General features: G+C 42.2%; 1 protein-coding gene across 1 annotated transcript; it reads right to left on the reverse strand.

Annotated features, from left to right (window-relative positions):
• Positions 1–411: 411 nt before the first annotated feature.
• On the reverse strand, positions 412–114850 carry LOC132393480 (calmodulin regulator protein PCP4-like). Its single transcript, XM_059968762.1, has 4 exons — positions 114495–114850; positions 10248–10299; positions 3557–3631; positions 412–747 (listed from the first exon to the last, which is right to left on the reverse strand). The coding sequence occupies exons 1-4, from the start codon at positions 114501–114503 to the stop codon at positions 614–616; spliced, it is 270 nt and encodes an 89-aa protein (XP_059824745.1). The 5' UTR covers positions 114504–114850; the 3' UTR covers positions 412–613.
• Between the last annotated feature and the right edge of the window lie 29329 nt (positions 114851–144179).

The raw sequence follows: 144179 nt of genomic DNA on the forward strand, positions 1-144179 counted from the left end.
TGTACTTGTATAAATGACAATAAACTCAACTTTGACCTTGTGCACGGGAGGAGCTCAGCAGATCAGGCAGCATCTATGGAGGAAAGTGAATAGTCAACTATGATCCAGATCAGGGATTCCCAAACTTTTTTTATGCCATGGACCCTTAACATTAACCGAGAGGTCCATGGGCCCCAGGCTGGGAGCCCCTGGTCCAGATAAAGGGTCCCAAACCAAAACATCAACTTCTCTCCAGAGATGCTGCCTGACCTGTTGAGTTTCTCCTGCGCCTTGCATATTGCTCCATATTCCACGTCTGGAATGTCCTGTGACTTCAGTTAGACTGAGTAGCTATGAGAGTCGAACTGGAGTAGCACGAGGAGCAGTGGACAGTACATCTCCTGCAGGCTCGAGTAAGAAGTTCACTGAAAGTACTATGGGTACAATACTAGTTTTATTAATGTGTGAATAGGTTACAAGGCAATGACCAAGGGGAGTATTACAGAGACATTTTAGGGTATATATTCAATACACACAGATACTGCAGAGTTTTTATTTACTGCATGCACCCACAGAAGAAAGCTTTGAGGGAGTTGTCTGTTCATGTGCTGCCTCGCAGCATCCACGAGAAATCCTAAGAAGGATCCTGTTTCTTCTTCTGAAATTTCCTGAACTGACTCTGTATAGCGACAGCAGCCTTCTCTGTCTCAGGGGCATCCAGGTCAATGTCAAACTCCTCAGTGTCCTCCTTTGTAGCTCTGGCCGCATCTAGGAGAAGGAAAGACTGGAAGGTCAGCTTTGGCCAATTGTTGACCCATTAATCCCCCTCAATGACCTCCTGAGGTCCCTCAGCCCCCTTGAGGTACTGAGTCATAATACAGTTCTTTCTCAGGATGTCCCAAATTACTTAATAGGAAATTTATGGGGATTATTAACCTCTCTTTGGGACACTGAAGGAAAGTGGAGCACCCAAAGGAGAACCTATAGGGAGAACATGAAAAGTCCAGTGCACCAGAAATTAGAATTAAACCCAATTCTCTGCAACTATGAGGCAGCAGTTCTATTACCTTCACCACTGTCCCACCCATTCTAGGTGAAAGAAACGATATAGCAGATCCCCCATAAGTGGACTTTATGGAAAGTTTTGGTGCATTCAAGGCACATGAATCATTCACAAGAGGCTGGTGAAGGTGGAGGCTATTTTCATCATGTATGGTTCTCTTTAGGTGGAAAATAGTTTGAGAGTGAAAAGACATTGAGTGCTACAGGCAATGCTTTCTTGAAGAAACCAATTTTAGCACCATCCATGTTTAGGGAAGACCAACTTTGACAATGACTTTAGAATCCCTTTATTTATTTATTGATTGATTGGTTGATTGATTGATTGAAATACAGCACATAATAGGCCCTACTAGCTTTCCAAGCCACACAGCCCAACAATCCCCCTAGTCTAATCACAGGACAATTTATAATATCCAGTTAACCTACCGACAGTGGCAGGAAACCTCAGTCTCCAGTGTAAATTCACGTTGTCACAGGGAATTCGTACAAACTTCTTACAGACAGCAGCAGGAATTGAACCTAGGTCGCAGGCACTGAGAAAGCCTTGTGCTAACCACTCCGCTAGCATGCCACCTTCAGTCAGCCCACTCCGCGTCTCAGCACTGGATTTTCTTTTTTTCTGTGGGGAGAGGGGTACAATGTTTTTCCAGTGTGGGGGCCAGAGTATCTCTGGTCACCCTGACATCACCTCCACTGTTGAAACCCTTCACTCGCATCTCTGGAAGGAGGAGAGTGAATAGCTGCATAAAAGGTTACTTTATAAGCAGAATAGAGCCGCTTAATCAATCTGCTGCTCCTGCTGACTTGCGGTGGCAGGCATGGCCTGCATCCTCATCGATCGCCCCCTCAGAAGCGCTGCTTCAGCAAATAAATCTCTGTGAACTGAATAACGAAACTGATTTACTGCTCTGGCTCTGGGGTGAAGGAGCTTTAACGCGTTGTGACATTTATTTTTAGAAGGCTCATGGGAATCTGCCTACTCACTGACAATGGCTTTCCAACAGTGAGTTTAATTTATTTTGAACTTTCACTCTCATCTTTCAGTTGCTGAAGGGACTACACAGCAACAGCCATACCCACCGCACCCTTCCTGCTTCCTCATTATGTTATCACTAAGATTTATTACGTTGTCCTCAGAACAAATCAATTAGTCCTAGGATGGAAAATGGCCCATTTCTCAATATGCTATATTGCCTACAGTGTGTAACAAGTCTGTTCCTTTTAAAATTAATTAATTCCAACATTTTCAGATTTTTTGTGAAATTTAATATTAATTTGTACTTCACTAGGATCGTTCAGAATCTTGACCATTAAGTATTCTAATTTAATATTATTAAATACACTATTAAATACCATGCAGGAGTCATGATAGCATATGGGTTAATTCATTGCCTTACAGCACCAGTGACTGAGTTTGAAATCCCATCGCTGTCTGTAAAGAGTTTGTACATTCTCCCTAAGACCGCGTGAATTTCCTACGAGTGCTCCAGTATCCTCCCGAATTGCAAAGACGTGTGTGTTGTAGGTTAATTGGTCACATGGGTGTAATGGGACAACACAGGCTCATTGGGCCAGAAGGGCATGTTACTGTGCTGTACCTCTACAAGATTATTTTTATTTAAATATTTACTTATCGGGTAATTGACTGCACCAGATTAGGTAACAAACAACGAAAGTCCTGTTGGAGGGTCTTGGTCCAAAACATAATTTCTTTATTCCTCTCCATAGATGCTGCCTGACCTGCTGAGTCTCTTCAGCATTTTGGATGTGTTACTTGGGACTTCCAGCATCTTCAAAATCTCTTGTGTTTATAAACAACAAAAGTTCTTTTTTTTAATCTCTTTTTGGCGTTTCTTTAATGCCATTTCCAAAAAAAGAGGTATTTAGTCAGAGTAGTACTGCAAGGGGACTTCTGAACATAGGTCTTAAAATCTCATGAGAGGCTGAGAAAATGATCAAAAAGTTTTAAAGGAAGATGACCTTTGCACAAAGGGGTGGACAACATACTTCAGGAATATATATTCCTTTGAAGAGCATACAGTATAGATTTACTAAAATATTACCTAGGCTTCAAAGGTTAAATTATAACAAACAAAGGTTATATTCCTGATATGTAGAAGCCCGAAGTTGGCATGATTCATGATTTCAAATTGTTGAGGAGAACTAATGAAGAAACAGTGAACAATCTGCTGGAGGAACACAAGCTGTTTGAGCAGCATCTTTGGGGGAAGAGAAGGAACTGTTGACATTTCAGGCCAAGACACTGCATCCGGACTGAGTGGAGATAGGGAAAATAGCCAGTATAATGAGGAGAGGGACAGGAATGAGAACAGTGCCAAAGAGAGAGGTGAAGGGTGATGCCCAGATGGAATTAATGGGGGAAAATGGAAGAAAAACATTTTTACTGATAGCAGAATCTAGGATAATGTGGCGCAGAACCAGGCCTTACGAGAACTGTCTACAAACATCTCAGAATTGGCTTGCAGAAGGGTGGTTGCGGATGAGCATATCCTACCTAGTGGTGGGTGACTAGTCCTGTTCCACAGGGATCCATTTTGGGACATCTGTACTTCCTGATTTATCCAAATGTCTTGGATAAGCAAATAGTCAAGTTCAAAATTCAAAGTAAGTAAATTGTGAAAGTACAAATATGTCACCATATACAGCCCTGAGATTAATAACCATAATAGAATCAATGAAAGATCGCACCATCTTGGGTGTTTAAACAAAAGACAACAAACTGAAAATACAAAAAGAAAGAAATTAAAACAAATACATAAATGAACAAGCGACACTGACAAAATGCCGGAGGAACTCAGCAGGCCAGGCAGCATAAGACCATTAGACATATGAGCAGAATTAGGCCATTCAAACCATTGTCTGCTCTGTCATTCTATCATTTTTGATCCCGAATCCCATTCAACCCCATACCTTCTCACCACATCGTTTGATGCCCTGACCAATCAGGAAACCAATCAGGCGGATTCAGAATTGGCTTGCCTGCAGAAGGCAGAGGGTCATAGTGGAGGGAGTACATTCGGATTGGAGGGTTGTGACTAGTGGTGTCCCACAAGGATCGGTTCTGGGACCTCTACTTTTCATGATTTTTATTAACGACCTGGATGTGGGGGTCGAGGGGTGGGTTGGCAAGTTTGAAGACAACACAAAGGTTGGTGGTGTTGTGGTTAGTGTAGAGGATTGTCAAAGATTGCAGAGAGACATTGATAGGATGCAGAAGTGGGCTGAGAAGTAGCAGATGGAGTTCAACCTGGAGAAGTGTGAGGTGGTAAACTTTGGAAGGACAAACTCCAAGACAGAGTACAAAGTAAATGGCAGGATACTTGGAAGTGTGGAGGAGCAGAGGGATCTGGAGGTACATGTCCACAGATCCCTGAAAGTTGCCTCACAGGTAGATAGGGTAATTAAGAAAGCTTATGGGGTGTTAGCTTTCATAAGTCGAGGGATAGAGTTTAAGAGACGTGATGTAATGATGCAGCTCTATAAAACTCTAGTTAGGCCACACTTGGAGTACTGTGTCCAGTTCTGGTCACCTCAGTATAGGAAGGATGTGGAAGCATTGGAAAGGGTACTGTGGAGATTTACCAGGATGCTGCCTGGTTTAGAGAGTATGCATTATGATCAGAGATTAAGGGAGCTGGGACTTTACTCTCTAGAGAGAAGGAGGATGAGAGGAGACATGATAGAGGTGTACAAGATATTAAGAGGAATAGACAGAGTGGACAGCCAGTGCCTTTTCCCCAGGGCAACGCTGCCCAGTACAAGAGGACATGGCTTTACATTAAGGGGAGGGAAGTTCAAGGGGGATATTAGAGGAAGGTTTTTCACTCAGAGAGTGGTTGGTGCGTGGAATGCACTGCCTGAGTCAGTGGTGGAGGCAGATACACTAGTGAAATTTAAGAGACTACTAGACAGGTATATGGAGGAATTTAAGATGCGAGATTATATGGGAGGTAGGGTTTAAGGGTCGACATAACATTGTGGGCCGAAGGTCCCATACTGTGTTCTATGTTCTATGAAACAATCAAATTCTGCCTTTAATATACTCACAGACTGGGCCCCCAGCAGAGATTTCCACAGATTTACTACTCTCTGGCTCAAAAAATGCCTTCTTGCCACTGTTTTAAAAGGTTACCCCTCAATTTTGAGGCTGTGTTCTCTGGTTCTGGATATCCCCACAATAGGAAACATCCTCTCCACGTCCACCCTGTCCTGTCCTTTCAACAGTTAGTAAGTTTCAATGAGATCCCCCCATTCTTCTAAATTCCAGTGAGTACAAGCCCAAAGCTGCCAATCGCTCCACATATTTTAACCTCTCCATTCCCGTAATCATCTATAGAAAAGAGTAAATAGTTGATGTTTCTTGGCAAGACCCCATATCAAGATTTTCCATAGATACTGTCTGGCCTGCTGAGTTCCTCCAGCAATTTATGTTGGCTGCTTGGATTTCCAGCATTTTCAGATTGTCTCTTGTTTGTGATTGAAATAAATAAGCAATAAATATTGAGAACATGAAATGAAAAGTCCTCGAAAATGAGTCCATAGGTTGTAGAAACATTTCAATGCTGGGGCAAGTGAAGTGGAGTGATGTTATCCATTTTGTTTCAAGAGCCTGATGGTTGAGGGGTAATAACTGTTCCTGAACCTGGTGGAGTGAGGCCTGAGGCTCTTGTACCTTCCTCCTGATGGCAGCAGCTAGAAGAGAGCATGCCTGGGTGGCAGGGGTCTCTGATGATGGATGCTGCTTTTCTGTGACCATGCTTCATCTAGATGTGCTCAGTGGTGGGGAGAGCTTTACACATGACGAACTAGGCCGTATGCATTACTTTTTGTAGGCTTTTCTATTCAAGGTCAGTGGTGTTTCCATAGCAGCCTGTGATGCAGCCAGATGACAGTGTTACGTCCGTAGCCCCCTCCTTTGTGAGAATCGCAAGATCACTGTTGGGTTGGGTCAAGGGGCCCAGGAAATGGGAAAAGAGACGTGCAGGCTGGCTCGTTTCCCCGGCGATGTAAAGCTACGGGACATGGCCATTGTCTCTTGGAGACCAATTTGTGGATTGAGCTACTATACTACGTGAATGTCCTCAGGCAAAGTGGGCTGGTTGAGGGAGAAAGTGCACACCCCCAACCTGATTGACATCTACGACCCTGCGAGTCAGGATAAAAGAGGGTCTGTAGGAACAGTCCCTCAGATGCACCAGAAGAAATGTTAAGCGACCACGTAACAGCAGGAAGTCATCTGAAGGAAGCCACGTGCATTCAATTCCGTGGCTGGAACCACGGAAAACAGTTTTTAGCTAACAACGGGAGAATCTGCTCCCCTGACCCAACGGATTGGCATCATAAAAGACCTGGGCAAGTTTAAACCGTATCATTTTTAAACCCAACAACTTTGCAGCTTGAACAAACTGATAGTGTCTGTTATCTTTCCATCAGACAATACATTATCCCCTAGACAACGATAGAGCTATTCCTTATTGGTTATTATTATACCCACGCTTTAGATTTAGTATTGACGACATATATTATCTGTATGTTTGCATTAATCTTATTTTTGTGCCCTTTATCAATAAATACTTTTAAAAATAGTACCATCAGACTTCAACGGACCTCTTTATCTTTGCTGGTAAGTGATCCAGTTACGGGATTGCGTAACAACAGGAAAGTTAGTGTTTTTTTGTGGATAGTGCAGAAGATGGTCGAGGATTATAGTGAAATTTGTAGGATAGAGAGATGGGCTGAGAAGTGTCAGATGAAGTTCAATCTGGAAAAGTATGTAGTGATCCAATTTGGAAGGTTAAATTTGAAGGAGAATACAGGGTTAATGGGAGGATTCTTAGCAGTGAGGAGGAACAGATGGATCTTGGGGTCCATGTCCACAGATTCCTCAAAGTTGCTGTGCAGGTTGAAAAGGTGTTTAAGAGGGATATGATGTGTTAGCTTTCCTTAATCAGAGTTCAACAGCAGCAAGGTAATATTGCAGCTCTATAGAACTCTGGTTCGACCATACTTGGAATATTGTGCTCAGTTTTGGTCACCTCTTTATACAAATGATATGGAATATTTACAGAAAGTGCAGAGGAGACTTACCAGGATGGTGCCTGGATTGGAGAGCATGCCTTATGAGGATAATTTAGGTGAACTAGGACTAGGGCTCATTTTCAAGGAATCTTGATCTCAAATTCTTGAGAGATATCGCTTATTTATTTATTTTGATTTTTTTATTTGCACAGTTTGTTACCTTTTGCACATTAGTTGTTTGTCTAGCCTGTAGGGTGTGGTCTTTCATTGATTCTATAGTGTTTCTTGGATTTACTGATGACACCTCGGGGTTGTATATGGTGACATACATGTACTTTGACAATAAATTTACTTTGAACTTTGAACTTCCTCTTTGGAACGAAGGAGGCTGAGAGGTTACTTGATAGAGGTGTACAAGATAATATGAGGGTAGATCGAGTGAATAGCCAGAGACTTTTTCTTGGACAAAAATGATTAATATGAGGGGGAGAGGCACTACTTTAAGATAATTGGAGTAAAGTATGGGGGGATGTCAGAGGTATGTTTTTTAACACAGAAAATGGTGGATGTATGGAATATGCTGCCCATGGTGTTGGTAGAGGCAGGTACAGTACGGAATTTTCAGAAATTCTTATATATAGGCACATGGATGATAGAAAACTGGAGGGCTATGTGGGAGGGAAGGGTTAGATTGATACTAGAGTACATTAAAAGTCAGCACAGCATCGTAGGCTGAAGAGCCTGTGAAATGCTGTAGTATTCTATGTTTCATGAATAAAATTAAAAACCCCAGATTTTTAGAAAGCTGAACTTTTCATCAGGAAATGCTAATTAATTGTGGGTCAGATACTAATTTATGAGTCTGGGAGAGTTAAACTAGCAAGGGCTTTAAGGAGAAAGGCAAGAGTATGAAGTTGGATCACAAATCAGCCATAATTTGATTGTTTGCTGGAACGTGTTCCATCTCTTCCCTTGCTTCAAACGTGCACCTTGAAGCAAAACCTGACAGGAAACCAAGTGATTGATAGTTGAGAGTGCAAAGTGTTTGGGCAGAGATTAGCTCCTCTGTCATAGATCCTTGTTTCTGTCTAATTCTGGTCACCATGCTATGGCAAGGAAGCAAAGATTATAGAGAAGGTGCCAAAGAGATGGCTACAGTGATAAGGGATTTCTGTTATATGGAAAGTTTGATTTTTCTTGATGGAGCAGAGAAAGCGGAACAGAATGAACAGAGAGAACTCATTCCTGTCCAGAGGGTAGGGATTGAAAATAGGTTGCAGAGGAGTCAGGGATGATCTGAAGAAGATTTTCATGTAGTTAGGTAGGAAATTCGAAACCTGAAAGACTGGTGGGAGTCTATTTAGTCTTCACTTTCTGAAAGAAATTGTACAGATTCTTGAGAAATAAACTAAACTATTGAAATCGGATAGATTTTTGAGAAATAAACTACACTCTCGCCTAGGCCAGAGTTAATCAGACCCTGTCTTGTTCTCGTTCAGTAATGGTTCATGGGTCACATCTCTTGCTCTTTCGCAATCTGCGACGGTCCTGACGACTCATTTCTTTGAAGCCCCCATAATGCCAAGGAGAGAGTAGGTTCTGCACAGCGAGCAGCTAACAAAACCTCTCTACCCCACCTGTATAGGCTCACATTGTACCCTCCACCCCTGTCTCTGACACTGCTCTACCAGGTCCTGGTATTTGGCCTTCTTACATTCAAGTCAATAACTTTGAGAGAGGAGCAACTGAGGGGAAAAAAATAACCTCTACTGAGCACCCCTTGCTCTTAAATAAAGGTAGTGACTAATTGACAGGGTGGGTTCTGTCTAAATAAAGCACTGGAATGAGGGAAATTAATATCTAAAAGCAAGCAAGAGAGACTGAAGATTCAAGGAATTGCTATCTGCAACATTATTTTGAGCAGCATTCATGGCATACAAGCAGTGCTAAGGTATTCCACCCATAGGCTCATTGCTCATGTCACAGCTGGAAAAGTTGGGCTGATTGTTAAACCAGCCACAAGCAGAAAAAAAGAATTTTGCCCTTCAGTCGGTGGGGTGTGAAATATTCTTCAGCCAGGAAACTCCGATTAGTTTCAGCCGACTGTCATTAAAACAAGATTTAACAGCCAAGTTTATTTATCATGTTTACATGAAAACATACTGTAAAGGACATTGTTCACTTTAAAAACCAACACACCTGAGGCTGTGCTAGGCGGCAGCCCGGAAGTGCCATCACATATTCCGGCGCCAAACTATGTCTAGACTTCTAAATATGTCCAGATTTTTTGTGTAGCAACTTCAATAACTGATAAAGGAACTTCCATACTAGCCATAGCAATAAGTTCCTTTATCTCTAAATGATCCAGAAGGTGGAAGACAAATTGGAGGCTGCCAGGCCTTGAGAGTAATACAGACAAGAAATTGTTCAGATGCTGGAAATCCAAAGCAACACACACAAAATGCTGCAGGAACTCAGCAACAACTATGGAAGTGAATAAACAGTCGACGTTTCATGCCGAGACCTTTGTTCAGGACTGGAAAGGAAGCGGAAAGACAACAGAAAGGTAGTGGGAGGGGAAGGAAACTTTGATGAAGATGATGGGTGACGTTAGGTAGGTGGGAGAGTAAAGGGCTGGAGAAGAAGGAATCTGATAGGAGAGGAAAGTGGATTGTAGGAGAAAGAGAAGGAAGAGGGGATCCAGAGGGAGGTGATAGGCAGGAGAGAGTGTAGGGCAATGTAACTGGTGGAATTTATAACCACCAACATTGAGTTGGGGTTCACTCTAAAGGGCTGGTCTGATGTGATGATGTAACTATGTAAATTACTTTTACCATGCTCTGTGTTCAGTGTTTGGAGTACAATAAATGAGTTGTTATGTTTTTTCTTAAACATAAAACATCTCATGTTGTTTTATTTGCAAGAAGAGGTAAAAGGCCAGAGAGGAAGAAGGGAGGGGGAGGGAAAAATTACTGTAAGGAGAAACCAAAATTCATGCCATCGGATTGGAAGCTCGTAGAGAGTAATATTTCTTATGTTCTAGAAGACCTGGGTGAAGATTTCACTGTGAAGAAACCATTTCAACATGAAGAAATTCCTGTGCTAAAGACCTCTTTGTTTCCCTACTATTCCCTGCCATGCAAGTGCAGAATATTAAAGCTGGTTACCTTTGCCATCTGATGCCTTCTCTTTTCCATACTTTGCTCCAGTGTTTTTCCTCTGGAAAAGAAAGCAAAATGCCATTGTTTTTTTTAATGCATTTTCCACATGCATGGATCCATCCCAATGATTGGAATGCCCTCGTTGCTGCTGTTGCCTTTTGCTATCCAATGCACCACCTACAGTAGGGACAATATGGCACTTGACACCTCCCCAGCTTTAGTCAGCTCTTGTTCCTAGTTATCTCGTCCCCAAATGCAAAGTTAAAGTTTGTGTTCTGCACCACCAAACAACAAGGAGATTGCTTCCTTCCAGTCAGGACTGGGAGAGGCTTAGTGAATATTTATATCAGTGTACACATGATGATTCAGACATGCATTCTTATTTTGAAGTCCACGATTAATAGTGGAAACTGTCTTTGTAAATATTCCATGCAGCAATCACGCCCTCCTGTCAATGATATCAGCCGAGTGTGTAATTAGAAGGTGACAATTTTGCATAGAGTTGTTTCCTTTTTGCTCGAGATCACTATGCACTGAAGCTTGTGGAGTTTGTGTACATCTGGAAGTCAGCTGTCAGGCGTGTTTTCTCTTTCGCTTGCTTCCCCCCACGCAGTACATTGTTAAAAGGTATGAGTTCTCACTGAGATGTTAACCTCTTAGAAAGTTCACTGCTGAGTGCCTTTGTACTACGCACATAGTAACACATCCCTGGCAAAATGTCATAACTGCTGACACACATTTACATTGGGAAAGTATTTGGTCAACTGTGAAGCTCAGAAAGAAAATTTGAATGTCATGTCTAAGTAATCATTTGAATTTCGGTATCAATGACGAGCTTCCTTTATTTCCATGTCCTCTGAGCTGTTCCTTCTGACAATAGCTGAACTGGTTCTTTTTCCATGGAAGTCCGCTGATATTAAGGTGCCAACTACCATCAAATGTTTCAGGTGTCAAATAAGCTACGTCCTTCCCAGTTGGTCTCCATGGAAACATATCTCATTGACAAGGTGAGGCAATAAAAATTAAGAGCAGGAGACAACAATCATACCGTTGTCTTGTTAGACAATATGCTCCCAAACAAGGGGGTTAATTGCAAGGGGAGTAAAATTTAAAGAGAAGCAAGATTTTAGGTCTTATGGTCTTATAGCCATCTCTGATTTTGCTCCTATGTCTTATGGTCTTATTGCCATCTCAGCCCAACTATAAGTGACTGATCCAAGAGTATTTAAAAATATATATTTTTTTTCTGGGATGTGCCTTTGAGAGCAACTTAGTCCATGAGGCCTATGTGCGGCATTAGGCCATTCAGCCACATGACCACAAGACCATAAGATATAGAAGCAGAATTAGGCCATTTGGCCCATCGTCTGCTCTGCCATTTTGTCATGGCTGATCAATTTCCCTCTCCTGGCTTCTCCCCATATTCCTTCATGCCTTGACTAATCAAGAACCTATCAACCTCTTCCTTAAGAATACCCAATGACTTGGCCTCCACAGCCACCTGTGGCAATGAATTCCACAGATTTGCCCCTCTCTGCATAAAGAAATCCTCCTCATCTCCATTCTAAATGGATGTTTCTCTATTCTGAGGCTGTGTCCTCTGGTCTTAGATGCCCCCGCCATTGCATATTGATCTGCCTTTTGATCATGACCAATTTGTTATCCCTCTCAATCCCATTTTCCTGCATTCTCCCAGTAACCTTTGATGCCCTTAATAACTAAGAACCCCTCAACTTCTACTTTAGTATAAGCAGTGACTTTCTTGACCTGGAGAAGGTGCTCCCATGGTGCTATTGGGTCAGGAGTTCCAGCATTCGGATCCAGTTGCTGTGAAGGAATGTTGACATTCAACATTCAGGTTCAGGATTGTTTGATATAATTTCCAGTACTCGGGCATGGACGTGTTCCGAAATTGGGATGGTGTATGGCCTGGAAGTGAACCTTGTGCTTTTCATGGGCATCTGTTGGATTTGATCTTTTTCTGTGGTAGAATTCAGGGATTTTGAAGATGCTGTCAGAAAAGCCTTGGTAAATAACTGCAACTCATTTTGGACATGATACCCAGTGGTTAATGGAGTGTTTTTGCATGTTGAATGGGCTGTCAATTAATCAGGGCTGTTTAGCTGGGATGCTGTTATATTTCATAACGGTCATTGGACAGTACTTATCCAAGCACTTGGACAGCATTAGTGCATTCCATCACACAGTTGTGGCTTGTTGATGTTGCAAAGGCTTTAACACATCAGGAACTTGGAATCAATTTGCTTATCTGCTGTTCTTACCTGAGAGAATAGTGTGTTTTACACGAGGCTTTAATTTAAAAATACACATGACAGACCCATGAAAATTGATTTTGGTGCTGTGCTCAGCAAGATGGTGAAGAAGCACGTTATCCTGGGTGGGAAAGGAGGAAGTATCTGTAATGGAGGTAGCCATGCATGGAATGTGAAATGACTAACTGAAATGACCTGAGAAGATCTTGCTCTCCTTTCAAGATAACTTATCCTAAAATGGAATCAAGTACACAGAAGAATTAAATAAATTGTGCAATGATCCAGGGGTGATAAAAGAGCTTAAGTTTAAGGAACCTTTAGGGAGCAGTGATCACGATATGATCGAGCTCACGTTGAAACTTGAAAATAAAATCCAATGTATCGGTATTTCAGTGGAATAAAGGAAATTACAATGGCATGAGAGGGGAACTGACTGAAGTCGACGGGAAAGGGACATTTGCAGGAAGGACAGCAGAGCAGCAATGGCTGGAGTTTCTGCAAAAAATGAGGGAAGTGCAAGACATATTCCAAATAAGAAGAAATTACAATGGCATTGTACTGGATGACTGGAAAATTGCAAATGTTACACCGTTATTTAAGAAGGGTGGGAGGCAGCAGAAAGGAAACTATAGACCTGTTAGCCTGACATCAGTGGTTGGGAAGTTGTTGGAATTGATTGTTAGGGATGAGATTATGAAGTACCTGGAGGCACATGACAAGATAGGCCAAAGCCAGCATGGTTTCCTTAAAGGAAAATCCTGTCTGACAAATTTACTGCAATTCTTTGAGGAAATTACAAGCAGGGTCGACAAAGGAGTTGCAGTAGATGTAGTGTACTTGGATTTTCAGAAGGACTTTGACAAGGTGCCGCATAGGAGACTGCTTAGCAAGTTAAGAGCCCATGGAATTACAGAGGAGTTACTAGCATGGGTGGAGCATTGTCTGATCGACAGAAAACAGAGTGGGAATAAAGAGATCCTATTCCGGCTGGCTGCCCGTTACCAGTGGAGTTCCACAGGGGTCAGTGTTGGGATTGCTGCTTTTTACAACGTATGTTAATAATTTGGACTATGGTATTAATGGATTTGTGGCTAAATTTGCTGATGATACAAAGATAGGTGGTGGAGCAGGTAGTGTTGAGAAAACAGAGAGCCTGCAGAGAGAATTAAATAGTTTAGGGGAATGGGCAAAGAAGTGGCAAAAGTGTGTAGTTTTGGGCTTCTTATTCTAGAAAGGATATACTGACACTGGAGAGGGTTCAAACAAACAAACAATTACTTTATTGTCACCAAACAATTGAAACTAGAGCGCACAATCATCACAACGATATTTGTCTCTGTGCTCCCTAACGTACAAATCGAAGTAAAAATAATAAAAAATTAAATTAGAAATCATAATTAGAAAATAGAAAAGGGAAAGTAAGGTAGTGCAAGTCAGGTCCGGTATTTGGAAGGTACGGCCCAGATCCAGGTCAGGATCTGTTCAGCAGTCTTATCACAGTTGGAAAGAAGCTGTTCCCAAATCTGGCCGTTCGAATCTTCATGCTCCTGAACCTTCTCCCAGAGGGAAGTGGGACAAAAAGTGTATTGGCTGGGTGGAACTTATCCTTGATTATCCTGGCAGCACTGCTCCAACAGCATGTGGTGTAAAGTGAGTCCAAGGATGGAAGATTCACGAGGAAGATTCCAGGAAGGAAAGGGTTACTGTTTGAGGAACGTCTGGCAGCTCTTGGGCTGTATTCCCTGGAGTTCAGGAGAATGAGGGGGGTCTCATAGAAACATTCTGAATGTTAAAAGGCCTGAAAAGACTAGACATGGTGAAGTTATTTCCCATGGTAGGGGATTCTAGGCCAAAAGGGCATGACTTCAGAAATGAAGGACGTCCATTTGAAACTGAGATGTGGAGAAATTACTCTAGTCAGAGGGTCATAAATCTGTGGAATTTGTTGCCACGAGTGGCTGTGGAGGTCAAGTCATTGGGTGTATTTAAGACAGAGATAGATAAGTTCTTAATTAGCTAGGGCATCAAAGGGTATGGAGTGAAGGCAGGGGAGTGGGGATGACTGGAAGAATTGGATTGGTCCATGATTGGATTGCGGAGCAGACTCGATGGGCTGAATGGCCTACTTCTGCTCCTATATCTTATGGTCTTAAATTCCAAGCAACACAGCAGTGGATCACTTTACAACAAAATTATGTTCCGCTATAGTGAACTGTGGTTGGGCAATTAAGTCCCAGATTTACCAGTATTGGGAACTTCCCACTAGGAAGTAGAATTAATTAATTGAAGTGAAATTTTCAGCACAACCCAGCAGATCTGACCTACTGAATACAGGTTTCTCATTCATCTAAGCCAAGCTGCGGAGGTTAGCCATACGATGATGATTGAGAAGCAAAATTTGTCCTGGCTATTATTTATCCCTTGAGTGAAATACCCAAAACAGACTGCCAGGTCATTCATTCTGTTTGTGGGACCTTATAATTTGTAAGCTCCTTGATGCACTTATCCATAGCAGTAAATCACAGGAACTTAATTGGCTGTAAAGGGTTTAAAAATGTCGCATAGCCATAAAAGGCCTTATATAAATTCAAGGAGTTTTGCTTTCCTTTACAACTATATTGCAATAATAATTCAAACAAACAGAGTTTCACCTTCCAGCAGGAATGAACACAAAATGTGAGTGATGGTACAAGATCAAGCAATTTCCCCTCCCCACTTTGCATTCCATAGTTAATTTTTTTGGGAATTCACAATATATATTAGATAGGCCGCCTCTGTAATTCACAATTGATAAGAATTTAATGAGTTATGGTTGTAATAATGGAAGACTGCTGCAAACAGGCACTTAAAATCTCTTTCCATTAACTTGTGTGGAACTGGATTGCTTCATCCCCTGCTGTTAAAAATGTATCTATGTATAGAAATGATCAGTGGTTCAAACCTCTTATTAGTGATAGAGAGTGTTAATATACTGCCATGTGTTTCTATAGAGATAGGAGTTTTTGTTCAAAGCACTGAGATTTTTGGTGCTGACTAGAAATCTTTAACTCCTGTATTACTCGTTGGCCACTCTGTCACGCTGACAAGAAGCTTCTAAACAGAGACTATGAAAGGATCTCCACATTTCAATTCTTCTCTGTAATTGGATGGGACAAAGAAAATGATAGGGCTTTTGGAAGCTCGTCGCTATCTAACCACCCTTCTGCACTGGCCCAAAGTGAATGGATTCTCCTTTCTCATCCTCATTATAGGCCTCTTTATAGGAAGGATGTGAAAATTTTAGAGAATGAGCAGAGAGATTTACCTGGACGAGAAGGCATGTCTTATGAAGATAGGCTGAGCAAGCTAGGGTCTTTTTTTTGCAGTGAGAGAGGATAGGAGGTGACTTGACAGCGGTGTACAAGATGAGAAGAGGCGTAGATTGAGTGGATAACCAGATATGTTTCCCAGGGACAAAATGCTTAGTACCATAGGGGCATAATTTTAGGATGACTGGAGGAAAGTATAGGGAGATATAAAGGTAAGTTCTTTATACAGAGAATGGTGAGTGCATAGAACATCCAGTCAGGGATGGTTTAGATGCAGATGCTTTTGGAGCTACTCTTAGAAAGGCACGTGGATAATAGGACAATGGGGGCTACGTCGCAAGGAAAAGTTAGATTGTTCTTAGACTACATTACAAGGTTGGCTCACCTCCCTACACCAACGAGATCGAAAGAGTACAGAGAAAACCTATAAGGACTTCAGTATCTGAGTTGTAGGGAAAGGTTGAATAGGTTTGGACTTTATTCCAAGGAGCACAGGAGAATGAGGGGAGCTATTTGGCATTCAAGACCAGTGATCCAGAAACATACAAGAAGTCTACACATGATCTACAAAAGGCTATTTTAAGAGCGAATGAACAATTCCAATTGAAGTTAGAGAAGCAATCAGATGTTTGTCAGCTCTGGCAGAGTTTGCAGGCCTGTAAGGTGAAACCTAACATCATGCCTCACTCCCAGATGAGCTCAATGTCTTTTATGCACACCTTGAAGGAGAGAATAAAGCTGCTCCTGTGTGAGTCCCTGCAGCTCTGGTGGCCCGGTGATCGCCGTCTCAAAGGACAATGTCTTTCAAGAGGGTGAACCCTCACAAGGCATCAGGCCCCAAAGGTGTACCTGGTAGGGTTTTGAAAACCTGTGCCAACCAAATGGTCTACAGTGGATGCAATCTCACTGGCTCTCCACTCAGCCTTGGATCACCTTGACAACAGCAATGCCTACAATACGTGAAGCTGCGTTTCTCGTATTGTGCGCATGCGCTGGCCGTGCATGCAGCCTGTTACAACTGCTCCGACTAGTTTTCTTACTTTACTAACATGTTATTTGTTGTATTTTTTTTCTTTCACGGTAACACGTCGAAGCTGCACCCTCTCTAACATCCTGGTGGAGAGAGTTTATTCTGGTTTTTAGCACTGAAAATATTCAGACATGTCTCATTATAGCGGAGCAGTGACATGGTGCATCTCAAACCCTGCTATGTGCCTCTGGTGAAGAGTAAACCTGCAACCTCGAGGTCAGTGAGGAAATGGTCCGGGGAGGCTAATGAGGCACTACAGGGTTGTTTTGAGGTGACAGACTGGCAGGCCCTCTGTGAGCCAAATGGAGAGGACATTGATGGGCTCACAGAGTGCATCACCGGTTACATCAACTTCTGTGTGGACTGCAATGTTCTGGCAAGAACTGTCCTTTGTTATTCAAATAACAAGCCATGGGTAACAAAGGACATTATTGACATCCTGAACGCTAAAAAGAGGGCGTTTAGAGATGGAAATAGGGAGCAGCTGAGGACAATACAGAGGGATCTGAAAGCCAAGATCAGGGAGGCTAAAGACAGGTATAGGAGGAAGCTTGAGTGGAAACTCCAGCAGAACAACATGAGAGAGGTCTGGAGTGGGATGAAAACCATCACTGGGTTCCGTGAAACTCGCAACAGAGGAGCTGAAGGCAGTGTGGACAGGACCAACAAACTTAACCTGTTCTTCAACAGATTTGGCACTGTGGCCCCTGTCCATCCCCCACTTGATTCATCTGTTGTCGGCCCCCAACCAACACATACTCCACTCTTCCCTCCTACCCCTCCTCACAGCCCCCCACCCTGCTCTCATGACTACACCCCTCCCCTACCTGAAACCACCACGTTGGCTTCACAGCTGAACAGGTGAGAAGACAGCTGAATCGTCTCCACCCAAGTAAGGCTGCAGGCCCAGATGGTGTCAGCCCCAGGGTGCTCAAAGCCTGTGTCCCCCAGCTATGTGGAGTACTTCACCATGTCTTCAACCTGAGCCTGAGTCTCCAGAGGGTTCCTGTGCTGTGGAAGACGTCCTGCCTCGTCCCTGTACCGAAGACACCGCGCCCCAGTGGCTCCAATGACTACAGACCAGTGGCATTGACCTCCCACATCATGAAGATCTTGGACAGACATGTTCTAGAGCAGCTCCAGCCTATGGTTAGGCCACACTTAGACCCCCCTCCAGTTTGCCTACCAGCCCCGACTAGGAGTTGAGGATGCCATCGTCTACCTGCTGAACCGTGTCTACACCCACCTGGACAATCCGGCGAGCACTGTGAGGGTCATGTTTTTTGAGTTCTCCAGTGTGTTCAACACCATCCGCCCTGCTTTGCTGGGTGAGAAGCTGACAGTGATGCAGGTGGATGCTTCCCTGGTGTCATGGATTATTGATTACCTGACTGGCAGACCACAGTACGTGTGCTTGCAACACTGTGTGTCAGACAGAGTGGTCAACAGCACTGGGGCTCCACAGGGAACTGTCCTGTCTCCCTTTCTCTTCACCATCTACACCTCAGACTTCAGCTACAACACAGAGTCCTGCCATCTTCAGAAGTTTTCTGATGACTCTGCCATAGTTGGATGCATCAGCAAGGGAGATGAGGCTGGGTACAGGGCGACAGTGGGAAACTTTGTCACATGGTGCGAGCAGAATCATCTGCAGCTTAATGTGAAAAAGACTAAGGAGCTGGTGGTGGACCTGAGGAGGGCTAAGGCACCGGTGACCCCTGTTTCCATCCAAGGGGTCAGTGTGGACATAGTGGAGGATTACAAATACCTGGGGATACGAAGTGACAATAAACTGGACTGGTCAAAGAACACTGAAGCTGTCTACAAGAAGGGTCAGAGCCGTCTCTATTTCCTGAGGAGACTGAGGTCCTTTAACATCTGCCGGATGATGCTGAGGATGTTCTACGAGGCTGTGGTGGCCACTGCTATCATGTTTGCTGTTGGGTGCTGGGGCAGCAGGCTGAGGGTCAACAAACAGAGTCAACAGAGTCAACAAACTTATTCGTAAGGCCAGTGATGTTGTGTGGGTGGAACTGGACTCTCTGACGGTGGTACCTGAAAAGAGGATGCTGTCCAAGTTGCATGCCATCTTGGACAATGACTCCCATCCACTCCATAATGTACTGGTTAGGCACAGGAGTACATTCAGCCAGAGACTCATTCCACCGAGTTGTAACACTGAGCATCATAGGAAGTCATTCCTACCTGTGGCCATCAAACTTTACAACTCCTCCCTCGGAGTGTCAGACACCCTGACCCAATAGGCTGGCCCTGGACTTATTTCCACTTGGTATGATTAACTTATTATTATTTAATTACTTATGGTTTTATATTGCTATATTTCTACACTATTCTTGGTTGGCGCGGCTGTAATGAAACCCAATTTCCCTCAGGATCAATAAGGTATGTCTGTCTGTCTGTTTACTGATTACAGCTCAGGGTTCAACAACATCATACATTCAGTACCAAGCAACAAACTCCGAAAACTGGGCCTCCAGTTCTCCAGTGCTTCACTCTGCAAATGGAACCTTGACTTCCTCATCAGGAGAATACAGTGTGGATCGGAAATAACATCTCCTCCTCACTGACAATCAACACTGGTGCATTTCAAGGATACAGGTTCAGCCAACTGCTATACTTTCTCTACAGCCATTCTGTATAGCTAGGCACAGTTCAAACACCATTATAGATTTGCTGATGACACAACCTTTGTTGGCAGAATTTCAAATAGTGATAAGGAAGCATACAGATCAGCTGGTTGATTGGTGTTGCAGCAAAGACCTTGCACTCAGTGTCAGGTAGACCAAAGAATTGGTTGTGGATTTCAGAAGGAGAAGTTGAGGGAAGTCATCAAGAGATCAGCAGTGGAAGTGGTAAAAGTTTGAGGAGACTTGGTTTGTCACCAGACTCTCGTAAACATCGCAGTCTGGTATGGAGGGGCCACTGCACAGGATCGTTGGAAAATGCAGGAAGTTATAAACTCAACCGGCTCCATCATGGGCACTAGCCACACCAGTATCTAGGACACCTTCCAAAGGCAATGTCTCAAAAAGATAGCATCCATCATTAAGGACTCCCATCACCCAGAACATGCCCTCTTCTCACTGCTGCCATCACAGAGAAGGTACAGGAGCCTGAAGGCACACACCCAATGTTTTAGAAACTGCTTCTCCCCCTCTGCCATCAGATTTCTGAATGTACAATTAATCCATGTACACCACCTCACTATTTTTTTCTTTTTTGCTCACTTTGTGCACTGCTCACTTAATTTACTTGTATATATATTTCTTACTGTAACTTATAATCTTTTTATTATGTATTGCATGAACTGTTGCCGCAGTAACAAATTGCATGACATGTCAGTGATATTAAACCCGGTTCAGATTCAGATTCTACTATACAAGAGTATGAGGCGTGTAGTTAGGGTGAATGAATGGAGGCTTTCTCCTCTCAGGCTTGGTGAGACTAAACCTAGAGATCCAGAGATCATAGGTTTAGGATGAAAGGTGAATTATTATTTATCATTTAGACAGTGCAGAGCAGGCCCTACTAACCCTTCAAGTCATGCTGTGGCAGCAACCCCACGAAACGATTAACCCTAACCTAATCACGGGACAAGGTGCGATGACCAATTAACTTACCTAGTATATTAATTACTTCTAATTAGTAATTAACTAATTAAGTACTCTGGATTGTTGGAGGAAATCCATGCAGTCCATGGTGACATGTTCCTGACTGAATAGTGACAGACATCCAAGTTTCAGTGCTCCTGTTCCCTGGATTGTGGTCATCTGCCACTCTCCCTTTAAGACTCTGACTGCCAAATATGGCCTGCCACATTCCTTCAGGGAAAGTCTGCACTGAAAGGCCTCGGGCTGGTGCACTCAGTACTAATCATAAGTGTTCCATTTCTACCACAATGTTCTGGTCTTTGGATTTTGTTTTTGTTTGTGTCGCGTTGTTTATTTTGCGTCTGAGTTAATTCTTGACCTGACTCTGCATTTGGGTTCACTGCCATCCATAGCTCACTTGTTACAGCATGATCAGCCTATCATGGACTCAGGGCAGTAGGAATGCCTGTGAACTGCGTGGGCCTACTAGGGACAATGGTAGGCAGATGTGATAATGTGGCTCAGGTGATCTGCACCATTCTCCAGAAACACTCTGACCCTGGTTGGCAGGATCAGACTTTGGCTGCAGTGGCTGCCAGTTTTGGGCTTGTTCAATCTGGAGACTCTGTCAATAATATTCTTTGACTTGTCTTGCAGTATCTGTGGGTGAAATGGACAAGAAGTGGCTTGAGTTGAGTGTAATTGTACAGCATTTTATGTTCCTACTTATCTCCCACCATCTGCTATCTCCTATTTTCACACTCCCTTCCCCACCCCCGCCCCAGCCTTTTTCCACCTTTTGTTTTCTAAACTTTTTCTATTCTAACTATATACAGCTGCCACTGTTTTCGAAATCCACCAATCCGCATTTCCCCTACCTGATACTTCTTGCCTGTCTTCTCACACCCCTCCTTAGTCCACCAATTGCTTTGGAATTCTTCCCTCCTCTTCTCTGTGCTGGCTATCTTGCCTCTCCACTCTCAGTCCTCCTGGGATTGTCTATTGTGTCCAGTGCTATTGATATGGCCCCCTCTACATTGGTGAGACCTGTTGTAAATGGAGGGCCCCACTTCGTCAAGCACCTCTGTTCCATTTGTTAAAAGCACAGCTTCCCGGTGGCTAAACATTTTAACTCCGATTTCCCTTTCCCGTTCCAACATGTCAGTCCATGGCCGCGTCTGGTACAAAGATGAGGCCACCCTCGGGGTGGAAAAGCAATGCTTTATATTCCATTTGGGTAGCCTCCAACCTGATGGCATGAATATCAATTTCTCCTTCTGGTTTAAAAACAAAATTCCCTCCCTCTCCTTTCTCCTTCTATTCCTCATTCTGGCCTCTTGCCTCTTTTGCCTGCCTATCACCTCCCCCTGGGTTCTCCCCTCCTTTCCTTTCTCCCATGGTCCACTCTCCTTACCTATCAGATTCCTTTCTCTCCAGTTTCTTACCTTTCCCACCCACCTATCTTCACCTGTCACTTTCTAGCTATCCTCCTCCTCCTTCCCTACCCCTGCCCCACCCTCCTCCTTTCCAGTCCTGCTGCAGGGTCCTGGCCTGAAATGTCATTGTCATAGATGCTGCCTGGCCCGCTGAGTTCCTCCAGTATTTTGCGTGTTGCTCAGTCCTGGTGTAGGGTTTTGCCCTGAACCATCCCGAATACATTTCCTCCCACAGATGCTACACACCCACTGAGTTCCTCAAAGTTTGTTGCTCCAGATTCCAGCATCTGTAGTCCCTTGTGTCTCAGAGAAAAGCTTCTATCAGTAATGGAGAGTACTAGAAATGCAGGGATGTTGTTTAAAAAAAACCCTTCAAGTACTGTTCGGTGACAGAAGTCAGTTATCCGGCTCAATTTGGACAAATAGACTGGATATAGAGAAGATATTTCCTATTGCGGGTGAGTCTAGGATCGGAGGCTACAGCCTCAAAATAGGATATCCCTTTAGAACAGAGATGAGGAACTTCTGTACTAGAGGGTGGTGAACCTATGTAATTCATTGCCACAGATGGCTGTGGAGGCCAAGTCATCAAAGTGGAGGCGAAAGGTTCTTGATTAGGAAGGGCATCTGGGGAGAAGGCAAGAAAATGGGGTTGAGAGGGATAGTAAATCAGCCATAATGGAATAGTGGAGCAGACTCCAAGGGACCCAAATGGACTAATTCTGCTCCTCTGTTTTATGGTCTAAATTGTTCTAGCTGTGGCTCCCAGCCCTGCAACCAAGTGATTGACAGTTGGCTGGCTCCTGAAACAGCCCTTGCATAACGCCGAATTCAGGACGGGCAATAACATCTATGAAACTGGAGTCGTATGAGTAAAATGAATGTGAGAAAAGCCCGAACTCTATCTGTCTAATGCAAATAATTATACGATGAATATTTGTAGGTTTTTCTGGCGTCTTGGTGCTTTTTTTAATGAATCAGATTATTTCTGAAATGCTGTGACTTGCTTCACTGAAGCAAACCTTAATGCAGCACCATTTATTGGCACAGATATTCTACTGTACAAAGAGTCTTATTCTCAAGAGGCACATTGCAATGAGGAAACACTGCTAAAGTTCTCCCAGACTATTAACGCAGATGGCAGAAATAATGAACTTTGGATGATGGGAATTCTCATAACTATTGGATGTTCGGAAGGTCTCACAGCGACAGGAGTAATTCTCGAGCACAGTCACTATGGAAAGGTAAGAAGTGTGGTGGCCGCAATACACAGCAGGCTCCCATAAAGATTAGTGAGCAATTACTGAGTTGAATGTTTTACAGAAAGTGGTGGTAAGTTCCCTGTTCTTCTTCAAAGATGATTTGCTTCTACCTGAAAGAGATCCCAGAGGTTTGGTTTCACTGCTCAATTGAAAGCTGGATCTCCAAACCTTGCAGTGCTCTTTCGGTATGGCACTGGTATCACAAGGACAGATTGCACATGCTCGTATTCTTAGAGAGAAGGTGTTATCGTTGAGCTGAGCAGAAAATTAAAGCATTTAATAATCATCTGGGTGGCGGGCTGGAGGTATGTCTCTACCAAAGGAGATGGGAAGCACTCCTTCCCTTCACTAGCCTGCAGGTGGCCACTGGGCAAGGTATAGCACCTGCTTAACCACTTGATCAGGGTCACGTAAAGCCACAGGTGCAGGTGGTGGTTGGTTGTATGAGCAGCTGGTGCGCATCACAAGTCCTGGTTATGCGACTGCTGACTCTGAAGAGCATTGTTAATGGCTGGGGTCACCTGTCTTGTAAAGTCACTGCCCGGAAGAAGGCAATGCCAAACCACTTCTGTAAAAAATGTATGCCAAGAACAACTGTGGTCACCCATGTCATCGGACAGGGCGCGTAATGATGATGAACGATACAAGCCACTCTACCCATCCAGGCCCACTTTCCTGCATTCAGCCTATCTCGCTCTAAGCCCTACAACTCCGTGTGCCTGCCCAAATGTTTCTTAATTGATGCTATTCTACCTATTTCAATCGCTTCCTCTGGCAGCTCGCTCCACGTACTCAACACATCATATCCACATTATTCATTCTTTGCACTGCTGATTTATTTTGTAATTAACAGTAATTTTTATGGCTTGTACTGTACTGCTGCCACAAAACATCAAATTTCATGACATGTATCAGTAATAATGAACCTGACTGGCACCACGCCTGGTGGCTCTTCTAGAAACACTGTATGCTACGCAGTCCTCCAGGCTTCCGGCCACATCTGGCAAGACCGAATCGTTCTGCAATGGGAAAGGAGTCCGCCAAGGCTGCATCCTTTCTCCACACCTTTTTAACATCTACACTGAGATGATCCTGAGACTGGTTTAAACCTTCTTTAACAGATCAAGCTTTTAGCATATGGAAAAGGAAAGGTATAATATGTTTTCATGATCTTTTTTCTGGGTAGTTTGATGTCTTTTGACCAACTTTCCAACAAATTTAAGTTACCTAAATCTAATTTTTTTAGATATTTACAAATTAGAAATTTTTTATATAAAGTTTTACCATCCTTTCCCAATTCAACTTTGATAGATTTTTCAGATATGATTTTTACTTTGAATCCCTGTCAGAAGGGATTAGTGGCTCTTATTTATAATATAATTATGAAGATACAACCAGAGGTATCGGGTAGAATTAAACAAGAGTGGGAAAAAGAACTTCAATACAATATATCAACAGAAAAATGGGAAAAAATTTTACAAATGGTTAATTCTTCTTCTATATGTACTAAACATGCTTTAATACAATTTAAGATCGTACATAGAGCTCATATGTCTAAAGATAAGCTTGCTCGATTTTATTTTCATATTAACCCTCAATGTGACAGATGTCATTCAGATGTGGCCTCATTGACCCATATGTTTTGGTCATGTCCTACCTTACATAACTATTGGAAGGACATATTTGCTACCATTTCCTCAATTTGGAATATTGATTTACAACCTCATTTTATCACTGCAATTTTTGGTATACCAAATGAGGATGATAGTCGACTTTCCCCTTCAATTATACGAATGATCGCCTTTGCAACATTAATGGCCAGAAGGTCTATATTACAAAATTGGAAAGAAGTAAATCCTCCTACCACGTTTCAGTGGTTCTCTCAAACTATCTCTTGTCTGAGCTAAGAAAAAATTAGAAGTACTATTTTCGATTCATCAATTAAATTTGAAGAAACTTGGGGACCGTTCATTCGACACTTTCATATGAATTAATTTGGCCTCTTCCAGACCTATTCTCTTTTTATTCTTGTTCTGGTATGGAGTTCCGGAGTTTTTGACACTATCATATACATATAAACTATTATTATTGCCCATGTTAGTTTAGGTTTATTTTTTTTATATACATTTTTTCTTGCATTTTTATATATTTTTTTCTTTTGATGACTATTCTTATTCTTTTTCATGTATAATCAATATAGGTTAGATTGATTATTGTACGATATTTTTTTGCTGATATTTTAATAAGATATTGTTATCTTATTACTAATTTAACTTTAAGTCTAATGTATTCATAATGTATTTAATACAATGTTATGTTATATTTTTATATATGAAAATTAATAAAAAGATTGAAAAAGAAAAAAGAAAAGAGACTTGCAATTCCAGACAACACTGGCATTAAAACAGGAGGAAGAACCATCAGTAACTTGAGATATGCAGATGACACAGCCCTGATAGCCACAACAGAAGACCTACAAGCACTACTCAATAATGTTGCAAAAGTCTCTGCTGAATTTGCATTGCTGATAAATGGCAAAAAGACCAAAGTTATGGTGATAAGCAAAACTGCAATTCAAGCTGACATCTACATCGGAAACGACAAGATCAAACAAGTGTCCTCCTTGGTGCAGAACTAAATGACACAAACGAATGCAGCAAGGAAATAAGGCGAAGGTTAGCAATGGCACGCACAAGCACTATCAAACTCTGGGACATCTGGAAAGACAGATCTCTGAGCACTGACACCAAGATACGCCTCCTCAAGAGTCTCATCTGGCCAGTAGCCCTATCTGGCTGTGAAACATGGACCCTAAAAACAGTTGATGAAAAGAAGTTGATAGCATTTGAGTTGCGGACATACAGATGGATCCTCAGGGTATCACACATTGAAAGGAGATCCAACAATTTCATCCTAGAAAGGATTGGCATGAAACCAATACTTCTGGAAACCGTTACCCAAAGGAAACTTGGTTATTTTGGACACACCTTAAGAACTGATAACACACTAGAACGCACTGTGCTTGAAGGCACAGTAGAAAGAAGCCACTTCTGAGGCAGACAGAGGACAACCTGGATCGACAACATCAAGAAGTGGACCAGCCTCACTGCCAGAGATGCAAGAGGTTTGACCGCCGGCAGATCGCAGTGGAAGAAAGTGGTCACCGAGGCTCCGGCAGAGTATGGCACATGATGATGATGATGATGATGATGACTCTGTTAACAATTCTGATTCCCTCTGTATGAAAACATTACCCCTCAGGTCCCCTTTAAATCTTTCCCCTCTCACCCAAAACCTACCATTTACCCATTAGTTTTAGACTTACCCTGCCCTTAGAAAAAGAATAATACCATCCACTCTATCTATGCCTCACAAAATTTTGAACAGTTCTATGAGGTGACTCCTATGTTTGAAGGAATAAAGATTTAATCTGGCTAGTCTCTTCCTTACATAGTAGCTGTTCAATTTAGCAACCCAGGGATATAATCAGCATGTCTCTACAATTTTCTATGCATTTAATCTCAATGCATAGAAAATCATAGAGACATTCTGGTTTGTTAGAGAATCTCATCCAAGGATTGGAAGTAAAGGAAATTACAGAGGCATGAGACAGAAGTTGGCTGGAATTGATTGGAAAAGAACACTGGCAGGGATGATGGCAATGAAGCAATGGATGGAATTTCTGGAAGCAATTCAGAAGGCATAGGATGTATACATCCTAAAGAGGAGGACAAGGTAATAGCAGACAAACTGAATAAGTATTTTGCATCAGTCTTCAGTGCAGAAGACACTAGCAGAATGGTGGAAGTTCCAGGTGTCAGTGGTCATGAAGTGTCTGAAGTTACCATTACTAAAGAGAAAGTTCTTGGGGAATTGAAGGGAGAGAGGTAGAAGAAAGAAAATTATAGGCCTGTTAGTCTGACCGTAGTGGAAGATGTTGTTAAGGACATGGTTTCAGGGTACTTAGAGGCACATGATAAAATAAGCTGTAGTCAACAATGTTTCCTCAAGAAAAAATCTTGCCTAACAAATCTGTTGGAATTCTTTGAAGAAATAACAAGCAGGATAGACAAAGGAGAATCAGTTGATGTTGTGCACTTGGATTTTCAGAAGGCCTTTGATAAGGTGCTGTACATGAGGTCGCTTAACAAGGTATGAGCCCATGGTATTACAGGAAAAATTCTAGCACGGATAAAGCAATAGCTGATTGGCAGGAGACCAAAAGTGGGAATAGAGGGAGCCTTTTCTGGTTGGCTGCCAATGACTAGTGGTGTTCCACAGGGATTTGTGTTGGGACTGATTCTTTTTATGTTATATGTCAATAATTTGGATGATGGAATTGATAGTTTTGTTGCAAAGTTTGCAGATGATAAGAAGATAGGTGGAGGAGGAGGTAGTTTTGAGGGAATAGGGAGGCTACAGAAAGGAAGTGTATGGTCATGCACTTTGGTAGAAGAAATGAAAGGGTAGACTCTTTTGTAAATTTAGAGAAAATACAAAAAACTGAGGGGAAAAGGGATATGGAAGTCCTTGTGCAGAATTCTCTAAAAGTTAATTTGCAGGTTGAGTCTGTGGTAAGGAAGTCAAATGAGATTTTTGCATTCTTTTCAAGAGGGCCCCTTATCTTAGAAAGAATGTGCTGAAACTGGAGAGGGTTCAAAGGAGATTTACAAAAATGATTCCAGATTTGAACAGCTTGTCATATGAAGAGCGTTTGATGGTTCTGGCCTGTATTCAATGGAATTTAGAAGAATGAGGGGTGACCTAATTGAAACCTATCAAATAGGCCTTGATAAAGTGGATCTGAAGAAAATGTTTCCTATGGTGGGATTGTCTAAGACCGGAAGACACAGCCTCAAAATAGAGTGGCATTCTTTTAAGAATGGAGATGAGGAGGATTTTTTTTAGCTAGAGAGTGGTGAATCTGTGGAATTCATTACCACAGGCAGCCATAGAGGTCAAGTCTTTATGTATATTTAAGGCAGAGGTTGATAGATTCTTGATTGGACTGGGCATGAAGGAATACGGGGGGAAGGCAGGAAATTGGGGCTGAGAGGAAACTTGATCAGACATGAAGAATTGGCAGTGCAGACTCAATGGTTCAAATGGCCTAATTCTGCTCCTAGATCTTTTGGTCTTATGATTGGACGGAAATTGTTCATCGGTTTTATGACCCTAACGCTAGACCTGGTTCTTGTTCCAAAATATAACCACCAATTGCAAGTGACTGAGACCGGGGAGAGGGCTAAATTAACCCACAATGTCCTGTATTCTAATATACTTGATCGATGCATAGGGATTGTGCATGCCATTATTTAGGAAAGATGTAATAAAAACTTACCTTCTGACATTGAACTAACCAAACCAAGACAACCACTTGTTCTAGCTATCTTACATATTGCATTAGCTGAGATATCCAGAAGCAGAAGAAGTGGAAACACTACTGGTACTGTGGCCCATTTGATCCCTGAAGTTCCTAATTAGGTTCCAGTTCAAGTCTCAGAGTGAAAATACTAAGTGAGAATTGATTATTTCCTCTGAAATATTACTGAGTTTAGCTGAAGGGGGAAAAGAAATCTTGATAAGTCCTTTAGGTTCCCAAAGGGCCTTGTTTAGAAATGAGATGGCATGAATCCATTGGGCGATGCAGTTTTGAGTTATAACACCACTGAACATGTTGCTACTGCCTGCTTTTGACTGGCAGTAATGAATCTGGCACAAAAAACACTTCAATAACAAAGCTGTGGAGCTGGAAACTTTTAATGTCAGAACGAAGCACTACAGATTCATTGCAGATTTCTGAGATGTTACTGAAGTAGTTGCCTGAGTTCTGGATCATTGATCCTGAACCGTGAGTTCAAATCCGTCCGTGGCAGGTGGGGGATTTAAATGAGTATTAAATCCGGAATTTAAATAGCCTGTCTCAGCAGTGGTTGGACTGCTGCAAAAAGCCACCTTTGGTCTGGTGGTTCCTTTCTACTCCCACCTGGCAGTGAAAAGCTGGCCATGTGTACTCTTCATACAGGTCAGATCATTACACACGGTACTGAGATAAAATAAGGTAAAATAGTATCAATGCAGAGTGAAGCCCAACCATCACAGAGAAAATAAAGTATAGGTAAAAGAAGGTTCATTAGTGTGTTTCAAAGGAAGGAAGGATTCAAGGTTCGAGTTTATTTGTCACATGTACATTTAATTATAAGAATGAAAGGTGTTGCCTGCATTAACGCCCAACAAACCCGAGCCCACAAGTGTCGCACACATTCTGGCACTGATGTAGCATGCCCACAACGCCCAGCAGAACAACACAGAACACAATGAAACAGAAACAACAGCAGAAGAACAAGCTCTCTTTCTCCCTCAGTGCATGCCCACAATGGAAACCTGCCATCCTTAACTGGTCAATCCAATCTGTGACCTGGGACCCACCTATGTGGTTGACCCTTTTAAGCTTTCTTCTTTTAAGGGGTATTAGAGTTAGACAGTAAATGCTGCCATTGCTAGTAAAATCCATGTCCGTTGAATGAATCCAGAGGCCCTCCGCTGGTCAAGGTCAGCTATAGATGTTGTGTCCTGGCGACCTACATTGCTGGTGCAGTGTCTGATGCGTAGGTATCATCTATAAGTGATCCAGTTCTGCTGGAGATGCAGCATTTCTTTTCCTTGCCTGACTTTAAGGTGTCGCTTTAGGGTGCTCCTCCATCCGGTGTGGTCAGCTGCATGCTCCTCCCAGGACTTGATGCTGATCTCCCACTTGCAGGCATCCTTGTAGCGCAGCTGCGGGTGGCCACTGGTTCTCCTGCCTGAAGCCATCTCACCATAGAGGATTAAACGAATAAGTTTGAAAACATATTAAAAAGCATTTGGGATGCTGTGTGAGATGGATTTATACCAATGAGGAAACTTGCTCCTAACATTCAATGACCTGGCCAAAATCATAGTGGATAGGCAGCAGGGATGGAACCTCAGATTCTGCTTGATCTAAACGGACCTGGACCAATCCAAAGTCTGGAAGTTGAGGTCCATTGCAGGAGCTCCGAGACTGTGGATCTCTGTGAGTTTGCTGGAGAAGTCGAAACTCAACGTCTGCAAATCTGAGTCCGCTGGAGGATGAGGAAGGCCTGGACAGAACTGGGATTGATGCATGGATAGATGGGAGGGCTTGTTTCGTTGCTGTTGTTTGTGTTCTATAGAAACATGAGGTACGGCAGATGCTGGAAGTCTAGATCAATACATACAGTGGGGCTGGAGGAGCTCAGCAGGTTAGGCAGCATCGATGGATGGGAATGAACAGTCGATGAAGGGGCTCAGCCCAAAACATCAACTGTTTATTCCCATCCATAGATGCTGCCTGACCTGCTGAGCTCCTCCAGAACATTGTGTGCTTTGCTTGTGTTCTGTTTTATTGTTGTTCTACCAAGTGTTGTGGGCATGCTATGTTAACGACCCTTGCAGGCTGCTCCAGCATATCTTCGAGTATGTTCATTGGTAACACAAACAACATATTTCACTGTATGTTTCGATGTGCACTTGATAAATAAATCTGAATTTTGAATCTTGAGTCCCAGTAACAAAATAGATCGTCCCAATGCATTGCCTCCATAGACATCGACAATTAAACCTGGAATATTTCTCAACACCTAACACTGTCTTATACAAAGATATATAAAATTGGGATTACGTGGACCAAACTGAAAAGATGAAATAGTTTGAAACATCAGGCACATTGTGCAGTTACTAATTTGAAGAGTAGAATTAATTACAGAATGTAATCAATGCACAACATAAATCAGGCTCTTGAGTCATGAGATTCGGGACACAAAATGTATCTACCTGTGGAGAATGAACTGGTGACCTTTAAAAGCACACCACCAACATTTGGATTCACGGGTAGAATATTGAATTATGATTATGTGAATGGGAAACAGCTGGCGGCCTCGTCACAGGACACGTAGCCTAACAGAAGGAACTGAGCCAACCTGGGAACCCCATAAAGAACAGATCTACCTAAGTTCTCTGGGTAACCTACACCCACAACCACTTGATTTCTCTCTCCCTATCTATCTTTCCCATCCACACTGCCTTAATGCCAAAACTCTTTATCCTCTCCCACCTAGTTTCATCTTCCCTTCATTTCCTCATTATCTGGTTCCTCCTATCACCCACCAGCTATTGGTTGTATTGTTTTGCTGAACATGCTGGGCATTGCATGTTGGTGCTGGAACGTGTGGCAACACATGGAAACATTCCTTGAGTAATCCTCAGTGGGGCTAATTTATCAACAGTTGGGATGGATGGAAGCCAATCACAGCCCAAAAGAACAGAGAAAGGCATTTTACCCTTGGACCTGTTTCAGTTTGATTATGATGGACTGTATAATGCCTACTGGCCGCTTCTAATCAACGAGGTTATAAGAATATAAGACCGTAGGAGTTGGGAGCAGAATTAGGTCATCAATTAGGAATCTATCAAACCTCGCCTTGAATATGCTCAATGGCCTGGCCTCCACAGTCACCTGTGGCAATAAACTCCACAGGTTCACCACCCCCTCGATAAAGAAATTCCTCTTAATCTCTGCTCCAAATGGATGTCCCTCTGTTCTGAGGTTGTGCCCTCTGGTGCTAGACTCTGCCACTATACGAAACATCCTTTCCACATCCACTCTATCCTAGGCCTCTCAACATTCAATAGGTTTTACATAGACTCCCCCCCTCATTCTTCTAGTGACTACAGGCTGGAGCTATTAAACGCTTCTCACATGATAAGCCTTCCGTTCCTAGAATCATCTTTGTGAACCTCCTTTGAACCCTCTCCAATGTCAGCACATAGGAAAGGGGCCCAAAACTGCCTCACTAGCACCTTACAAAGCCTTAGCATTACATCTTTGTTTTTATATTCTAGTCCTCTCAAAATGAAAGCTGACATCACATTTGCCTTCCTCACCACAGACTCAAATGGCAAGTTAACCTTTAGGGAATGTTGCACAAGGACTCCCAAGTGCCTTTGCACCTCAGATTCTTGACCTTCCTCTCTATTAAATAGTCCACACTTTTAATCCTTCCACCAAAGTGCATGACCATGCACTTCCTGACACTGTATTCCACCCAGCACCTCTGCGTCCATTCTCCCATTCTGTCTAAGTCCATCTGCAGCCTCCCTGCTTCTTCAACACTACCTGCCCCTCCAAATATCTTCATATCATCCACAAACTTAGCCACAAAGTCATCAATTCCTTCATCCACATCACTGACATTTAACATAAAAAGAAGCAGTCCAAACACCCATCTCTGCAGAACACCACTAGTCACCAGCAGCCAATCAGAAAAAGCTCCCTTTATTCTCACTCATTGCCTCCCACCAATCAGCCAAAGCTCTATACATGCTAGTATCTTTCCTGTAATTCCATGGGTTCTTATCTTGCTAAGCATCCTCATGTGTGGCATCTTGTCAAAGGCCTTCTGCAAATCCAAGTACACAACATCCACCAATTCTCCTTTGTCGATCCTGCTTATTATTTCCTCAAATAATTCCAACAGATTTATCAGGCAAAACTTTCCCTTAAGGAAACCATGATGACTTTGGTTTACTTTACCAATTGCCTCCAAATACCCCAAAACCTCATCCTTAACAATCAACTCCAACATCTTCTCACCCACTGAGATCAGGTTAACTGGTGTTACTTCCTGAGAGCCGGGGCTAAAACATAACGTTACAACCTCGGCTCTCAGGAAGTAATGCAAAGGAGTCAGGCCACAACAAGAACTACAAACAAAAGATATTAAACTAGAATTAAGGTAAAGGGGGAGAAAAAGATGACATGTGGTGCGGTAGTGCTGGTTGCAGAATGCGAGCGGGAGAGGGAGAGTGGCAGTGGGAGTGGCCTTGTTTTTAAGCAGCCCCCAGCAGGTGTTGGGAATGAAAGGGTAATTGCAGGTGTCCCAGGAAACTGCAACACAGGGTAAAGAGGAAACACGGGCCAGGGAATGTACAGGACATGACACTGGCCTATAATTTCCTTTCTTCTGCTTCCCTCCCTCCTTGAAGAGCAACATCTGCAATCTTCCAGTCCTCCAGAGCCATGCGAGAATTTAGAAGATTATTACGAATGCCTCCACAATCTCTTCAGCTACCTCCTTCAGAACACTGAGGTGCAGTCCATCTGTTTGACCTTCTTTGTGGCCATGCACCATGGTCTGTAGTTGAACTATCTCCCAGGCATGTTACCGCTCCTTTCCCTTTCTCAATGTGTATGGCCACTCATCTCTTCCCTGAGAAATGATGAGAAGATAGTTAGACTCAGGAATAATGATCCCATCACTCATTTGTCTGGAAACTCCTATGGATATGGATTGAGATGATGCAGAGGGTTGCCATGGACGCCTGAGGGGTAGTGGCAAGGGAGAGAAAACATGGACTTATTTGGCATTTATCCACCTCACAATGACCCAGAACATTTTGCTATTCAGTGTGAAATCACAATTCCAACTGTTCACAGAGATTTATCACATTCATTTGTTCTGTAATGTTCCTTCAGAAATCTAAATATTAATAAAGGTTATGTGGCTCCAAACAATATTAATTTTCAACATCAGATATTTTGTGGAGGTGGGGTGCTCAGTGTGTCATTTCAGTCCTTATCCCTTTACCAATACCTTTCCAGGATCTCTGTCACTACCTTCCCTCTTTTCTTCATCACTACCTTCCTTCCCTGTGCCACAAACCTCCCTTCCTTCCTCTGCTGCATGACTTACTTCACCAGCATCCCTCCCTGCCTCTCCATCAGCCTTACCCTCTCCCTTAACATCTCTGCACAAGCAACACACACAAAACACTGGAGGAACTCAACTGGTCAGGCAGCATCTACAGGAGGAAATCAACAGTTAATGGTTTGGGCTAAGAGCCTTTATTAGGACTCAGCCTGAAACATTGATTGTTTATTCCCCTCCATAGATGCTGCCTGACCTGCCGAGTTCCTCCAGCATTTTGTGCGTATTATTCAAAGTTTCTGGTGCCTGCAAAATTTTGTGTCTCCTCTCAAATTTCAAAATAAATTTATTATCAAAATACATATGTGTCATCATATACAACCCTGAAATTCACTTTCTTGCAGACATTCACAGCAATTACAAAAGAACACCACACCTAACGAGATGGACAAACAACCAGTGTGCAAAAGGCAACAAACTGTGCAAATGCAAAATGAAAAATAAAACAATCAAAATAATGATAATAAATCTAAACAATAAATAAGGAGACGAAGAGTCCTTGAAAGTGAACCCAGAGGTTATGGGAACAGTTCAGTGTTGGGATGAATGAAGTTATCTCCTCTGATTCAAGAGCCTGATGGTTGAGGGATAATGGCTGTTTCTGAAACTGGAAGCATGGGTACTGAGGGTCCTTAATCTCCTTTCTGATGGCAGTAGTGAGAAGAATGCAAGGTCTGCATGATGAAAGCTATTGATGATGGATGCAACATTGCTCCTTGTAGATGTGTTCAATGGTGAGGAAGGCTTTACTCATGATGGACTGGGCTGTATCTATTTCTTTCTGTGGGCTTTTCCATTGAAAGAAACTGGTGTTTCATACCAGGCTATAATGTATCCAATCAATATACCCTCCACTGAACACCTATAGAAGTTTGTCAAAGTTTTAAATGATATGGAATCTTCACAAACTTCTAAGAAAGTAGGGGCACTGCTGTGCTTTCTTCATGATTGCACTTACATGCTGATCTCCTGAACTAATAATACAGAGGAATTTAAAGTTGCTGACACTCTCCACCTCCGATCCTCCAATGAGGACTGGCTCATGGAGCTCTGGTTCCCTACTCCTGGTCAATAATCAGCTCTTTGGTCTTACTCACATTGAGTGAGAGGTTAATGTTGTGGCACCACTCAGCCTGATTTTCACTTTCCCTCCTATATTCTGATTTGTCACCACCTTTGACTCAGCCAACAACAAGTGTCGTCAGCAAACTTAAATAGGTCTTTGGAGCTGGGCTTAGCCTCACAGTTATAAGAATGAAGCAAGTAGAGCAGGGGGCTTAGCAAACATACTTGTGATGTACCTGCATTGAAGGTGATTGTGAAGGAAATGCCTTTGCCAATCCAAACTGATTGGGGTCTGTAAGTGAGGAAATCGAAAATCCATTTCCACAAGGAAGTATTGAGGCCAAGGTCTTAGAGTTTATTGATTAGTTTTGAGGGGGATGATGGTATTGAACACCAAACTGTAGTCAATGAAGAGTATCCAGATGTATCCATTGTTGAGTGAACAGCCAATGAAATGGCATCTACTGTTGACATGTTATGATGGTAGTCAAATTGCAGCTGATCCAAGTCACTTCTCAGGCAGCAATTGCTATGTTTCATCACCAAACACTCACAACATTTCATCCTTGTAGTGCAAGTGCTACAGGATGATAGTTATTGAAACAGATTAACATATTCTTCTTCGGCAGGTAGAATAATTGAAACTGTGAAGGAGTTAGTACTTCAGACTGCCAAAGTGAGAGTTTAAAGTAATTGGTGAGCACTCCAGGCAGTTGACCAGCACAGATCTTCAGCACTCAACCAGCTAGCCCATCTGGGCCAGATATTTTCCATGGCTTCACCCTCGTGAAGGATGCTGTCACATCACACCTCATGGCGGTGGGAGTTGGTGAAGTTTTCTTTGTGTTTTGTCAGTCAAAGTGAGCATGAAAGGCATTGAGCAATTGATCTGGCAGTGAAACCTTGTTGCATGGTTTTACTTTGTTGGAGGTGATAGGACTGATGCCCTGCCACAGCTGTTGAGCATGCTCCTGATATTCCAGTTGCCAATTCAGATGTGAGATAGTTTTCCAGAGTTCATACCTGGAACTCTTGTCTTTTACTTGGTCGTCAGACCTGAGCACACCGACCTGGCCCGCAGCAGATTGCAGATCCTTTGTTTCATCCAGGGCTGAGGAAGACTAAATGATTTTGTGGGGACACACTTGTCCACCTCTGACCAGCTTGGCATATTTGGTTGAATGCTCTGATGGCTCCTTGAACGTGGTCCAGTCCAGTGAGTCAAAGCAGTCCCATAGCCGCTCCTCTGCCTCCTGTGACCACCTCTTCATTGTCCTTACTTCCGGAGCCTCACTCTTTAGTCTCTGCCTGTATGCGGGTAGGATTAGGACAGCCAGATGATCAAAACCCAAAATTCATTCTAGCCATGGAACAGTATAGCAATGGCCAAGTGCGTGGGACCCCTGGTGCTGCAGGTAATATGTTGATGATAATTGGGCAGAGATTTCTTCGAGCAAGCCTGGTTGAAGTAGGCTGTCTCTTGCTTGCTAATCGCAGTACTGACTATCTCAAGTGTGTGCTTAACATGGGTCTTTGGATGTATATAAACTGCATTCCGGATTACAGAGGAGAAATCTCCTAGTAAGTAGAGCAGATGGTACTTAATCATAAGGTGATCCAGATCAATGGAACAAGAGTAAGGCAAAACCACTGCGTCTGAGTACAACGAAGAGTTTATCGTGAAGCACAAATCCCCCCATACCTGCATTCCTAAGGGTTAAGTGTATTGAGTCCTTCAGAGTATATCGTGGAAGTTTCTAGTTTGTTTAGATGGCTTAAAGGTAAGTTACTTAAAGGAAAAATACAGGCTGCAGATTGCAGAGATAGTACTTCAGAAGAGGGATGCCTAGATGTTTTGTGAGTGGCCCACAGAACATTGCTATGTGTTGCCGGCACCATCTTGACTCACCCTCTTCACCATTTCCTTCCCTCCACCAGCCTCCACCCTTCCTCAGTTTCACCATCCTGTAACGCTCCTCACCTTCCCTCCTTTTCCTTAACCTTCACTTCCTCAGTTTCTTTCTGCTATTTGACAAATAAACCCTGCCATTACCTTCATGTAACGTCTCATTAATGGTGCTACAGCGAACAGATTTGCCTTTATATAGATCACCCTTCACAGGATGTCTAACACACTTTACAGCTAATGAATACTTACTGCAATTAATGAAAGGCAGTCACAGGTCCACCCACAGTAATGTTTCATGGCCAGGTAATGAACCAGAAATCCTCCCGGACATCCACAGATGCATTGAACTGGCAATGTGCACAGCTTGCACCGGTTTCCTGCGCAGTGCCCGAGGAGCAACATCCAATACATATAAAGCTAAGGGTTCGCAGCCAGCAACATGCACATTTCCCCACAATGGCAGACTGTGAGGATTGAGAAAGATGACAGTGGAGCCAGAAAATATCAACATTGGGGTGCAGGGCACAAGGGGAATTAGCACTCTAAGGATTGGACTGGGATCAATGCTTTGGCAGATTTGGCTGGGATTCAAACTTCAAAGTAAATATATTATCAAAGTTTATTACGTATATGTCACTGTGTACTACAGATTCAATTTTGACAGCAATCACAGTAGAACAAAGAAGTACCACAGAGTCAATGAAAAACAACACAAAGACTTACAGTAGCCAATATGCAAATTAAATTAATCTGTACAAATACAAAAAGCAAAAATAAATAGATAGATAATGTAGATTCACGAGTTGTAGAGTCCTTGAAAGTGAGCCAATAGGTTGTAGGCCCTCAAACCCTATCCTCCTTCACTATTTCCCATTCCCTTTTCCCTCCCTCACCATATCTTCTTGCCCACTGATGCACCATCAATAACTCTCTGAGACGTGAGGCAAAATATCGGCTATAGTTAACTGGAAGAAAGATCAAGCAGTAGTTGACCACCAAACTACATCCTGGAGACTGAGGGCAGGGCTCAGGCCTCAATCGCCTTTATACCGGGGTCTGTGGGAGGAGCCACGGTCAGTGGTCAGCGGGGGGGGGGGGGGGGCGTGTCCAGACAGGTATATGTAGTTCACCACACCCACCCATTACCTCCCTCCCTCCACCCTTCTTCTTTCTTCCATGGCCTTCTGTCTCTTCCATCAATCAACTTCCCAGCTCTTTACTCCATTCTCTCCCCCTCCTGGTGTTTCTCTCTCCCCTCCGCCAACCTTTTAAATCTACTCCTCAGCTTTCATTTCTTCCGTCCTACTGAAGGGTTTCAGCCCGAAATGAAGACTGTACTTTTTCCCACAGATGCTGCCTGGCCTGCTGAATTCCTCCAGCATTTTGTGTGTGCAGTTCAGTACTGAGGTGAGTGAAATCCAGTAAGGTCAAAGCTTCAAGGGTCAGGAGCCTACTTGCCAGGTCGGGAATCATACCAATGCTCAGTTTGGGGCAGCTGTGAGGGAAATGGTCAATGGTCAATTACCCAATTTCCCTCGGGATCAATAAAGTATGTCTGTCTGTCTGGTGCAAACATTTTAAGCAGAAGGAAGCCTCAATTGTCTAATTAAGACCATATTCTGTGTGAGTGGCTTACATCATCTGCAGATATATATTATATGAAACTTTAGACAATGCCAACAACAAGTATATCATCTCTCAGATCTCACATATCTTCCAGCCTATTTGCAATCACATATCATACTTAGAATGTACTTGGAACAAACTTAGCGAACTTTTTAATCCATGAATGACTTTTAACTATCGGGTTTTGGGTTCAATACCTTTGCAAAGAGGAACATTTTGCACAGCATGCAAAGGAAATTCTTGGCCAAGCTGTTTTAAGAACAACCACTGGCCGAAAGCTGCTGTAAAATTCTTTGAATAGTGACCCTGGTTCCCTTTACTTGAAAGCACAGCTTCCAGACTGGCTGCTGTCTGCAGGGCTCATCCTTCAAATTTACAGCGAAAGTGGATCATATTTATACAACAGCTCAGTGAAAGCAATTAATCCACACTGTAATTAACTAATTTTACCCCCATTTTGGCAAATTGACATATTTGAACACAAAAGATTCTGCAGATACTGGAAGCCCAGTGCAACACACACAAGATGCTGGAAGAACTCAGCTGGTCAGGCAGTATCTGTGGAAAGGAATAGACATACAACACTGTGGGCCCAGGCTTCCATCAGGAAATCAGGTCCTGATGAAGGGTCTCAGCCCAAAACATCGACAGTTTGTTCCTTCCCATTGACATAATTCACCTGTTGTTTGATACTGCAGAAGGTTGAATAATTTTTTTCACTGCCATTATCCTGTGCTTTGATGTACCACAGACTCAGGCTATAAGGCTATTATATCATCACACAGGGCATGTCATAAAAACATAAACTCTGAAAAAATAGAAGTTAGCTACAAAATTGTGCAAGGATACCATTTAAACAAAAGCATGAATTAAGATATTGGACATAATGAAAACCCATTACACGCACCATCAGCATCCAGTTCATTTCATGCAACATTGATTGGTTGAATGGTTATTGCAGGCATACTTATTGGTGGATCTTGTTTGGGATTTGTCACACACAATATGTAATTGCTCCTAGCACAATCACTGTCATGCCTCGATACTTAGATGTATCTATGCGTTCCGCCCACAGACTTTGTGCAGGACATTAATTGCCAGGAAATAGCCCATGAGGTTTTCTCTGGATAATTGATGGATGGATAGATTCTTATGCCAACAAGACGAAAGGTTTCCATTTACTGCACATCATTTATATCATGGTTGTCTTGAAGCCAGGCTGTTACAAGCTGTCTTTTAGTCAAATTTATTTAACTGATCTTAATTTTGCAATGCAGGAAATATGGCAGGCAATTTGCAGATAGTTAGATACAGACAGCAACAGCAGAATGAACAAATAATATTGTGGGATAAGAACATTTTGAAACGACTAGAATACAAAAGCAAGGATGTAATGCTGAGGATTTATAAGGCACTGGCCAGAAAGTACTTGGAGGACTGTGAGCAGTTTTGGTCCCCTTATCTCAGAAAGGACATGTGGGCATTGGAGAGAGGCCAGAGAAGGTTCATGAGAATTAATCCAGAAATGAAAGGGTTAACATATGAAGATCTGTTGATCGCTCTGGCCCTGTACTCACCGAAGTTTAGAAGAATGAATGGGGATCTCATTGAATTCTATTGAATATTGAATGTCCTGGATAGAGTGGATGTGGAAAGAATATTTCCTATAGTAGAGTCTAGGACCAGAGGGTGCAGTCACAGAATAGAGAACGTCCATTTAGAATAGAAGAAAGAAAGAATTTCTTTAGCCAGAGGGTAGTGAATCTGTGAAATTTATTGCTACAGACTGCTGTGGAGGCCAAATCATGGAAGTATATTTAAAGCAGAGGTTGATAGGTTCTTGATTAGTAAGGCCATCGAAGGTTAAGGGAAAAAGACAGGAGAACGGGGTTGAGACGGATAATAAAAGATGGAATGGCAGTGCAGACTCAATGGGCTGGGATTAATGACCAAATTCTGCTCGTTTACTTCTGACTAAAAATAGAAGGAACTGAAACTGTGGTTGATAAGTCTGCCTCTCTGACATTGCCTCAATATGGCAACAGGAGTATCAGAAACTAGGTTCCTCACTGTCTCCTTGGTTCTCATCACCAATATGATGCCTGCAGATGGGTAGTTCATTGTTTAACTTCCTGACAATTTATGAGCTGGAGAAACTTCATGGGTTATATTGAAGATCAAGTTAGAAGATTTATGGTGTTATAATTGCAGAAAGATATTCAACTCACTCCTTGAGGAAAAATATTAACAGCGTATTTTTCCTCTTCATGAGGAAAGGACAGGCTGTGATCCAAACAGCATCAACTCGAGATTTGTGATTACATTGTGTTTTCAGGTCATTGATACCTATGCAGCACATTGTAAATTAAATGGATATGGATATGATCCAAGCAGAAGTTTGATGGATGTAACAGAATTAGAAAACATTCAGCCGTAAATTACGACTTCTTATGAGGACTGGATGTGTAATCTGAATTTACATTGAATACAAGAGATTAAAGCCTTCTTCATAGTCCACTCTACCACCAATTTTGGTGTCATCTACTGTTCTAATGCAGGATTTTGACTCGAAACATCAACAATATCTTTCCATGCACAGCTGCTGAGTGTTCACCAGAAAACTGCTACAAAGAATGGCAAGCTTTTCTTGGATGCTTCGAGTGAAACGAATCGAGGGGACTTCCTGAATGATTCAAGACTCCAGGAGGGAAGCTGGGAGGAAGGAGCGGGGTTCTTTTCTGCAGACTCTTGAGTTATTATCATGAAGAATTTAGGAACTGTCTGACAAGGCAGTGAAAGCTGTTTTAGTAGTCTTGAAAGAATAGAAGCTTGTGCAGGGGAACATTTTGCATCCAATGATCATAATGCCATTAGTTTCAAAGTAATTATGGGAAAGGATAAGTCTGATCATTGAGTTGAGATTCTAAATTAGAGAAAGGCCAATTTTGCTGATATCAGAAAGGATCTGGCAAGTGCAGATTGGGATAGATTGCTTTTTGACAAAGATGTACTTGCTAGGTGGGAGGCCTTTAATAATGACACTTTGAGAAAACTGAGTTTGTATGTTCCTGTCAGAATGAAAGGAAAGGATAACAGGCTTGTGGAACCTTGGTTTTCGAGAGATATTGAGGCCCTAGCAAGTATAGGCCAGCATGAGCAATGAGGTACCTGAGGATTACAAGAAATGCCCTTAAGAAGGAAACCAGATGGGTTAAAATAAGACCTAAGGTTGCTGGAGCAGACAAGGTGAAGGAAAATCCTAAGGGCTTCTACAGATATATTAAGGGCAAAAGGATTGCAAGGGACAAAACTAGCCTTCTGCATGATCAGCATTGTAAACTATGTGTGGAGCTGAAAGAAATGGGGAAAATCTTAAGTAGATTCTTGCATCTGTATTTACTCGGGAGTCTAAAGTAATGAGGCTGTGCCGCAGCGAGATCATGAACTCGACACAGATTACATAGGAGAAGGCGTTTGCTGTCTTGAGGCAAATTACTGTGGATAAATCCACAGGGTCATCCCCAGCCTGACAAGATGTACCTTCAGAACCTGTGGTGGGCTCTATCAGAGATATTTCAAACATTCTTAGCCACAGGAGAGGTGCTGGAGGATTGGAGGTAATGCTATTCTTTTCTTTAAGAAAGGCTCTAACAATAAACCAGGAAATTATAGCCCAGATTGGGAATGATTAGGGGAAGTCAATATGGCTTTGTGTGAGAAGCCATATAACCATATAACAATTAGAGCATGGAAACAGGCCAAATCAGCCCTTCTAGTCCGTGCCGAATGCTTACTCTCACCTAGTCCCACTGGCCCACACTAAGCACATAACCTTTCATTCCCTTCCTGTCCATATACCTATCCAATTTTACTTTAAATGACAATACTGAACCTGCCTCTACCACTTCTACTGGAAGATCATTCCACATAGCTACCACTCTCTGAGTAAAGAAGTTCCCCCTCGTGTTACCCTTAAACTTTTGCCCCCTAACTCTCAACTCATGTCCCCTTGTTTGAATCTCCCCTACTCTCAATGGAAAAAGCCTATCCACATCAACTCTATCTATCCCCCTCATAATTTTAAATACCTCTATCAAGTCCCCCCTCAACCTTCTATCCTCCAAAGAATAAAGACCTAACTTGTTCAACCTTTCCCTGTAACTTAGGTGCTGAAACCCAGGTAACATTCTAGTAAATCTTCTCTGTACTCTCTCTATTTTGTTGACATCTATCCTATAATTCGGTGACCAGAACTGAACACAATACTCCAAATTCGGCCTTACTAATGCCTTGTACAATTTTAACATTACATCCCAACTCCTATACTCAATGCTCTGATTATTAAAGGCCAACATACCAAAAAATTTCTTCACCACCCTATCCACATGAGATTCCACCTTCAGGGAACTATGACCATGCACCATTATTCCTAGATCACTCTGTTCTACTGCATTCTTCAATGCCCTACCATTTACCATCTATATCCTATTTGGATTATTCCTACCAAAGTAAAGCACCTCACACTTATCAGCATTAAACTCCATCTGCCATCGTTCAGCCCACAAGCCAGAGAATGGTAGTAGATGGTTGCCTTTCTGACTGGAGAGCTTTGACTAGTAGAGTACCACAGGGATCAGTGCTGGGTCTGTTGTTCTTTATCATCTATATCAAGGATCTAGATAATAACGTGGTTAACTGGATTAACAGCCTTGCAGATGACATCAAGACTGGAGATGTAATGGACAGAGCGGAAGACTATCAGAGCTTCCAGCAGGATCTAGACCAGCAGCAGAAATGGCTGAAAAATGGGAAATGGAATTTAATGCAGACAAGTGTGAGGTATTGCACTTTGGGGGGAAGCAATTAGGGTAGGTCTAACACAGTGAATGGTAGGGCACTGAGAAGTGTGGTGGAATAGAGGGATCTGGGAATACAGATCCATAATTCGTTGAAAGCGGCATCACAAGTTGATAGTGTTGTAAAGAAATATTCCTTTACACATTGGCCTTCATAAATCAATGTATTGAGTAAAGGAATTCGGATGTTTTGTTGAAATTCTATAAGATATTGGTGAGACTTAATTTGGAGTATTGTCTGTAGTTTTGTTCACCTACCTACAGGAAAGATGTAAATAAAATCGAAAGAGTACAGAGAAAATTTATAAAGATGATGCCTGGACTTGAGGACCTGTGTTATAGAGAAAGTTTGGATAGGACAGGATTTTATTCCCTCAAACATAGAAGATTGTGGGTGGATTTGATAGAAGTATCCAAAATAATGAGGGCTATAAACAAAGTAAATGCAAGCAAGGTGAGACTTCAACTAGCAGTCATTGATTAAGAATGAAAGGTGAAATGTTTGGCTGGAACATGAGGAGAAACTTCTTCCCCCAGAAGGTGGTGAGAGTGTGAACAAGCCGTCGGTGCAAGTGGTGAATGCAATCTCAATTTCAATGTTTTAGAGAAGTTTGGATATGTGTATGGATGAGATGAATATGGGGGGCTATGGTCCAGGTGCAGTTTGATGGAACTAGGCAAGGTAATGGTTCAGCACAGATTAGATGGGCGGAACGGCCTGTTTCCTTACTATACTGTTCTATGATTCTGACTCTGGTTCAAAGGAGAATTGATATGTACTTTAAGAGGAGAAAAACACATAATAGAGCAATGGATAAAGAACAGGGAAATATAGAACATAGAACAGTACAGCACAAGAACAGGCCCTTCAGACCACTATCTCTGTACCCATAATGATGCCAGATTAAGTTAACCCCTTCAGCCCCCATATGATCCACAACACTTTCCTGCATATTCATTGTCAATCTAAAAGGCTTTTAAACACCTCTACCATTCCTGCTGGCATATTCCAGGCAGCTGCCATTGTCTGGTAACTGTATGTGACCAGCACATCTCCTTTAAATCTACAGAGTATTAAGAGTATTGTGTACAGAACTCTTCACCTTAGAAGAGATGTGCTGGCATTGGAGAGGGTCCAGAGGAGGCTCACAAGGATGATTCCAGGAATGAAAGGATTATCATACGAGGAGTGTTTGATGGCTCTGGGCCTGTACTCACTGGAAATTAGAAGGATGTGGGGGGCGGGGTATCTCAGTGAAACCTTTCGAATGTTGAAAGGCCTAGACAGACTAGATGTGGAAAGGATGTTTCCCATAGTGGGAGAGTCTAGGACAAGAGGGTACAGCCTCAGGATAGAGGGGCACCCATTCAAAACAGAGAGGCAGAGAAATTTCTTTAGCCAGAGGGTGGTGAATTTGTGGAATTTGGTGCCCAGTACAGCTGTGGAGGCCAGGTTGTTGGGTGTATTTAAGGCAGAGATTGATAGGTTCTTGATTGGACATGGCAAGGGTAATGGGGAGAAGGCCGGGAAATGGGGTTGAGGAGGAGGAAAAAAAAGATCAGCCATGATTGAATGGAGGAGCAGACTCAATGGGCCAAATGGCCTAATTCTGCTCCTATGTCTTATCATCTTAAACTTTCCCCTTCTCACCTTAAAACTATGCACTCTACAGGAAAGTCCTACCACAGGTAAAACATTCTGACAGACTGCCCTATCTATGAGTGAGATGGCTGACATATGATGGGCTGAATAGCCTCCTTCTGAGGCTATTCATTGGTCACTATCAAGCTGGCACTCCCTGGTTTTCCTGCAAAATTAAACTCCCTTCAGAGCATTCCTCAATCCCAAACACAGAGAGGACTAACGTATAGAAAGTGGTGCTTTCAACGATCACATAACATTCGTTAATTGGCTGTAATTGGAAAACAACAAGTATTACATAGTAGAAGAAGATTAGTTTTATTTGTCACGTTCACATTGAAACATACTGTGAAATGTGTTGTCTGTGTCAAATCAAATCAGCGAGGATTGTGCTGGAGGGATGCTCAATCCTCCATGAAATCCACCAGGATCACTAGAGAATGCTTCCCTCAAGAGGTACATGCTAAAATCTGAAAAATACATTTAATTTAGTGGATCTGATACAATTGTGTTAGAATGAGGTGACAACTCATTCTAGCATTCGCTCTATTGCATGCTCTGGTCAAATGTAGCTTCTTCAACACTACAGTAAATTAAATTACCTAAAGAGAAGATGGGGCATGCAAATGAGATACTACTAACAAGAAATATGAATCACCCCCCGCCCCAGTTTCAATTAAATCTGTACCAAGAAACAGCTCCAATCTTATCTTTTCTTGTAAGCCAAGGTCATTTTGTATGAATATAACAAGCACTGGGCTTAAATGTTACCCGTTCAGGGGATGAATACTGCATTCTACACAAGTTATTTCCTGCTTTCTCATGGTTTGATCAGAATGAAGAAGCTGCCACCCTAAATTATTAATGAGATGAACTATTTAAATAGAACACACACACACACCAGAGGATTGGTGCTATTTCAGAAGTGGTCTTCACTAATTGAATGAGGCAAAGTTCTTATATTAAAAAAAGGATTAATGTAAAAATTGAACAGGTGAAGAGTGTTACAACCGGCATATTTAGTGTCTTCCCTCTGAGGAAAGAGCTCTATTGGGCCTCAAATTAGTATTTAGCTATTCTGGTACACTGGGGAGTCCCCTAATTCTACCTGAAGAAAGCTCATAGCAATCCACCATGATTCCTGCTAGGAATGGTGCTTATTATTATGTAGGAATTAAGATCTTCCTGGAAACACCGCAAACTGGTAAGAGATCAAAGTGAATTTTTACTCAGAAACAACAGATAGAATGCTGATTTCGGAGTTCAAAGTTCAAAGGAAGTTTTGATCAAAGTACGTATATGTCACCATATTCAGCCCTGAGAATAATTTTCTTGTGGACATACTCAATAAATCCAATAACCATAATAGAATCTATGAAAGGCCACACCAGCAGGGCAAACAACCAGTGTAAAAACAATAACAAGCTGAGCAAATACAAAAGAAATAAAATGAAATAATTAAATAAACAAATAAGTAATAAATATTGAGAACATGAAATGAAGAGCTCTTGAAAGTGAGTCTGCAGGTTGGATGAACATTTCAGTGATGAGGTGAGTGAAGTTATCCCCTTTGGTTTAAGAGTCTGATGGTTGAGGGGTAATAATTGTTCCTGAATCTCGTGGTGCGAGTCCTGGCGCTGCTGTACCTTCTTTCTGACAGCAGCAGTGAGAAGAGAGGATGCACGAGTGAATCTGCAGATGCTAGAAATAAATAAAAACACAAAATGCTGGCAGAACTCAGCAGGCCAGACAGCATCTATGGGAGGAGGTAGTGACGACGTTTCAGGCCGAAACCCTTCATCAGGAGTGAAGTAACATGGGATGGTTGAGGGGGGATAAGAAGTGGGGGGAGGGATGAAATAGAGAACTAGGAAGTGATAGGCTGGAGGGAAATGGGCTGGGGGAAGGTGGAGAATTATGGGAAATAAAAGAGAAAGAAAGGTAGGGCTGGGGGAGATATATGGGGGGGGGGGGGAAAGAAGAGAGAGAAAGAGAACCAGACTAAAATTATAGATAGGAATGGGGGTGGGGGGGCAGGGGTATCAACAGAGGTCTGTGAGTTGGATGTTCATGCCGGCAGGAAGGAGGCTACCTAGGCGGGAGATAAGGTATTGCTCCATCGACCTGCGTGTGGCCTCATCTTGACGGTAGAGGAGGCCATGGACAGACATATCGGAGTGGGAGTGTTCTGTGGAATTGAAGTGTGTGGCCACAGAGACACCCCGCCACTGCTGGAGGACTGAGCGCCGGTGTTCGGCGAAACGGTCTCCCAGTCTGCGGCGGGTCTCCCCAATGTATAAATGGCCACACCAGGAGCACTTCAGTTGACTCGCAGGTGAAAGTCCTGGGTGGTGGGGGTCCCTGATGATGGATCATGCTTTTCTGCAGCAACACTCTATGTAGGTATGCTCAGTAGTAGGGAGGGCTTTACCCATGATAGTCCAGGCTATATCCACTACTTTTTGTAGGATTTTCTGTCCAACTCTCCTCCAACAGAAGTTTGTCAATGTTTTAGATGTCACGCTGAATCTTCGCAAAGTTCTCAGGAAGTAAAGGTGCTGCCACACTTCCTTCATAATTGCACTTACATGCTGGGTCCTGTGAAATGATAACACCAAGGAATTTAAACTTGCTGACCCTCTCCACCTCTGATCCTCCAGTGAGGACTGGCTCGTGGACCTCGGGTTTCCTCCTCCAGACTTGAATCATGATTCCAATTGTGTGTGTGTGTGTGTGTGTGTGTGTGTGTGTGTGTGTGTGTGTGTGTGTGTGTGTGTGTGTGTGTGTGTGTGTGTGTGTGTGTGTGTGTGTGTGTATTTTTCTTTTTCTTTACCGGATGTGTACTTAGGAATTGAGTGTCTGCAAGCTTAAATTGTGTTGAAGATATTGATTAACATGATGGTTGCCCTTCACACACAAAATGCTGAATTGTTACTCTGCAGTTCCAACATCTACAGAATCTTTTGTCTTCATGGTCTTCTTTCAATTGGCTTTTGCGTCACTTTCCTGATTTTCTTCCCCGAATATTATCACCAAAGAATAAACTGATACAGTATATAATGTTAATGTAGGATTTCATATTTTTGCTACCTCCAATTTGTGATGCCTTTCTCTTCTAAGACTCAATATGTGTGCATAGACAGATAACAAACACACCAACACTCACCACAGTAGTTTACACCTAAAGGTGCAAGAATTTGTATTTATTCAGCTCCTTTCCTGACCCTTTCAGAATCTCCCAAAATACATTAGAGGCTACATACAGAGTGCTATCACTGTTGTGAAACATGCAGAAATGTTGCCACAGCGGGCCCCCGCAAACAACAAAGTGATAAAAGTCGTGTAACTGTCGGGAAATTATTTATTTTTGATGCATTAAAAATAACTGCTGCATCAAATCCTTAGCCAGATCAAGACCACGTCCTCCCATAATAAAGCATTTGTTTGGTCAAAGACAAGTGTGCAGCTTGTATTGAATTCACTAGTTGGTTACATCTCAACCATCTGGAAGGAGGCACAGGAGCCTCAATACTCACCAGTTATTACCCCTCAACCAGCAGGCTCTGGAACCAGAGGGCATGATTTCACTCAACATCACTTGCCCCATCACTGAATTGTTCCCAATCCCATTGACTCACTTTCAAGACATCTTCACCTCATGTTCTCAATAGTTATTGTTTATTTATTATTATCATTATTATCTTTTTGCCCTTATTTTTGTATTTGCACAGTTTGCTGTCTTTTGCACATTTGTTGCCCACCCTGTTGGTGCAGGCTTTCAATGATTCTATTATGGCTTTATTGAGTATGCCCGCAAGGAAATGAATCTCAGGGTGGCATATGGTGGCATACAGTATATGTACTTTGATAATAAATTTGCTTTGAACTTTGAACTCTCCAAGCCATTTTAAATAGACCACATTGAGGAACATAAAACAACATGGTGCAGAACAGGCCCTTCAGCCCATGATGGTATGCTGTCCTTTTAATATACAGCACAATGACCTGTAACACAGCCCATAACTCTCATTTTTTTTTTTCATCCATGTGCCCATCTGGGAGTCTCAAAAAGAACTAATGACTTAAAGGATTTTGTTCTTGGTTGACATAATGAGAGATGGGCTTTAATCACTCCTCATTAGAAAGATGCTTACTACTTACTTCACTAAATTAAGAACATTTCCATTTCTCTTATAGGTTGTTCAGAATGAAGGAAGGAGCTGCCACCCTAAGTTAATAAGATGAACTATTTAAATAGAGCGCGCGCGCACACATACACACACACACACACACACACACACACACACACACACACACACACACACATACACACACACACACACACACACACACACACACACACACACATATACACACACACACACACACACACACACACACACAGATCTGTGCTATTTTGAAGGAGGGGTCTTCACTAATTCAATAAGGTAATGTTCTAATATTGGAAATTCTATACCTAAAGAAAGTGATTAAAGAGAATTTACAGAACTAACAGTCAGACCAAGTTTAATTCAACACAACTGCAAGTACTCAAGAAAAATAAATCATTATTTTTATTAAAATCATTATTTTCATTATTAAAGGCATGTTCTCCACGTCAGGGCGCAGAGGAACAAAATATTATCACCCCTAGGTTTTTTTCCAACTCACCCATGTCAATCAATCAAGTTATCTACTTGTGCTTGTCTCATTTCCCTCTGTTTGGCCCATATCCCTCTCATCTAAACCCTTCCTATCCATGTATCTATCCAAATGGCATAATTGTACCGACCTCTTCCACTTCCTCTGGCAGCTCAGTCCATCTACCCACTACTCTCTGTGTGAAAACGTTGCTCTCCCCCACCCTCAGTCCCTTTTACATCTTTCCTCTCTCACCTTAAATACTCAGAATTAACATCATGCTCTTCTTAAAATATTCCTTTACTGTTATTTACATTAATCTGAGGGAACAGACTCATCTCAAAGGCAGCACCTATTACTACCATCAGGGAGGAGGTGCAGGAGCCTGAAGACATATAGTCAATCTTTAGGAACAGTTTCTTCCCATCCATCATCAGATTACTGAATGGGACATGAAGCCATGTACACTACCTCACTCTTTTGTTTTCTTTTTGCACTACTTATTCATTTTTTTATATTTCTTATTTTTACCTGTAGTAGTTTTTAATGTCATGCACTATACTGCTGTTGAAAAACAACAAATTTCATGACAAACAATCAGTGGCAGCTTTATTAGGTACACCTGCTTGTTAATACCTAATAGCCAATCATGTAGCAGCAACCAAATACATAAAAGCACACAGACGTGGTCAAGAGGTTCAGTTATTTATTAGGCCAAACATCAGAATGGGGAAGTGTGATCTAACTGACTTTGACTGTGGAATGATTGCTGGTGATTCAAGTCTCTGAGAAGCTGCTAATCTCCTGGGATTTTTACGCACAGCAGTCTCTAGAGTTTGCAGAGAACCGTGCGAAAAAAATACCAGCGAGCAGCAGTTCTGTGAACTAAAACGCCTTGTTAATGACTGAGGTTAGTGGAGAATGGGCAAGATGGTTCAAGCTGACAGAATGGTAGCAGTAACCACGCATTACAACAGTGCTGTGCAGAAGAATAACTCTGAATCCACACGTCAAACCTTGAAGTGGATGAGCTACAGCAACAGAAGACCACACCGAGTTCCACTCCGGTACCTCATAAATTGTACATCATTAAATTTGTCTTTTGCGGGAGCTATAAATGCAATACATTAGAAAGTACGATAAGTTACAATAATAATAATAATAAAGCTGATTCCAATTTTGATTCTAATTCTATACCTATACTTCAATTACTCAGCACTCACTCGAACGCCTGTTGGGAATGCGACACATTTTGAAAATTAGAGGAGAACCAGCAAATTATTTCAGCTGAAGCAAAGCCACTTGCTGTTAATCCTCCAGATGGATATTAATTAATTTTCAGTTTAAATAGATACTCAACATCATCACAGCCGAGGCTGAATGAGGTCTCTTTCAATGTCCATATGCATATATTTAAGTCATGAACAATGCTCCAGATACGACACTAACTGCTCAACAAAGACATGGGAAATGATACACCTTCCTTTTATACTAGGAAGAACATTTACCTCAAGTACCTGGAATAGGCAAAGGCAAAGAGTGTAGGTCACTTGGCTGAGTGCAAGCTACACTTGCTCTGATTCCACACTGGCAGTACTTGGCTGTTCTAAATGGCCAATTAGCACTTCAAATCACAACCGTAAATGCCCACGTGAATGTCCCACACAAGGCCAAGTGTTGGATCACAGATTAGGGGCGATTGCTCTACATCTTTCCATAATGTTTGCTCTTGCTTTTTGAAGTTGTGGATTCATCCCTTTCCAGAAGATTGAGCACAAAGTCAAAAACAGCACATTGAAACGATACCTCATTCAGATGAGATGCTAAACATCTTCCTACTTAAGCGGATGGAGAAAGTTACATTTTATAAAAGGACAGACGTTTCTTCCAAGTTTCCTGGCCAAGGAAACTCGGTAACAGTACCTAGTCATTCAGCACACTTCATTCATCTGGTATATTACTTTGGGCAGATTAGATAATGTATTTGATGTTTTAACACTGCAGGTGAATTTCTAAATGATTTGGAAATACACCTGCTTTCTTGACGAAGGGTCTCAGCCTGAAGAGTCAACTGTTTATTTCTCTCCATAATGTTGCACGATCTGCTGAGTTCTTCCAGCATTCTGTGTGTGTAGCTGGATTTCCAGCGTCTGTAGAATCTCTTTGTGTTTCGAAAGGATATACAGGTTGTACAGTGCTATTGGAAAGCCTCAGATTATGGAAGGTGCAACAAATGCGACCGATTCTTCAGATACTGGCATCACCCTGTAGCTACAGTGAATCATTCTGTCTATCGTTATGGCCAGTGTTTCAATTCCTGCCATCATTGTATTACAAAGCAGTGAATTATCTTCCCCTGACACAGTTATCCAAGAGATACCTAATTCAATTGCACAGCACCAATCATTAAAATTCGTTTATAAATGGGCACATCTTTTGTGACAGAAATCATAACTTTGAGCTGTTACAATGAAAAGCAACCACACACCACCATCATCTTGAAGAAAAATCACAGGCGTCTTGTTAATGATGTTCCTTCTTAATCCATGAAGAAAATGCTTCATCTATTTATAGATGATAGAATTTACTTTGTATCAAATTATTTTAACTCCCAGCCACAGCAGTGCAAATATTCTTTTTCAAGTCATTATTAGTTCTCACACAGTTCCAAAAATAACTCTATCCAAAACCTCAGCTTCAGGTCCATTCCACTAACCATAGAGGAAGCTTAAATCGCAGAGGCTGTTAGGCTAATAATGTTTTTTTTTAATTCTTTCACAGGCTGTGAGCATCACGAGAAAGTCAAAATCTTATTGCCCATTTCCTAATTAGTTTTCCAAGAACTGTCTTCGGAGGGGGCAATTGAGAGTCAGCCACATGGCAGTAGTTTGGAGCAGCATCGCATATTATCAAGCATTTGTTTCAACACAAGAAGCTAATCAGGTCATCCTTTGTGAGTCTGCTCCCAGTTGATCAACCTAGCCAGCGTTTTTCCCTCTAGTCTTCCCCACAGCCTAGCAAAAAGAATGGTAGGTTTTCTTCCCCAGAGAACATTTGGGAACCAGATCGGTTTTTATAACAAGTTATTAGTCACTATTATTGCTGCCAGCTCTGTAGTCCTGACTTAAGCAAAATTTAATTTCCCTAGTGCTCATTGTAGAATTTGGACTCATGTTTCCATTAGTAGGAGAGTCCAGAATCAAGGACGCAGTCTCAGATTAAAGAAGCATTCCTTAAAAATTGAGATGATGAGCGGTGAATCAATGGAATTTGTTTCAACAGAGGGCTGTAGAGGCCAAGTCATTGGGTGTACTTAAGGCAGTGAGTGACAGGTTCTTGACTGGTAAAGGGCTTAAGGGTTATGGGGAGGTGGGAAAATGGGGTTGAGAGAAAAAAAAATCAGCCGCGATTGAATGGTGGAACAGATTTAATCGGCTGAATGGCCTAATTCAGCTTATCTGAAAACTATGTATCAAAGAGGAAAATCTGGGTGTTCCCAAACCAGAGTTCTACTCTCAATAATCTGTGTAATGATCTGACCTGAATGAACAGTATGCAAGACAAACGTTTTCGGTATCTTAGTACATATAATAATAATAATAAATAAATTCTAGCTCTGCTCCTACATATTATGGTCTAGTTCCATTTTTTCTTTGCTTCTCAGATTGCCACCACAATCATAGTATGTTTTATTTTCTCTCCCAAATGTGTAAGATACTTCCTCAACTAAAATTTATTCTAAAGGCATGCAGCAATACTCTGAAATCTGGATCCATTATCAAGAGGGCAAATGGAATGCTGGCCATTGCTAGAGGGATTGAAGAGCAGAGAGGTTATGCTGCAACTGTACAGAGTACTGGCGAGGCTGCACCTGCCCATATGCAGCTCTAGTCTCCTTCCTTCAGGAAAGACGTACTGGCTTTAGGAGAAGCGCAGAGGAGCTCTACCTGGTTGAATCCAGCAACAAGGGGGTTCATCTACGAGGAGAGATGGCGTCACCTGAGGTTATACTCATTAGAATTCAGAAGAAAGAGAGGGGATCATATAGAAACATAAAATTAAGAAAGGGACAGATAAGAAAGTTGTTTACATTGGTAAATGTGCTTAAACTAGGCGATTATAGCCTCACATTTCAAGGGAATCAATTTAGGAAAAAGATGAGTAGAAACGGGTTTTCTTTGTGAGTGATGACCCTCTGCCCATCAAAGCAGTAGATACTACCTCATTAAATATATTTAAGGCACGGTGAGATAGATTTTTGAATAACAGGAATTAATGGTTATGGAGAAAAGGTAGGTAGGTGGAACTGAGTTCACGGGGAGATCAGCCATGATCTTATGAAATGGTGGGGCAAGCTTGACGGGCCGGATGGCCGACTCTTGTTCCTGTTTCTTATGTTCGATCAGATACAACACCGTAGCTATTAAATATGTACTAGGAATAGTCCTTTGCTAAGTCAGGTGTGAATGTGTGAAAGCACTGAGCTGAATCTATGTAGGCAGTTCTAATGGATCAGTAACTCCAGTCGTCACACTTAGTTATGACTCCCAGAGGCTACAGAAAGCATTCGCCGGCTGGCAGCAGCACAGTGAAGATCATAATGATCAATCCCATTATCAGATGTCAGAGTGCTGGAGAAAAGCTAAAAAAAATTAAAGCCATTCAACCCTGAAAGAAAGACTGAGAGAGTTGCTTAATAGTTTTATAACCAGTAAAAATCACCAAAGAAAATACAAAATAATCTTAAGAAAGCATGGCAACCTTCTTTGTTCATCAAAAAGGCCTTCAAGAATACTAGAGTATGTGATATTGGAACTCAGTTTTCTGTTAATCACAACTATTGGGCAAAGGTATATAGGTAGGAATTATCATCTTCAGGTAAAGGATAATAACACTTGGAATAGCTTTCTGGGCAAAAAGAAGGAAAATGAATTTGATAGATGCTGGACCTGGCCAGATTTTCTTTCCTCCTTTGAAATGCTGAAGCAACCTGGCCAATTAATATTCCTTCACCACTGATCAGTTCTGGGTGCGTACATTCTGGAACTCATTCCATTCAATGTGGGTCCATTAACCCATGTGTCCGTGGATTGTTCAGAAGGAAGAAGAAAAAAAACATTGCTCTCTGTTCAATGGGACAGCCAAATGTGCTCCGGTGCATAACTAATATGCAGGGGAGATGGGAGAATGCAATTACTAATGGTGACAGTGACTCATAGCACATGAAATTGGGCATATTGTTTAATTGGACCACCACAATTATAGTCTCAAAAGAAATTCACAGGAGTCAAAACTAAGCACTTAAGCAGCCATTGGATCAGGCAAAGTTCCGTGGTCCAGCCATATGCATTCAATAATAGTGGCAAGTAATTAAAACAGCCAGAGGGTGAGAAGACTCCTTGAACAAATTCTTCCAGAGGAGTTTAAACTTGGACATTTCTAGAAGGGCTGTACTGTTGCTGTACCCTCATCTGCAGGAGTGCAACAGATGTCAGCAGTTATGAGGGGTAATGATCCAACCCAACATCTCAGCAGGAGGAACAAGGTCCACCAATCCCCTTGCGTTTGCACATCAGTGAGATCAGAGGCCTCATGTCTGGGGTTCCGTCGGTGGTGAGTACGGAATTTGAGGACTAGTGTTCAGTGATTAGCGGGTCCAGGGGTTGATGCTGAGAATTGAGGCCCAAGGGTCAAATCAGAAGTTTGGACGTTGAGGCCCATTGGCCAGAGCTCTGAGGCTGGGAATCTCTTTGAGTGTGTTGGAGAAGTTGAGGCCCAAAGTCTGAGGTTAAGTTGGTTGGAGGTTGAGGATGATGGCCTGTGCTAGGGTTAGAGGACTGTGTACATGCATGGGCAGCAGAGAGGAATGGGACTTGTTTTGCTGTTATTGTTTTGTTGCTTGTTATTTTCAGTTTTGTTATATTCTGTGTTGTCCTGCTGAGCATTATGGGTATGCCATGTCAACACTGGATATGTGGTGACATTTGCGGGCTGCCGCCATCACACCCTCACTTGTGTTGGTTGTCGATGTGAGCAACACATTTCACTGTGTGTTTCGGTGTGCACCTGATAAATAACTTCAATCTTGAACTTTGAACCTCGGTCTGAATCCCCATCATTACAGAAGCTAGCTATTATCTAATTCAGTTCACTGCCGATGATATGAACAGTAGAATGTTGTACAGTCAGTAGCCACATTATTTGGTACACCTGTTCTTCTTACAAAAATCTATTTAGCCAATCATGTGGTAACAACTCGATACAAAAAATAACATGCAGATATGGTCAAGAGATTAAAATGTTGTTCAGGCCAAATAGCATAATGTGGAAGAAATGTGATGTGAGACACTTGGCCATGGTTGTTGGTGCCAGATGGGGTGGTTTGAGTATCATGGAAGCTGGGGATTTGGAATTTTCACATACAATCATCTAAGAGTATACAGAGAACAGTGTGAGAAACAGAAAATATCCATTGCTGTGGGAGAAAATCCCTTATTAATGAGAGAAGTCAGAAGAGAAGGGCCAGAGTAATGATTACCAGCCATTAATGGATGCATTGAGCTATGATCAACTAAACAAGCACTCAAAAAAGTTCTAATAAAGCTACTCTGTGTTTTTCAGGATATATTTTCTGAACATTACAATAGCTGTCTGGTTTACAGGGTAGTAATCTACCTGGACGTTGAAACTCAGTTTATTATCCCTCATTATGAACTTTTCAATAAGGCCTTTAGGCTTGTCCCCAATGAGGCATCAACTATTTTTATCATGCAATATATCTGAACCCAATAGTTTCTGTTGCACTCGATATTTAGAATTAATTGCCTCAGTCTCAAAATTGGATAGGAGTGCTCATTTTTCATGCTCAATTCGCCCATAAAAGCAATTTATTCTGTTTGATTGTGCTAGTAATCATTTCCAGGTGAAGCTGTGCCTGATGGGAAATTAGCCCAGAGCACCTCAGTGTATAATGAACCTCACTGCTTCCAATGTTTGCCTTGTGTCAGTCATATCCTTCCTCAATTACAGACTATAAATTAGAGTTTGATGTTCAACGTATGACCTTCATTGAGCCTTCCCAGAGCAGCAGGACAATTCAAGATTCAAGTTTATTTATCAAAGTACACACCACCGAACACACCCGGTGATGTGCTGGGGTCACCACACTTCTGGTGCCATGTTAGCATGCCCACGTTTCTTGGCAGAGCAACACAAAGCACAACAAACAATGAAACAATAGCAGCAAAACAAGCCCCTTTCCTACTAGCGCAAATAGGCAGTTCTTTCATCCCAGCGAGGTTCTCTTATTTGGCCTCCAGCCTCCAGCCTCCAGCACTGAGCTCGGACTCACAAACGTTGTGCTTCTTCTTCCTCAGTGGATTGGCAGAGACGTGCAGAACCGGCTCTGGCCAATGGGCCGCAACTTCTGGGCTCCCGATTCAGCCAACAGGCATCGACCCCAGGACGTGCAATCACGGAACACTAGGCCTTGAACTCCGGACTCGCCGATTTGCATACCCAGGGGGCCAGTGGAATCCATTCCTCCTTCCTGCAGGGAACTCCAACTCCAGAACCCACTGTCAGCTCCCTAACCCAAGGAGGCACTCATCCACCTCCTGACATCTGACCACAGATGTCCCACATCCACGTCCCTGGCCTTCAAACACGGAGCGAGACTTAGATTTCAAACTGACCTCTAACTCCATCACACCCCTCTCCCAAATCCCTAACCTGACCCCAACTCCCATCCCTGACCCCAAAACTATCCTTACGAATCTAAAAAAAAAACAATTTTATTTCAGCCACGTCTCAACGGAGGTCTCAGCTCAGCACCATCTTGGAACATGATGACATCGCACTACTTTTTTTGCATTTGTGTCCATTTAGAGGAAGTGTGACAGGTCATTATTCAGAACAGCAGGCTCAAATACTTTCCAAACCTTAAAGACTGTCCTCAAATTAACAGAGTGTGTTTTCCTAGAGATTTTTGGCAGCTGAGGAAGTCATTCACCTTGGTGATGACTGCAATGGACTTCACTGATGAATAATACATCCACAGGACAGGCAACATGTGCATAAACATTAATTCTGCCTGCCCGGCTGAGTGTTTCTTGATTATTCTGTTATTAATTCAAGCAGCTAGCATACATTGATAATGATTTTCAATATAATCAGAGGGTCAGGTTTCCCAACATTTCATCACTGAGGTATGAGAAACACTTCGAACACAGATTGCTGCGGAGTCGTAATTTGCTGCTCTCAGGAGTAAAGTACAGGTAACCCAGGCGATATGTTATGGGGAGAAGGCAGGAGAACGGCTTTGACAGGGAAATGGGTCAGCCATCATCAACTGGCGGAGCAGACTCGATGAGCCAAATGGCCTAACTCTGCTCCTATGTCTTATGGTCTTACATTCCTACAGAGATAAGACCATTGCTTGTGATAGGCAGGCAGAATTGTGCTCAGTGGCATCAGCCAGGACTGCTGGCTTGCCATCAGCTTGGCTAACCATCGGCAGCTCTCTTAGGCTCATAAGGACTGTAAAAACTACACTTCATTGGCCTATAATGTATAGTCGGTGCCAAAAGCATTGTTGCTGCTCTTCAGTGTTCACATAGCAGGAGACAAGCGGTATCGTGTTCAACTACAGAGTGCTGCAACATACATGGACGTAGGGATTTGGACGATATAGTGTGACTGTATTTTCCTGATATCTGATATGTGCTTTATATGCCTTGGGCTGTGTGGACAGCAGGGGAGCTGTGTGGCCTCAAGTTTGCAGCCATACCGGAGAGCCGGAGGCATCGATGCGGCCCTCCAGTGCTCACTCCACAGAAGACAAGATGCATTACGTTCAATTGCAGTTGCTGCGACATTCATGAACTCAGAGGCTTGGACTATTTTTTAGTGTGACTGTATTTTACTGCTTTCTTACACATGCTTTATGTGCCTTGTGCTGTGTGTGACTGTTAGTATTATGTTTTGTGCTTTGGCCCTAGGGTGACACAGTTTCATTTGGTTGAAATGTATGGCTGAATTACAATTGAACTTGAATGGGGTCCAGAGAGGTAATAAATTAGACAACATGGCATGTTGGAGTGGACTTGATAGGCCAAGTCTGTCTATGCGCTACGGTCTTATGGTAACGCACCCTTACTTTGATGATAAATTCACTTTGAAATTTAAATGCTTTTTGTTCTCTCAATGTTCAGTTTATTTTGGGTCATCAGAAAAACATCCTCACGGTGAATGCTACATTACTGGCAAGTACACGTGATGTGTTCATTCTCAGGGAAACCAAACATCCAGAAGTATTGCTCAGAGGGATGGATCCCTAAGGACAAACATTACTTACTCGGTTTCTGAATCTAATCTGCAGTCATATCACAGCTGCTGAGCGCTGATACAGCAAGACTCAGGCAAGCACCAGAATCGTTATGGATTAAGAAAATTAGATTGCAGCATCTGTATCAGGTCGAAGGGACCTTGCAGTGAGTGCCCTGTAGGTACAAGGAATTCATCTATGTGTGCTCTAAGCTGCAAGACCTACAGTCAGAAACTACATCTGACGCCGAAGAGGTAGCCCAATATAGAGGCAGAGCCCGGGGGACAAGAGGCTGCGGCTGAAAAACAGCAGGAGCAAAGGGAACAGGACGATGAGGAAGCCCATCAGGGGAATTCCCAGCAAACTATTAATAGTTTCATCTCCCAGCAGAACAGAGATAAAGAGATAAAGACTAGCTAAACAAAGGTTTATCACATGTACAGTATATCAAAATATTGAAACATGTAGTGAAATGAATTGTTTGCAGTAATGCCATTCAAGTTTGTGCTGGGGCAAGTGTCACCACATTTCAGGCGATAAAATTGATGCTCACAACTTACTAACCCAAACCCACATGAATGTGGAAGGTGCGAGGAAACCCACGGGCCTAATGAGGAGAAACACCTTACGGACAGTAGTGGGAATTGAACCTTGTTCATTGGCATTGTAAAGAATTACACCACTGATTCTCAAAGTGGGCAATATCACCCTTTGACAATAGACAGTAGGTGCAGGAGTAGGCCATTCAGCCCTTCTAGCCAGCACCACCATTCACTGTGATCATGGCTGATCATACACAATCAGTACCCCGTTCCTGCCTTCTCCCCATATCCCTTGACCCCGCTATCTATAAGAGCTCTATCTAACTCTCTCTTTAATGCATCCAGAGACTTGGCCTCCACTGCCTTCTGGGGCAGAGCATTCCACATATCCACCACTCTCTGAGTGAAAAAGTTTTTCTGCATCTCTGTTCTAAATGGCCTACCCCTTATTCTTAAACTGTGGCCTCTAGTTCTGGACTCACCCATCAGCGGGAACATGTTTCCTGCCTCCAGTGTGTCCAATCCCTTATAATCTTATATGTTTCAATCAGATCCTCTCTCATCCTTCTAAATTCCAGTATATACAAGCCCAGTCGCTCCAATCTTTCAACATATGACAGTCCCGCCATTCCGGGAATTAACCTTGTGAACCTACGCTGCACTCCCTCAATAGCAAGAATGTCCTTCCTCAAATTTGCAGGAATCAACTTTGGGTTTGGTGCGACCTTCTAAAGGTGCGATAACAATAAAGAGGATGGTGGGAGGGCACTTGGTAGCAAAGGAGCAGCTGAGGGATTACAGGATTGATTTAAGAAATGAATTACTTACTATAAGCATTTGGTTCTCTGCGCCTCATAATTGATTACATTGATCATGTACAGTCACCTCATCTCTTGCTAACCCACCATTCTCTTAGATTTTGTTTGAAACGTATCATAGTTGTTGAAAAGTAACGTGACACTTCGGTATTTGCCATATTGTAAGAAATCAGGACTGAAGTGATTGTGTTATTTCCAGGCCTAACCCACACATCATTACCATTCACTACTGCTATACAGTGTTAGCTAGTACAATTCCTGTGAATTAGGGTATGGTGTTCAATGGGGTAAAGTTCAGAATCAGCCCTATCAAATGATCTTGATATATTTCTCTAGCCCATGGCCTAGCTGAGACATCACTGCTATATTTTATGTACCTTCAAGCAGAGTGTCAGCTTTTGCCTGAGCTATAGTGACATCATAACTTTCCCTTTTAATGATTGCAACACATGAGTTTGGACTTAAGCAAAAGGCGATCGACCATTGTCACTAATCCAAGACGAAAGTGGCAGAAGCAAACAAAATGAAAAGCAAGTATGTGGAGTATCTGAAATATGGATTTATACCAGCACCAAGCAATCAACAGCAGACAATGTGTCCACAGTGTGAAAAGGTTTTCTTTTAATGAGGCAATAAAACCATCCAGGCTCCTTGTACATTTCAAGGGAATACACTCTGATAAAGCAACCAAGAACTTGCCTTATTTTCAGTCACTTCATGAAAACTTTCAGAAATGGAAAACATTTCAAAATATGTTTGCTAGCAATTCATATCAAAACAGTAATGGTTTGCGTACTTCATACAACATTCCTTGTTCATTGCTAAATCTGGAAGGTCCCATACAATTGGAGAAGAACTGCTTCTGCCAGCAGTAAGGGAGGTTCCGAATACAGATTTGCGTAAGTCACCAGACTAAATAATTAAGCAATTCTGCTCAGCAACAACTCTGTTCAAATACAAATAGATGAAATACCTGAAAATGTGGATGACACATAGTCAAACATACGTAGGACAACATAATTTGTTTTGCAGGTGGATAAGTCAAATTTGCCAGGCAAACAATTTTTTTTTCTTGTTTGTGTTCACTTCATAAAAGATGACAGCATGGTTCAATAGCTGTTATTTGCAAGACAACTAGAAACAGAGAAGAGGGAGTCAATATTTCAGATTGTCGAGTAATTTTTCTAAGAGAAAGACATTCCGCTCACCAATATTCTTGCTGTGCAAAGATGGGGTATCTCAATGACAGGAGGTTATAAGGGGTTATCACTCTCTGGAAAAACACTGTACCCAACATATTTACCATTCACCATGTAATTCCCAGACAACATCTTGTTGCAAGAAACCTAAGTGGCTGCACAAATCATTAAATACTGTTATCACAGCGGGAAATAAAATCAAATCCATGCTCTCAGTTCTTGACTACTTCAAGAGTGTATTGAGAATGATGAATAGTTTGAATTCTTGCTGTTGCATACAGAAGTCAGATGCCTCTCAAAAGGAAACTGACTGAGACACTTTTATGTGTTTTTTGAAACTGTGATAAAATTCTTTGAAGACTTGAGTGCTTCATTGAGTAATCGACTCAAGACTATTAGGCATGACATTGCTTATTTGTCAGAATTATTTACAAAGTTTAATGAAATCAATTTTCACTTGCTAGGAAATTATGTGAATCTTATCAAAGTCAAATTGGCCATGTCCATATTTCTGTCCAAGTTAACCCTGTTTAAATGCATCGTTGGCCATGATGACCTTTTCCAATTTCTGAGCCTCTCTACGTTGGAAGAGAATGAAAGAATTCCAGACGATGATCTTCAAGTCTACTGTGCCCACCTGGGTGAGCAGCATAAAGACATGTTAGAGAGATTTCAGGATTTTCTCTTGAACAAAATTCCAATTTGGTGTAATAAATCCATTCCTGAACAGGTGAAATGAGCAGGAAAGATGGAGGAAGAACTGATCTTACTACAAAATGACTAGGCTGAAACTGAGGTTCAAAAAATTATATCAAGACTCTTGATTGTCAAAATGAATCTCTGAATACTATCCCGCACAGTGTAAAAAGATCAAAATGTTCTTTATTACCTTTCCAAGATCATACTTAGTGGAGAGCAGTTTGAGTGTAGTCATCCAACTTCTTCCAAAGCAATGAAACAGACTGCAAATTACTGAACATGGGGATCTGAGGCACCTGAGTAACAGTCAGACTAATGTCGAGAAGCTGATATCACTGCACCAAGCCCATCCATCTCATCGAAAGGTGTAAAGCAAAGTAATAGTGAACAGTTGGACTACTAATTGTGCTTTAAAATTGTTGAGGAAAATAGTTTTTGCCGTAACTAAATAAAAAACTAATTTTATGTGTAGCTTTAAATAGATTTGAATAATTTTGCTACTATTTGTCACTTTTTTGAATGTGCATTTCCTATTTTCTTTCTGGGCATTGTAAATTAAAATTCTTTACAGCTTTTATGTAATAGCTGGAAAGGGAGAGTGGGTGTTAGAGATGTAGTCTGGGATCCAAGGGCACAGTAACCCAAAAAAGGTTTGGAAACCATTACACTAACCACTACACTACCATGCTGTCCTAGGTGGGTGGGATTAACTTAATAAGCAGTAGAATACATCTTTATGGAGAGCTGCTTTTTTTTTACAAGCAGTCTGCAAATGCATAGTCCCTAATCCAGACAAACTGCCCTTCTCCAAATGTAATGATTTAATGATTTAAATGAAGGGATTAAAAGTAACATTAGCAAATTTGCAGATGACACAAAGCTGGGTAGCAGTGTGAAATGTGAGGAGGATGTTATGAGAATGCAGGGTGACTTGGACAGGTTGGGTGAGTGGGCAGATTCAGTTTAATGTGGGTAAGTGTGAGGTTATCCACTTTGGTGGCAAGAACAGGAAGGCAGATTACTATCTGAATGGAGTCAAGTTAGGACAAGGGGAAGTACAATGAGATCTAGGTATCCTTGTTCATCAGTCACTGAAAGTAAGCATGTAGGTACAGCAGGCAGTGAAGAAAGCTAATGGCATGTTGGCCTTCATAACAAGGGAAGTTGAGTATAGGAGCAAAGAGGTCCTTCTGCAGTTGTACAGGGCCCTGGTGAAACCTCACCTGGAGTACTGTGTTCAGTCTTGGTCTCCAAATTTGAGGAAGGACATTCTTGCTATTGAGGGAGTGCAGCGTAGGTTCACGAGGTTAATTCCTGGGATGGCGGGACTGTCATATGTTGAAAGATTGGAGCAACTTGGCTTGTATACACTGGAATTTAGAAGGATGAGAGGGGACCTGATTGAAACATATAAGATTATTAAGGGATTGGACACACTAGAGGCAGGAAACATGTTCCCAATATTGGGGGAGTCCAGAACCAGAGGCCACAGTTTAAGGATAATGGGTAGACCATTTAGATCGGAGTTGAGGAAAAACTTTTTCACCCAGAGAGTTGTGGATCTGTGGAATGGTCTGCCTCAGAAGGCAGTGGAGGCCAATTCTCTGGATGCTTTCAAGAAAGAGTTAGATAGAGCTTTTAAAGATAGTGGAGTCAAGGGGTATGGGGAGAAGGCAGGAACGGGGTACTGATTGTGGATGATCAGCCATGATCACAGTGAGTGGCGGTGCTGGCTTGAAGGGCTGAATGGCCTACTCCTGCACCTATTGTCTGTTTATTTGTTCTGGTAATTGCTCACTAGTAATTAGCCAACAGACCATTTGACACATAGCAATTCCTCTTGCCTTTCCTTTCAATGACTTGACCAGGTTAATGAAGCCATGATCTGTTTACTGAAAGGACATTCAACAGATGCGTTGAGTGATCTTCACCTCACCCTGACATACCATCTAAGGACTTGGAATGAAACATTTGAATGAATGGGGATTCCCCCACTTGGAGGGGACCGCAATAGCCACTTCACACATGGTTTCTCCTGTTGGAGTAGCATGGTAGTGTGGCACTTAGCCTGGCGCTTTACGGCAATTGGAAGATTAGGGTTCAATTCCGACCACTGTTTGTAAGGGGTTTCTACATTCGCCCCATGACAGTGCGGGTTTCTTCCAGTGGCTTCAGTTTTCTCCCACGTTTTGAAGACATACGGGTTTGGGTAAGAAAGTTGTCGGTATGCCACATTGGGGCCAGAAGCATAATGACACTTGTGGGCTGCTGCCAGCACGTCCTCTGACCATGTTAGTCACCGACCCAAATGACGCGCTTCACTGTATGATTTGATGTTTCGATGGTCATGTGACAGATGAAGCTGATCTTAATTTTAAACCTTTCCTTAACCTTAATATGGTCCTAGTAGGTGTCCTGCCCTAGAACCTCCTCCAACATCCCACCCCTTGGCCTTCAGTGACAAGACATCCCCTTGCAATTTAACGCATTGATGAGGCCTTCACCAGTGCAAAATATAATTCAAAATGCATATGAAGTGTGCAGCACAGATAAACTGTAAACAGTAAACAGCTGGCTGTCCTGGTGATGAAACCCTCAGTGGTGGCAGTGTATTCATGAATCTCACAGCCTGGAGGAACAAGCTGTTACTCAGTCTGACAGTCCTAGTCCTGATGCTCCTGTACCTCCTTCCTGACACTAGTGCGTTAAAGAGTTTGTGGGATAGGTGGTAGGGATCCTCAACAATGCTTTGGGGCCTTTGTCCACAACACTCCAAGTAAATGCCACCAATAGGGGAGGTGGATACCATAATGATCCTCTCGGTCTCTAGATTGTCCTGCAGTCATCACTTTGCAGCTTCTGTTCCGAAACAGTCAGCATTTCGGGCTTAGATCCTTCATAAGGACCCTTCATCTTGTGTTAATGCAGAATATAAAATATCATGGGGCTGTTTTTGATGTATTTTAACCAAATTCAAAATTTACTGCTAGGTATTCAATTTAACACTACCTGCACCTGTTTAGCACATCAAAGAGTGTAAAATGCAATTTCTAGGTATTCATTCATAATCTATGAATGTCAGCCCCTTCATTGGTGTGCAATCAGTACATTGTGCCCTCTATTCAAACACCTTGATCAGTTCCAGCATTTAACTACTCCTGAGCACCAATAAATTTATTGCAAATCTCCAAGAGAGGAATCTAAAGTCAGGGGCTCTAGTCCACTTCATTGGTGGGAGGCTGCAAATCAGGTCACGATGTCCAAACAAACATGTCTGCAGATCAATCAAGCAGTCCCACAAACGGAACCAGTGTGCTGCTGAGGATATATTGCATGTATGATGTGATGAGGGCAAGGAAGAATGGATTGGAGTTGGTTTATTATTCTCACATGCACAGTTAAAAATTGTCTTGCATATTGTCCATACAGATGAAATTATTACACAGTGCATTACAGTGTAGTACAAGGTAAAACAATAACAGAATGCAGAATAAAGTGTAACGACTACAGATTAAGTGCAGTGCAGGTGGACAATAAGGTGCAAGATAGATTGTGATGTCAATAATCTATCTTATTATACCAGGGAACTATTGACAAGTCTTGCAACAGTAGGATAGCTGTCCTTGAGCATGCTGGCATGTGCTTTTGGGGTTTTCTATCTTCTGCCCAATAGGAGAGAGGAGAAAACCAGTTCATAAGCTCTGAAGCATCAAAACTAATTAGTGAGCTCCAAGACCTTGGCCTCACTGCCTCTTTTTGTAATTGGATCCTGGATTTCCTCACTTACAGACTCCAGTCAGTTTGGATCAGAATCTGAATCAGAATCAGGTTTATTATCACCAGTACGTGTGGTGAAATTTGTTAACTTAGCAGCAGCAGTTCAATGCAATATGTAATATAGAAGAAAAAACTAAAATAATAATAAGAAGAAATAAGTAAATCAATCACAGTGTACGTATATTGAATGGATTAAAAATTGTGCAAAAAACAGAAATAATATATATTTAAAAAGAGAGGTCGTGTTTGAGGGTTCAATGTCCACTTAGAGATCGGATGGCGGAGGGGAAGAAGCTGTTCCTGAATTGCTGAGTGTGTGCCTTCAGGCTTCTGTACCTCCTACCTGATGGTAACAGTGAGAAAAGGGCATGCTCTGGGTGCTGGAGGTCCTTAATAATGGATGTTGCCTTTCTGAGACACCGCTCTTTGAAGATGTCCAGGGTACTTCATAGTGTCCAAGATGGAGCTGACTAGATTTAAACTCTCTACAGTTTCTTTTGGTCCTATGCAGTGGCTGCTGCCCCCTTCCCCATGCCAGACAGTGATGCAGCCTGTCAGAATGCTCTCCATAGTATATCTATAGAAGTTTTTGAGTGTATTTGTCGACATATCAAATCTCTTCAAATTTCTAATGAAGTACAGTTGCCGTCTTGCCTTCTTTATAACAGCATCGATGTGTTGGGACCAGATTAGATCCTCAGAGATCTTGACACTCAGGAACTTGAAGTTGTTCACTCTCTCCACTTCTGATCCCTCTATGAGGATTGGTATGTGTTCCTTCGTCTTACCCTTCCTGAAGTCCACAATCAGCTCTTTCGTCTTACTGACGTTGAGTGCCACGTTGTTGCTGTGACACCACTCCACTAGTTGGCATATCTCACTCCTGTAGGCCATCTCGTCACCACCTGTGGTTCTACCAACAATGGTAACAACATCTCCATCAGCACAGATGGAGCACAAGGCTGTGTGTTTAGTGCCCTGCTCTACTCGCTGTACAGCTATGACTGTACGGCTAAACACAGCTCAAACACCATATTCAAGCTTGCTGATGATTCCAGTGTTGTAGGCTGAATCAAAGATGGTGATGATTCAGCACAGAGGAGGGAGATTTGAAATCTGGCAGAGTGGTGTCATAACAACAACCTCTTACTCAATGTCAGCAAGACCAAGGAGCTGATTATAGACTTCAGGAGGTCCAAGAACCAGTCTCATTGGAGGATCAAAGGTGGAAAGGGTTAGTAATTTTAAATTCCTAGCTGTCTTTATTTCTGAGGACCTGTCCTGGGCCCAGCATGCAAGTGCAATTATGAAGAAAGCATGGCAGCACCTCTATTTCTTTTTGAGTTTGTGAGGATTTGGCATGACATCTAAAACCTTGACAAGGTTCTACAGGGGTGTGGTGGTGGAGAGTATATTGACCGGCTGCATCACAGCCTAGTGTGGAAACACAGCCCAGGGCATCATGGGTAAAGTCCTCCCAACCATTGGACACATTTCCATGAAACACTGTCACAGGAAAGCAGTGTTCACCATCAGGGACCTCCACTACCCAGAAAATGCTGTCTTCTCACTGCCAAAGTCAGGAAGAAGGTACAGGAGCCTCGGAACTCTCACCACCAGGTTCAGGAACACTGACTACCCCTAACATCAGGCTCCTGAACCAAAGAGGGTAACTTCACTCAATTTCACTTGCCCCATCATTGAAATATCCCAGAACCGAAGGACTCACTTTGAAACATAGAAACATAGAAAACCTACAGCACAATACAGGCCCTTCGGCCCACAAAGCTGTGCAAAACATGTCCTTAGCTTAGAAATTACCTCGGGTTATCTATAACCCTCTATTTTTCTGAGCTCCATGTACCTGTCCAGGAGTCTCTTAAAAGACCCTATCGTATCCGTCTCCACCACCGTTGCCGGCAGCCTATTTCCTTGACTTACTCCTGACATCACCTCTGAACCTAAGGACTATTCATTTCATGTTCTCAATATTTATTGCTTATTTATTTATAATAATAAATAAATTTGGGAACATAGGAAGGAGATTGAAAATCTGGCTGAGTGGTGCCACAACAGCATCTCACTCAATGTCGGCAAGACCAGAAGCTGATCCGTGACTACAGCAGGTGGAAAGCCGTGGTGTATGAGCCTCATCAGGGCATCAGAGGAGGAGAGGGTCAACCACATTAAATTCATCAGTGTTACTTTTTCAGATTAAGCATGTCATCTAAAACTTTGACAAACTTCTATAGATGTGCATTGGAGAGTATATTGACTGGTTGCTTCATGGTTTGGTACAGAATCACCAATGCTCTTGAATGGAAAAGCCTACCAAAAGTAATGGATACAGCCCAGTCCATCACGGGTAAAGCCTACCCCACCACTGAGCATATCTACATGGAGCATGATGCAAGAAAGCACCAACCATCACCAGAGATCCCCACCATCCAGGCCATATCTCACTGCTGTCATCAGGAAAGAGGTACAGGAGCCTCAGGACACACACCACCAGGTTCAGGGGCAAGTATTACCCTCAGCCATCAGACTCTTAAACCTGAGAGGAGAAGTTCACTCAACGTCACTCAGGCCATTTGTACTATTCCCACAACCCACAACCTCGTCATCTGGTGTTCACAATATTTATTCATTAATATTATTTTGCTTGATTTTTTTGTTTCTTTGTATTTGCTGTGAATGCCCATAAGAAAAGTAACCTCGGAGTTGTATTTTTATTCTATTTTACTGAGATACCGTGTGGAGTCGGCCCCTCCAGCCCTTTGAGCCACGCTGCTCAGCAATCCCCCGATTAAGCGTTAGCCTAATCAGGGGACAATTTACAATGACTAATAAACCGATCAACCGTTTTTGGACTGTGGGAAGACACCAGAGCACCCCGAAGAAACGCATGCGGCCACAGAGAGAACATACAAATTCCTTACAGGCAGCAGCGGGAATTGAACCTGGGTCTCTAGTACTGTAAAGCATTGTGTTAACCATTACACGACTATGTCGTTCACATTGATATGGTGGTGTTGAAGAAAGAAAATGTCTTTGGAAGGTCAAATATAGAATCCATAACATTTGAGATACAAAACCAAAAGGAAGCTATTAATGGGGGCATTATACAGCCATTAAACAGAAATAGAGTAGCAAATCTTCAGGGAAATTAGAGAAATGTGCGAAATTCACAGTGATTTCAAGAGCTCCAATGATGTTAAAGTACAAAGAAGGGACGGATTTCCCGAAATTTGTTCAGCATGTTTCCAACATGGGAAATGGGAATGGGAAGAGTTGCATTGCTACTGAGCAATGAGGTTGACCAAAGGGAGAACACTTGAGGATCAAGAATCACCAGATCATACAACACACACAAAGTGCTGGAAGAACTCAGCAGGCCTCCAGCATTTTGCTTGGAGTTCCAGCATCTGCAGACTTTCTCTTGCTTGTGACCAGATCATACAGTTCAGATTAATTCTGGTGAAGGGTAAGGGAAGCCCAAATTAGAGCTAAGTTACAGGAGAAAGGACTAGGATAAAGTAGAATCAAATCAACAATTACAGACTATGGGGGACTATGAGCTGCTTGAGGAACAAAATAGGTTCATACCCCCAAGGAAGAATGCGAACCAAAGAGTGCATGGATAACAATGGGAACAGGAGATAACAAGGGAAAAATGAAAGGTGTATTATGTATGACAGGTGTATAATTTCAGTAAGCCATAGAGTCAATCAGTTTTCCAGCACAGAATTGGTTGATTTTTCTAGTTCCTCAGGATGAAGTTTTGGGGACCGAGAGGGGAATTAGACATCATGTTGGGGTTGAGGGACAGTGATGTGGGGAAGTTGGAGGTCATATTAAGGCTTAGGGAAAGGGATGTAGAGGAGTTGAAGGTCATTCCTCCGCTCTGTGCTCCATGTTCCACATTCGAAAACCAGCAACATGGATAGGTGTCAAAGGACATCTGCAATCCAGGCCTCCACTCCACATTCGAAGACCAGTGACCTAAATTCCATCCAAGCAGGAGATACGAAGGCTGGTCAGTCAGTGAGTTCAAGCCTGGAGTACGGGATCCAGTCATTAGCTAGTCCAGGAGTTGATATCAAAGATCGAAACCCCAAGGTCAGTCGGCAGTCTGAAGGTTGAAACCCAATGGACAAAGCAAGGCCTATCCTGGAGTTGGAGGATTGTCTGTGTGCGTAGGTGGGTGGATGGAAGGGAGGAAAGGGGCTTGTTTAGTTGTCTGTTGTGTTCTGTGTCGTTCTGCTAAACATTGTGGGCATGCTGTGTTGATGCTGGAACATCTGACAACATTTGCGGGCTGCCCCCAGCACATCCCTAGGTTGTGATGGTTGTTAATGCAAACAATACATGTCACTATATAAAGAGGATATATATAAGGATCTCAATTAACTGGGACACATCGGGACCAGTACATTTTGGCCCAACTAAGTGTCTGCCTCAATTAGCCAAAGTTCATAGAAACAGTTAAAAAGGCATAAAAAAGACAGATTGAATGATGAATTATGTACATAAATTGAACACAGAACAAATTAACACACTAGCAATAGCAAAACAGTACTATATAACTGTGAATTAGTTTCTATTATTTATTGCTAGAGGAATTCACCCAGAGAACGCAATGAACAAAATCAGTGCAGACACCTAGTGAAGATAATAGACTACATTTATATAATGCTATTGACATTTGCATCCCCCAAATCTTTATTTTCATTGTAACATTCAAGATGATTGTTGATACCTTCAAATTCCTCGTAGTCCCTAACTTGTTGAAGTAGTGAAATTGTTTCAATAGACAATAGGTGCAGAAGTAGACCATTCGGCCCTTCGAGCCTGCACCGCCATTTTGAGATCATGGCTGATCAATTACTATCAATACCCGGTTTCTGCCTTGTCCCCATATCCCTTGATTCTCCTATCCATAAGATACCTATCTAGCTCCTTCTTGAAAGCATCCAGAGAATTGGCCTCCACTACCTTCCGAGGCAGAGCATTCCAGACCACCACAACTCTCTGGGAGAAGAAGTTTTTCCTTAACTCTGTCCTAAATGACCTACCCCTTATTCTCAAACCATGCCCTCTGGTACTGGACTCCCCCAGCATCTGGAACATATTTCCTGCCTCTATCTTGTCCAATCCCTTAATAATCTTATATGTTTCAATCAGATACCCTCTCAATCTCCTTACTTCCAGTGTGTAAGAGCCCAGTCTCTCTAACCTCTTTGCGTAAGACAGTCCAGACATCCCAGGAATTAACCTCGTGAATCTACGCTGCACTTCCTCTACTGCCAGGATGTCCTTCCTTAACCCTGGAGACCAAAACTGTACACAATACTCCAGGTGTGGTCTCACCAGGGCTCTGTACAAATGCAAGAGGATTTCCTTGCTCTTGTACTCAATTCCCTTTGTAATAAAGACCAACATTCCATTAGCCTTCTTCACTGCCTGCTGCACTTGCTCATTCACCTTCAGTGACTGATGAACAAGGACTCCGAGATCTCTTTGTATTTCTCCCTTACCCAACTCTACACCGTTCAGATAATAATTTGCCTTCCTGTTCTTACTCCCAAAGTGGATAACCTCACACTTATTCACATTAAACGTCATCTGCCAAGTATCTGCCCACTCACCCAGCCTATCCAAGTCACCCTGAATTCTCCTAACATCTTCATCACATGTCACACTGCCACCCAGCTTAGTATCATCAGCAAATTTGCTGATGTTATTTTCTATGCCTTTATCCAAATCGTTAACATAAATGGTAAACAGCTGTGGTCCCAATACCGAGCCCTGTGGCACCCCACTATTCACCACCTGCCATTCCGAGAAACACCCATTCACCTCTACCCTTTGCTTTCTATCTGCCAACCAGTTTTCTATCCATGTCAATGCCTTCCCCCCGATGCCCTGAGCTTTGATTTTACCCACCAATCTTCTATGTGGGACCTTATCAAATGCCTTCTGAAAATCGAGGTACACTATATCCACTGGATCTCCCCCATCTAACTTCCTGGTTACATCCTCGAAAAACTCCAACAGATTTGTCAAGCATGATTTACCCTTGGTAAATCCATGCTGGCTCGGCTCAACCCTATCACTGTTATCTAGATATGCCACTATTTCATCCTTAATAATGGACTCTAGCATCTTTCCCACCACCGACGTCAGGCTGACAGGTCGATAGTTCTCTGTTTTCTCCCTCCCTCCTTTCTTAAAAAGTGGGATAACATTAGCCATTCTCCAATCCTCAGGAACTGATCCTGAATCTAAGGAACATTGGAAAATGATTACCAATGCATCCGCAATTTCCAGGGCCACCTTTAGTACCCTAGGGTGCAGACCATCTGGACCTGGGGATTTGTCAACCTTCAGTCCCATCAGTCTTCTCATCACCGTTTCCTTCCGAATGTCAATCTGTTTCATTTCCTCTGTTACCCTATGTCCTTGGCCCATCCATACATCTGAGAGATTGCTTGTGTCTTCCTTAGTGAAAACAGATCTAAAGTACTCATTAAATTCTTCTGCCATTTCTCTGTTTCCCATAACAATTTCACCCAATTCATTCTCAAGGGCTCAACATTGTTCTTAACTATCTTCTTTCTATTCACATACCTAAAAAAGCTTTTGCTATCTTCCTTTATATTCCTGGCTAGCTTGCGTTCGTACCTCATTTTTTCTCCCCGTATTGTCTTTTTAGTTAAGTTCTGTTGTTCCTTAAAAACTTCCCAATCGTCTGTCCTCCCACTCACCTTAGCTCTGTCATATTTCCTTTTTTTTAATGCTATGCAATCTCTGACTTCCTTTGTCAACCACTGTGGCCCCTTTCCCCCCTTTGAATCCTTCCTTTTCTGGGGGATGAACTGATTTTGCACCTTGTGCATTTTTCCCAAGAATACCTGCCATTGCTGTTCCACTGTCTTTTCTACCAGGCTATCCGTCCAGTCAACTTTGGCCAGCTCCTCCCTCATGACTCCATAGTTTCCCCTGTTCATCTGCAACACTGACACCTCTGAGCTGCCCTTATCCTTCTCAAATTGCAGATAAAAGCTTATCATATTGTGGTCACTACCTCCTAATGGCTCCTTTACTGTGAGATCTCTTATCAAATCCTGTTCATTACATAACACTAAATCCAGAATAGTCTTGTCCCTGGTCGGCTCTCGTACAAGCTGTTCCAAGAATGCATCCCGTAGGTACTCTACAAACTCCCTATCCTGTGGTCCAGCACCAACCTGATTCTCCCAGTTCACCTGCATGTTGAAATCCCCATAACTACTGCGACATTACCTTTGCCACATGCCAATGTTAACTCCCTATTCAACTTGCACCCAATATCCATGCTACTGTTTGGTGGCCTGTAGACAACACCCATTTGGGTCCTTTTGCCCTTACCATTCATTCTCACTCCTGACCATTTCTAGCAGCTCCAAGCCTCAATTCTAGAAACTGAAGTGAGCAAAACAGCTCTGAGTTATCTTACTACTTATTCCTCACCAATTATCAGTGATGAAAATCACTGCCTTTGAACAGAAACACACACAACTGACTCTATTTAAAACTGTTTGCTCAACCACACTGTAGTAAGTGCCCATGAAGGACACTTGTTAGAACCTGTTTGGTAACAGTCTTTGTCCCAAGAACACAGTATAGTGTCCCAAATAAACAAAAGGAATCCATGCAATTTTCTTGATTAGATTTTGTTCTTTAAGAGTTGTCCCAAAAAACTGGCTGCCCCAATTAACCGAAATCCGCTGTTCATGTGATAAATACATCTGAATCTGAACCAGAAGTTAACCCAGCCTGTCCACGCCAGCTACAATGCCTTCCTGCGATCATCTCATTTCCTTGCTTTTGGCATATGTTCATCCTTCTAAGCGTTTATTGAACATAAAGCTGTCCAAATATCTTTTAAAAATTGTAATTTTTGTCTACGTTCACCACTTTCTCCAGCAGCTCATTCCATATACTTAGTGCTCTCTGTGTGAAAATGTTGCCCTTCAAGTAACTTTTAAGTTTTACCCCTCTCCCTTTAAGACTATGTCTTCTACTGTTGGGCTTCCTTCCCCTAGGAAAAAAAGACCATGTGCATCCACATATCCTTTCCCCTCATGATTTTATAAACCCCTATAATGTCACCCCTTTGCTCCTAGAAAATCCATCCCAGCCTATCCAATCTCTCCTTATAACTCAAGCTGCCCAGTCCTAGCAACATCAAGCTCAATATCTTAAACTGAGACTGGAAGTGGAAAGGAAAATGGGATGAGCTAAGAAAATATGAGAAGAGGATGCAGTTTACATAAAAGTAAATCTAAATTTCTTCTATGGATGTAAAAGAATCTGTTTACATAGATTCAGTACGTCACCTGAAACTTTGACAAACTTCTACTTGGAGAGTATCCTGACTGGTTGCATTACAGCCTGGTATGAAAACACCAACGCCCAAGAGTGGAACAATCTACAGAACTTAGTGGGCACAACCCAGTCAATCACTGGCAAAGCCCTCCCACCATTGAGCATATTTATATATGGTAGAGCAGGGTTTCCCAACTTTTATTGTGCCATGGACCAATATCAATAAGCAAGGGGTCTGTGAACTCTAGGCTGAGAACCACTGCCTTTGACACAAGAAAGCAACATCCATCATCAAGGACCTCCACCATGCAGGCCACGCTCTCTTCTCACTACTTCCATTGTATTCCTTTGTAATTCCATTGTATTTCTTTATTTTCCTGTAAATTCCTTCAAGAAAATTAATCTTAGGGTTGTATATGGTGACATGTACAATGCGTACTTTGATAATAAATTTATTTTCACTTTTACATTAAGTTGTGAGAGTGTGGTAAGAGGTGGTTCGGTTAAGGCTAAGTAAGGTATCAATGCCAAGAAGTAAAAGATATAGTTGTCAAAATCTCGGCTGAATTGGAGGTATTGGAGGTAATGGGTGGGGTGAAGGTTGAACTGGAAGGAGATGCTAGTGGGAGAGTCAGAATAGTCATTAGATCACCATGTCTGAATACCGTTCATTATAGATGGTTGACAATTGCAGAAAGGCTTATCATGATCTTCCAATCATCCCTAGATACACAGGAGATACTAAAGGACAGATAATTGGCAAACGAAACACCCTTGTCATGAAAGAAGTAAGGAGTTACCCAGCAATAAGCCAGTGAGATGAACTTTGGTTATGAGAAAGCTTTCAGAATCTCCAATCAGATAAAACACCAAGAGATACTTGGAAAAGTTTGAATTGATAGAAGACAGCCAATATGAATTGCTATGAAATCAAATCATCTTTGGTTAACCTGAGAGAATCTAATCAAAGAATTCAGACATGTCTGATGAAAGGAATGCTGTAAATATTACTTCTAAGGATTTTCTGAAGTCTTTGATGAAGTCCCATGCAAAAAGTGGATAATAGATCTGAGATCAATTGAATTAAAGGGTCAGGTGTGAAACCAGGTTACGAACAGAAAGCAGAGAACAGTTGCCAGTGGCTGTCTTTCAGACTGCAGTAAGGCAGGCACTGATGTTCCCCATGGATTGATACAGGGACCACTGGTTCCTGTATGGAACCAGCATCTCCAGCATCTATGGAGAGGAATAAACAGTCAATGTTTCAGGCTGAGACCCTTCATCTGGACCAAATTTAATACAGATTAGTGCGAAGGGAACTCAGGCAGGATGCTTAAGGAGATACAATACAGATGAAATGGCACAATTCTAAATGAAATGGAAACAGAGGGTATAAATGTACAATATAAGTGCATAAATATTTGAAATGATTTTCATAGTAAAGTATAGCAGACCCAGGGGTTCATAAATGATGAACAGAATACAAAAAGAAGCAAAGTTATTTGAAACTGTAGAAACAAATTCTGATGGCTATGAGAAATATTTGAAATTCCCAGTGATGGTTTATGAAAAAAAATAGATTTAATAGAATGGTTCTGGAAATGAGGGATTTCAAATACTAGGTGAGACTGGAATAAAATGAGATTCTTCTCCTTGGAGTTCAGATGATTGAGAACTTGGTTGGGATGGACAAGTGATTGATTGATTTAGGCCAGACTAAAGAGAGGGAAACTGCTCCCATTGGTGAATAGCACGAAGACCATGTGAGGAAAATGTTTTCTACTCAGAGAGTAGTTAGGATCTGATATTCAGTGTTTCCAGGTGGTGGAAACTAATCAATCAGTAATGTCAAAAACAAAAGAACTGGATAAGTATAGATTTGCAGAGTTATTTAATTTTGCACATTGGTTCTTTGTTTGTCTTTGCTTATAGTTTTCATTGATTCTATAGTATTTCTTTGTTCTACTATGACTGCCGGCAAGAAAATGAATCTTGGAGTAGTGCATGGTGGCATACATACAGGAAACGTATTTTGAACTTTAAATTTTGAAAGCCCACTGCCCACTCTCTCTATATATATATATTTTAAACACACACACACACACACACCCCCAAAAAAAATCAGGTTTTTGAATGGACCATGCACACTGCCTTATTTTGTGCTCTCTTATTGCACTACAGTATTTACTTATTTTCATATATTTCTTTTAATAAATTATGATAATTTATTCATGCATTGTTATTGTACTGCACTACTGCCACCAAACAACAAATTAAGTCAGTGATAGTAAATCTGAAAACCACGCAGAATCTTTTTGCTCATCGTGAGAGCTATGATCTATGGTGGAGCCCACATTGGGTTAAATAGTTCTCATGCTCTGTAGACTTCGCTTTATTGATAGAGCAGTGAGCAGCAAGATATTACTTCAGTGCCAAGGACATTGATCTTCTTTTATTAAATCACAGGAACACCTCCTTCATTACTTCCTGAAGTCTCAAATTATCTTTATTTTTTTTATCTTACCCTAGAAGGCTGGTGGAGAGGTTAATGAGGAAAAAGAAGAATGGGAGCAAATGGAATCCAAGGGAAAAGAAGCACCACAATTCAATTTTGTGATGATGGGAAGAATTACAACTGCACTTTGGTGACTAATTTTTATAAAGTCTTTACAAAAGCATATAAATTGTTACCAACACAGAATGAAAAATACTCACTTCCTTTTTCTAAAATTTGTGATATACTGTTTGAAAAATGATAAGCCCTTTGCATGGTACTTCGACTAATGGAAAACCTTTTAGCTTTCAAACCAATTATCTGCTTTGATTCATAAATGCTGTTTTCATTAAGTCTGACCTGCTTGTGCTTATGTTTAACACCCATCAGATGCGACATGACTTGTGGTTTAAAAAGGAAGCAGTCATCAATTTTGCAGTACTGTCTCCCTGGCTTATTTATCATGGACATTCCCACATCTACGTTTGCCCTTCTCTGTTTTATGCGGCATCTTTGAAAGGAGAAGCGGGTGTTTATTTTTATTTTGCTGCACAGTGGACGGTTGGGGGACGAAGTTTCTCCAGTACCTCCAGCCTTCCAAATAACACCATGTATTTGGGGTTAAATAGCAGGTAACTATTTATTTATTTATTGAGATACAGTGTGGAGTAGGCCCTTCCAGCCCTTTGAGCCGTGCCGCCCAACAATCCCCTGATTTAATCTTAGCCTCATCAGGGACAATGTGTAATGACCAATCAACCTACCAACCAGTACGTCTTTAGACAGTGAGAGGAAACAGAAGCACCTGGAGGAAACCCAAGCACTCACAGGGAAAATGTACAGACAGGCTCCTTACAGGCAGCAGCAGGAATTGAACCTGTGTCACCTATACTGTAAAACATTGTGCTAACCACTACTCTGCTGTTCCACCCCCTCTACCCACCCCCATTGCATATCAATGCATATCATTGTGCAGATTTGATGTCAATCACACATACACACCCGTATGCACACATAAATGCAGGTATATTCACGCGCGCGTGCGCGCACACACACACACACACACACACACGCACGCATGCGCACACCCACACACACACACACACACACACACACACACACTCACTCCTGTTCCTGACCACTGAGTACAAATTACATCACAATGCCTCACTTTCTTCTTAACTTGGTTTAGCCAGGTAAATTATATTTCAATAGATAAAATGCATCTGTATAGGACCTATGTGATGAATTTTTTCCACCCCTGTGTGTGGAATTTATAACTGTTTCTAAGACAATGCTATACAGTATATGCCACATGAGAAACTCTAAGATTGGAACTGTAAATATATCTTGTACTCTGCTTCTGAAATTCTTCTCTACTGATTTCAATAGAACTGAATTTCAGAAACATTGCACAGATTTCTGTGACCAGATAATGCAATTTCATAGCATTTACTTTTCATTCAATGCTGATTAATGGAAAACTGAGAATAAATTGTGTTTCTTGCCACTTCCAAGCCAAATTTTTGATGAAAAACCTGTAATAAACTGTGTTTCTAACCAGTTTCAGGCTGAATTGTGTCAATCACAGACCTCGAATGGTTGCATCATGCCTGGTACGGAAACACCAATGCCCAAGAATAGGAGAGCCTACAAAAAGTGATGGATGCAGCCCGGTCCGTCGCAGGCAATGGTATCGGCACCATTCAACAGATCTACAATGGGAGCACTGTCACGAGAAAGCAGCATCCATCATCAGGGATCCTCTACATCCATGCCAAGCTCTCTTCTCACTGCTGCCTTCAGGAAGAAGGCACAAGAGGCTTGGGTGACATGCCATCAAGTTCAGCCGCATCTTCTACCCTTCTGCCATCAGGATCCTGAACCAGCGTGGATAGCTTCACTCACCTCAACTCTGAACTGATTCCACAACCTACAGACTTACTTTCAAGGACTCCATAACTCCTGTTCTTGGTATTAGTTCTTTAAATTATTATTATTTATTATTATTATTATATTAAATTATACTTACACAGATTATTTCTTTAGCACATTGGTTGTTTGTCAGTCATTGTGTGTAGATTTCATTGATTCTATGGTATCTTTTGTTCTATTGTGAATGCCCACAGGAAAATTAATGTCAGGGCTTTATATGGTGATATATACATACTTCAATAATATAAATTTACTTCGACCTTTGACTGGTATCAGTGTCTGTGGTAGCATGTCTGGCAGGACACCTAACTACTTCTTTCCTTGTGCAACATCACTAGCCAGCTGTGCCGGCAGGAAATAAAGTCCCCAGGCACTCAAAGCGGCCATTGTCCAGCACACAATAAAAAATACAATCCCGCTGAGCTCTTCCAACAGTTTGCTGCTTGATTCAAATAAAGAGGGCCTTCACACTGCTCTGCATTTATTTAAAACTGTCACTTGGAAAAGCGTGCGTGACTTCAGGAGGCAGCTGTAGGTCGCACTGAAGACTTGGAGTTTCCAAGGTCCTCAGAGTTACCGTATGCTCTTGCTGTGATGTTTTGCCATCCTATCTCCTGAAGATCAGAACCTGATGGTCCTCTTTTGAAGAGCTTTAGAGTAGGTTCACAGCAGATTTAAGCAAAAGTAGGGATCCCAAGGCACTGAGATACACACACCAGGACTCCAAAGTTTTCATAGACAGATGATCCTTCTGAGGACTTTTGATCTCACAGTCTACCTCACTGGACCTTTCATCTTATTGCCTACCAGTACTTTCACTGTAACTGTTACTCTTTGTTCTGTTAATGTTGTACCTTGTCCAACCTCAATGCACAATGTAATATATCAATCTATGACAGGCTTTTCACTGGACTGTAGTACAACTGACAATAATAAACCAATTCTAATTCCATTTCTTATCTCCAAACAGTAATATCTCCATAAACACAATGTACATAGACGGATAATTGGCAGCAGAGTAACAAGTTTCTAGACACACAGATGTGCATCAAGACTGTTCCTGTCAGAGAGGAGTGGTTAAGGTTCATGGTCACCGTATCTCACTGCCGTATTTTCTTCATAATTACTGTGGCTGCACTGCAAAGAGGTATTTCACTGGCTGAGAAGCACTTTGGATATTCTGAGCGGGATATGAAGAGAACCGTATAAGGAACAAAACAAGGCTTTATTTTTCTCCAGTGCCAATGGAACCAAAGTTTGCAACTGTCAACAACAACTGCAAAGTTGTGTACTTAGCATTGGTAAGTGGGAATGTTCTTGACCAGAACCCAGAACCTATTTAAGGAAAAATTCAGGAAGCGTAAATGTGATTATGTAATAGCCTAGAACATAGGTGTCAAACTCAAGGCCCGCGGGCCGGATATGGCCCGCAAGATCATTTTAGATAGATCTATTATTTTAATTATTATTGGCCCGGCGATATGAAGCCTATGATTGTAAGTTAATACCAATCATAAAAATAATGCTTGCTCAGCAATCTTCTTCATAAGAAACGGAATTTGTGAAGTGAAACACTTTGTAGTTATAGCAGAGACAGACACATGAGAACAGGCTGAAAAAATGGAGGCAATGAAAGCTGCGTTCGCACGCACCCGACCGATCCGGCCCGCATGAAGCTACATTTTGCCCAATCCGGCCCATGACCTAAAATGAGTTTGACACCCCTGGCCTAGAATAACCAACATTCAATTAATAATTCTCCCCGAGTTTCATTTCCATTGTATTTATTGCTGATTTTCCAATGCTACCCAAACACCATTACCCATGATGAGCTGTTACCTTAAATAGGTTCTGGAATCTGGTCAAGATATGGTCGCATTTACTGATGCTAAATACACAACTTTGCAGTAATTGTTGATATTTCCCAAGTTTGGTTCCATTGGCAGTGTAGGAAAGCACACTTTGCAGTTGTGTGGTTTCCTTCACATTCCTTTCAGAACATGCAAAGTTCTTCACATCCAGCGAAACACTTTGCAGTGCTGTCACAGTAATTATGGAGAAGCGTGAGAGAGACAGTGCCACAAATGGCTAAAAGGTTAGTTCCATCATCACTTTAGTCGTTCAGTTGCCTCATACTACTGCTTCCTTCTTCCTTTTTATCCCTTACTTTTACTCCACCATAAACGGCCCGTGGAGTGGCATGGTAGCCCAGGGGTAAGCACAATTGCTTTATAGTGCCCGTGATCCAAGTTTATCTCCCACCTCTGCCTGTAAGGAATCGGCATGTTCTCCTCTGACCATGCGCGTTCCCTCCTGGCACTCCAGTTTACTCTCACGTTCCAAGGACGTACAGGTTGATAAGTTAATTTCTCACATGGTTAAATTGGCAGCATGGGTTTATTGGACCAGAAGGACCTGTACTATGTCTTTAAAAATTAAAACTAAAACTCACAGCAATTCTGACTCTGTCAGTTCTGATGAAAAGTCATCCACCTGAAACACAACTCTCTTTCTTCTGCTACCCAAACATCTTTCCTCCCAAACATCTTCTGTTTTATTACAGAAAAGTACCTTGCCTGCTGTACATTGGCATAGTAATGTATTGTCAAATTAATCTTGGCCTAACTACAATCCTTTGATTACAGCTTGTGTTGTGGATCTATAGTGTAAAGAATAGAAAGTACATTTGGCTTGAATGGGCTGAATGTTTTCCTCCCAGATGGCATCTTAGAAAGACTGCAAGGAAAGCTGGAACGAAACCAAATGCTAGGCATTTTGCTGCTATCCCTGAGAGCCCCTGTACTACGCTGTACCCCGGCCCAGATGCTGCAGTAGGTGCAGAGTTTTATTGCGTGCATTTAGTGGCCAGTTTATTAGGTATACCTGTGCACCTGCTCATTCGTGCAAGTATCTAATCAGCTAATCAAGTCAATGCATAAAAGTATATAGGCATGGTCAAGTCAAACATCAGAATGGGGAAGAAATGAGATCTAAGTGACTTTCACCATGGAATAATTGTTGGCGCCAGAGGGGATGGTTTGAGTATCTCAGAAACTGCTGATCTCCTGATTTTCACGTGCAACAATCCTAGAGATTACAGAGATTGGTTCCAAAAAAAAAAATCCAGTGAGTGGCAGTTCTGTAGGCAAAAATATCTGATAAATGAGAGAGGTCAGAGGAGAATGGCCACACTAGTTCAAGCCGACAGGAAGGCAACAGTGGCTCGAATAATCATGTGACACAACAGTGTCGTGCAGATGAGCATCTCTGAATGCACTTCACGTTGAAGCTTGAAGTGGATGGGCTACAGCAGCAGAAGACCACGAGCACACACTCAGTGCCCGCTTTATCAGAGACCTAATTATGTGCACACTTAGTGTACCTTTCAAGTAATATTACAAAAATTAATTTAAAACTTTTATACTTTATATTGACATCCTCATTATTATTCTGTGATCTGACCTATTTTGAGTTTCAGAACTTAGGAGGCAGACAACAAAGAGCTTTAATGAAGTAAGACTGCAATATGCCTCATAGCAGCAATTATGAAATATTGAGCCATGTTAGGAAATGTTAGGGTAGATAATTAAAACTTTGATAGGGAAGTTATAAGGAGCATTTTTAAGAAACAGATGCAGATAAGGGAACTCTGACATGTAGGGCCCAGTGACAAGTTGCTATGATTACTGAATGTGAAACTAACCTATAGATTCACTTTAAAGGACCTGACAACTCATATTCACAGTATTATTTATTTACTTTTTTACTATTTGCATGATTTGCCATCTTTAGTACATCCGTTGTTTGTCAGGCTTTATCTGTGTGTAGTTTTTTCATAATATCTGTTGCGTTTCTTTATTTTCCTGTAACTGCCTGTAAGGAAAATGAATTTCAAGGTATGGTGACACATACATAGTCTGATAACAAATCTACTTTGATCTTGACTTTGAATCAATCCTGACCTCAGCTTCTGTCTGTGTGAAGTTGTACATTCTCCCTGTGACTGCATGCGTTTCCACTGGGCATCCCCTCCCGCATCACAGAGGGGCGGGTCAGTACATTAACTGGCCAATGTAAGTTGCCTCCAGTGTGTAGGTTGATTGGTAGAACTTGGAGGGAGCTGATGGGAATCAAGGGAAATGTTGTGGAGGAAATTAATTCAGGAACTGGACTGTTCTTCAGCCAAACGGCCTCCCCCTATGCCAGCACAGTAGCACAGCAGTCAGTGTAATTGCTTTTCAGCTCCAGCTATCATCAATAGCTGCTATTTGTGAGGAGTTTGTGCATTCAGCCGGTGAGTTGTGGGTTTCATCCAGATGCTCTGATTTTCTCATGCATTCCAAAGACGTACGGTTTAGCGTTAGTCAGCTGTGGGCATGCTATGTTGGCACTGAAAGCATCACAATGCTTGAGGACTGTCCCCAGCATAATCCCCACTGATCTGCTTTGACACAAATGATGCATTTTAATGAACGTGTGGCAAATAAAACTAATTACTTGGAATTCCAAAGCTGAGGTCTCATGCACCAGGTGAAATGGTTATTGCACCACTGGCATAAATTCATTATCTTACTATTTTTCTTCATGCTTAAATAAACGTTGATGAAAAGCACAGTTACCCTTGTTCATGTGTAAGATGGATTTTTATTCCTCGAGGTTTGGCGTAGTTTGAATTCCCTGCTCTATCTGATTGGGGATCTGATGCTACAGAGGACTTCACATGGGTTTGCATGTTCAAACACGAGGAAGTCTGCAGATGCTGGAAATGCAAGCAACACACACAAAATGCTGGTGGAACACAGCAGGCCAGGCAGCATCTATAGGGAGAAGCACTGTCAACATCCTGACGAAGGGTCTCGGCCCAAAACGTCGACAGTGCTTCTCCTTATAGATGCTGCCTGGCCTGCTGTGTTCCACCAGCATTTTGTGTGTGTTGTTTGGGTTTGCATGTGTCTGGGTGTTACTTGGAAAATTGCCAGCTGCACAAGTTCAATACAGCCCATTGTGGTTTATCCATCAGGCCTAAACTGTCCAAAGCCAAGAAACAATGCTCCTGACTGGTTGTATCACAGCTTGGTATGGAAAGGCAAATGACTAGGAAAAGAAAAATCTACAGAAAGTGATAGATACAGTCCAGCTCTTCACAGGCAAAGCCCTGTCCATTATTGAGCACAACTACATGGAGCACTGCCAGAAGAAAGCAGCATCCACCATCACCCACTATACTCTCTTCCCACTGCTACCTTTGGGTACGAGGTCCCACACCACCAGGTTCAGGAACAACTATCTCCCCTCAACCACCAGGCTCCTGAACCAGCGAGGATAACTTCACTCACCACAAACTACAGATTCACTTTCAAGGACTCCACAACTCATGAGTCAACAGCTAATCTTCTCAGTGCTATTTATTCTTTTATTTGTACAATTTGTCTTCTTTTGCACATTAGTTATCGGTATTTATTTATGTATAGTTGTCCAGAACTTCTATTTCTTTCTTTTCACATAAATGTCTGCAAGAAAATTAACTTCAAGGTAGTATATGGTGATGTACACGTATAAATGTTTGTAGTTCAATAATTAATTTATTTTGACTTTGACTTGGACTTTGAACTCGCTGGTTTTGCTGCTGGGAATTTCAGCAAATCTGAGCTCCGCTGGTGGAATCTGACTGACACCAGAGCCAACTGTTAGATCGAGTACTGAATTAGTCGGTAAATTGGTTCATTCTGTGCTTGGCCACACACGTGCGACTGTCTAATGCTTCCAGATAAAGTGGTCAGTGCCCGAAGTTCTAAATAGTCTGGGCCGGAGACTTGAAAGTCGAAAGGAATCCTGTTGTACAAATGGGAGGTGCGGAGGTATGTCGCAGAGCGCTGCTCATGCATCCTAATTCTCAGCATAAACAGCAAGGCAAAGGCAACAGCTGGAAGATTCAGATCTGCAGTGCTGTCTTCTGCTTTGAGATCCCGAAGCGACTGCGTGTGTTTGTGGCAGAATTTGAAGCACCACTGCTCTGCTTGTACCACATAGAGATTGTCTCAATGGAATACAACTCATATGGTTACAATTAACTATATATGGAGTGAAAAAATTTTCAGCAGCAGCTTTTATCCATCAGAATAGTTCCATGACATTTCCTGCTCTTTTTATAAAGCTGGCTATGAGAACCAAAGAAAACAATAAAGAAAGAGTCAAAAGCCTTATGAAGAAGATTTATATGGTGACTGTGTTTGTAAAAGCCTTAAACTGTGTATGAACTAGAAAGCTTTATAAATATTCTTTAAATTGTTGCATGCGAGGTATATCTGTCCACTTTCCATTGCCAAATGCAGCTCATACTGTACTGTATGTTAATGTAAGTTTATTTAATCACAACCTTTTAACAAAAGATAAGATTATGAATTTGTTCATTGAAGTTATATTAGGAATAAACAATTGTGTTAACATAGAACATATGCAGGGTGATTGATAAGTTCATGGCCTGAGATAGAAGGAGTCAATTTTAGAAAACCTAACACATTTATTTTTCAACATAGTCCCCTCTTACATTTACACACAGTCCAGCGGTCATGGAGCATACGGATCTTGGACCTCCAGAAAGTGTCCACAGCATGGGGTGATTGATAAGTTCGTGGCCTAAGGTAGAAGGAGATGAGTTATACAGCTGTCGTTGCACGCACACGCAGGTCAACTCTGAGTGATTAGGCAGAAAGTTTGAAATTAATAACTCATCCCCTTCTACCTTAGGTCACGAACTTATCAATCACCCCTTGTAGAATAGTACAGCACAGGCCATTCGGCCCACAGTGTTGTGCTGAACCAGGTAAAAAGCAAATCAAAAACACCCAAACACAAATCCCTCCTACCCCCATAGTGTCCATATCCCTCCATCTCCCTTACATCCATGTGCCTACTGAAACATCGCTTGAAAGCCTCCACTGTATTTGCCTTTGCCACTATAACAGGCAGCACATTCCAGGCATCCACCACCCTCTAAGTAGAAAAAAAATTAACCCCTCACATCCCCTTTGAACCCATCCCCTCTCACCTTCAATGCCTGCCCTCTGAGATTGGACATCTCAACCCTGAGAAACAGATTCTCCCTGTCGACTCCATCTATGCCTCTCATAATCTTATAAACCTCTATCAGATGTCCCCTTAGTCTCGGCCGCTCCAAAGAAAACAGCCCAAGTTTATCCAGCCTTCTATGATAGTAAATACCCTCTAAACCATGTGTTTTATTTCCCTTTTATTAAAAATTAGTATTTTGGTGATTCAGGTCCATGAAGAGCCAAGGAAAGCCACTCTCTGTAAGGAGCATGCTGGCTTGGAAATGAATTCTGCTGTATGAAGTCGATACATCTTTTCATGTAAACACATTAGATATCAGTGGACAATGTTATTTCTATTCTTCTATTTTTGGCTTTGGCAGAATCCAGTGGGTGGAGGTGGAAAAAGCGTGTTTTTCATTTTGCAGTTTGTCATGCGGATTGATGTGAGATATTACACTCGTACATCAAAGCAGACCCGCGAAAGCTACTTTCATTTCCCCGATTCACTTCTACTGTGCATATGAAATATACAAGGCTGCTAAGTTTATTCTCTCCTTCACAATAACCTTGTACCTATTTTGGTGGATACCACTCTTGCCTCTTGACTCAGATGGTCATATGTATGTTTCAGCCACAGTCTTGAGCACAAGACAAGCTGACACTATAGAGTAAGACTGAGGGAATGCCGCATCACTGCCAGGTTCAAATGTCAATGCAAATTTCAAACACGTCATTCAACTAATTTGTTCTTTAGATGAATATAAAGGATCTCGCTCCCATACTCTAAATAGCAAGTGAGGTCAAAATTCAGTGCAGATTTATTATTAAAGTATGTACATGTCACCATGTATTACCCTGAGGTTTATTTTCTTGCAGGCATTCTCAGTAGATCAGAGAAATACAATTGAATCAATGAGAAACTACGAAGAATGGTAAACAGTGCACAAAACAAGACAGACTGTGCAAATATTGAAAAAACAAACAAATAATTTGTAAATAAGTCCAAAGTACATTCATTATCAAAAGATGTATACAATATACAACCCTGATATTCATCTCCTAACAAGCAGCCACGAAAGAAAGAAACCTAAACTAATCCATTTAAAAAATCGTCAGACTCCCCAATATGCAGAAAGAAACATATCATGCAAGTAATAACTGCAAGCAAATATTGTTCTGGACTGAAGTCCACTAACAGAGTCCGAGACCCATAGATCATCGCAGAGTCGAGTAAAAATCGCGGCGCTGTGAGCTGAACCGGCCCTTCCCTAGCCTCAGGCCCCGACAGCCTGACCTTCTTAATCTGGCCCTGCACCTAAATCTTCGTCCAAACATAAGGTTTAGTTGCCTCAATATGCTCTGTTGTCGGGACCTCACTGACTCAATTCAGCTTGTATCCAACCTTTCCAATTCGGCATGCCACTTGAGGAGTTCGAACCTCTGGTCTTCCTCACTCTCACCAACAGGCCCACCGCCTCACCTTGGCTCTGCCACATTGAATTGTCTCCAAGTCCAAAGGGAAGTTACACACTATTGCTCGCAATGATAGTTTGCCAGAAAAAGCCTGATTAACAAAGTATTTAGTTATTTTCCTTGTAAAGAAATAATATTCAGAACATGAGTTGTAGAGTCCTTGAAAATGAGTTCATAGGTTGTGAGGTTTGTTCGGTGTTGAGGTGATTGAAGTTATCCACATTGGTTCAGAAGCCTTATGGTTTTAGGGTAATAACTGTTCCTGAACCTCGTGGTGTGGACCATAGAGCTCCAGTTCCTATTCTTCAAAGGTAGCACTGAGAGAATATGGCCTGGATATTGGGGCCCTAGATGATGGATGTTACTTTCTTGTGGCAGCTCTCCTTATAGACGTGCTCAGTGGTGGGGAGGGCTTTATTCACTACTTTATGTATTCTTGAGCATTAGTTACAATACTAATGGGACATAGTAATCCCCTATGTGTTTAAAACAGTTCATGTGATCATTGTCACAGAACTGTCTCTGGGTGCATGCCTTGTGCAAATTGCCAACAATGATTCCTACTCTGCATCAGTGACATACTAGCTCAAAGAATTTCAATGCTGTCTTGTATGGTTTTGGTGCAGTAGTTAAACTGTCAGATTAGAAATTTAGAGGCATAAATTAGCACAATATGATTCAATTTCCACAACGAATCATGATTTAGATACAGATTAGTAGCAAAATATTTAGTCATTCATATAAATGACCATATAGGTACAAGGTTGTATCAAAAACATATTGGTTTACGAATCCCCCCCCCCCACCCAGATAAGAGAAATTGCCATCCTTAGCCAGTCTAGCACATATATGCAGCACCAAAAATGTGATTAATCGCCAAACAATCCTCTCAGTTCAAAGGCTAGATAGTTAGACAGACAGACACAGACATGACAGAGCTCTTTAGGCTTTGAAGGTGTAGTATGATGATGAAACCTTTCTTGATATATGGCCATCTCAGACGTTACTGAGGATATCATCAGCATCCTGACCTTTGCCACAATACTCCTTTTACATTTATCAATGATGCTCCCACCAGATTTCAATAGGCACTTCGTCCACGCACCCATTCTGTGCCATTAAACTGGTGAGGAACTAATCTGCTGGATCTGCAACAGCCCATTCCTTTTCTCACAGTTAGGGAAGAGTTGGTCCCATTATGAGAGTTTGTAAGTTGTGACTTAGACGTGAACTAACTGGAATCCTGCTTCCACCTACCAGATCATCAGGTCCTGCTATATAACCCACACTCAACTTTTCATCAGGTCCTGCCATATAACCCACACTCAACTTTTAGGAATAATATCTCTCTCCTGCTTCGTTAAATATATTTTTTCATAAATTCTATAACATTTCTTTACTTACCCACAAATGCCTGAAAGTAAATGAATCTCAAAGTAGTATATGGTGACATACACGTACTTTGATAATAAATTTACTTTGAACTTTGATCAGATTTCTGAACAGCAAATGAACCCATGAATCATTATTTTTGCTCTCTTTTTCACAGCTTATTTATATATGCAAGTAGTGAAACCTGAGGTTTCATTTCTCATTGGAAGTAACATTAATTGACACCTTTTCCCCTTATAGTCTAGTGCACCCACGCATTTGCGGGGGGGAGGGGAAGTAAACCTGTGAACAGTGAGCACAGTTATTAGAGTGCGCAAACTGTTGCAAACTGGCTATTAATTTTCTTCCACCATTAGCCTCCTAAAAACCTCTTCCAAGAATTTGCCATATTTATCTCCCAATTATCAGTTAAATTTGGTATGGAATAGTAAACCCAAGAGTCAACAGCATTCCTGTAATTGTGTACTTATTGATAATGACTGTCAGTCAGTCTTTCTTACCAAGGCAGACTACAATTATAAAAAGGACCTCATTCCTTAAAGTTGGAAGGTCCTGTTTATTTATTTAGCTATTTGGAGATTCAGCAAGGGAGCAGACATTTCCAGCCCAAAGAGCCCACACCACCTAATTTCACCCATGTGACCTCATGACCTACTAACTCACAAAAGTTTGGACTGTGGGAGGGATACCACAGCACTCAGCAGAAACGACGTGGACATGGGGAGAATGTACAAACTCCTTACAGACAGCAGCAGGAATCAAACCATGGTGACAATGTTATGCCACCCACTCTGCTAGCTTGCCACACTCAGCAATTTTTCTAGATGTTTTAAAAATGTCAAATCTTTAATTTTACATTTACTTCTGGTTATTTTATTTTACCTCTTTCTTCTCTCCATTTGTACTTACTTTCTGTGCTCCACTTGAGATTAACCCACAGAGGTTAAGAGCAGATGCTGGTTTTCTGTTACTTTTGATGAAACATTCGAAGTATGTGTTTGCATGCTCCAAAATTTAAGCATGCACAGCCCAAGGAATAAGGTACACTGCAAGATGCTGTACTCCAACAAAATCTGGCCCATTGTTTCCCAAGGCACATCTTCAATTAGACAATAAACAGTTTAACCTTACTTATCTGGGTGTAAAGATCCTTTGGCGTAGGTTGTAGTGAGTAAACTATATGTGTATTCACTGTGTAGCCAAGAGCTACAAATGGCCCTTTCACTCCAAGCCAAAGTGCTAAATTGGTAATTTGGCTTATAATTGTCACAGTACAAACTTTGTTTTTCATGCCTCCCACAGAGATAATTGAGGGAAGTCCATTAGACCATAAGACCTAGGAGAGAATTAGGCTATTTGGACCATCGAGTACATTGTACAGGCCAGCTGTACACCCAAAATTACCTCTTAATGAAGGAAGCGTAGTGGCATGTAAGATCATAAGAGCATAAGACATTCAGCCCATTGAGTTTGCTCCACCGTTCCATCATGGCTGATTTATTATCCCTCTCAACTCCATTATCCCGCCTTCTCCACTTTGATCCCCATACTAATCAAGAAGCTAGCAACCTCCACTTTAAATGTGCCCAATGACTTGGCCTCCACAGCCATGTGCAGCAATGAATTCTGCAGATTCACTGCCCTCTGGCTAAAGAAATTCCTCTTCATCTCTGTTGTAAAATGACACACTTGCATTCTGAGTTTGTGCCCACTAGTCCTAGACTCTTCCACTATTGAGTATATCCTCTTCATGTTCACTGTCTAGATTTGAAAAGGAACTGCAATAACAGAATGCAGAATAAAGCTGTACAGTTACAAAAAAGTGCAGTGCAGCCAAGGTGCAAGGCCGTAGCAAGATCGAATCTAAGTTCAAGAGTCCATCTTATTATTCCAGGGAGTCTTATGACCGCAGGATGGAATCTGACTTTGCTTTCAGGCTTCTATATCTTCTGCCTGATGGAAGGGGGAGAAGAGAGAATGACCAAGATGGATAGGGTCTTGAATGGGGTCAAAGCTGTTTCACCAAGGCGGCAAGAAGTGTAGATGTCTCTTGAACTTCTCAGTCTAGAAATACCTCCTACTTCTCATCTTTTATTTCCAGTCCTGAAGAAGAGTCTCAGAGTGAAATGCTGACTGTTTACTCTTCGGCCTGCTGATTTCCTCCAGCATTTTCTGTTTGCTGCTTTTCAACCACACTTCATTTCCATCCTCACTCAAAAGGCCTTCAATAGGAACACGTCCACCCTTTGCCTCCCCCTACATTATCTCTCTCTCTACTTCTCATGGGTGGGGTGGGCGAGTTTGTTGTTGATTCCCTAATCACAGAACTTGCGGGATAAAGAGTGATACGGCCGTCTTTGACACCATAATCAACAAGTTGTTTGTCTTTGTTGATCTCCCCTCTCACTGTGAAAGGGGGCCACCTCTCTGTCCCTCGATTAGGGAGATAGAGAGAGCACGTTGAACTGTCGGGTGAATGATTAGTTTTTGTTATAGTGCAGATCGTGGTCTCTGATATTGTTTACTTGGTGGGCGAAGAGTGCTGATACATTTTTTTGCTGAGGTAAGTAGGGGAGGAGGTTGGCCGGTTCTTTGCTGCTGTTTGTGCGTGGGAGGGGGAGTGGGGGGGGCTTTAGGGTTCTAACATTTTTCTGTCACTCATTCTGTGGGGTACTCTTCTGTTTTTATAGAAGTCTGCGAAGAACGGGAATTTCAAGTTGTATATTGTGTACATTCTTTGATATCAAATGGAGCTATTGAACTATATCTCTCCACCACATTTTTCTGGGTATTTTCTGCCGGCCGAAGTGGTCATGTTGGTGGGGGGGGGGAGTGTTTGGGTAGCAAACATCTTAAGGCCGGGGTGCTTTGAGAGATCATTTCATTAGTGGTTGTGTGATAAGCTGCCGCAATGAGATATTGTTGAGGCAAAAAAAAGACTTTTGGTCAACCCAGCTGATATTTAATGCCTCTCTGAAAAATAACCAATTAATTGGTCATATTCCACTGGGCTGGCAGCTGCTTCAAGTTTAAACGATTCTCTGTGACAAATGGAGCATGGCAAGAAACATGCCTGCCAACCCCAAAAATCATGATGGGAATCCATTGTCATTTTTAACTCTACCTCACTATTTTTGCTCTCATTTACATTACTTATTTAATTTATTTCTTTATATACAGTATGTATACAATCAGTGGCCACTATATTAGGTACACCTGCATACTTGCTCGGTAATGCAAATATCTAACCAGCCAATCGTGTGCCAGCAACTCAATGCAGAAAAGCATGCAGAGGTTGCAAGAGCATGCAAGAGGTTCCGCTGTTATTTGGACCAAAAGTCAGAATAGGAAAGAAACGTAATCTAAGTGACTTTGACCATGGAGTGATGATTGGTGCCAGATGGGTTGGTTTGGATATCTCAGAAACTGTTGATGCCCTGGGAATTTCCACACACAGCAGTTTCTAGAGTTTACAGAGAGTGGTACGAGAAACAAAAAAAAACATCCAGTGAGCAGCATCTCTATGGATGAAAAGCTTTATTAATGAGAGAGGTCAGAGGAGAATGGCCAGACTGGTTCAAGCTGACAGGAAGGCAACAGTGGCTCGAATAACCACGTGTTACAACACTGTCGTGCAGATGAGCATCTCTGAATGCACTTCACGTCGAAGCTTGAAGTGGATGGGCTACAGCAGCAGAAGACCACGAGCACACACTCAGTGGCCGCTTTATTGGGTGCAGAACGTTTCAAATAAAGTGGACATCAAGTGAACATTTCTTTTTGTAGTCTATACTGTTTTTTATGTATTGCACTGTATTGCTGCTGCAAAACAACAAATTTGATATCAGTGATATTAAACCTGATTCTGATTTTGATACTTTAATAAGGTAAGTGCACTATCTATCTCCTGCAAAGTACTCTGGGGAAACTCCGCAAATATATGAAGGTGAAGGGAACAAGAGATTGCACCATTAAATTTAAATTTGTGTAGCTTTGAAAAGAGCATAATCAATGCTAAAATTGATATATTTCAATGAAATCACATAAAATCTCCTTGGTCTTACAAGGATTTTGTGATCATCTTCTAATGTAATTTCTCTTTCTTTGTCAGTTTTAGAGTCATAGAAGACTATGGTCTTCTAGTCCATACCAGACTAATAGTTTGCCTTGTCCTTTCAACTGGACCTGGACTCCAGCCCTCCATACCTCTCCCATCCATGTACTTATCCAAACATTTTTTAAGTGTTGAAAGTGAAACTGCATCCATCACTTCTTCTGGCATTGTTCCACACCCTCCTCCTCATGTTTCCCTTAACTATTTCACCTTTCATCCTTAACCCATGATTCCAGTTCTATATTCACCCAATCTCAGTGAACAATGCCTGCTTGCATTTATCTTATCTATACCCCTTATCATTTGGCATACCACTATCAAATCTCCCCTCATTCTCTTGCGCTCCAGAAAATAAAGTCTTAACCTATTCAACCTTTCCCTATAACTCGGGTCCTCAAATTACAAGTCCTCAAGTTGTTACAGCTATATAAGACCTTGGTCAGACCCCACTTGGAGTACTGTGTTCAGTTCTAGTCACCTCATTACAGGAAGAATATGGACACTATAGAGAGAGTGCAGAGGAGATTTACAAGGAGGTTGCCTGGATTGGAGGGCGTACCTTATGAGAATAGGTTGAGTGAACTTGGCCTTTTCTCCTTGGAGTGACAGAGGATGAGAGGTGACCTGATAGAGGTGTACAAGATGATGAGAGGCATTGATCATATGAATAGCAAGAGGCTTTTTCCCAGGGCTGAAATGGCTAACACACGGGGGCATAGTTTTAAGGTGCTGGGAAATAGTTACCAAGGGGATGTCAGGGGTAAGTTTTTCACACAGAAAGTAGTGGGTGCATTGAATGCACTGCCGGCAGTGATGGTGTAAGCAAATACAATAGGGTCTTTTAAGAGCCTCTTAGGTACATGGAATTTAGAAACATAGAGGGCTATGCACTGGGGAAATTCTAGACAGTTTATAAAGTAGGTTACATGGTCAGCACAACATTAAGGGCCAAAGGGCCTGTAATGGGCTATAGATTTCTATGTTCTAGTCTTGGCAACAGGACTTTGTATGTGTTTGCTTCCTATGCCTTTCTATCTCTCTTTCTCTCCTTTAGATACTCCTTAAAATCTATTTCTTTACCTAATCTTTTGGGTATTTGTCTTAATATTTCATTATGTGATGTGTGAAATATTGGTTATTAAAGCTGTTCTGAAGCACCTTGATAAGTATGATATTTTGCTATATATGTTCAAATATTACACCAACAAAAATATTCTCATTATAAGAATTCCTTAAAAAAAAATCACTGGAACCAAGGCATGCCTTTCCAATGTTTCAAGATGGAATTTCTAGAGTCAGAAAGAGGTATGGCATAGAATTAGGCCCACCAATTTTATGAACCACTGACTTAGACTAATCCCATTATTTTAAATTCTCCCCAGACTCTAACCCTCAATTATAATGGCAAGTTAACCTACTAATGTATCTATCATCGTGAACATCTGAAAGAACCACACACAGTCACAAAGAGAACATGCTAACTCCACACAGACAGCATCCAACATCAGGAATTAATCCATGTGTCTGGCACTGTGAGGCTGTAACTTTATAACTTTATAAGTCTACCAATCTATTTAATATTTAAATGCCAAAACTCCCAATGCATTCAGTTGGCTGGGTGCCAGCATTAATGCCTAAAAGATAGTTTGTTATAACTGCAGTAAGGCTATTGATCTTGTTGTTGTGCCACTTGGTTTGGTTGGAAATGGCATCCAGTGATGGAGAAGGATCAGATGGCTTCCCTGCTCTACAAAGAAGGCTACGGTTCCAGGCTCACTCCAAGACGTCTGTATATCATCCAAGTTGGCACCACACTGCAGGACTGCCATATCATCAAAGGCAGAATGCCTTAGTAATAAGACTCAAAGGATTCGACTGCAAGTAATTAAATAAGAGCAGGAAATTCTTCTGAAATCAAGGCCAATATTATTCCTCTCTCAACCGATGCCATCAGATATAAATGATGTGGATGGATATTCATCGACTAGAAACCTGTTTTAGTGACGCTCTCTCCTGAAGGGACTGTTTCTGTGCCGTATGCCTCGATGACTTTGTAAGGAAGCGTCATTTTAAAATGAGAGCTAGGCCTTTCCAGGAAGCACTTGTTCACTCAAGAAGAGTGGGGTGGATATCAGAAACTCACTCTATACAACAAAGATCTGTTTACATTGGCGCTTCAAACCAAAAATATAAAAGACTGAAAGATTTGTTTTATGTAGGGATAGGAGTCAGAGTGTTTAGATGGAGATAACATCTATGATTTAGTTGGATAGCAGAAATGGCCTGAGGATCTGTATTGCCAGATTCCAGCCCATGATCTTATTCATATGCAATTTATAAACAGAACTGGCTCTTTATTTCCTTACAATATTACAAGTTTCACCCCAAGACCATATCATTATATTGGGTGCGTGGAGGATACGAACACATACTGTGCAAAAGCGATTCCTATTTTTTTTAATGATCTGTCTTTCCACCTTAAATTGTATTATGATCCTCCCTTTATTTATTTTTTAATATTGTTGTGCTTTCCTATAATCAGTTTCTGATTCCACCTTTGTCTTTGTGTTTGCAAACAATCTAATTATCCTTTCCTTGTAATTCATGTTACAAGTTTTAATATATGCTGGCTGGTGTAGATTCACATTAAATCTTGTACTTAATGTAAGTGTCTGCCTCAGCTCAGTGGGTTGCACTCTCAGTCCTGTGACAGACGGCTGCAGGCTCCAACTTCACTCTAGGGACTCGAGAAGGTGCTCCAGGTTAACACTTCACTACAGTACTGAGAAAGGTACCATCTCACAGGGAAGGTGTAAAACCAAGGCCCCATCTGCTTTCTCAGGTGGATGAATCCAAAATGGAGAGTGCAAGTACCCTTGAGGATTTGTGAGGGAACAAATCCACAGCAAGGTGTGAAGTTATTCAAGCTGAAAGCAGTGTGATTATTTTTGATATTGTTTGCAATTGGTACCACAGGCTGTATTGCAAATTATATTACCAATTTAGTGGTGTATGGTATGAAAGCATATTGGATTTGTGATATAGTGTCATGGTGTTACAAACACGACTTGGCATATTACTAGATTATCCTTCATAATGAATTATGCTGTCCTGTATGCATTATGCCACAGTACCTGTCACGTGATCAGGAATGGCCTTGAGCCTTGCTTTCAATGTCATTAATATTCTCAATGCCAATAGTAACCTAGTTACTTTCTCTGCTCTTGCGAATTCCTCCAGGCTGTCTTTTTTACACTCCTATAGCTTTGTACTGCTGTCCAGGCAGCTTTTGTTTAACATTTACAGCTAAAAATTCTCTCCATTTGACTCTTGTGATATGTCAGCAACTTCCATCAATTTCCTCATGGGTCCATTTTTTGAAGCATCACAATGCAATAGCTTCTATCATCAGTTTATTCTTGCTCTTTTTACCTTAGTGTATTTAAAAAGAAAAAGACTCCTTGCTGATTGTAAACTCACAGAGCAGTTGTCTAGAAAGAGCCCATCAAGATTTTGGAATGTCTCAATGAAATGCCTTGCTATTGTTACAATATATTATAGTGGATATATCATTGTTCCCAAATATGCTCTCAAAATATGACAGTCCTGGGGCATATCACCTGCTCGACAGTGATCCATCAGCCTGCATTCAGAAATAGACACCAGTTTGCAGCCTTTAGGACTCGATGTTGAATTCAAAGCCTTCACACAACCAGATTTCTGAAATCATGTCGGAAATGGACCACGCTGATGAAACATCTTCTGCCCGCAACAGTAACTCAGCTTTCTTCTTTTCACAGCTGCCGACAATTCCCAGCATTCCCCTTTATTTCAGCGGTCCAGTTGTGGTGTTCTCACACTCTGCATTCCAGCATTATGCTTTTTCATCAGCTTGAATGTCTAATGCTTCCTTCTCTACAGATGTTCCCTGTCCTGCTGAGTACTTCCTACATCTTTCTATTTTTATTTTATCCTAAACAGACAATCCATCACTTATTTCATTCACTTGCTCTAAACAAATTAGTTGTTCCATTCTTTACAATGATGCAATTTAAATATCAAAATCAATTTTTTTTCTGTGTTCACCAGAGAGAGCAGGGAATTTATTTAATTAGTTTATTTCATTTGGAGATAAGGCGAGGAATATCTATTCCAACCCTTCAAGGCGCTCTACCCAGCAGCCTCTGACTACCCCAGTTTAACCCTAGCCTAATCATGGGATAGTTTACAGGGACCTAGTAACCTACCTGGTATATGTTTGGACTGTGGGAGGAAACCCACACATTCCATGGAGGACAAACACGAGGAAATCTGTAGATGCTGGAAATTCAAACAGACACAAAATGCTGGTGGAACACAGCAGGCCTGGCAGCATCTATAAGGAGAAGCGCTGTCGACGTTTCGGGCCGAGACCCTTCGTCAGGACTAACAGAAAGGAAAGATAGTAAGAGATTTGAAAGTAGGAGGGGGAGGGGAAAATGTGAAAAATTTTCATTCCATGGAGGGGACGTTCAGGATTGAACCACCAACTCCAAAGCCCCGAGCTATAATTGTGTCTCGCTGACCACTACACTACCATGACGCCTAAAGTCTAAAAGTTAAAAATCCGGAGTTCAAGTGTTAATCACAAAACACCACTCCTTCAATAACACCCACAAAATGCGAGAGGAAACAGCAGATCAGGTCAGAGTAACACACAAAATCCACCTCCTTCAACTGTACAGTGGAATGCTACCCCAAGTCAGGGTTTCCCAATTTTTTTTTATGCCATGGACCAATACCATTAAGCAAGGGTCTGTGGACCCCAGTTTGGGAACCCCTGCCCTCGATGTTGTAGACTTGGTTTCTGGATTTGAAAGCAGAGGCATGAAAATCAAGTGAGCGACTCCAGTGGACATTAAGTATTGAAAACTATTCTGATTTATTTACAGTCAACAGCAGTGTTTGTATAATCAGCAGTCAATATTTCTACAACCATTTTCACAGTCAAAGGTAAACTTCTCTCCCAGACATTGCTGGGGATTCAGGAAGGACTCATTTAATGCTGAATAAAGTATGTTAAGCCTCCATCTTTCACAAGTAACAGAACCCACCAGCTACAACTACTGTGGCAAACATATCACTAGGAAATGCCATCCAAACCCACAACCAACTCTGCATCTTGAACTTATTAACCGAGTTCAGCTGAGAGGCCACGGAATGAGAAGTGACAAAAATAAAGAGTGGATAGTAATTCCAAGTATTTCCCTTTTTATAAAATAAGACCATAAGACATAGGAGCAGAATTAGACTATTTGACCCATTGAGTCTGCTCTGCCAGGCCATCATATCTCTTTCAACCCCATTCTCCTGTCTTCTCCTTGTAAAATTTGACACCCTTACTAATTAACAATCTATCAACCTCCACTTTCACACGCCCAATGACTTGACCTCCACAGCTGCCTGTGGCAATGAACTCCACAGATTCACCTCCCCCAGCTAAAGAAATTTCTCTTCATCTCTGTTCCAAAGGGATGTACTATTCTGAGACTCTCCCACTATAGGAAGCGTCCTCTCCGTCCACTCAATCTAGACCTTCCAATATTCGATAGGTTTCAATAAGAGTTGACACTTCTTCCCCCCCCCCATTCTTCTGAATTCCAGTGAGTAGAGGCCCAGAGCCATCAAATATTCCTCATACAATAACCCTTTCATTCCTAGAATCATTCTCGTGAACCTCCTCTGCACCATCTCTAATGCCAGCCCATCTTTTCTTAGATAACAGGCCCAAAGTGCTCACAGACTCCAAGTATGGTCTGACCAATGCCTCTATGTGACCCCAGAAACAACAATGGGCTCAATACTGGACTGCTCCCCAATATTTAAGCTGCTCCATTTGGGAAAAATTAAAGATCCAAATAAATCCTATCTATCCCAAAACAAAAAAAAACTTTATGATAGATTAATAATTGGAAGGGAACAAATAGTTTGTATGTGATTTTGCATAGTGCTCTGACCTTTGAACTGCACACACTATGCATAGATCTGCACCTGCTGTATAAAAGACCAATGTGACATGAATGTACTCATGCCATCCAATTCCAAATGTGCCTATCCTCAAGTTATTTCAAACCATAGAGGTAGTTACTTCATAGAACATAGAATAGTACAGCACATTACAGGGCCTTCAGCCCACAATGTTGTGCCGACCCTCAGACCCTGCCTTTCATATAACCCCCCCCCCACCTTAAATTCCTCCATATACCTGTCTTCAGCTAAGACAATACTGAACTTCATACTAAAAGAACATCAAATAATCCATCTGCCTCTTGGGCACTGTGGAAGCTACTAATAAGCTTAAAATCCTGTACTTTCTAATGTTTCCTTGCTACATTTTTGCACAGAGAGCCAGACAGAGACAGTGAGTTTTGACCTGTTCAATCAGAACTAGGACTTAAAGCATTATACAGATTATAATGCTTTAAATTCTTGTTCTGACTGAACAGGTCAAAAGTCTCTCCCTCTCTTTCCCTTCTTCCTCTCTCTCCTTCCTCCCTCTCCTCTCTCTCTTTCTCTCTCTCCCACTACCTCTAACTTCCCTCTATCTCTCTCTCCCCTTGTTCCCCTCCCTCTCTCCCTCCAAATCTTTTTGCTCCTCTCTCTTTCTACACTCTACTTCTGACTCTCCCTTTCAATCTTTCTCTTTCTCTTTGTTCCTCTCTCTCATCCTCTCCTACTACCGCTCTTCCCTCTACCTCTACCTCTGTCCTCTATTTCTCTCTCCTCCCTCCCTGTTCTCTCTCCGTCTGTTTCACAATGATGGCCAACATTTTTGATTTGGAACCTAATGAGTGTGTCCACCTGTTCATTAATTTCCATTATAACCAAATTTTCTAATCTAGTTCAACAGGGTCACAGAATTGGCTGGTACACAAAATGGAAATGTCACTCGTTTGGCTGGAAGCACATAATGCGGCCAGATGGATATTCATTCACAATAGACACATATATCTTTTGTACACTAACTGCACTAAAATAACTTTCATGTGCATTTACTGTTTTACTCTACCCAGTTTAAAGAGGAAATCTTATGCTATTTGGACAAAGTTGAAGGAGCATTTCTCTGCATCCCAACTGAGTGGCCGTAAAGAGCTCGAGAACATCACAGAGAAATAGGTCCAGAAGGATTTCTGAGATTGAGGGGAAAGTTATCATTTCACACTTCTTCTGATTTTTTTTTTCCTTTTGATATTTTAAGAGGTACTAAACTCAAGTGAGATAAATGGGTTGCAAGCTCCACAGCTAATAGCTCGCAAATTATTTCTGGGTCACCAGGAGTAAAAGTGTTCCATTTTAGCATTGAGATCATGACCCACATGAGGAAAAACACTAATCTAAAATAAGATTAATTATCATATCACGGAACACATTCGACATTATAATCCAGTCTCAGACTTCAATTGGTACTTTCACTGCATCTGTTGTTGCCTTCAGCGGTATACTGAGAGAGCACTGAACAACCGAAGATGCCACGCATCAGAACGTTAAACCAAAGGCCCTGAGAATATCAAAGAGCCCCGGAACCATTCCAAAAGATCACACGCATCGTGGCTTTCATTAATACACAAACCCCATTTCCAGAAAAGTTGGGATATTTTCCAAAATGCAATAAAAACAAAAATCTGTGATATGTTAATTCACATGAACCCTTGTTTAACTGACAAAAGTACAAAGAAAAGATTTTCAATAGTTTTACTGACCAACTTAATTGTATTTTGTAAATATACACAAATTTAGAATTTGATGGCTGCAATACGCTCAACAAAAGGTGGGACAAAGTTAAAATAAGATTGAAAAGTGCACAGAATATTCAAGTAACTCCGGTTTTGAAGACTCCACATTAAGCAGGCTAATTGGTAGCAGGTGAGGTATCATGACTGGGTATAAAAGTAGCGTCCATCAAAGGCTCAGTCTTTGCAAGCAAGGATGGGTCATGGCTCACCCCTTTGTGCCAAAATTCATGACAGAATTGTTAGTCAGTTCAAAAGGAACATTTCCCAATGCAAGATTGCAGAGAATTTAGCTCTTTCAACATCTACAGTACCTAATATTGTGAAAAAATTCAGAGAATTCAGAGACATCTCAGTGTGTAAAGGGCAAGGTTGGAAACCACTGTTGAATGCGCGTGATCTTTGAGCCCTGAGGCGGCACTGCCTAAGAAACCGTCATGCTACTGTGAAAATTATAGCCACCTGGCCTCGGGAGTATTTCGGAAAACCATTGTCACTTAACACAGTCCGTCGCTGCATCCAGAAATGCAACTTGAAACTGTATTACGCAAGGAGGAAGCCATACATCAACTCTATGCAGAAATGCCGGCGAGTTCTCTGGGCCCGAGCTCATCTCAGATGGACCGAAAGACTGTGGAACCATGTGCTGTGGTCAGATGAGTCCACATTTCAGCTAGTTTTCAGAAAAAACGGGCGTCAAGTTCTCCGTGCCAAAGATGAAAACGACCATCCTGATTGTTATCAGCAAAAGCCAGCATCTGTGATGGTATCGGGGTGCATCAGTGCTCACGACATGGGTGAGTTGCATGTATGTGAAGGTACCATTGACTCTGAGGCGTATATTAGGATTTTAGAGAGACATATGTTGCCATCAAGGCGACGTCTCTTCCCGGGACGTCCATGCTTATTTCAGCAGGACAATGCCAGACCACACTCTGCACGGGCTACAACAGCGTGGCTTTGTAGACACAGAGTGCGTGTGCTTGACTGGCCTGCTGCCAGTCCAGATCTATCTCCTATTGAAAATGTATGGCGCATCATGAAGAGGAGAATCAGACAATGGAGACCACGGACTGTTGAGCAGCTGAAGTCTTATATCAAGCAAGAATGGACAAAATTTCCAATTGCAAATCTACTACAATTAGTATCCTCAGCTCCAAAACGATTAAAAAGTGTTATTAAAAGGAAAGGTGATGTAACACAATGGTAAACATGCCTCTGTCCCAACTTTTGTTGAGTGTGTTGCAGCCATCAAATTCTAAATTTGTGTATATTTACAAAATACAATTAAGTTGGTCAGTAAAACTATTGAAAATCTTTTCTTTGTACTTTTGTCAGTTAAATAAGGGTTCATGTGAATTAACATATCACAGATTTTTGTTTTTATTGCATTTTGGAAAATACCCCAACTTTTCTGGAAATGGGGTTTGTATTTATTTCTTAGCCAACATCATTGAGAAAGTTCCTGAGGCTATGGCCAGTCTTTATGGGATCTTCCTGTGCACAAGTTGGTTGCCACACGTAGAAGAGTACAGCACAGGAACAGGCCGTTCGGCTAACAATGTGGCGGCAAACCGGCTAAAAAGCATCCAAACACTAGTCGTTCCTACTTACACCATGTCCATATCCCTCCATCCTCCTTACATCCATGTGCCTGTCCAAATGTGTCTTTCATTTTGACAGTGACTGTACCTCTGAAGTATGAGGGGTGGCTGCTGGACAGGTCCATGGGGCATGTTCAGGGAAAAGGTGGCCAAATGCCAGGGATGTCCACCCTGCTACGATAGATTTTTGCTTTTATATTGACTGGTGGCTCAAGGTTCTTCTATATCTCAGCAGTCTCTGACTTTAGATCTGAGTACATCCTTCCTAGGCAGAACCAACAATGGTAATGGACCCATAAAGGGACCAGCAGCATTACTGACATTCTCCAGAGTTCTACCCTCCAATTTACCATGCAATCACTTGTGTAAGGTCACACATCTCCAAGGTAAGACATGGAAAGGATGACAACACTGCCTTCTGTGTTTATTACGCAGTAAGAGGAAATAATCTGCCAGGACCTTCCAACAGTATTGAGGGAATGCACATCCAGGTGGAAATCTTGGCTTACCGAGTAGGGGATTTCACTGGGTGGCAATGTCACTTCTTGAGTCTCCAGATTATGAGTCTGTGCAAGTTACAGCTGCGTACTGCGCTGCTGAAGTTATGAGTAATTGTTCAGAGTCATCTCTTCAAATTTTATAATAAACTATACGTCCCAGTCATTCAGAGCATTAAAGAGCAAATTTCTTCATTCAACGAAAAGCACTTCTCTGACCCACTGTTGTTCCTAAAATTCATCAATCAAAGCCAAACTCCCACTATTCCTTCTGAAATATACCGAGCAAAACCAAAGAGTATACTTATCTCACAGTTGCTTGAATATGATTGCGCCAAAAACAAAATGACACATTTGTACATACTGGGCTGCTCATCAAAGTAAATTGTCGTTTGTGAGGAGATTTTTCATTTCTTTTTCAAGTGATGGGATATAGTGCTGGCATTTCTGTGAATCCTTAACATCCTCAATGCATGGTTCTCAGCACAATTGGAAACCCTCCGTCAGGCCCTCGGTCTCGACCCGAAACATCGACCGTTTATTCCGTTCTATTGATGTTGACTGATCTGCCAACATTCTCCAGCATTTTGCGTGCTTTACTCTGAATGAATGAAGGCAATGTGGCAGGTAATTTCTATTCTCACTTCGGAGGTAGCAAGATTTTGCTCAGTAAAGAACAGCAAAGACAAAGGATTCCAATTTAATTTTTTTTTATATATTTGGTTTTAGAACATTTTTTTCTGAGCAGTTATTGCTCATCTCTATGGTGAGCTACCTTTTGGACCACTGCAGTCCTGTTGAATGTACTGTACGGTGTTGTTGACTGGGGAGTTCTGTGTTTCGGGCCCGGCGACGACAAAGGAACAGCAATGTACATATCTCCAAGTCGGGATGGTGTGTGAAGTGGAGGTGAAGCCGCAGGCACTAGTTTTCCCAAGCTCCTGCTATGCTTACCCTTCTAGCTGATGGAATTGGCTGGCAGAGCAGCCGAGATGAATAACTGCACGGTAGCTTGTAAGGGGTGCACATTGGATCTGCATCACACCAGCTATAGACTGTAAGCTGCAGCAGTAAGAAACAACTTCCCTCTTTAATGAACTCCATCAGTCAACAGCTTACACCAAATAGGCCCTTTACATTTTTATCAAAATAAATTTAATTCATAATAGAATTATTTATAAGAACAAACCATGCAATTCCTTCAGAGCAACACACACAAAATGCTAAAGGAACTCAGCAGGTCAGGCAGCAACTATGGAAATGAATAAACAGTCAACATTTCAGGCCGAGACCTTTCTTCAGGACTGGAAAGGAAGGGCAGAGATGCCAAAATGAAAAGCTTGGTGGAGAGGATGGAGGACATGCTAGAAGGTGACAGTTGAAGCCAGGTGAGGTGGGGGGAGGGGGGGATGAAATAAGAAGATGGGAGGTGATAACTAGAAAATGCAAAGGGCTGGACAAGGAGTCTAGTAGGAGAGAAGTGTAGAACTTTGGAGAAAGGGAAGGAGGGGCTCCAGTGGGAGGTGATAGGCAGGTGAGGAGAAGAGGTAATTGATTAAAGTGGGGCATAGAAGAAGAGGAAAAAAATTACCGTAAGGAGAAATCGATGTTCAGACCATCAATTTGGAGGCGAGGTAGATGGAATGAGGTGTTGCTCCTCTGACCTGAGAGTGACCTCATCGTGGCTGAACAGGAGGTCATGGACTGAGATGTCAGAGCAGCAATGGAATAAGAATTAAAATGGTTAGCCACCAGGTAATTCTGCTTTTTGCTGATGGAGCAGAGGTACTCGACCGAGCGGTCCCCCAATTTACATTGGATCTCACCACTGTAGGGAGTCCACATCAGGAGCACCAAATACAGTAGACGACCCCAAAAGGTTCTCAGGTGAAGTGGTGTCTCACCTGGAAGGACTGCCTGGAGCTCCGAATGGAGGTCAGGGAGGTGGTGACTGGACAGATGTAGCATTTCTGGCACCTGCAGATACATGCCAGGAGGAAGGAAAGTAGGGAAAGATGAATGGACAGGGAATCACAGACAGAGCAAACCCTGCAGAAAGAAGAGATTGGACAGGGAGGTAAACAGGTACTGGTGGTTAGGTGAATGGTCTCAGCCCAAAACGTTGACTGTTTACTCATTTCCGTAGATGCTGCCTGACCTGCTGAATTCCTCCAGTACTTTGTGTGTCTTGCTTTGGATTTCCAGCATCTGCAGACTTTCTCATCTTTGTTTCTCTTTAACCAAGGTTGTGCTCATTCTCTAAATGGGACTCAGTGTGAGGATGGTGCAGAGGGCCATGTGCAAGAGTTACCACATATTGACAATCAGTGATCAACTTTGCTTGTCTAAGCTCCAATGAAGTGTCTTAGGACATTTTAATATCTCAAAGATGTTTTGGAGATGTACATTATTGATGGTACATTTGCATTAACAGGACAGGCATGAGATCCATTGGAAGAAGTTCGAATACAGTCATAAAGTTAAGGGCCATGATAGCACAGCGGTTATTGCATTTTCTTTACAGCACAACTGATCATCGATCGGAGTTCAATTCCCATTGCTGTCTGTAAGGTTATATTCTCCCCGTAACAAAGTGAGTTTCCTCCAGGTGCTCCAGTTTCCTCCCACATTCCAAACGTACACGGTTAAGGTTAGGGTTAGTGAGTTGTGAGCTGAGCACGTTGGGCATACTACACTGATACCTGAATGTGCGGCGATACTTGTGGGCTGCCCCCAGCACATCGTTGGCTGTGTTGGCTGTTACAGCAATTGACGCATTTCAATATTTGCTTTGATGTACGTGTGAAAAATACATAAATCTGAACCTGAATGGGAAATAACTCTACCCCAATTATTGGGAGCATCTTCATTTGTCACAATTTAAGCATCATACATGTGGCATTCAGCTATAGCAAAAAAAGTTACCTGGAGCCTTGTTGGAATGGTACCAATAATAAGCAAAAGTCTTCTGTCTTCAAGGAAAGATTTACATTAATGTTGCATTATCTGCAATCAGGGGATCTCCAAAAGAACAGTACTTACTTTAGCGGTTAGTGCAATGCTTTACATGCCAGCTGTAATATAGGGGCTGAGTCCCTGCCTCTGTCTCCGAGGAGATTACACATTCTCCCGTTTCCTCTGGGTTCTCCGATTTCCTCCCACATTCCAAAGGCATGAGGTTAGTGTTAGTGAGCTGTGGCCTTGCTAAGTTAGTACCGGAAGTGTGGTGACATTTGCAGGCTGGCCAGCACAAACCTCGCTGATTTGATTTGATGCAAATGACACATTTCATTGTATGTTTTGATGTACACTTGACAAATAAAGCCATTTTTATCCTTTACAACTCAGGAATTACATTTTGAAAAATAGCTATTGTTGTAAAACGGGGTTGCACAACTGCCTTATATACAACAAGATCCCACAAAGATAATTACTAAGATTTATCCAGTGGTATTGGTTGAAGGATAAGCATTGGCCTGGAATACCATTTTGCCTTCTCCCATACCCCCTGCTCCTGAAGAAATGTTCAATGACAATGTAATGTCCAGTAGATAGTCATTTTTCTGGAAAGTAGAACCCCCCTCAGTGGACCCTCTAAAGTCCACAAGGGGACTGACAAGTTTAGTGACCTCCTGACTCTCTCTAAAGCTACATGAGGGCAAAATAGATCTCCCAGGATCTTCTCTTGTCTTTGAAAGAAAATCCACCATTAGTACTGTCAAACAAAGAAAGCATCTGATCAAAATGCAGGAATATTATGTCTTCCTGGCCCACAGGGATTTCTGCCTCCTCTGAAATACCACCTTTCTGACACCAGGAGATCTCCATACCTCTAACCACAGCAAATCTAATGCAACTGATGCTCAATTGCTTTATCATACAATGGGGAAGCCCATGCAAAAACAACAAATGCATTTTAAAATGTACCTATATCCTTAAATAAGTCTACATTCACCACAGTGACAGCTACCTTGAACCTTATCACATACATGCACACAAAACCCTGAGGCAGACATTGAAAACAGTAAGAGCTTTCAAATCCGAGTTGCAACAAATCAAATAGTGGGTCGATAGGACGAAAAAAATACTGCATTTATATCTAGCATTGCCTGGGTGAATGATAGCAGGATATTTTCAAAACTTTCTAAACTTATAATAGCCTATCCCTTCTTCTCAGCCCATTCCCTGAAAGCAAGTACATTTATAATAAATGATATCTCATCATAAAATGCAAGGTTGCTTCAGGTTGTCATTGAAAAGCACTACTGTGACAAAACCCTCTACTTCACCACTACATCGTTCTGCTCACAGCGGGCAATCACAACGTGCCAATAGTCAGCTGTGGCTCAGTTGGCAGCACCGTGCCATGAATCAAAGGTGCTGTTGTTGACATTGATATTGGTTTGTTATTGTCACACGTATCAAGATACAGTCCTGTACACTGTTCACCCTGCTCAAATCGTTACACAGTGCATCGGGATAGAAATAGGTAAAACAACAACAATGCAGAAAATAGTGTAAGACAGCAGAGAACGCATAGCGCAGGATCATAATGAGGTGGATTGTGAGGTCAAGACTCCATCTTGTTATACAAGAAGTCCCTTCAAGAGTCTGATATCAGCAGGATAGAAGCTGCCCTTAAACCTGACGATAGTAGAAGTGGTAGAGGCAGGTTCGATTTTGTCATTAAAAAAAAAAATTGGATAGGTATATGGACAGGAAAGGAATGGAGGGTTATGGGCTGAGTGCAGGTAGGTCGGACTACGTGAGAGTAAGCGTTCGGCACGGACTAGAAGGGCCGAGATGGCCTGTGTCCGTGCTGTAATTGTTATATGGTTATATGATAAGTGCTTATAGGCTTTTCAGGTATTATCAAAGATCCCATCCATCCATCCAGCATTCTACCATTTGACATTCTACCATCAGGCAGGCTCTCTGATGCATAAAGTCAAGAACAGTCAGGATGGAAAACAGTTTCTTCTCACAGGCCATTAGGCTTCTGAACTCGCTGCCGCATCACATTCGAAGTGTCACTGGATAATTTGTACTGTACGCGACAATATTTAATTTATGCACTTTACTTTATTTATGCTAATTCATTTGTAGAGTTATTAATGCTTACCTTCCTAAGGTGTTGTGTGTTATATTGGTATTATCCGTACTACTGTGCTTTACTCTCTGATCTGGAGAGACATTGTCTCGCTTGGCGGTATACATGTAGTTAAATGACAATACACTTGACTTCTGTATCTTCTGGAGTGGGTGGGGTCTTTAATTATGCTGGCTGTCTTATTGAAGTAGCAAGGAGTGTAGACAGAATCGATAGCAGGGAGGCTGTTTTCCACGATGTTTGGAGCTCTGTCCGTGACCCTCTGCAGTTTCTCGTGGTCATGTGCAGAGTAGTTTCCATACCGAGCCGTTGTGCGTCCAGACATAATAAAGCAACAATATTAATTGGGTCAACAGGGACATGGCAAATTTCTTTTGCCTCCTCCTGAGGAAGCAGAGACGTTCAACCTTCACTCCAGAAACAACTGCAAGAAAGTCTAACACCACACACACACACAAAATGCTGGTCCCTCCAGCCTCTGTGGGTGTTGCTCTGGATTTCCAGCATCTGCAGGTTAACTGGTGTTTGTGAAGGAAAACCCAAGATGACTTGCCAGTGAGACTTTAAGAGCATTCTACACTCTCAGCTCCACCACAAGTTGTTAATTGATACTCCATTGGCTGTCTAGGGTGAGGGAACTCACTGAACAAATAGGGGTGACATCCTTGGATTTTTGTCATGCCTTTTAAAAACTTGGTCGTTGTGGGGTCTTGCTATGTGAAAAATGGTCAGTGTATTTCTTACGTTACAGATGGAAAGCTCTTGGAATTAGTGGAAAATTTTACTTAAGTGCCACCTGTGTGGGACGGTGATCCGGAAGTTAGTGTGGCTGTCTCACAACTCCAGCCGGCTGGCATCGATTGTCACCCCAGGTGGCGGACGTCTGGAATTTGCATGTACTTCCCGAGACTGTGTGGCTTTTCTGATTTCCTCTCACATGCCAGGATTCGCCAGCAGGATGACAGTGAATTATCACGTGGTGTAGGTCAGTGGTAAAAGGGAGGGTGATGCTCAACAGAGAGAAAGCGAGAGCAGCGAGCAGCAGAAGCCTCGAATGCACTGCCAGAGACAAGTGTGCTAGAGGTGTTCAGGAAGCTCTTACTGAGGCACCGGATGTAAGGTTTGGACGGATATCAATCACGTGCAGGAAGAAGGACTCAGTGTAAATTCGCTTAATTGGTTTCGCTCAATACTGTGAGGGAAAAGGCGTGTTCCTTGTTCTGCTATGTTGTAATTTACAGGCCAACACTCAAACGGGCAGTGGGCTTGATGAGCTGGCATGGATCAGAAGAATCAAATGGCCTTCTGTGTCTAAGATGGAAGCACACTCCTCCTCTCTTCCGTTACACTCTGCTTACATGACACCAGGCATCCCCATGGCACATGCACAAACCTCAGGTTTCACCCCCACGAGTGCAGATAATAGACCCCCAGCAATCCACAATTTTCTGGGATGGTGCTGGGTTTGGGACCCCAGTAATTTTATAACTTGAGACCTCCCATTGGCAACGGAAGTGGGGTTTTAGGGGCAAAGATCCAAAATTCCCACAAACACGAGGAAATCTGCAGATGCTGGAGAATTCAAGCAACACACACAAAATGCTGGTGGAATGGCCACAAGTCAGCTTTGGGAAGGGGAGGAGAGGGAGAGAGGAGGTGAGAGGGAGCAGGTGAGGGGGAGGAGGGGGAGGGGGAGGGGAGGAAATGGGTATGCTGTAGGGAGATGAGGGGAAGAGGGAGGGAAAAGGGGAGGAGAGGTAAGATGAAGGAGGTGAGGGGAAGGGAGGAGAGGGGATGAGATGGCATGAGAGGAAAGGATGGGGTAGAGAAGGAGTGAGGAGCAGCAAAGGGAAGAGGAGAGCAGAGACCAGAAATGGAGGGGAAAGTGGATGATAGGATAGGAGAGGAGAGGAAGAGATGGGAGGGAAGGTGCCTTAACTTGTCACTCAGCCTAAAAGTCATCAATGTTGTAAAGCCATGTGTAGTTCTAAGGTGCCCGAATGCCCTTAAGGTTTGTCTCAGGAGTCGCAGGAAAATCAATAGAGATCGGCATCACTAAGTGCAGTCCTCACCGAGGTCAATCAACTCTACACAGACCCTGCGTCAATTCCTGCACATTCCAGATTATGCTGTTGAATATTACAATGTGTGACCAAAGGCGAGGGCCTTCTTCATCCCCGCAGACACCAAAGGGCTCACAAAACTCTTTCTAATCAACATCTATTATTTAAAATACCATGTGCACCGACTGTCATCCATCTCAGTGCTCGGAGCTTCTCTTTCAACATTTGCATCAACAATCTGAGTCCCTCCGCTGATTTCCAACCTTCTGACTCCCTCTCATTATACTCCGAATCCGTCCTTTTCGCTCTCCCTGGCAAATGACATTATTCCCTGTTCTTTTCTACGAAGTACTAATTAAGCAACAATTCTCCAATATCCTGCAGTGTCCTGCAACAACTGAAATATTTACAGATTATAAATGTTTAATATCTGTGACCATCTGTTGGATTCATTTTGGATTGCTGCCTTTAGCATGCGCCAGTTTTTTGTGTCCTCCTCCGATGCCTGCAGCCTCTTGTTCCTCTCATGCCTCCCTCTCTCTGCACTAAAACACTCTATTCCTCACTCCTATCATTTCTTTGCCCTCTCTCTCCTCCCTTCCATGTCTCCTCATTTCTCTTTCACTCTTTCCCCATCCGCCCCATCACCTTTGCTCTGCTGACCCTAGACTCTCATTTGACACTCAAAGCCTAGTTTCAAGAGAGTGAACAGAGTGTTTAATCACTGCAACCACGGTGTCCCTGCTGCCTTCCTGAGTAATGTCCATGTGCTCTCTTCATTTGAAGTAAATTTGTGGTAAACAAAAAGACCATGGAAAACTGGAGGTGAGCTTTGTCTTTCCCATCTCCAACGTAGTGCAGTTTTCTCTGGGGAGACAGGAAGAGTTCAGGCTTTCCCACAAAGATATGATGGAAAGACTCTGAAAGAGAAACATCTCTCAATATTTGAGTGACAGTCACTCAGCATGTTTTACCAGAATGGAGATGTGGAAGGGTAGCTTCGTAGGTTTGCACCCCGATCGTAAAAAGTTTATACGTTCACCCCATGACTGTGTGGGTTTCCTCCAGGTGCTCCAGTTTCTGCCCACAGTTCAAAGACATACCAACTGGTAGATTAATTGGTCATTATAAATCATCGTGTGATTAGGCTAGGACTAAATCAGGGTTTGCTGGGTGGTGAATAGAAGGACCTATTCTGTGAGAGATAAATGGACATTTTGTAGTAATACCAAGATTAGTGGTGTTGCAGGTGGTGAAGAAATTTGCCAAATTTCAATCAGTTGATTTGAATCAGTGGCAGATACAGGCAGAGAAGTGCCAGATGGAGTTTAACCCAGATAAATGTGAGATGTTGCACTTTGGGAGATCAAATATAAAGAGATAGCACATTGTTAGTGGCAAGACCCTTAACAGTGTGGCTGTGCAGAGAGACCTTAAGGTCCAAGTCAGTAGCTCCCGAAAAGTGGCTGCACAGGTTGATAAAGTGATAAAGAACGCATATGACATACTTGCCTTCATTCGTTGAGGCAATGAGCTCAACGGTTCTGAAGTTATGTTGTAGCTTTATAGAACTCTAGTTAGGCCCCACTTGGAATATTGCATTCTGTTCTGCTTGTGCCATTATACAATACTGTGCAAGCCCTAGCATTTATATATAGCTACAGTGCTTAAGACTTTTGCAGAGTACTGTAGTAATTTTATGTATTACACTCTATTGCTGCCACCAAAAGAAACAAATTTCATGATGTGTGAACTGATTCTGATGTGAGTCTCTACTGTGGACTGAGAGTGGGAAGTAGGGCAGGGAGAGGGGAATCAGGTTTGGGAAAAGAGGAAGGACTGGGAAGCACCAGAGAGACATTCTGTAATGATCAATAAACCAATTGTTTATACCTAATACTTATGCCTATTTATGCCTAATACTAATGCAGTATTTAAGGTGGGGAGAGGCATGGTCAATGGAGATGTGCAGGGCAAGTTTTTTTTTACACAGAGGGAGTCTGGAATGTACTGCCAGGGGTGGTAGCAGAAGCAAATGCAATCAGATCATTTAAGCTGCTCTTATATAAGCTTATGAATTTTCCAAGAATGGAGGGACAAGGACATCATGTCAGCAGAAGGGATTGATTTAGTTATGCATTTAATTATGTGTTTAATGAGATTGTGGCCCAAGGGGTCTGCTCCTGCACTGTCTGGTTCTGTACTCTATGTCCAATACCTGTGAACCAAACTGAAGCTGTAAATATAAAGAAATAATCAGCAAATTGTGCTTCAGGTCACACCCACTTTCCAACTAACAAGGACACTGTGTTCAGCCTGGAAATTCAACACCTCTCTTCCACTCTACCTATGCTGCCTTCCTTAAGATACTGGTTACTACATTCCTCGGTGACAAAGACTTTCATCACTAATCCTAACATATGGTGTGAAGTGCACTTGATCAGCTTCATGGTCTCGAAAGCGCAGTAGTTATCATTCACCCATCGTGCCACCTTCTCCAATCCCTGCCCCAGCCCCATCCAGCCATAAAAATCCCTTATTGATAAAACAGAAGTCTTATGCCAGTATAGGAACCTCAGTGTCAGTTATGAGGAAAGCTGACACTATAGTGTCAACTTGTGCTGTTTAATTAGTATCCAAGATCCCACCCACCTTGGACATTCATTCTTCTCCCTTCTCCCATCGGGCAGAAGGTACAAAGGCCTGAAAGCACGTGCCCCCAGGCTTAAAGACAGCTTCTACCCCACTGATTTCAGGCTCTTGAGTGGACCTCTTGACCTGACAGTCTATCTAGTGATGACCTTGCACTTTCTCATCTACCTGTACTGTACTTTTTCAGCAGCCTTTACACTTCCTTCTGCATTGTTATTGTTTCACATCATTCTAACTCAATGCACTGTGCAATGATTTGATCTGCATGAACAGTATGCAAGACAAGCTTTTCACTGTATCTTAGTACATGTGTCAATAATAAACCAATACCAGTACCTTAGTGAATTTCATGTAGGTGCATTTCCTTTTATCACAAACACTGAAGCAAAGCCCAGATACTTGCAAACCTCATCAAGATTTCTTTGTAAGCGATTTGATTTGAATCGGATGAAAGAAAGGGAAGCCTCTGCCAATCTAGGCTATAACAATCTATTATTCATTACAGACTGCACAGCAAAGCATTAACTCTAGTGCTTCATCACCAAACACAAGCTGACATTACACAGAGTGAACTGAGTCTGCGGGAGAAAGCATATTTCAAACAAGGAGAAATCAAAATTACACTCCGCTTGTCTTCTGCACAAAAATGGAATTACTCTAAGTGCAAATAGCTTTTCTTTATCAAGGTTACCTCTCATAGAAGCTCGAGCAATGTTTTTTTTATGTTCAGTGAACAGAAAGTGAAAATGAATTGGTAGAGTACGGAATTCATTGTCAGAGCATTGTTAAAATTAAGAGTTAATTACAAGCATCGACGTTTCTAATCTGCTGCCAACATTTCAAAGCACACCAGGTCCTGGGCAGAGAATTTTACAAGTGCAGTCAACTCGGCACTGTACATATATGGTCCTCGTGCCTTCTGCTATTTATGAATATTTCTACTTCTTATTGCCAATTTTTTCCCCTTTATAGTTGACCTCTTGCTGTGTTGACATTATGCTGTATATGTCTGTCTTTTTCCTAGCACTGAGGAAAGTGATCTCTCCATCATCCCTCCCTGTGCATTTTCTCCTCACTTTCTCCCACTCTGAAAACACTCTCCCTGTGATTCCCTTGTTTTCCACCTGCCTTTAATTATCTTGCTATTATCCCTTCACTTTTCCATTTCTTCATTACCTTCTGCCTGTCTCTCTTGCTTCCCTTGATCAGTTCTTGTCCAGTTTGCTACAGACTGAGCACTTCTCACACCTTACTTTCCTGCTATGAGATTCAAACATTATCTGCCAATTCTATTCCAATTTTAACATAAAGGTACAACACTTCTCGGGTTTCTGGATTCTACTTAAAACTCCCCCAAGTAAATTTCCTCAGAAAGCCATGAAGGAACGACCACAATTTTAACACTTAAAGCCTCTGGTACATTGGAAAACACAATACAGTTTAGTATTAACCAGAAAGAAATTAGATGAATAAAAAATTAGCCCTGACAAAATAAAATTAAATCGGTACACACTAGAAATATGCAACAGGTCTGTGAGTACCTAACAAGAGGTGAAATGGAAATAATTTCTCTCACCCCATTGGGCTTCCACACTCCCCACCCCCCCCCCCCACCGTCCCCCAACATCCGTTCAAAGCTAAAACCTAATTTGTTTCTCGTTCAAATGTGAACGATCTCCTGGCTAAATATCAAATGATCTGTTATTTTTTTTCTTCAAGATGACTTTAATAATTCGCAGTTTTTAAGTTAGAGAAAAAAAAAGCACGGTTAAAAGTAATGAGTGGGAACACCGTTCAGTTTTAAATCCAATCGTCCAGACAAGAACTTGTGAAACTGCAGAAGGACGGCTGTGCATGCTGCAATTAGTTGAAGGCACAATCATTAACTACGCTTAGCATGCACAGAAAAATAAAGCTCTAGTCATTTTACTTGTAAGCCTCACCTCGCTCATGGTTAGACTGCCAATGTCTCTCTGTGGGTGTTTTTTTTAAATTTGGTTGTTCTCTCTCTCTCTCTCCCTTCGGGGTGGTTCGGGTTCACACTCTGCTGGTATCAGGAACTCAGCACTCAGCTCTCTGCGCTGCCGATCTCTCCGAGAAGATCCTTTTAAACTCAGGCAGAACCTAATGTCATCACACCTTCGAGGGAGCCAATGAAAACCACCGTTCTAAACTTCAGCAACCTTGTCTGGCACAGTCTCATGCCACCCAGTGTTTCAAATATTAATACAGCCCTTCAAGGTACGAACTCCAGCGTTTCGTTCTCGCTTACTCATTGTGCTTGCAAAGGGAAAGCAAGCCCCTTCGATGCGTTCAAAGCGCTTTTTCTCTGAGGTCAACACTCTGACCTCGCAAGCGCAGTAAATAGATACCCCGAGGGATTTTAATTCACGCATCCTGCCCTCTGCGAGCTTTCCCCTCAGTTTCAGCATCGATCTGACATGTCTTTTTCATTGGAAAAATAATGGTCAGTTGACCCTCGGTGTTACCGCAGCTTTTGGGTCAGGACGGACCCGGACTGCGCTGCGAGCCGTGTTAGCTCATTGCAGCCCGGGATTCAGAGCTGAATGTGCGATATGCTGTGTTATCATAACCTCACGATATCCAATGCACTGAGTTACTTTCGAACACGTAGAACAGTATCGCTCAGGGACAGACCTTTCGGCCCACAATGTCTAGGCCGGACGCGATGCCAAATTAAACTAAATCTCTTCCGCCCGCATACGATCCATAACCCTCCATTCCCCACATATTCATGTGTCTGTCTAAAAGCCTCGTTTCTACTTCCACCGCCACCCCTGGAAGCCCCGTCCAGGCGCCCACCACTCGCAGGGTAAAAAAAGCCACCGCACGCATCTCCTATGAGCCTTAACCTCCCCCCCCCCCAACCCCCCAGCTTAAGTGCAAGTCTTCTGGGTGGTTGAAGTTTTGTTTCTTTACCCATCCTTGCAGTTAGGACATCAAACCAGAAGACATGGGAGCAGAATTAGGCCACTCAGCCCATCCTGTCTGCTCCACCATTCCATCATGACTAATTTATTTTCCACCTCACCTCATTCTCCTGCCTTCTCCCCTCAACCTTTAAAGCTCTTACTAATCAAGAACCTATCAATCTCCAGTTTAAATATATCCAGTGACTTTGCCTCCACAGCCATTCACAGCAATGAATTCAACAGATTCATCACCCTTGGCTAAAGATATTCCTCCTCATCTCTCTTCTAAAAGGATATCCTTCTATTTTGAGACTCTGCCCTCTGGTCCAAGCGCATCCTACAATTGGAAACATCTGTACATCTACTCTATCTCGAAAAGCCCCATAACTCCTACTGGGGCATAGGCCACCAACAGTAGCTCACCAGAGTCCTCAGTCCTAGGCCAGTTCCTCAAATTGTCTCCTGGTGTAGCCCATCTTCATGGTGTAGCCTTCCTCTCCCAGGGACGGCATCTTGGTGTTGCTGTAGCACCGGGGATTTCTGGGATGGGGTTGCTAGCCTCATGCCCAACCCTTCTCTTTTTGCACCTAGGCCTGGGATCATCCACGGTGAAGTTCCACTGGATTTAGGCCTTTCAACAATGAATGAGATCCTCCCCCCCCCCCCCACCTTCTTCCAAACTCCAGTGAGCACAGGCACAGAGCACGCCTCATAAATAAACCCTTTCATTTCCTAGATAATTCTCCTGAACCTCCTCCGGACCCTCTCCAATGCCAGCACATCCTTTTTTTTGATGTGGAGTATTACGAACAGAAATCTGCTCGCAATACTCCAAGTGCAGTCTGACCAATTCCTTATAATACCTAGGCATTGCATTCCTGCTTTTATATTGGAACCCTCTGAAAAATGAATGCTATCATTGCAATTGTCTTCTTTACCACCAGCTCAACCTGCAAGTTCACCTTTGGGGAATTCCGCACTCAGGGTCCCATGTCCCTTTGCACATCCGATTTCTGAATTTGCTCCCAAAATTAGAAAATAGTCAACAGTGTTATTCTTTTTACCAAAATGCATGACCATACTCTTCACTACACTGTATTCCACCTGTCACTTCTTTACCCATTCTCTTATCCAAGTCCTTCTACAGACACCCTGCTTCCTTAACAGTTTTTGCCTTTCCATTTATCTCTGTATCATCGGCAAACTCGGCCACAAAGCCAATCATTCTATCATCCTTGGGATCGATCATCGTTGATGAGCTCCTTGGGATATTTTTGCCATATTAAAGATGCTATATAAATTCAAGCCAGTGTTGCACTGGCCTTTTATTGTAACGGTAATTTGACCCATTTATCAGCTCTCCTTCACTATCAGGGTGGTATCAGCATTTCAGAAAAAGAAATGTTTTTTTTCAAATGTTTTATTGTCACTTAGTATTTGCTAAATTTGACACTCTGACCCACTTGTTGAGTTGATACTGCTCATGTTACATTGTGGTCATGCATGGCCAAGAATACTGTGTGAAAGATATATGTGCAAGATGTATTTACTAGACATCCAATTATCTGAATTATGAACACTCTCCCAAAAGCTGTGAAAGAATTAAACATAGGCAAGTCAACATTGAGCAATGGTCTGGGTTGAAAATTGGCTGAAGGCTGGCAGAAGTTGGGGCTTACCTGAAGAAAACCATACCAGTTGTGGAGGATGCACTCAATCCACCACAGGTTTGTTACATTGCTTCACAAATTCCTAATCGACACTATAGAACATCATTATTGCCATCAGAGAGGAGGTACAGGAGCTGGAAGATCCATATTCAGCAATTCAGTTACAGGTTTTCCCCCCACCAATAGATTTCTCAATGGCCCAGGAATCCAAGAAGACATCCTTCCTTTTCTTTTAAACTATTTATTTATATTGCAATTTATGTGTCCTAGCACTACACTGCAGCCACAAAGCAACAAATTTCCCATTATATAGCTGAAGGCTGTAATCATAAACTTGATTCTCTTTCTGATCAGTAACAACAAGAACACAGAAATACAAAATGGCTTTAACTTAAAGAAAAATCCCCAGACACTAAGCAGCCATCAACTGGTTCTGTGTCACAGTTGGACTCGAAATAATGATTGAAAATTTGGTGGAAAAAGAGTATTTTAGACAGTGTCTTAACATTGGAAGTTGAAGAGAGGCAAATTGGTTTATAGCTAGAACCCAGGGCCTTGAGCCTTTGAGAGCATGGCTGACAACGTTCGTGCAAATAAAGAAAAGGGTGAAAGAGAGACTAGATTTAGGGGAGTACCAATGGAAGATTTAAAAGGCCAGGAGTGATGGGAAAGAGCAAGTTCAATGAGGTAATCTGAAACAATGAATATTCGGAAACAGAATCAGAATCAGGCAGGTTTAATATTATTAGCATATGTTGTGAAATTTGCAGCATCAATACAATGCAATACTTGATAATATAGAAAAAAACTGTGAATTACACTGTGTGTGTGTGTGTGTGTGTGTGTGTGTGTGTGTGTGTGTGTGTGTGTGTGTGTGTGTGTGTGTGTGTGTGTGTATAAAAATAGTAAATTAAATAAGTAGTGCAAAACCTGAAATAAAAGAATAGTGAGGTAGTGTTCGTGGGTTCAATGTCTATTCAGGAATCAGATGGCAGAGGGGAAGAAGCTGTTCCAGAATCACTGAGTGTGTGCCTTCAGGCTCCTGTACCTTCTTCCCGATGGTAGCAATGAAAAGAGGGCAGTTCTGGGTGGTTGAGGTCCTTAATGATGGATGCCGCCTTTGTGAGGGACCACTCCCTGAAGATGTTTTGGATTCTACGGGGGCAAGGGTTCATGATGGAGCTGACTAATTTTACAATTCTCTGCAGCTTACTTGAACCCTGTCGAGTAGCAACTTCCCCCACCCCCGTACCAGACAGTGATGCAGATGGTGATGAAACTGAGGCAATGTCTAATCGATTACAAGTGTTACGTTGAGCGGGCTAGGTCTTTTCCTTTTGGAGTGAAGGAGGCTGAGAAGTGACTAGACAGACGTGTACAAGATGATAAGGGGCATAGAGCGAATGGATAAAGAAACTTTTTCCCAGGGGAAATGGCTAATGTGAGGGGCATAATTTTAAGGTGATTGGAGGAAAGAATAGTGGAGGTGAATGTCTGAGGTAGGTATTTTACATAGAGAGTGGTGAGTGCGAGAAACACGCTGACAAGGGTGGTGGTAGAGGCAGATACTGATACACTAGGGGCATTTAAGAGACTCTAAGATGGGCACATGGATGCTAGTAAAATGGGGCACTATGTGGGAGGAAAAGGTTAGAGCGATCTTAGACTAGGTTCAAAGGTTGACGAGTATCGTGGGCAAAGGACCCATACCATGCTCTCATGTTCTATGTTCTATGAAAGCCAATGAAGTCAGCATAGACATGAGTGAAGGGAGACTATGCACTGGGTTTGAAGCAGGAAGCTGAGTCTTGGGCATGGAACAGCACACAGACAGAAGATGGAGAGAGGCCAGTCAGAGGTGCATTGGAATCATGTGAATAGCAAGAAAAAGGAATTAAATTTGGCTGCTTCTGCAGAGGGTTGGTCTGTCCTTAGTGTAATAGGAGCAAAGGTGCATGTCTGCACTTGAATCACCTCTCCTAAATCTTTATAAATGGTTATTGAGATGCCAATCCCTAGAATTATTCATCCATCACCCCCTTGTTTATGTTCCTGACTGGATTACAGATCTTGAAGTAAAGATGGTGCTTGATGAGGGGTCCAGGCGGAGGATAAGTTTATTAATAGAATCAGTGAGTGCTACAGCACAGAAACAGGCTCCTCAGCCAAGCTAGTCTGTTGTTCTGCCTAGGCCCATCGACCAGCATCTGGACCATAGCCCTCCATTCTCCTCCCATCAATGTACTTGTTCAAACTTCTCCCAAGTGATGCAATCGAACCCACATTCACCACTTCCGCTGGCAGCTCATTCCACATTCTCACCACCCTTCGAGCGAAGAAGTTCCCTCTCAGGTTCCCCATAAAGATTTCACCTTTCAGCTTTAACCTATCATCTCTCCTTCTAGTTTCACCCAACCTCAGTAGAAAAAACCTGCTTGGATTTAGCCGATCTAAGACCCACATTTGCTTGATGATTTCTATTATACCTGGTATTAACTTTTAATTAAGTAGTTTTTGTTCAGTCACTGAACTCATCTGCAGTATATCAGTTGTGTTGCTTTCTGGGCCTTGTGGCACATTGGGGGGCAACCATGCCATTTCCTTTTAATTAGCATTATTATCTGTTTTTTTAATGAGGCAGAGATGCTGAAAAGCATGCAAGGAGCCAGCTGGATTCGAACTGGGGACCTCTCGCCTTGAAATCCAGTGCGGACGCCACTACACCTCCAGCCCGCAGTCTATTATTTGTTTTGCTTTTTATCCATCTCTCCCTCTCTTTGCTTACATTTTTGTCCTGGGATTGGCTGGTGGAGATGACCTTCTGTTTAAGGGAACCAAGGAAATGGCACTGAGGTAAAATATCAGTCATGATCTTGTCAGTGGTAGAGCATACACAAAGAGTTGAATGGCCTGCTCCCAACCGTATTTCATAGGCTCATCTTGTGTCTCCAATGATATGACAGATACAGAAGATGCTTAAGTTGGTCCAACATTAAACAGGGAGGCACCGTGAATGTGTAACAGTTACGCATTGCTTTGCAGCACCAGCAATTGGGGTTCAATTCCTGCCACTCTCTATAAGGAGTTTGTACGTTCTTCCCGTAACTGAGTGGATTTTCCTCTGGGTGCTCCACTTTAAAAGTTCAAAGTAAATTTATCATCAAAGTACATATATGTTACCACATACAACTCTGAGATTTGTTTTCTTACAGGCATATTCAGTGAATCCAAGAACTGTAATAGAATCAATTAAAGACCGCACCCAACAGGACAGACAAACAACCAATGGGCAAAAGACAACAAACTGTGCAAATACAAAAGAAAGAAAAAGAAATAATAATAATAAATAAATAAGCACTAAATATCGAGAACATGAGATGAAGACTTCTGGATAGTGAATCAGTAGGTTGTGGGAACAGTTCAGTGATGGGGCAAGTGAAGTTAAATGAAGTTATCCCCTCTGGTTCAAGAGCCTGATTAATGAGGGCTAATAACTGTTCCTGAACCAGGTGGTGTGAGTCCTGAGGCTCCTGTACCTTCTTCCTGATGGCAGCAGTAATCCCACATTCCAAAGATGTGCGAGTTAGTAAGTTGAGGGCATGTTATGTTGACGCTAGAAGCATGGCAACACTTGCGGGCTGCCCCCTACACAACCCCAGTCTGTGTTGGTTGTTGGCATAAAATGATGCATTCCACTACCTCCTAACTTTAAGATTTTACAATGAATCATGTTTTAACAGGAGAGAAAGTATGGGGAAATAAATCGAATTAAAATCTGAAATTTGTAATCAATCCCCAGCTGCCTCATTTACAATTAAGACCAAAAAAAGAGCTGTGTGCTGCAAAAATAAATTGGCAGGAAGAAAACATACTGCCCTTTGTCAAGGAAACAGTGAATGCCAAATCTGAGAGCAACATCACAATTTTCCAACATCTCCCGAGCCTGCATCCTCCAGCACCTCAAACGTTGAAGACAGAAGGTAGATGGAAGAAACATACATTCTAAATTACTTGGCAAGCCACACACTCACGCCAACTGGGACATGGCAGTGCATTTGGGCTTATAATAGAGTCAGTGAATTATACAGCTCAGAAACAGATCCTTCAGACCAGCACGTCCATAGCAACCAAAGTAACTTCTGATCCAGTCCCATTTTTCTGCATTTAGTTCCACTGATTTTTTCCGGTCAATGATCCTATCCAAATGTCTTTAAACATTGTAATTGTACCTGCCTCGACCAATTTATTTGCAGCGTGATTTGTATTTAAATAATTATTTTATTTATTTACTGAGATACTGCATGGAATAGGCCCTTCCGGCCCTTTAAGCCATGCCTCCCAGCAACCTCGCGTTTTAATCCTAGCCTAATAATGCAACAATTTATAATGACCAATTAACCTACCAACCAGTATGTCTTTGGACTGTGGGAGGAAACCAGTGCACCTGCGGTCATGGGGAGAACGTACAAACTCCTTACAAAACAGAGGCAGGAATTCTATATACCCAGTAGCTTCCATGAAAATCTTTCTTCCTCAGAACCATTTAAATCATGCCTGTCTCACCACAAATGGACACCCTCTAGTTTTAGACTCCACTACTTCAAGGCCCTTAGAGTATCTAAGCCCCTCATGATTTTAGAAACCTCTGTAAGGACATCTTTCAACTTCTTTCACTCTGGGAAAAACAGTCCCAGCTGATACAATCTCTTAAGCCTTCCTATCCTGGCAATATTCTTGCTAACCTTTTCTTCACCCTCTTCAGCATAATCACATCCTGTCTAAACAATGACAACCAGAACAGAACAGAACATTCCAGATGCATCTCCCCAGTGTCTTGTATAGCTGTAAGGCATCTCAGCTCTTGTACTCAGTGTCTTTTCCAAGGAAGGCAATCTTCACCCATGCATTCTTCAACACCTTCTCTAGCTGTGTTGCCACTTTCAGGGAACTATCTACTTTCTCCATGTCTCGCTATTCTATTACACTCCCCAGTGTCCTGATATTAAAGGTGCATGTCTTGCCTTGGTTTAGTTTTCAAGAATACATCATTGTCTAAGTTAAATTCCATCTGCCATTCCTTTACCCACTTACCCAGCTGATGTAGGTCCTGTTGTAACCTTAGACAAGCTTCTTCACTGTCCACCACTCCACCAGTTTTGGTGTCATTTGCATACCTACTGACCACACTACTTATATTCACATCCAAACCATTAATACATACAACGAACAACGGTCAACCCAGCACTGATTGCAGCTACACACCATTGCTCAGTGGCCACCAATCTGAAAAACAGTCCTCCACTGCCACCCGCTGCCTCCTTCCACAAATATTGTGTAGAGCTGACTAGCTCAGACTGGGTCCCGACTGATCTCATTTCCAGACCAGCCTACTATGAGGAATCTTGTCAAAACCCTTGTTAAAGTTCTCATAGACAATATCTACTACTCTTCCCTCATTGATCCTCTTGGTCACATCTTCAAAAACTCAATTAAATTTGCGAGACTCAATTTCCAATGCACAAATCCAATTCCTTACTATCCCTTACCCGCCAAGGTTCCAAAGTACTGCCAGGCTTGCCCTCCTAGAAATGTCGGTCCCAAACTCTCCTTATCTCAGCTTCAAAAGCCTCCCCTCTTTCCACATGCCCTTTTACCCGCTAACAGCTTCTCCATACCTGATTAGCTTTATATGTCATATGTAAGCGCAGTAAAACATTGAAACATACAATGAAATGCATTGTTTGTGTCAGCAACTAACGCAGTCCAAGAAGTGCTGGAGGCAGCCCTTAAGTGCTGCCATGTTTCCAGCACCGACATAGCATGCACACAACTTGCTAACCCATCTGTCTTTGGAATGTGGGGGGGCAACCAAAGCACCCGGAGGAAGTCAACACGATCACGGGAAGAAGGTACAAACTCGTTACAGACTGCGGCGGGGATTACACCCTGATCTTACTGCAGGCTCTGTAAAGTGTTGTGCTAACTGCTACACTACTGTACTGCTAATCAATCGTCACAAGTTCCTGCCGAATGCTATCAAAGTAAGTCTTGCCCCAACTTTGGAGCTTTAACCTGTCTTTTTCTCTTAACTATTTTCATATCATGGAATTAGATACTTGGTGCAAAGTTCTTCCCCATCAACACATCAGCCACTTACCCAATAAGAGTCCAAGTGTTGTCCCTTCTACGGTTTTCTGGCGAAAACTTTTCCTGGGCACACTGAACAATTGCTGCATCATCTAATCCCTTAACAGTGTGGCAGCATCAGTCAATATATTAGAGAAGTTAAAACCATCTACTATTACAGCTTGATCATTCTCACACCTATCCGCACTCTCTCTACTAATTTGTTCCTCTAATTCCTGCTGTCTTTTGGAGTGTCCATAAGGCAATCCCTTCAAAGTTCTCACTTACTCTTATTTCTACCCCCACATGCTCATTGGCTGTTCCCTACACACTATCTTCTTTAGGTACTGCCATGTTGATCTCCCTAATCAAATCACAAATCCCACTTTTGCTTTACTTCCTCTTTTATCATGCCGGCAAAATCTATACCCTGGAACTTCCAATCTGCCTGTCTATAATAGCACACGAAGCAGCTGCATAACACTTTCCAGAACCAGTGATCAGAGGTCAATTCCCTCCACTGTTCGCAGGTTCTCCAAAAACCACATGGAATCTTTCCTCCGCATTCCAAAGACGGACGGATTAGTAAGGGTTAATAAGTTGTGGGCATTCAACTTTGCCGCTGGACCCTAGCAACACTTGTGAGTTGACCCCAGCATATCGTCAGACTCTGTTCGCCATTTCACTGCGTGTTTTGATATTTTGATGTACTTTTGACAAATAGAGCTGATCTTTAAAATGTCACAGTCCCAGATGGCAATCCATGTCTTGAGCTCATCTGCTTCTTGTATTAACGTAATTGCAGGTTAGCCTATCAGACCTTCCTTCCTCCCTGTCCTAGCCTACTTGTCCAGCCTACTGGCAAAGGGTCCTGGCCCGAAACGTTGACTGTACTCTTTCCATAGAGTTCTCTTTCCTGCTGAGTTCCTCCAGCATTTTGTGTGTGTTTACTGGACTTGCGTGCTTTAAATGTTATATTTGTTTCAACATTCTATTCATTACTTTGGATCTCACATCCCTGCCAGACTAATTTAAACCCTCCTGTCACTACTGGGCTAAAATTTTGGAACACCTTACCTGGGTCTTCTTTTTAGTCTAGGTCATTCCCTTGGGTCTGAGAATGAGTTGCTTCTAATTTGGTGGTGGGAACAGTGTGCAAGATCCACAAACTCTGTCACAGCTGAGTCCAGTAAAGTTGATGCAGTCAGTGAATGGTTTGTTTGTGATGCTGTCAACAGCTTTGTCCTTTTCATTCAGTCTCCATGTACTCATGGAGACCTTAAGTGCCCAGTACCTTCATTAAAATACCTGCTCTATTTTGAACAATGCCGAGGCAGGAATTCCCATGAGTTGGTGAAGATGTTACATTTTCATCAACAGAATTTCTGAATGTCCTTGAAACAATTTCTCTCAACTCCTGGAAATCTTTCCCTGAGATTCTGGAGTCAGAGAACTTGGAAAAAGCAACGCAGCGGACTTTAACACTGTAAGTTAACACGTTATTTTGTTTCTGTCTCCCCTCTCACTGAGTGATACCTCTCTGCCCCTCTATTAGGGAGAGGGAGAGGGGGTGTAGGGAGAGGGACAGGGAGAGGGAGGGGGAGAGAGGGGGGAGGGGGGGAGAGGGGGAGGGAGAGGGAGAGGGAGAGAGAGAGAGAGAGAGAGAGGTACATCAAATTGTCAGGTGAACTATTAGTTTTTGTTGTACTGTAGATCATAGTCTTTCTTGGGGGCTTTGCTATGGCTTGCTTGGTGGGTGGAGGGTGCTGACGCTTTCTGCTGAAGTAACTGGGGGAGGGGGAAGGTTGCTGCTTTGCTGCTGCTTGTGCATGGGAGGAGGGTGTGGGAGACTTTGGGGTTCTAACATTTGTACTGTCACTCATTCTTTGGGGCTCTCTTCTGTTTTTGTGGATGTTTGCAAAGAACAAGAATTTCAGGTTGTATATTATATACATTCTCTGATATTAAATGGAACTATTGAACTACTGAATTGAAGTATCTCAGAATTGTGTGGCAGTTCCAGAAGTGTGGTATGGGGGGGGGGGTGGACAGTGCTTATGATGTTCTGCCCTCCTCAACTGGCTGGGAAAAGGCAAATCTCACTTTTGACTGCCAGGGGGCCATATTGAAGGGCACTGCGGATGAAGTTCATTATGACTGCCATTGCACCAGCCTTCAACTGGTATCAAGCTCAGCTCTAAGCTCATGGCCAAGCAACACTGACCCTCATCTTTCTGGAAAACATGGACAGCCTATAGTAGGCAGCTCAAAGGAACAGAGAATTGCAAATGCACCATCTCTCGAAAACCCCCAAATCAATTGGCATGGTGGACAAATGAACATCAGAATCCGCTCCCAGGTCAATGTCCCCAACTTCAAAATACTAAGCAACAAGCATGTGCTGGAGGAACATATTGGGCTGAGCAGCATCTGTGGGGAGAAGAAATCGACAGTGTTTGGATTTGAAGCTCATGGCTCTGATCTGCAATGAAGCCCTGTACTTGCTCTGCCACAACAGCAGAAGATCAGCAGGGTCCTCAAGACTGCTCTACCATTCAATAATATGGTGCCTGAGCTAACCCAGGCATCTCTACCAATTCCCCATTGCCTTCAATCACCCTGTATTTCAAAAGCGTATCTAGCACCATGTTAAATACATCTAAATATAGAGCCATAGAACACAACAGCAGAGAAACACATCCTTCTATCCACCTAGTCCATGTCCAAGTATTATTTTGCCTAGTCCCATTGACCTGCACCTGCACTATAGCCCTCCTGTTCAATTTCTTATCCAAATTTTTTTAACGTACTGAAATTGAACCTGCATCCACCACTTCCACTGGCAGCTCGTCCCACTCTCACACCACCCTCTGAGTGAAGAAATTCCCCCTCAAGGTGCCCTTTAAAATTTCCCTTATTTCTACACACCTCAGTTTTAAATAAATAGCCCCATTATCTTGTAGCAGCATCCCCTCTTTCAGAAAGACTAGAAAATCTGTAGATGCTAGAGATCTAAAGCCACACACATGCTGGAGAAACTCAGCAGGTCAGGCAGCATCTATGGAAAAGAGTAAGCAGTCAATGTTTCAGGCTCAGACCATTCATTCATTATTCGCCAACTATTGAAAATGTGTTGACATCCACCCTGTCATGTTCCTGAGAAACTTATGTGTCTCAACAATTCACCCCTCACTTCTAAACTCCAGCGAATACAGGCCTAATTATAATATAAAACAGCAGAATTAAGCCATTCAGCCCTTTGAGTCTGCTCCACGATTCAATCGTGGCAGATTTCAAAGTTCAAAGTAAATTTATTACTAAATTTACTCATATGTTACTTATTAGGTACCTCATGTAACTGTTCCTGAACTGGTGGTGTGAGTCCTGAGGTTCCTGTATCTAATGAAGTGTAGGGCCATAGTCTTCTGCTGGTCTAGCCCGTCCACTTCATGATCTGATGTGTATCCAGAGATGCTCTCTGCACACCACTGTTTTAAAGCATGGTTATTTGAATTACTGTCACATTCCTGTCAGCTTGAACCAATCTGCCCATTCTCCTATGACCTCTCACATTAACAGTGGATGTTTTTTTTTGTTTTTCATACCATTCTCTGTAAACTTTAGAGACTTCTGTATGTGAAAATCTCAGCAGAGCAGCAGTTTTTTGAGATACTCAAACCACCCCATCTGGCACCAATACTCATTCCATGATCAGAATCACTTAGATCACATTTCGTCCCCATTCTGAATTTGGTCTGACCAACAACTGAACCTCTTGACCATGCCTGCATGCTTTTATGTATTGAGTTGCTGCTACATGATTGGCTGATTAGATATTTGCATTAACGAGCAACAGTGCAGGTGTACCTAATAAAGTGGGCACTGAAGTGCATGACTCAACAAATCACCTTTCTCTTCTAAACTCTGGAGATTACAGACTCAACCACAAAACTATTAGACATAGGAGCAGAATAATGCTATTTGTCCTTTGAGTTCTGCTCCACCATTCGATCATGGCTGATTTATCTTCCCTCTCAACCCCATTCTCCTGCCTTCTCCCCGTAACCATAGAACCCTTACTCCCTCTGTTAACAGGACAACACCACCATCTGCCTGATGAATCTCTTTTGCGCTGCCTCCAGTCCTTTACGAGGTAATCCCGTGATCCAGAGCACGCATGCCTTCTCCTTTGCTAATAGCAATGGGAGAGTATATTCAGCCCAGGGACTCACATTGATCACATTCAACATCGTGGAAAGGGAAACCAAGGGCAGACTAGCAAATTGAATTATTTTTATTAAGTATTTACCACATCTATTGAATTTTCATTGTAAACTAAATGAGACATTGCGTATCTGTGCCTGACACTATACAACTTTACAATATACTCCTGATAGCTCACAGGAGTGAGAGCAGATCATAATCGCAATTACAACTGAGGGGCAAAAAAAAACCCATGCCAAACGACAAGTTCATTTTAATTTATTAACAGTGCTCAGCACAAAACTGGAACATGTATAAATAGAAATCTGGCTGGGAAGCTGACGCATGCAGGGTTACTTACACTCGAGAAGGTGACGGATACAACGGACAGAGAACTTAAAGAAGGGTAGGCTTAGAGCTTTTCAGAATATCCCATCAGTGCATATCGAGTTCCCTCATACTCTATAGCAGCTGACTATTGATCAGATGAATTAGTTTATTGATAAGCATCAGGCCAGTTACCTTTATTCTCCTTCAAAACAAAAAGACCTTCTAAATCCACCTGAGGGGACAGATAGGTGGAGCATCTGCTTGCCACTTTACCCTTGGAAATGTATCACTGCTTCAGTACTGGGAAAAAAATTTGCACGCACACCCTGGAGAAAGGTGGATATGTAGTGTTGTAGCCCAGAGGGAATGGTTGAGATTTGAGATTCAGGATTCAAGTTTATTTGTCACGTACACATTGAAACATAGTGTGAATTGCATCGTTTGTGTTAACAACATATACACTCGAGGGAGTGCTGGGGGCAGCTTTAAGTTGTCACACATTCCGTCACCAGCACAGCATGCCCTCAGTGCTCGGCAGAACAACACAAAATGCAAGCAACAAACAACAACAGCAAAAAAAAAGTCCCCATTGCTCCCTCCCATCCATGCATATCCTTTTACCCCAGGACAGGCCTCCATCCTCCAGCGGACACGGACTCGGGCTTGCAGGCACCACCCTTTGAACTCCGCAGCGGATTTGCGGAGTTAAGCACGTTCCAGCACGGGGCTCTGACTTCCAGACCTCTGATTTGACCGTCAGCCCTCGATTCTCAACATTGATCCCAGGACATACCGATCACCAAACACCAGGCCTCAAACTCCCGACTCACTGTAATCAAAGCTTCTGATGTCACTGCAGTAGAGTATTTTATGCAAGTTTTTCTGGATTTATTCCCAAATTATGCACAATAATGACATCATTTAATCATAGTACAACTTTATTGTAGCAATTGTCCCAAAACACCTGATAATAGCCTTAACAAGGTTAGTACTGAGCTCTATATGGGAATATTAGCCTTTACATCCAGGGCTCCAGTGACAGCCTGAAGGTACTGCTTATGTTGTCTAACCTGGGCTGGATGTGGAGATGCAATCTCACTGTCCCTCCACATCCTGGATTCAAGTGAGCTCCAGATGGCAAGGAAACACCAGATAGTATGCAATTGAGGAACAGGCTTTCACAGAACACAAACATGGAGGAAGAACTTTAGTATCACTGGCACTCAGAATTTCTTGAAAACTTATAATCTGTTGTAAACCACCAGCAAAATAAAACTCCAAAGTGATATAAAATTATAACAGATTCATCAAAAGACTTGGATATTAATGGGTTAAGATAAACATTAAAAAGTCTTATTTAGCCCATTCTACAGCTGAGCTGAGTGGGGCCTCCAGTCCTGGGAATGAAATTCCCAGGGTGATGCTGTCAAGCCCAGCCAAGCCAGACTTGCCACAGAGTCTACCAGCAGAACAAACAATCACTCAGTAAGTTCCAGATTAACACCAGGTCTGTATAAATCCAGATTCACTGACGTACAAATATCCAAATGGTAATAGTTCTAAGGTGCAGTCCACTGACGGGAGTGATCAAGATGGATTCTGAAGAGAAAAGAGATGAAGGATGCAGAAATGCAGATGTACCAAGATTCCTAGTATTGGAATATTGAGTATTGAACATTGAAATATTTTAGTATTGAGGTAGAGCAAATGAAGGGAGATACATTGCTGTTTAAACATTCAAAATTATGTGTTGTCCCATGGCTGAATAATCAGCCTACTTATCTCAGTCACTTCTTGATCACCTTAAAAGCAGAGAATATCAAAGCCCCCCTAAATGAGACTGTACAGAATCATAGCCCGTTACGTGTTCCTGAGATCCCTTGCACAAATATATTCCACACAGATCTCGGTGACACCATCTCTCTTTGGGGTTATAGAGGGCCAGCATTTTTCAACCATTTTAAGAAAGTTAATTACCACAGCATTCTGTGCAGTCATCTGCATACCTCATACTAGTTTAGTCTCTCTGGACTCAGATGGAATGTGCCTAACTGAAAGCAGGAAAATCTACAGGGCATTTCACTGGTAATAGAAAGAAATCCCCAACTAGTATGTTTATGTTCTTCAAGATAGAGAGAGAAGTTAAAACATTTTTTTTTGCAGCAGGAAGATTTTTTATGAACATGTTTCCTTATCCTTAAAGTTTCTTGGTTCTCAGAACTTTAGGGTGCCATAGAATTGTAGTGGTTAGTTTGATTCTATAACAGATTGAGGCATCAGAGTTCAGAGTCCAATTCCAACACACTCTGTAAACGAGCTTAAATGCTTCTTCCTAAGTGGACATGGGTTTCTCTGTGTGTGCTGGTTTCATCCCACTATCCAAAGACATAAAGCTTAGCAGGTCGCAAACACAAGAATGTCTGCAGATGTTGGAAATTGAAAGCAACACACACAAAATGCTGGAGGAATGCAGCAGGTCAGGCAGCATCTATACAAATGAATAAATAGTCGACGTTTCAGTCTGAGACCCTTCATCAGAACTGGAAAGGAAGAGGGAAGATGGAACAAAAAGGTGGGGGGAGGGAAAGGAGGATAGCTAGAAGGTGATAAGGTGAAGTCAGGTGGGTAGGAAAGATAATGCATTGGAGAGGAAGGAACCTGATTGGAGAGGAGAGTGGACCATAGGAGAACGGGAAGGAGGGGAGGACCAGGAGGAGGTGATAGGCAGGTGAAAAGAGCTTAGAGGCCAAAGTGGGGAATAGAAAAGGAGGGGAGCGGGAGGAATTTTTTTTTTAAATGGAAGACGAAATTGATACTCATGCCATCAGGTTGAAGGCCACCCAGATAGTCAGTAGGTTAATTAGTCATTGTAAGTTGTCCCGTGATTAGGTTGGGGTTAAATCATTGTTGCTGGGAGGTGCAGCTCGAAAGGCTGAAGGACCTATCCTGTACTGTATCAAGAAATAAATAGGTAGATAGAGAAACGAATGAATAAATAAATAAATAAGCAAACAAACAAAAAAAAACTAAATACTTAGATAGATACTTAGAGAGATAGATTTTAGACAGACAGATAAACAAACAAACAGGTATGGATATAAATATGACAGGAGCTGAGGCACTAATATCAGCGCGGACAGCAGTGGGCCTTTAAAAGTGGAGTCATTAATGTCTCTGTGCAGGGGCAGGAGGTCTTTGTTTAACATATTAAACACAAAGTATTCTACAGATACTTGAAATCCAGACTAACACTTACAAAATGTTGCAGGAACTCAGTAGACAGATGGCATCTATACAATGGAATAGAGTTGATGTTTCGAGCCGAGACCCTTCTCAGGACTGGAAAGGGAGGGGGAAGAAGCCAGAATAAGAAGGGAGGGGGAAGTGAAGGAATACAAGCTGGAAGGTGACAGGCGAAGCCAGGTGACAGGGAAGATAGGTGGGTGGTGCTGCCATCAGATAGAATGTGTAAGTGCCTCAGGACTCACACTTCCAGGTTCTGGAACAGTTACTACCCCTCAGCCATCAGGTTCTTGAACAAAACGGGATAACTACACTCATTCTATTTCTGGTGCTCCCGTAGCTGATGGTCTCACTTGAAGGATTCTCTTTCTTGTTCTCATTATTTATTGCTATTTATTTATATTTCCATTTGCACAATTTGATGTTCATTGATCAGTCACAGTTCTATGGATTTGCGAATTATGCCTACAGGAAAAAGGATCTCAGGGTTGTCTGAGCGTTCATGTAAGTACTCTGATAATAAATTTTACTTTAAACTTTTTTTGTACTTTGAGGTGAGAGGCTGGGGGGGTAATAGGTGGAAGAGGTAAAGAGGTTGAAGAAGGAGGAGAGAAGAGGAGAGTGGACCATAGGAGAAAGGGAAGGAGGAGGGGACCCAAAGGGAGATGATGGGTAGACGAAGAGAAAAGAGGAGGGAAGAGGGAGAGGTGTCACTTTGTTTAACATCTCATCTGCACAATAGCATGTCTTATAGTGCTAATTTTCAATTGATCCTAAACCATTGAGTTCCCACCCACCTTAAAAAAGAAGAATTGCAGAGAGAATGGGGAAGAGGATTAGGTGGGATTGCTCTAACATAGAACTGGAGAGGATCTGATGAAATAAATGGTTCTTTTCAAACTGAAGCCATTCTGTTATTACCATCAATTGCATAATTGTGCTGTACTGTTCTATGTTCTATGAAAAAAACTGTATACTTTCCTACTGTGGGAGATACTCGGAGTAAAAGGGGGTAAAGTATTAAAAGATGACGTTAAGGAATATAATTAGGAAGTAGTTTTCTTACACCTAAGTTAGTGGAACTCTCAGATGGCTGTGGATTCAGAATAAATGAAACTTTCAAGTTTGTGATTGACACTCTTGTACCATTAAGGATACCAACTGAAGAAGATGAGAAATGGGTAAATGAATTTGAAGAAAAGATCAGCCAAATGGACAGGCTCCTGTCACTGAAGTTCCAATCAGGCCTTCCATCAGTCACAGATGACTAACCAATGTTCAAGGAGCCACTGGAGCTGAAGCTCCCTGTCAGCTGCTTCGAATAAGAGTTCTTAGTGCTTATTATTTACTTCAAGTGTAAAATTTATTCCTGTGCAAATGCATCGTTCTTTTCTGAATTTTGCTCAGAAGTTTATTTCACCAGTTTCAGTCTGAGGTCTAAACCCAGGAGAAGTGAGCAATTATACTGCAAAGTAAATTCCACATGCCTAGCATTAAATAGGATTTTATTGCAACTCTGGGATGAGGACTGATGCATTTTCCTTCACTCCTGTCTTTAACAAATTTACTAACTGTGGTACTAATCGGAGAAATACAGTGGCTTGCTGAAAGATCTTTTATTAAACGAATGAACCACAAATTAATTATTCTGATTGTTTCCCTATTTCCTCGTGGGTTTGAATGAAAAGCACCCATGAAAAGCATGATGCACAGATGTGGTACCTGAACAAGTACTACAAGCCTGTGCTGATTAATTGGCTGGAGTGTTCACTGAGATCTTTAACCTCTCGCTTCAGCAGTCTGAGGTACCCACCTACTTCAAGCAGGCTTCAATTATACCAGTGCCTAATAAGGATGTTGTAATCTGCTTCAATGACTATCATCCAGAGGCACTTACATAGATAGTAATGAAGTGTTTAGAGAGGTTGGTGATGAAACATATCAACTCCTGCCTGAGAGGTGACTTGGATCCACTCCAAATTGCCTACTGGCACAACAGCAGATACCATCTCATTCACTCAACTTTGGAACATCTGGGCAACAAAGATGTATCCATCAGGATGATCTTTATTGACTGCAACTTGGCATTCAATACCATCATCCCCTCAAAACTAATCAGTAAGTTTCAAGACTTTGGCCTCAATACCTCCCTGTGTAACTGGATCCTTGATTTCCTCACTTTGCAGACCCCAGTCAGTTCCAAACATCTCCACAATCTCCATCAATACAGGTACACCACAAGTCCGTATGCTTAGCTCCCTGCTCTATTCACCTTATGCTTATGACTGTCAGGCTAAGCACAGCTCCAATGTCTTTTCAAATTTGATGGCAACCCCATCGTCATAGGCTGATTCAAAGGTAGTGACGAATCAGCAAATAGGAGGGAGACTGAAAATCTAGCTGAATGGTGTCACAACAACAATCTCTCACTCAATATCAGCATGATTAAGGAGCTGATAATTGATTTCAAGAGGAGGAAACCAGAGATTCATGAGTTAATCCTCACTGGAGATTCAGAGTGTCGGCAACTTTAAATTCCTTACCATTATTATTTTGGAGGACTTGTCCTGGCCCATTATGTAGATGCAACTATGAAAGGAGCATAGGAACTCATCAGGGGCCCCCACCATACAGTACATGCTGTCTTCTTACTGCTGCCATCAGGAAGAAGGTACAAGAGCCTCAGGTCTCACCCCACCAGATTCAGGAACTTTTCAAGGACTTTTCATCTCATGTTCTTGATATTTTTTCCTTATTTAGTAATTATTATTTCTTCCTTTTTATACTTACACAGTTTTTTTTTGTCTTTTGCACACTGGTTGAACACCCAAGTTGCTGCAGTCTTTCACTGATTTTATTATGGTTGTTATTATTCTATGATGGATTTGCTGAGTATGCCCACAGAGAAGTGAAACTCGGGGTTGAATGGAGACATATATGTACTTTGATAATAAATTTACTTTGAACTGTGAACGACATAGCTGTACGTAACTCTTTGAGAGACGTGATGACCTCTATGGTATATTGTAACTGAGTAGCTTATTTTATGGTTAGAAGTGATGAATGGGGATCTCAAACTCCTCTGCAAATCAATTTCTCCAAAAGTACAGTTCTGAATGTAAATCGGCATCTCAGCTTGAGACATGCATCATTTTGACAGACCCTCGGGGCTCTGGGACACCTCACTGTCAAAGGCTCGTGATAAATTTGACATGATCAAAGTGTCATGACAATTGTCCAAATGCCTCCTCTCTAGTGGAGCCAACAGCCAAGATGAGAAGACAGTTCCTGTATGAGCTTGCCCTTGCCTGCACAGAGAAGCCAGTAAGGACAAGTTCATACAGGAGCAGCCCTTCGCTTCCTGAGCATCTTGAACACAGCAGATCAATAACCCAGAGAATTAATAGGAGCCAATCCATTGAGAGCTTGAAAACGCATAAACTAGTCCTGTTCTTTCACTGAACAATTGTAAGAGAGACAGTTAGGCAAATATAGCCACCATCCAAAACCTCATTCCAATAAAACCAGTCATACCTGAAATGCTTTTCTGCTTTCTCAGAACTGGAAAGACCACAATTCCCAATGCTTAGTTGCTCTGAAGGTCAAGTTTTGAAGTTAACTTGAAACTGCATGGTCCTTTGGTGTTGGCCATGTATTGAGGGTGCAATCTTTGGATGCTAAGCTAGGCTGGAGAGAAGATATATATTATTTCCTATACTGTCATCTCACCTGACCACCTCTTAGCTTCAGATTGTTGGGAAGAGCGTGCATTCAGTGAAATTAAGTCCACACTGTTGATAGTACACACTACAAGTCACAGCATGACATTGGTGGGCATTGGATTCAATGGGGAAATAGTGTCTTCCCTTCTGTACATTAAAAACCTAGCTTTAACATTCAATATTTCCAAAATGCTATATGACACAAAGTTACATGAGGGGATGCAGGTTATGGTTGTTAGTGGTTGAGCAACCAGACAGTTGGACCATTGATCCAGGATAAAAAAAAAAGCATCCCACCATGATAGTTGAGGGACACAATTTCAATTATTAAATATACCATATCTGGAATTAAACAAAAGAACTTGGTCTCAGTGATGGCCAATGTGTAACTGCCAATTATTGTAAGAACTAATCTGGTTCATTTATGTACTTCCCAGTAGAAAACCTACATGGTCAGACCTCTACTTGGTTTTAGACCCATCATCATGGTTGGCTCTAGCAGACTCCTTGTTTCAGGGGCAATTGGTGACACACAATAAATGTTTGCATTACCAGCAACATCCACATTTCCCAAAAGAATAAATTTAGAAGGAGATTTTGATGATAATTTGCAATTAACAAAGTGTTAAGAACGTAGTCATGAAGAAGTAGAAACTCAACACTGGCCATAGGGTTATAGTCATAGAATCATAGAACACTACAGAACAGAAACAGGCTCCTCAATCCTTCTAGTCCATGCCTAACCAATATTCTGCAAATTCCCAACAACCTGCTCTTGGACCATAGTCCTCATTATCCTTCTCATCCATGTACTTAACCAAATTTCTCTTAAATGCTGAAATCAAGCCCCTAACCACTGCTGCTGGCAACTCGTTCCACACTCTCATCACCCTCTTTGTGAAGGAGCTCCCCCTAATGTTCTCCCTAAATATTTCACCTTTAACCCTTAACCTCTAATTCTAGTCTCACTCAACCTCAGTGGAAAAAGCCTGCTTGTTTTTGCCCTATCTCTACCCCTCTTAATTTTGTATCCCTCTATCAAATCTCACCTCACTCTCCTACGGTCCAGGGAATAAAGTCTTAAACTATTTTACCTTTCCCTATAACTCAAGTCCTCAAGTTCTGGCAACATCTTTGCAAATTTTTGTATGCACTCTTTCAATCTTATTTACGTCTTTCCTGCAGGTAGGTGACAGAAACCGCACACAATACATCAAATTAGGCCTCACCAACATCTTATACAATTTCAACATAACTTCCCAACTCCTGTACTGAATACATTGATCTATGAAGGCCACTGTGCCATTAGCTTTCTTTACAACCCTATCTACCTGTGACGCCACTTTTAAGGAATTATGGATCTGTATTCCCAGATCCCTCTGTTCTACCACATTCCTCAGTGGCCTGCTATTCATTGTATAAGTCCTGCCCTGGTTGTCCTCCCAAAATGCAACACCTCACACTTGTCTGCATTTAACCACTGAATATTCAGCACAGAAGAGACTGTGGTCTTATTGTCCTATATTACGTCCAAATAATGTTAACAGTACCTCCATTCTATGAACAAATAGATGTAAAAAATGTTGATGCACCATCAATAACTCTCGGAGACGTGAGTCGAGATAGGCTTTTATTAGCTGGAAGAAAGAACTGTCAGCAGCAAGAGACCATCACACAACATCCTGGAGACTGAGGGAAGAGCAGTGCCTCCAATCGCCTTTATACAGGGGTCTGTGAGAGGAGCCACAGGAGCTGTCAGCAGGGGGAGGCGTGTCCAGACAGGTATATGTAGTTCACCACAAATGTTTAATCAAAGAGTCACATCTAATTAGTGTGGGGACAGACAGGGAACTGCAAGAAATTCCAGAGGGTGGTGAGAATGTGGAAAGAGCTCCCTGTGCAAGTGATGGATTTCAACATTTAAGAGAAGTTAGGACAGGCACGTGGAAGGGAGAGACATGGAGGATTATGGTCCAGATGCAGGTTGATGGGCTGAGGCAGTATGGCACAGGCTAGATGGGCCATAGGGCCTGTTTCTGTGCTGTAGTTTTTATAGTTTTCTAGTAAGCTGTCGTTGACATGGTGCCAATCGTTAGGCTATGAAATAAGGAATGTATGAGAGTCCTCAATTATTGGAGAGCCGGAACCTCAAATGATTGTAGGTTTGGAGGTGGCTGCAGCAATAATACTATCACACCGACTTTCAACTTTAATTCTGCCTCTATGTGAATGGAAAACATAAAACATTAAACTGTAGAGTACAGTATGGGTCCTTAGGACACAGTGTTGTAACAAACTATATATCCTACTACACAATCAAACACTTCCCTCCTACGCAGCTCATTACCATCCATTTTTCTTACATTTATGTGTCTATCAAAGGGTTTCTTAAATGTCCCTATTGTATCAGCCTCTACTACCACCCCTGGCAGTGCATTTAACCACACTTTGTGTAAAAACCTTAGCTGTGACATAAAAGGATTCTTTATGTCTCTTGGGGCAGCCAGGTTTGATATGCTGGTCAATAATAAATCCAAAAAGTCTTTCAGGAGAAAGATTTTTACTCAGATTATGTGACAATGTGGAACTTTCTACATTACGAAGTAGATGAAATAAATAGTTGAAATAGGTAGGTGGACGCATCAAGTTAATTCAAGTCAACTGCTGTAGCCATTGTGACGGTGGGGCTGCTGGAACATCACAGCAATCCTCTTCCACAGACATTTTGTTGATCAGTGACGTTATTGGCTCTGTTTCATATATAACTATTTCAACTGCATAGCCTGGTGACACCCATCTTCTCTCCTGGTACGGATGACATTAGCTAATAAAGAGCTTATCTCTTCAGTAATGGGGCCTGTTCAGTCCTGCTCAATGTCCACACTCGCTCTTTCACCTGATGGCTTTGGACCGTAAGATATAGGAACAAAGTTAGGCCATTCGGCCCATCATTTCTGCTCCACCATTCAATCATGGCAGATTTATTATCCTGTTCAACCCCATTCTCCTGCTATCTCCCCATAACATTTGATACGCTTCTTCATCAAGAGCCTATAAACCTCTGCTTTAAATATGCCCCAATGTCTTGGCCTCCATAGTCACCTGGCAATGAATTCCATAGATTTACCACTCACTGGCTAAAGAAATTCCTCCTTATCTCAGTCTAAAGGGACCTACTTCTATTCTGAGGCTGTGCCTTATGGTCTGAGATCCCACCACTATAGGAAGCATCCTCTCTGTGTCCACTCTGTCTAGACCTTTCAATATTCAATAGGTTTGAATGAGATCCCCCTTCAGTCATCTAAGCTTCAGCAGGTACAGAACCAGAGTCATCAGGCATTCCTTGTACATTACCTTTTCACTCCCAGGATAATTTGAGTGAAACTTCTCTGGACCCTCTCCTGGCTGCACATCCTTTCTTAGATAAGGGGCCCAAAACTGCTCACCATATTCCAAGTGCAGTCTGATCAATGCCTTATAAAGCCTCAGCATCACATCCTTGTATCTGTAGTCTAGTCCTCCTGAAATGAATGCTAACGTTGCATTTGCCTTCCTTAACACCAACTCAGCCTGCGAGTTTATTGTTAGGAAATCCTGCATGAGGAATCCCAGGATCCTTTATACACTTTTGCTTTCTGAATTTTCTTTGTTTAGAAAATAGTCTATGCCTTTATTCCTTCTACCAAAGTTATATTTCATTTGTTGCTTCTTTCTCCTAGTCTAAGTCCTTTAGCAGATTCCCTGCACTACCTGCCCATCCACCTTTCATCATATCATCCGCAGCCTTAGCCACAAAGCCATCAATTCTGTCATCTAAATCATAGACATAAAACGTGAAAAGAAGTGGTCGCAACAAACTGACTATGGAATGGCCTATATTTACATTTATTTTATTTTTATTTACAGATACAGAGCAGAATTAGCCCCTCTGGCCCAGCAAACCACCAAATTAACCCCAGCCTAATCACAGAACAATTTACCTTGACCAGTTAGCTGACCAACCAGTACGTATTTGGGCTGTGGGAGGAAACCAGAGGACCCAGAGGAAACCCACCTGCACATGGGCTAAACATACAAGCTTTGTTACAGAGGGCACAGCTGGATTAGCATTGCCCTAACCACTACGCAGGTGCGGGACCCCGGTGTATGGCAAACAGCTGACCAATGGAAGTTTGGCCAGACATGGGACAGGTAGGAGTACAATGCAGGTTGGGTTAATTGAAGTGGGTTCATTTGGAGTGTAAACTGCAGCACAGAGCAATTGACCCACTTCCTTATCTTTCCCTTGCAGCCTCTACGAATACAAAGGCTTTATAATCTTACTTCAGTGGTTGGTAAGTTGATGGAGAAGATCCTGAGAGGCAGGATTTATGAACATTTGAAGAGGCATAATATGATTAGGAATAGTCGGCATGGCATTGTCAAAGGCAGGTTGTGCCTTATAAGCCTGATTGAATTTTTTGAGGACGTGACTAAACACATTGATGAAGGTAGAGCATACGGATGTAGTGTATACAGATTTCAGCAAGCTTTTGATAAGGTACCCCATGCAAGGCTTACGGGGGGGGGGTGATTGATAAGTTTGTGGCCAAAGCTAGAAGGAGTCAATTTTAGAAAACCTAGCACATTTATTTTTCGACATAGTCCCCTCCTACATTTACACATTTAGTCCAGGGGTCATGGAGCATACAGATCTTGGACCTCCAGAAAGTGCCCACAGATGGGTGATTGATAAGTTCATGGCCTAAGGTAGAAGGAGATGAGTTATACAGCTCTCGTTACATGCACATGTAGGTCAACTCTTTGAGTGATTATGTAGAAAGCTTGAAGTTAATAACTCATTGGGGTGATTGATAAGTTTGTGGCCTAGGGTAGAAGGAGATGAATTATTAGCTTCAAACTTTCTGCATAATCACTCAAAGAGTTGACATGTAACGAGAGCTGTATAACTCCTCCTTCTACCTTAGGCCAGGAACTTATCAATCACCCTTGCAGTGGACACTTTCTGGAGGTCCAAGACCCGTACGCTCCATGACCGCTGGACTAAGTGTGTAGATGTAGGAGGGGACTATGTTGAAAAATAAATGTGCTAGATTTTCTAAAATAGACTCCTACCTTAGGCCACGAATGTATCAATCACCCCTCACATTGAGAAAGTAAGGAGACATGGGATCCAAGGAGACATTGCTTTTTGGATCCAGAATTTGCTTGCTCACAGAAGGTAAAGAGTGGTTGTAGACATGTCATATTCTGCATGGAGGCCGGAGACCAGTGGTGTGCCTCAGGGATCTGTTCTGGGACCCCTACTCTTTGTGATTTTTATAAATGATCTGGATGAGGAAGTGGAGGGATGGGTTAGTAAATTTGCTGATGACACAAAGGTTGGAGGTGTTGTGGATAGTGTGGAGGGCTGTCCAAGGTTACAGCGGGACATTGACAGGATGCAAAACTGGGCTGAGAAGTGGCAGTTGGAGTTCAACCTAGAAATGTGTGAGGTGGCTCATTTTGGTAGGTCAAATATGATGGCAGAATATAGTATTAATGGTAAGACTCTTGACAGTGTGGAGGATCAGAGGGATCTTGGGGTCCAAGACCATAGGACACTGAAAGCTACTGTGCAGGTTGTCTCTGTGGTTAAGAAGGCATAGAGTGCCTTGGCCTTCATCAACCGTGGGATTGAGTTCAAGACCTGAGAGGTAATATAGGACCCTGGTCAGACCCCACTTGGAGTACTGTGCTCAGTTCTGGTCACTTCACTACAGGAAGGATGTGGAAATTATAGAAAGGGTGCAGAGGAGATTTACAAGGATGCTGCCTGGATTGGAGAGCATGCCTTATGAGAATAGGTTGAGTGAACGTGACCTTTTCTCTTTGGACTGACAGAGGCTGAGAAGTGACCTGATTGAGGTGTTTTAAATGATGAAAGGCATTGATTGTGTGGATAGTCAGAGGCATTTTCCTAGGGCTGAAATGGTTAACATAAGAGGGCACAATTTTAAGGTGCTTCGAAGTAGATACAGAAGGAATGTCAGGGGTAGGTTTTTTATGCAAAGAGTGGTGATTGCGTGGAATAGACTGCTGGTAACACCGCTGGAGGCGGATACAATAGGGTATTTTCAGAGTCGCCTGGATAGGTACATGGAGCTCAGTAAAATAGAGGGTTATGGATAACCCGAGGTAATTTCCAAAGTAAGTACATGTTCAGCACAGCATTGTGGGCTAAAGGGCTTGTATTGTGCTGTAGGTTTTCTATGTTCTAAAATAACCATTCTGTCAACTTCGCAGCTTCCTCGTCTTGGACCCTGCTCTGAAGAAAGTACTCCTGACTTATTAACAGGTCGTCCTGAGCCACGCTGAATGAGCATCACTGACCTTGCTGTATTTTTCTCATTTCCAACTTTCAGCATTTTCATTCTCTACTTTTCCACTGCTTATTATCCGATTGATCCACCGTTCACACTTCACCCAGGCCTGACGTGCCCAATCGATGTCTTGACATGGCATAATTAGATCAGCCTTGAAACAAAATGCTCTGTGCCTGACTGGTCTGCAAATCAAAGCAGCTGGCCTGAGTTCTGCAAAGCTTGTATCTTTTGTTGGCTCGGGCAAAAATAAGTATCAACGGTTCTGATCTCGGATACCTGCCCGTGTAAAATTTCAGCAAAAACAGAACAATAATTTCCCTCAAGAGATCCTTATTCAATCCACTACTGTACCAAAAGCCCCTGGGCAAACACGGAACTGTTCAAAGGCAGGAGATTATTCAAATGTGATGTCCCAAACAGTAAGGGGATGTCTGCTGCCAACTGGCACATTCTTAGGTGCAGGCATACGTGCTGAGGGAAGCATTGAAGTTTGGTGCAGTCTCTGCAAAGGATCTGGAGAGAAGGAGCACAGCCCTGGCTACTCTTCCAGTTGCACACCGAGGGGCTGGATTCTCTGTGATGGCCACCCAAACACTTCGCTCACACATTGCTTAAGGAGAAAACACAAGAGCCATTATTGGACAATGTGTTGAATTCAAAGTCCACAGCAAATTTGAGATTCATTTGTTCAGGCATTTACAGGAAAATAAAGAAATACAATATAGTGTATGAAAAACTATACACGAGCAAAGACTGACAATCAAGTAACTTATAAAAAAGACAAATCATGCAAATAATAAAAAATGTAGATAGATAACACAAAGAATATGAGTTGCAGAGACCTTGAAAATGGGTTTCTAGATTGTGGAGTCAGATCAGTATTGAGGTGATCTACGCTGGTTCAAGAGACTGGTCATTGTGGAGTCATATCTGTTCCTGAACCTGGTGCTGTGGGACCTAAGGCCTTACAATAGTAGTGAAAAGAGAGCATGGCCAGGAGATGCTGAAGGTTCTTGATGATGGTTCCTGTGGTAGCACTCCTTGTAAATGAGCTCAGTGGTGGGAGAGGGCTTTTCCTGTGATGATCTGGGCTGTTCCCACCAATTCTTGCAGATGTTTCCAATCCTGGGCATTGGCATCCACCTACCAGTTCAACTGATGGCACAATGGGTACAGGCTGAAAATCAGAATCAGGTTTAATATCACTAACTCTCTGCACAGTATGTTATGAAATTTGTTGTTTTGCGGCAGCAGGTCAGTGCAATACATAAAAAAATATAAATTGCAATAAGATATGCAGTATATTTTTAAAAAATAAATTAAATAAGTAGTACAAAAGTAGAGCAAATATAGTGAGGAGATGGTCATGGATTGTATCGTTGTTCATTCAGTAATCTGATTGTTCCTTATTTTGTTTAGTGATACAGCATGAAACAGGCCCTTCTGCCCCAACAAGCCACACCATCCAGCACCCCACCTCTCTAATCCAAGCCTTATCACAGGATAATTTACATTAGTTTAATAGTTCCATTTTAATATAAGAGAATGTATACAATATACAACCTGAAGTTCTTGGTCTTCACAGACATCCACGAAAACAGAAGAGCACCCAAAGAAGTAGTGACAGTAAAAACGTTAGATCCCCCAAAGCCCCCGTCACCCCCTCCCACACACAAGCAGCAGCAAAGCATCGACCCTCCACTTCCCCCAGTTATTTCAACAATATAGCATCAGCACCCTCCACCCACCAAGCAAGCAAAGACCCCAAGAGAGATCATGATCTGCAGTACAGGCTCTCTCTCTCTCTCTCTCTCTCTCTCTCTCTCTCCCCCCCCCCCAATAAAGGGGCAGAGAGGTGTCACCCTTTCACAGAAAGACAGGAGATCAACAAAGACAAGCAACTCGTGATTTACGGTGTTAACATCTGCTGCGTTGCTTTTTCCAAGTGCTCTGACTAAAGAACTGGCAGCAAACTCTCTCATGCCAGTGAGAGAAAGAGAGAGAGCATGCACAGTTCTCTGAGTACAGAGACCACAAATAGCTAATCCGCTGTTCCCGATATTCAGTTTTCTCCTGATAATGACCAATTAGCCTACTTGGCTTGCGGGAGGAAACTGGAGCGCCAGGAGGAAACCCATGCAGTCACATGATGAATATAGAAACTCCTTACAGATGGCGTGATACTTCATCTCTAACAAATGTCTTCTTAACCCTCTCAGTCCTAGTAAGAAAAAAAAGTGTACCTCCTACAAATGCACAAAGAGTAATTATCTTCCACAAAATTTAACCCTTCTATTTCAGTTCCTTTGTCTCACACACATTATTTTGGATAGGATTCACTTAGATCCCTGAGAGGACAGAGGAATCTTGCTCATTTTGTAAAAATCTTAATGACATGGCAATACAAGAACAAATGTAGATCTATATTTTAAAGGTAAAGGCATCAGATTCACCTATTTGAAGTTCAAAGCCCAAGACAGGAATTAGCTGAGTCTGTTAATCCTTGCAAGGCTTGGCAACAGGAAAGGCAAGTACAAGGAAATGAGTGAAAGATAAGGGGCCAGCTCACTTTAGGGTCAGTATATCTGACCTGCGGGAAATCGTGAGTGAGCAGCAGTACTGTACTACAGCACAGGCCAGAGATTCAGTGAGACTGAAGGCATGTTAGACTAATGAAGGCACCAACTACACGACAGGCATCATCAGAGCAGTCCGGGGAAATAAAATGCAGGATGATACAATTCGACAGCAGGGGCAAAACTATAGAAATTAGAGTCCAAGAAGGCTGCAGAGGAGCAGTAAATGACCACGGTCTGAAAATACCTGGTATAGAGATCAAATGTCAAAAGCTCAGCCACTGGAGAAAATGCGAAAACTGGAATTAGAAATGAAGCAAGATCCAAAGGGGCAATGAAGAAGTTTATAATGTCCATGAAGATAAAAGAAAGTTTCAGCTGCAGAAAATCTGAAGTAAAAACAAATAGCTAGAAGTGGTCCTAGATACTACCTGAGCTGCTGAGTATTTCCAACACTTTC

This window comes from Hypanus sabinus, chromosome 4, assembly GCF_030144855.1.
Source record: "Hypanus sabinus isolate sHypSab1 chromosome 4, sHypSab1.hap1, whole genome shotgun sequence".
Taxonomy (NCBI): Eukaryota; Metazoa; Chordata; class Chondrichthyes; order Myliobatiformes; family Dasyatidae; genus Hypanus; species Hypanus sabinus.

What these genes read in the sequence shown, in the direction of transcription:
- LOC132393480 (XM_059968762.1), bottom strand. An exon ending in GAAGGCATCAGATGGCAAAG is followed by an intron (nt 3,632 to 10,247) that starts GTAACCAGCTTT and finishes TGCTTATCCAAG; the next exon opens with ACATTTGGATAAATCAGGAA. An exon ending in GACTAGTCACCCACCACTAG is followed by an intron (nt 748 to 3,556) that starts GTAGGATATGCT and finishes TCCTTCTCCTAG; the next exon opens with ATGCGGCCAGAGCTACAAAG.